Source organism: Podarcis bocagei (genome assembly GCF_964188305.1).
Source record: "Podarcis bocagei genome assembly, chromosome: 4".
Lineage (NCBI taxonomy): Eukaryota > Metazoa > Chordata > Lepidosauria > Squamata > Lacertidae > Podarcis > Podarcis bocagei.
This window is the reverse complement of record NC_138128.1, coordinates 93,728,357-93,872,535: the sequence shown is the minus strand read 5'-3', so window position 1 is coordinate 93,872,535 and position 144,179 is coordinate 93,728,357. Positions and strand designations below refer to the sequence as shown.

Below are 144,179 nucleotides of genomic sequence, written 5' to 3'. Positions count from 1 at the left end.
GGTGGCGCCCGCCCTGTGGAACGCACTCCCACCAGATGTCAAGGAAATAAACAACTATCTGACTTTTAGAAGACATCTGAAGGCAGCCCTGTCTAGGGAATTTTCTAATGTTTGATATTTTATCGTGTTTTTAATATTCTGTTGGGAGCCGCCGAGAGTGGCAAGGGAAACCCAGCCAGATGGGCAGGGTTTAATTAATCAATCAATTAATTAGTAGCAGTAGTAGTAAGAGCAGGCATGGCGTGGCTGGTGTGCGTGCCGGGGACGTGGTGCGCCACCTGTGGGGGTGTGGTGCCCAGCGCAGGGGGGGCAGCCATGATGCCTCCCCACCAGGATTGTGGTCCCAGGGACGGTGCGCTCACCCCGCCCCCCGCTTCCTCCGCCAGCAAGTACCGTATTTTTCACTCTATAAGATGCACCAGACCACAAGACGCACCTAGTTTTTGGAGGAGGAAAACAGGGGGGGGGGATTCTGAATCTCAGAAGCCAGAACAGCAAGAGGGATCGCTGCGCAGTGAAAGCAGCAATCCCTCTTGCTGTTCTGGCTTCTGGGATAGCTGCGCAGCCTGCATTCGCTCCATAAGACGTACACACATTTCCCCTTACTTTTTAGGAGGGAAAAAGTGAGTCTTATAGAGCAAAAAATACGGTATTGGGAGTGCTCCTTGCCCGCCTCTTACTAGTAAGATCTGACACCCACACTCTCCTCTTTCGCTGTGATGTACCTGCTGCCATCATGTTTATTTTGGCCCTTAGTTTTCCTATTGTCTAGGATTCTCTTCCCACTGGGGTTGCAGAAAACGAACGAATGTGCACTGTGGCAGAGAGGTGATGCACGATAGCTGCTGTTTTGATTCTGATGCATTGAGAAGACTCCTGCTGTCCCCCAAATCTGAAGGCCAAAGGCCAGTGTCACTCCACCCCCCCAACAGAAGATTTCAGAAGCATTTTTACTGGGCATTGTTGGGAGTGGTATAAATAGAAAGGAATATAAGCTCTTTTTATATGCAGCAACAGCAGCAAGAATATTACTGGCCCAGAAATGGAAGCAAGAAGAATTACCGACGATTGAAGAATGGAGAATGAAGTTAATGGACTATGCAGAACTAGATAAACTAACAGGAAGGATTCGGAACCGGCGGGACCAGGAATTCACGGAAGACTGGAGTAAATTTACAGACTATTTGAAAAGTATTTGCGAAGATCAGACGACTTTTGTAGGTTTGCAAGAAGTTTTGTGAGGAGTATTGTTGGAATTATTGGAAAAATGGATAAGGGGAAGGATGATTTGTTAAAAGATTTAAAGGCAGTACAAAGTTAAGAAATGCCTAAGAAATGGTTAAAACGGTGGATCATCAGAGGTGCTGACGGAAGTCTAAAAAGATTGTATGAGTGATGAGTTTTGTGGTACATTTTATAATTTATATGTTAAAATCAATAAAAAATTTTATATATATATATATATATATATATATATATATATATATATATATATATATATAAAGATTTCAGCTGCCAATGTTCTTGGGGCCAAGAGTAGGGCAAATGGCTTGAATGGCAGCCTTTTCCCTTCCAAATATATTTAAGAGTACAGTATTTTTTTAAAAAAAAATTTGTTCCTAAATAATGGCAAGTGAATCAAATGACTGTTTTAGGAAGAAGTATGTAGAACACCGCCACAAGGTACTGTTGAGGCTTGCAGCATTCAGAATACACAAGCCTTGTTTTGTGGAAAACAAGATATAAAAAATACAAGCCAAAACAAATCTGTCTGGGATGCCCACAGGTTATCTGCATTTTCCAGCAGGAATAAAACCTAATGAGTGCAGTTATTTATTTCTTCTACTAATGAAGAATAATTTTGATGGTAGAGATACTTGTGTGTTAATCAAATCAAGGCAGCGGGATTTGGGAAGAAAGCCCTCCATTCCACAAGTTTCAGAATAATAGCATGTGGTGCCAGTGCTGGAGCCATTCTTCTTCATTGTGGGCAAACTGAGCTGCAGGAAATCAAAACTGGCACATTTTGTTCTTATAAAGAGGCAGAAGTATAGCATGGATTTGAAAAATTTCCCTTCCAGGAACTGACTGTGTGTGTCAGTTTCTGAAGGCAGTTTCTGAAGAGCGAAGCTCTTTTCTTTCTCGACAATAAGCTACTTTCAATGCATGTTAAAAGGTTGTGAGACAAGCCAGGCCAAGTGATGGAATTCAAAGTAAGGACTGATGTTTAAGAGCCTTGTATTCACCCAGGCCTGCAAGGCCATTTTAAATAAGGCTTCTCCGACAAATACAGATCGAAAACCACATGTACGCACTGATACAGAAGTTGCTTCAGTCTCAAAAAGAGCACATTATTGGGAAATATCAGTAGAAGGAAGTACTATCAATGGGACATTCTGAAGAACTTGCGACAACTTTGTTTGGCTAGCTGAGGGGGTGCTACACAAAAAGAAATCGATATCTCAAACTGTTCTCTCTTGTTTGACCTTCTCCCAACAAGTTTCCTTTTCTGTTCTTTATTAGCCAAGATCAAAACTGTGGGTGCTGAACAGAATCTATGTAGTTAGGGTTATTTTTTGTTGTGGTATCATTCCAAACCTGGAAGAATCTTTGGAAATCTTATAATGTGCTTGTCTGCCTGTCCATTTTGTGTAAGCCGGTTACTTCTCTGCTGTAATTTACTCTTTAATGCAGCGCTTCCCTATTCTCTGAGACAACAGTCCTGGAGTATTTAAATTCCAATTGAGTAGTCCTATAGTAGAGGGAGGCTGCAGTTAGAGCAACAAGGACAATAGGAGCCTTGGCAAGAGCACACCAGTTCAAGGCCCCCCAGGAAGAGAAGCAGCAAGCTTTTTTTCCCTCTTTCTCATCTCCCTAGAAATGTAAATGAAGACGATGGAGGGAGGGAGCCAGGGAAAATGGATTGAGTTGTGCTAAACACCGAGACAAGGACTGGCTACACAAAAGAACTCTTGAATAGCTGTGAAATTTGGATTTGAACCATCAGAAAGCTATTGGAATTCACACGGACGGGGCTGATTTGTCTTTTTTCAGAGGCTGACTGCTTATATATAAAATGGAATGGTTTTCCAGATCTTTACTGAAAAAGAAGGGAGACCGTGAGAGAAAGGCCTCAAAAGTTACAGACCCACCCTTCTCAGACAAGTGTTAGTTTGAGCATGAGAGGTGGGTTTATGCAAAAAGAACTGAGTTTCACTGCTGTAATTGGCCTCGCCCGCATTCACCCACCAACGCTGAAATTATATTGTTTACAGGTAGATGTGAGGACACCTCTGTGTCCTTTCTTTGAATTAAAGGCAGTCAGCTGAAGGGTCTTTTGTCTTGTGGCTTTCTGCAATGGAATAGTCTGCTTGGGAAAACCATTAGTCACGAAAACTTCCCACCAGAGAATTATGACTTCTTATTTACAAGGACTTTCCACTTGTCTACTCTTACTGCTTTCGTAATGAATTTATTATTGTTCTGTTTTTGTTGTCGAACATCTTGAAATGTTGTTTTAATATCCCCTGCCAACTTACACGTCATAATTAATTTCAGTGGGTGTACGCTGCGTAATAGTTAGCTGAAAGCAACTCATATATTTGAAATAGATTTTCTTGTAGCAATAGACATGAGGCTTGTCAGTGTCTACTTCCAAATAGTATTTAGGTCACTGTAAAACGTTTGCTGAGCTGACATGTAACGGGCAGGATTAATCTGGCAGCTAGTGGGCATATCAACTGCTGCATCTCAACTGGAATGCTATTCTGGGGAGCCACACTGAAACCTTTGCTCCAAGTTTCTACAGAGAGGGCTTCTGCGATCTTTGCAGCTTGCAGGAGACGCTCTCCCACATACCACAGTGATTTACTGGAAATATAAGGGATAAGGCACAACCTGTGTCAGAAGGAAAATGAATTGATACTGGTTTATATTTATTAGTAACATTGTACGCATGTGACAATTTGGTTTGTATTTTTGTAATACTTGTCGTTTGAGTTGCCCGCAGTTGCATGTCGAGACCCCGCAGCCACCCCCTCATTGGAAATAACTCACACAAGAACCCAGATATTAGGTTTATGTTACTGGGCAAATTTTGGCCACAACTTTATTGAAATTACAGAATGTGAGCAGTATTGGCTTAGGCATTGATTGGACCTGACTATATCTGACTCCTGCCCATTGTGCAGGAAGTCCAGTAAGGATAAGCCACTGGTAGGGGGAGCCCTGTCGATGCGAACCAACTCAAGCTCCCCCTGGTGTTCCCATCGGGGTCGTGTCAAGGCCTTAGCCCCCCAGATGGGCTTCAGACTAGATCAACACCCCCGGATTCCTTTAACGGAATACCCTTAAGCAAGGAGGGGCAGTTGATGGCCACACCTCCCCTCCCCCACACAAGGTCAAACAATGCCTAACCGCAACACTAACAAAGTTGTGACAATTGCTACAAGGTAGGCGAAAACCAAGTGGCCAGTGCCAATTTGCCAAGTGGAAAAATTCCTACCAGGCCCCTCGGACAACCAAGGCAACCAACCAAAGTCCATAGCAAGGCCATTGCCTAACCTGCAAAATAGGGAGGGAGGGCAGTGATTGAAGAAGCGAGCCAAAGAGGAAGTCCTCCAGCTTGCTCCTCAGTTTAAACGGCCCCGGCCATGCCCCCCCCCCGGCCAGTGGGTTGGCTGGCCGGGCTCTGACGTAGCTGGGATCCCCCAGGCAACGGGGGACAGAGTCCCCCGCCCCTGGTGGGGAGTGGGTGACCACCACTGGGAAGTGGAGCGGATTTGCTTTAGTCTTCTGTATGCTGCTTGGAGATGCTTTTCTATTTTAAGTGGAGTAGAAGTGTAAAGAAAGAAAATGACATAGGTGATCCGCCAACTGCAACATTTTCACATTCAGCAATGCAAATTGCTTGGTCTCTGCTGGTCTTTTTCTGCGTTTTCTTTTTGGTAGTACTAAAGCTTCACCCTCTCTTGGCTGCATCATGTGTCTGGTAGTTTGTTTTCAATTTCCAGAAAAAGATCTGCGGGGTGCCTGGTTTTCTCTTGCTTTTACATCATCCCTGTTTGTTTGAACTACATGAGCAAATAGTCTCATCAGAGTCTTACACTTCTGTTGATCTTAGTCTGGCTGATGACAAGGAGGTTAAAGACCCAGGTATATGTACTCTCTGCAGAGGAGGAGGAGGAGGAAGAGGAAGAGGAGGAGGGATGTTGGCAGGAGTGCTCTCTGAAGCAAGCAAGAAAGTTCAAACAGAAAGGCGCCTCAAAACGTTTGACGATGGCAAGCCTTACTTTTGCAAACATTCGTGCTTGCCTGAATTTTGCAGAAATGTCCTTCAAGATCCAACTCGTGCTTTCTAGTATCGCCACCAAGGAGACAGAGGATCTCGGAAAATTATTGAACAACTTTTGTATTTTTCTCTCCCCCTCCCAATAATATTTATTAATTTTTCCTACATAAACATAACAAAAAAAAAGAATTAACAACAGTGAAAGAAAAAGAATAAAACGAAAAGAAAAAAAGAAAAAGAAAAAAGAGTATAAAACATCAAATACATCAAATCACCACATAAACTGAAACTTAATTAATTAATTAAAATCCATCTTCATAAACATATTACTTGATTTCCTCTAGTCTCTTCCATCTGAATTTCTTAGTAATTATGTATAGCAGTTTCCAATATCATTATTTCATAAAACCATATCACAGTCATAATCATATTTCCTAACTTTTCTTATCGTGCATTTTCTTATTTATTTATTTAATCCCAATTTAATCCTAGGCCTAATTGATTCTTTCAAGTGATTACATATCTTTAATATTACAATATTTATTCAAATAGTCTTTCAATTTCTTCCAGTCTTCTTGGTGTTCCTCTTCTTTCTGGTCGCAGATTCTCCCGGTGAGATCAGCCAGCTCCATAAAGTCCATCATCTTCATCTGCCATTCTTCTACCGTTGGTAGTTCTTGTGTTTTCCATAACTTTTGTATTTTTCTTAATACAATTTATTAAAAAGAAGAAAGAAAAAGTGAGGCAAAAGGCGAGTGTGAATTATCCCTGGGGACAGGTGGGATGAATCATGTGGACCTGCTTTGGGCTGCGGTGAATCGCCTCTAATAATTTAGCCAGGGGAGCACCAATACTGTCATCAAGAAGACTGTGTGTTGGGTAGAGTGCAAAAACTGAGCCGCCTTCAAAACACTAAATATAGCTCCTTCCATAGGGTTTCCATAAATTGCATCTGTGGTCACGCAAGCAAAGCTTGACACAGTCTTCTGCTGACCACTGTGTTTACGGGGTGGGTTTTAGGTCATGGCTTTTGTACAGAATCCGAAGTCAAATCTTACCAACCACAGCTAAAATGCTGTAATTTGTGTAGAGACATAATGTGTTTCAGTCTCCTTAGCTGAACTAGAATCACAGATCCTTCTTTGTACTGGCAGGATTTGAAAATACACTGGAAAGTTCCTCAAACCCTGCCCTCCCCCTCTGTTCCTCCTTAATTTAAAAGTGCTATTCTGCTACCTATTCTATGCTGCATTACTTTCTTTTCTGGGGGTGGGGATTTACAGAGTCCACCAATAACTCATTAATCATAATAAACCTAAGATTATGTTTCTTGACTATTCGCCATTTTCTGCAGTCATTCCTCTAGGCCATGTATGACTCCCATTCCTAACGGTTCCCTGTCATCCTGGAAAAAAGTGACAAGTGAGGTTCTGTCCTAGACCTGTTGCGTGTCGAGGTCCCCAAGACACCCCCAATAAAACACAGTTGACACAAGATTTTAGCTTTAAGGTTTTGGGCATAATTTTGGCCACAACTTTATTGAAATTACAAGTGATGTGAGTGGTTGCTTAGGCATTGGTTGCGACTATCTGACCCCGCATGGGGACAGACTGACATTCGCCTGGACAGGACTGGGAACCATGCCTCACCTCTCCCCAAATGCTCCCAGGGGCTCTTGTGTGGCCCTAGCCCCTTGACAGGGGTTCGGACAAAAGCATGGCGAGCCCCTGGGTTCCTTTAACGGAAAACCCTTGCAGCAGCAGCACTTTTGGAGGGGCAGGCACAGCCAAATCCATACCCCTCCACCAACCAATTCCCAAACCAGTGCCTAACCGCAACCTTACAAGTTGTGACGATTTGCTACGCAGTAGGCAAAAACCAAATGGCACCAGGCAATCAGCCAAATGGACAAAATTCCTACCAGGCCCCTGCCCCAAAGCAGACGACCCCATGACAGGCATAGCAAGGTCAAGCGAGCAACCAGAAAATAGGGAGGGAGGGTGATCCGATGCGCAGAGCAAAAAGAGGAAGCTCAACGCTGCGTGCAGGGTATTTAAAGGCTATGGCTGTCAATCACGAAATGGCAACATTTAAATCTCCCCAGCAACAGCAAATTCAATGAAATGGTGGCCAATTCTTTACCTGCCCAGCAACAGTGAGTGTCTTGCTAGCCCCCACCGCAACACATGCTCTCCATGAAGGAGAACACGCTTTGTTGTTCAACGTCTTTATAAACGAAATGGATGAAGGAATTGAGGGGATCCAACTGGCAGGTGACACCAAACTGGGAATGTTAGCAAATGCCGCAGAAGACAGAATTCAAGATGATCTTAGCAAATAGGAGAACTGGGCCCAAACTAGCAAAAATTCAATAGGGACAAATGTAAAGTTCTGCACTTAGGCAGGAAGAACCAGCGGCAGAAATATCAGATGGGGGAACACCTAGCTTACCAGTAGTACATGTGAAAAAGACCTAGGGATCTTAGTAGACCACAAGCTATTCTAGGCTGCATCAACAGAAGTCTAGTGTCCCGATCAAGAGAAGTCATAAAGGTAAAGGTAAAGGGACCCCTGACCATTAGGTCCAGTTGCAGACGACTCTGGGGTTGCGGCGCTCATCTCACTTTACTGGCCGAGGGAGCCGGCGTACAGCTTCCGGGTCATGTGGCCAGCAAGACTAAGCCCCTTCTGGCAAACCAGAGCAGCACACAGAAATGCCGTTTACCTTCCCACTGGAGCGGTACCTATTTATCTACTTGCACTTTGAGCGTGATTTTGAACTGCTAGGTTGGCAGGAGCAGGGACCGAGCAACGGGAGCTCACCCCATCGCGGGGATTCGAACCACCAACCTTCCGATCAGCAAGCCCTAGGCTCTGTGGTTTAGACCACAGCGCCACCAGTGTCCCTTAAGGGAAGTCATAGTACTGCTCTATTCTGCCTTGGTCTGACCATGCCTGGAATACTGTGTTCCATTCTGGGCACCCCAACAGATTTCAGCCAACAATCCTGAAAAGCCATTGTATCCAAACATCCCAATGACACCTGTCTCTTGCAGAGGAGAGCAACCAAGATGATCAAGGGTCTGGAAAGCAAGCCGTATGAGGAATGGTTGAAGGAGCTGGATAGGTTTAGCCTGGAAAAGAGGAGATATGATAGGCATCTCCAGCTCCATCCGTGGTTCAACGAACGGAGAGAGTGACTGCAAAGATATAAGCCAAGGTCAGCACGCTGCTTTTCTGCTCTCTGTTGTTTTATTTGTTTGCTTAATGGCTTCAGGTTATCCCCCTGCGATGGAATGCTGACTTGCTCATTCCTCACTGTTTGCTTATGTAGCAGTTTCGCGGCTTCTGTTTTTGTTTCAAGGTTCAGTCTTTGCTCTACCAAGAAAACCGACTGACCTCACAGCTATGAAATGCAACTCTGGAATACTCCCTCTTTGCAGCCAGTAACTGCACTCCTGGGCGGGGAGCAGTCAACAGCAGAGCTTCGTTTGCTGGCTACTCCCCACAAACTCACCTCTTCTAATCTCAACAGAACAAGAGCAGGCAGGCAAGGTGGAGACATTGACCAGAGAGGCGCAGCCAAACTGGTTTATCAAACAGCCGTCTACCTTTTGACATTGCTTCATTCTGTTTAGCTCCTGTCGAGGTGCAGCAATTCTGCCATGGGACTGAAAAATCTCCAGGAGTGGAAATGGAATATTCTAGCTAACCGTTTTGTTCCCTGAACCATTTGTCTTTTATTTGCGTTGGCTTTGATGCAAAGGAGACGGTGGTGAACAGACTAGGCAGCTTCAAAATACAAGCTGATCGTTCGTGCAAAAGAAGCTTCTGCCAGAAAAAAACAAATCAAAACATTAAACACACACAATTAATATATATATAATAGTGAGAGGGTAAGGCAAGGTTGCCCACACTTTGAAAGATAATGCTTAGGAAATAATGTACAGTGGTACCTTGGGTTAAGTACTTACCGTATTTTTCGCCCTATAGGACGCACCGCCCCATAAGGCGCACCTAGTTTTTTGGGGGGGAAATAAAGGGGGGGAATTTATCCCCCCCCCCAGGCACGGGGCTGGGGCGGGGGAAGCCTGAGCTTCCCCCGACCCCAGCCCCCAGAACAGGCAACTCTCCGCAAGCCGTGGGAATCCAGCGCCGGGCTCCCACGCCTTGTGGAGAGCTGCGCGAAGTCTGGGCGCACTGAGCTCAGCGCGCCCAGGCTTCAGCATGCAAGCAACTCTCCGCAAGCCGTGGGAGCCCGCACGAAGCCTGGAGAGCGAGAGGGGTCGGTGCACACCGACCCCTCTCACTCTCCAGGCTTCAGCGAAAGCCTGCATCCGCCCCATAGGACGCACACACATTTCCCCTTCATTTTTGGAGGGGGGAAAGTGCGTCCTATAGGGCGAAAAATACGGTAATTCGTTCTGGAGGTCTGTTCTTAACCTGAAACTGTTCTTAACCTGAAGCACCACTTTAGCTAATGGGGCCTCCTGCTGCCGCCGCACCGCCAGAGCACGATTTCTGTTCTCATCCTGAAACAAAGTTCTTAACCCAAGGTCCTATTTCTGGGTTAGCAGAGGCTGTAACTTGAAGCGTATGTAACCTGAGGTACCACTGTATTTTAAAAACATGAGCATCCAGAGCTGGAGCATGAGACTCTTAATTTCAGGGTGGTGGGTTTGAGTCCTACATCGGACAAAAAGAGGTTGTGGTAGATTATCCTTGTGGTCCCTTCCAACTCTACAATTCTATGATTCTATGGAAAGCTACTGAATTCTTTTTATCTTAAAGTACTGGGTAAATATTGTGCCCTTTTATGGTATCCCCCCTTTCTGTTGGCAAAATTATGCCCCAGGTTTGGGGTAGAGCAGCATAAATTCAAAGGGGACCTCCAGGTAGTAGTAATCTTGGAGGCCCCGGGCAACACAAAGAGGTACAGTGGTACCTCAGGTTAAGAACTTAATTCGTTCCGGAGGTCCGTTCTTAAGCTGAAGCACCACTTTAGCTAATAGGGCCTCCCACTGCTGCCACGTCGCTGCTGCACGATTTCTGTTCTCATACTGAAGCAAAGTTATTAACCTGAGGTACTATTTCTGGGTCAGCGGAGTCTGTAACCTGAAGCGTCTGTAACCCGAGGTACCACTGTATATAAATTCTGCTGTCTCTTCTTCTACATTATGTTGCTCAGTGCTGTAGCCTCCTTCATGCAAAATAGACTTGTTTAGATCCAGTCAGCCATCTTGAATACTTCAGGAAACCATATTTATGCCGCATGTCGAGGCAATGCAAACTGAACTGGTGGTGACTGACCAGCAGTGAGACCTTGGGATTGTGTTGGAAAACTTGCTGAAGATGTTGGCCCAGTGTGCAGGAGCTGTGAAAACGGCAAATTCCATACTGGGGATTATTAGTAAAGGAATTGAAGACAGAGCTGCCAATATGCCAATGAGGTTATTCAATTCCATGGTGCAACAAAATAATAATAATAATTTGTTATTTATACCCCGCCCATCTGACTGGGTTTCCCCAGCCACTCTGGGCGGCTTCCAACAAAGATTTAAAATACATTAAAACATCAGTCATTAAAAACTTCCCTAAACAAGGCTGCCTTCAGATGTTTTCTAAACGTCAGATAGTTGTTTATCTCTTTGACTTCTGATGGGAGGGTGTTCCACAGGGCGGGCGCCACTACCAAGAAGGCCCTCTGCTTGGTTCCCTGTTAACTTCACTTCTCGCAGTGAGGGAACCGCCAGAAGGCCCTCGGTGCTGGACTTCAGTGTCCGGGCTGAACGATGGGGTATACTGGGCCGAGGCCGTTTAGGGCTTTAAAGGTCAGCACCAACACTTTGAACTGTGCTCGGAAATGTACTGAAATACTGCCTACAGTTATGGCCACCCCACCTTAAAAATGATATTGTAGAGCCGGGAAAAGTTAAGGAAACAGCCATCAGAATAATCACCCCTATAAGGAAAGGGACTTTTTTGTTTCAAGTAACATGTGACATGATAGGAATAGCCTGGATAGCTCAGTTGGTTATGATTCTATGATACCCTCCAACATTTCTCTGATGAAAATAGGGACGTCCTAGTCAACAACAATAAGGGACGCGGATGGCGCTGTGGGTTAAACCACAGAGCCTAGGACTTGCCGATCAGAAGGTCGGTGGTTCGATTCCCCACGACGGAGTGAACTCCTGTTGCTCGGTCCCTGCTCCTGCCAACCTAGCAGTTCAAAAGCACGTCAAAGTGCAAGTAGATAAATAGGTACCGCTCCAGCGGGAAGGTAAACAGCGTTTCCGTGCGCTGCTCTGGTTCGCCAGAAGCGGCTTAGTCATGCTGACCACATGACCTGGAAGCTGTACGCCGGCTCCCTCGGCCAATAAAACGAGATGAGCGCAGCAACCCCAGAGTCGGCCATGACTGGACCTAATGGTCAGGGGTCCCTTTACCTTTACCTTTATTCAACAACAACAACAACCCATCTGACTGGGTTGCTCCAGCCATTCTGGGTGGCTTCTAAAACATATAAAAACATAATTAAAACATTAGAAAACTTCCCTAGGCAGGGCTGCCTTCAGATGTCTTCTAAACGTTATAAAGTTACTTATCACCTTGGCTCAGGACGGGGAGGGTCGCATAACTCCATACCCTCCAACATTTCTCCAGTGAAAATAGGGACGTCCTAAGGAAAAGCGGGACATTCCGGGATCAAATCAGAAACTGGGACGGCTTCTGTAAATTCAGGACTGTCCCTGGAAAATAGGGAGACTTGGAGGGCCTGTTCCTAACACTTGAGGGCATCCAGTGAAGCTGAATTTTTGAAGATTCGGGACAGATAAAAGAGTGCACTTCTTCACAAAGCACATAGTCCCTGAAGGACCAGGTGCGCAGCCTGGGAGTCATTTTAGACTCACAGCTGTCCATGGAGGCGCAGGTTAATTCTGTGTCCAGGGCAGCTGTCTACCAGCTCCATCTGGTCCGCAGGCTGAGACCCTACCTGCCCACAGACTGCTCGCCAGAGTGGTGCATGCTCTAGTTATCTCCGGCTTGGTTTACTGCAACGCGCTCTACGTGGAGCTACCTTTGAAGGTGACCCAGAAACTGCAATTAATCCAGAATGCAGCAGCTAGACTGGTGACTGGGAGTGGCCACCGGGACCACATAACACCGGTCTTGAAAGACCTACATTGGCTCCCAGGACGTTTCCGAGCACAATTCAAAGTGTTGGTGCTGACCTTGAAAGCCCTAAACGGCCTTGGTCCTGTATACCTGAAGGAGCATCTCCACCCCCATCGTTCAGCCCGGACACTGAGATCCAGCACCAAGGGCCTTCTGGCGGTTCCCTCATTGCAAGAAGTGAGGTTACAGGGAACCAGACAGAGGGCCTTCTCGGTAGTGGCGCCCGCCCTGTGGAACACCCTCCCTTCAGATGTGAAGGAAATAAGCAGCTATCTTCTCTTTAAAAGACATCTGAAGGCAGCCCTGTTTAGGGAAGTTTTTAATATTTAATGCTGTACTGTTTTTAACACTTGATTGGAAACCGCCCAGAGTGGCTGGGGAGACTCAGCCAGATGGGTGGGGTATAAATAAATGATGATGATGATGAAACCCCGGTGTTTGTTCCCGCAGGGAGCAAGGATCACCACTAACTTTGGATAAATTCACTGAGGATAAGGCTTTCAGTGATTACAAGCTATGATCACTTTCCTCTGCCACTACTGTTGGGGGCAGTATGTTTCTGACTACCAGTTGCTAGAAACCCCACGAAGGGAGAGTGTTATTGCACTGATATAGGAGTGGAAATACATGCTTGGTAGACCTTGAAAGCTCATGCTGTAAAAAAAAAAAAAAAAACACGTTTCAACCCTTTCTCTGCCCATGTGCTTCACCCTTCCCCTTCTTTGCAGCATTCATTATTTCATTATGGTTTTGGGTTGTTGTTTTTGCAACTTTTCGTTAATGCTCGTTGTTCTGCACATGACAGATTTGTTCTACAAAGGCCAGCCATTCAATCTGCAAAATAAATTGGAGCAAAATTGACACCTGACACACACAGAAAAGGTAGTTATGCATACATGCGTATACGCTGAATTTATTGTACAAAGTGTAATGCACTTATTTATATGAGGGGCATGTCTATCCAGCAACAGGATAATAATCAGATTTTATCTCAGTCTGTACACAAACATATCTATCTGCCAACCTTTTAAACGTGTTAAAAACCATCATAAGTCTTTCATTTAGAAGAAACACCATTACAAGTCGTCCCCCCCCCCCAGTTTCCTGGTTCTTCTGTGATCCAAATCTTGCACCCATTTTCTCATATATGTATCCTTGATTCTGACCCAAATTTAACCAAAGGTCATGGAATCTTACTATTGCAGTTATGTCTTTATCTGTTCTGTTTCCTGACTTCTCCAGATTTTCATACCAGAGAGGAGGTCACAAAGGTAAAAGGTAAAGGACCTCTAGACGGTTAAGTCCGGTCAAAGGCGACTATGAGGTTGCACGCTCATCTCGCTTTCAGGCCAAAGGAGCCGGCGTTTGTCCATAGACAGTTTCCCGGGTCATGTGGCCAGCAGAACTAAACCGCTTCTGGCAGAACGGAACACCAGCAGGAGCTGGGACAGAGCAACGGGAGCTCACTCCATCGCAGGAATCTGAAGCACCGACCTTCCAATCGGCAAGCAGAGGCTCAGTGATTTAGACCACAGCACCACCTGCATCTCTGTGGCGTTTGCCTCCTAGGTGGGTCATAAGGAAAGTGTTAAATGTGTGTGAAGATGATTGGCCAGTGGGAACTCAAGGGGAGGAGTTAGAATTAGAGTTGGAGTGTGTGGAAGTCAGTTGAGAGTTGGGAGTTGGAGAAGGAAGAGGAAGGATAGGTCTGTGGGTTGGTCGAGTTGTGTTGTGAGAGAGTGAGAGGAACTGTTAGGTGGAGTCAGATAGATAGTTGGGATAATCAGTTTGAAGTTGTTAGGAATGTTGGGTCAGTAAAGAAACTAAGATGAAGAAACCGCCAAGAAAAATTAACTGAAACCATAAGCTTGTTCATGCCTATAAAATAAACTTGATTATTTGTTTATGTTAACAACTGTCTGGACTCTGTGTGTACCCGAGAGAAACGGGTTGGTGGCAGCGGGAAAGCAATCACAGTGGTGGCACAGGTATCAATAGATCGTCAAACGTCCGGGGACCCTGTGTGATCGCCACAGTCCCCAACTCTAATTTGAAAATATTGGAAGAAAGGAGTAGATATTCTCCCATTCCATGTTAGATAAGGAATTCGAAAGAGGGTGTTTTTTGGGTGTGGCATTGGCAGAACAAGACCAGGCTTAGGCAGAGCAGTAACCCGGCTGTTGAAGAGAGTTTGGATTTGGTGTGCTCTTACACCAGCTTGCTTTAAGCCAGTTTCTTGTGCATGGGACTGATCCTGTAATAATTATTAAATTCTCAAGAAGAAAATATGGCGGTCTTAAAAAGAGGTTTAAATAGCACACATGCTAACACATTGACATTACTTAAGTTACACCAACATGGTGTTACGCAGTGAGAAATTTTGCATGTAAAATACATTTTGATTAGTATCTCACCCCATTTCTTACTGCTAAGAACCTCAAAAGAAATGAATGGAGGTAAAAGAGCCCAAGTTTATGCGATTGGAGCAGCTTGGCAATTGCTTCTCCAAAATAGAATAAGGACAATTCTGTTTGAGATCCAGACCCTCCTCTGCAGCTGAGGAAGTCTGCACAGAGACAAATACACCTACTCCTGAATTCTCTGAATGCCCTCGTTTGCCTGAGCTCACATTTGTCAAAGATGAGGTACCGTATTTTTCGCTCTATAAGACGCACCAGACCACAAGATGCACCTAGTTTTTGGAGGAGGAAAACAAGAAAAAAAATATTCTGAATCTCAGAAGCCAGAACAGCAAGAGGGATCGCTGCGCAGTGAAAGCAGCAATCCCTCTTGCTGCTCTGGCTTCTGGGATAGCTGCGCAGCCTGCATTCGCTCCATAAGATGCAGACACATTTCCCCTTACTTTTTAGGAGGGAAAAAGTGAGTCTTACAGAGCAAAAAATACGGTATCTCATCCCAAAATTAAAACAAGCACACCATTTCAGTTCCTAGAAGAAACACTACCTGCAACACTATGCCCAGTGTGTTTAGGTGGGCACAATATGCTGGCACTATTTTTGTTACTGTTAATTTATACCCTGCCTTTCCCCCTGGCAGATACTCAAAGGAGGGAACTAGTTTAAATTCTCCAGGGAGGGAGTTCTGAAGTTGTCTGGAAGCAGACACCACCGAGAAAGCCCTCTCTAACGTCCTCACCAAGGTGGTATGACCAAGAGAAGTGCCTCACCCAGAGATCTCACCACCCAGGAAGGTTCATATGAAAGAAGGTGGCCTTTCAGATAGCTTGGACTTTAGCTGCATGGGGCTTTATCAGTCATAACCAGCACTTTGAATTGCACCTGGAAACAAACCGGTAGTGAATGACAATAATTTTGCTCTGAGACAGTGAGGTTTTAGAGCATGGGTAGGCAAACTAAGGTTGGGGGGCCAGCTCCGGCCCAGTCGCCTTCTCAATCCAGCCCACGGACGGTCCGGGAATCAGCATGTTTTTACATGAGTAGTATGTGTCCTTTTAAAGGACGTGGGTGGCACTGTGGGTTAAACCACAGAGCCTCGGACTTGTCGATCAGAAGGTCGGCGGTTTCGAATCCCCGTGACGGGGTGAGCTCCAGTTGCTCGGTCCCTGCTCCTGCCAACCTAGCAGTTCGAAAGCACGTCAAAGTGCAAGTAGATAAATAGGGATCGCTCCGGCGGGAAGGTAAACGGCGTTTCCGTGCGCTGCTCTGGTTTGCCAGAAGCGACTTAGTCATGCTGGCCACATGACCCGGAAGCTGAACGCTGGCTCCCTCAGCCAATAAAGCAAGATGAGCGCCGCAACCCCAGAGTTGGTCACTATTGGACCTAATGGTCAGGGGTCCCTTTCCCTTTCCCTTATGTGTCCTTTTATTTAAAATGCATCTCTGGGTTATTTGTGGGGCCTGCCTGGTGTTTTTACATGAGTAGAATGTGTGCTTTTATTTAAAATGCATCTCTGGGTTATTTGTGGGGCATAGGAATTCGTTCTTTTCTTTTTCCCCAAAATATAGTCCGGGCCCCCACAAGGTCTGAAGGACAGTGGACCGGCCCCCTGCTGAAAAAGTGTGCTGACCCCTGTTTTAGAATCTGGGAGACTTCTTCCATTGCAGTGCTGGCAAGATTGTAGAGACGAGAGTTCCCTACTTTTTCCAAACCGTTAAAACCATCGCTCTTTAGCTCCTGTTGAACATTGTCGACTATTGTGGCTATTGCACAACCCCTGAAACACACGTGTGAGGATCTGTGCCTGCCTTTCCCTCTTCTGTTTATGAAACCTCGGGAGTAATACTGGCCACGGGCCATTTGGGAAGAAAAGAGCAGCCTGGCAAATCTATAGCTTCTTTAGGGAGCGCCAAGCAAATTTGGTGCAAACAATGTACCAATGACTGCATCCCGTTTGAAAAGTATAAGCAAGGAGACAAACTCTGTGTCTGAGGGCAGATTTTCAAACAAACCTAGTTTTGTCCGAGAGGAACATAACGTCAGTCTTCTGAATGGTCCTTCATCTGGGCAGGGCTGCCAGTTTCGCCTGCAGGTGCTAAGAGCCCACCCATACCGACAATGGGCCTGGCTGTCCTAACCAGAAAATGATTTGATTTCCAGTGTTCCATATTTTGTTCCGTGGGGTTTTTTTCCTCTCTCCGAAGCGTCCAGCTCTTGCAGATGTCAAAGCCTCCCTAAAAGGCTGAGTGTTTTTTCGTTTGTTTTTAATTTTTTTTAAAAAAAAAAAACCCCTGAGAAAATCCACAGGGGAGCCCAGCTAATTGATCGTGTTTTTGTAAAGCACCTAAGAGAATAATGACCGTGCTATTTGAAGAAGCTGCTTAAAAGCAAATTAAGACAGACAGAGCATCCCCTGTAAATGAACATTCAACTGTTTGCGGCATGGAGTGCCGGGGGGGGGGCGACGGCAGCGACAGGGGGAGTCCAACTTGTTCATCCATGCTTTCAGCCCAGTTCAATCCAAAGAACTGAATGGGGAAAGTAAGCCTTGTTGAGTTTGTCCCAACATGTTGTTGTTTAGTCGTTTAGTCGTGTCCGACTCTTCGTGACCCCCTGGACCAGAGCATGCCAGGCACTCCTGTCTTCCACTGCCTCCTGCAGTTTGGTCAAACTCATGCTGGTAGCTTCGAGAACACTGTCCAACCATCTTGTCCTCTGTCGTCCCCTTCTCCTTGTGCCCTCCATCTTTCCCAACATCAGGGTCTTTTCCAGGGAATTTTCCAGGGAGTTTTCCAGGGAGTCTTCTCTTCTCATGAGGTGGCCAAAGTATTGGAGCTTCACGATCTGTCCTTCCAGTGAGCACTCAGGGCTGATTTCCTTCAGAATGGATAGGTTATCTTCTTGCAGTCCATGGGACTCTCAATTGTCTCCTCCAGCACCATAATTCAAAAGCGTCAATTCTTCGGCGATCAGCCTTCTTTATGGTCCAGCTCTCACTTCCATACATCGCTACTGGGAAAACCATAGCTTTAACTGTACGGACCTTTTTTGGCAAGGTGATGTCTCTGCTTTTTAAGCTGCTCTCTAGGTTTGTCATTGCTTTTCTCCCAAGAAGCAGGCGTCTTTTAATTTCATGGCTGCTGTCACCATCTGCAGTGATCATATGAAGCTCAAAATTAGCCAAAGAAAAAGGAAAAGAAAATTGCAGGCAGAGAAGAGAAGCCCCAAGGTTTTCCCAATCCCAACTGACCATTGTCGCCTTCCCTAAGGTTACAAAAACTGTTTTAACAAGCTTCAGAGGAGTAGCTATCCCCCTCACCTCACCCCCCAAAACCCCGAAAGAGTCTTGTTGCACCTTAAGAACTAACACATTTTTTGGGTGGTAAAATCTCTAACAGGGTAATCCAGATGCTGGAATAATAATAATAATAATAATAATAATAATAATAATAATAATAATAATAATAATAATAATAATAATAATTTAAAAAAAATTATTTATACCCCACCCTTCCAGGTTCAGAAAACCGGGGTCAGGGCAGTTTTAAAATTTTAAATTTAAAACACTTAATTGATGCAACAAAAACAGCATGAAAGACAGTATAAAATGTGAATAACAATAAATTGAAAAATCAAAATTCAATTTAGGGGGGGAATCCATCCAATAAACATTAGATGATCACCAGGGCTAGTTGGCTAAATTAGTCCTATTTGGGCCAGCGAGGAGATCAGGGGAGAATTAGCTGTGGGATCCCAGGGCGGGTAATCTTCATAAAAAGGGGAGGGGGAGGGAAGGAAGGGGAATAAAAGATCAGGCTAAGTTCCAATTGAAAGCCAGGCGGAATAGCTCTGTCTTTCAGGCCCTGCGGAAGGAAGTTAAATCCTGCAGGGCCTGGTCTCAAGAGACAGAGCGTTCCACCAGGTCGGAGCCACCACTGAGAAGGCCCTGGCTCTGGTGGAGGATAATCTGACTTCCTTAGGGCCCGACACTCTAAACTATGATTATTTATGGACCTTAAGGTCCTCTGTGGGGCAGACCAGGAGAGGCAGTAATATTGTATATTAAAAAATACAATTGGTTGCATCAATGCTGCAGATTCAGGGTACAGGCTCACGACACAAATTTGCATAAAATGTGCACATACTAATTTATATGGCAAATTAAGATGGTGGGTGGTTGGAGTCTCACCAGAACTCATACCCTCCAACATTTCTCTAATGAAAATTGGGATGTTTTGTTCCATAATAGTAGTAGTAGTAACAATAACAATAATAACAATAATTTTATTATTTGAACCCTGCCCATCTGACTGGGATGCCCCAGACACTCTGGGTGGCTTCCAACATATACAAAAACATAATAAAATATGAAGCATAAAAAGCCTTCCCTATACAGGGCTGCCTTCAGATGTCTTCTGAAAGTTGAATAGTTACTTATCTCCTTGACTTAGGGGTTGCATAACTCTATATTACTTTTTAAAATATATATATATATTGGTTTTCACAGTATTATAAACAAACAAGCACATAAGACAAACATAAATCATAGCCTTGTTGAAAATTACACTTATTAACTTTGTTAAGTGACATCCTCGCTTCCCTTTGGTTGAATTTCATTGCATGTCCTTTTAACGGCTTTCCAAATCACATTTCTTAAAAAATTTAACTTAGACATTAACATGCTTAAATCTTCACATTATGAAATTAAACATATTAATTCATCACTTAACATAAATAAAATCCTAAGCCAATTAAGTATCTGCAAGCTGTTTTGAGTTAATTTAACTTAACAAATTTAACTAGATAATCATTAAATTTAATCCGCTCTTCCTGATACTCCTCCTCCTTCTGGTCACGGACTTTTCCGGTCAGGTCGGCTAGCTCCGAAAAACCCATCATCTTCATCTTCCATTCTTCTATCGTTGGTAATTCTTGGGTTTTCCACTTTTTAGCTAACAAAATACGAGCAGCAGTTGTGGCATACAAAAATAATTTAACATCTTTCTTGGGCAATTCCAAACCTGTTATTCCAAGAAGAAAGGCCTCTGGTTTCTTTATAAATGTATATTTCAACATTTTTTTCAATTCATTATAAATCTTTTCCCAGAAGTCTTTCACCTTGGGACAGGTCCACCACATATGCATAACTCTATATTACAGGGCCTGTAAGACAGAGTTGTTCCGCCTGGCCTTTGGCTTGGAATCAACTTGATCCCCTCCCTCTCTTTCCTTTTTCCTTTCTCCTTCTGTGATGGAACTCCTATTTGGGGACTTCCCTGGCTTTTTTCTGGCCCACGTAGGACCAGTCTGGATAGTTGGCCTTGGTGAAGATTTGACGTTTTCGTTCCCAAAAAGTTTTTGATTTGAGTTTCTACTGAAATGAGGCTGCTTTTAAGTTGTATTCTTGCTTTTGTAAGTTGTAATCTTGCTTTTAAGTTGTATTTTAATCAATTGTTTTTATACCTGGTGTTAGCCGCCCTGAGCCTGGTCTTGGCTGGGGAGGGCGGGGTATAAATAAGTTGTTGTTGTTGTTGTTGTTGTTGTTGTTGTTGTTGTTGTTGTTATACCTGCCAACATTTCTCCAATGAAAATAGGGACTTCTTAAGGGAAAGTGAGACCTTCCAGGATCAAATCAGAAACTGGAATGGCTTCTGTAAATCTGGACCTGTTCCTGGAAAATAAGGACACTTACAGGGTCTCCAGAACCTCACTTTGCAGTGCATCCAGCCGACCCGTAAATAAAGAAGAAAAAATAAGTTTTTAAAGGGGAAAGGAAGGGTAAGAAGGAACTAGGACTTGAACCTCCTGTTCCCCACGCCCCCCGGTATTTGTCATTGAGAATGATGCTTGAACTATGAAACTGCTCTTGTTGAAGCTCTTGACTAGAGTATTTTCTGGGGCACTAGGCGTTCTTCAAGTGGGTGAGTAGGTCCTCTTGTTTGGAAAAGCATGCAGGAAGAGAGGCATGTCATGCAAAAGGATTCGCCCCTCACTTATTTATCATGCCGGTTTGGGAGGGTGCCTAGTCAGGCCCTCTCAGGGTTTAAGGAGATTTCACAACATCTGAAACTAAAATACAAGCCCAAGCAGGTACACAGAGCAACTGTTCCACTCTGAAAAGAAGCTACATGCAACTAATCTGTTTGCCAAGGCCATGGATTAGGGTGATTCACTTTACCAGCAGGATTCAGGGAGGGAGATATCCACCTCCACTAATAAAAGAAAAACCATATTTGCAATTCCAGAGATAATAAAAGCCGTGGGGTGAAGGCATTAGTCTAGTCCTCAGTTTTAAAACGAAGACTAGGACCCCTCACTGGTCCATACCTGACTTGCATGGTTTAGACTGCCTGAAATCATAGAATTGTGAAGTTGGAAAGGTCTCATGGAGTCGTCCAAGCCAACCTCCTGCAATGAAGGAATCACAGCTAAAGAATCCCTGACAAGGTCCGCCATCTTCTGAAAGAGTCCATTCCACCGTTGAACTGTTTCTGTCAGAAAGTTTGTGATGGCCTGGGAATGCGATTCAGAGGCTGAACCGGAGGAATCCCAGCCTGCACAGGAGTCCCCGCCTCCAGGGACGGGTGAGCCGGGGCTGGGCCTTGAACCTGAAGGGCCTGCACCTGTGCTGGATACTTAGGAGCAGACACCAGATGTATCCACTCTGGCTCCGGAAGTGATTGAGGACCCATTGCCTGCAGGTGTGCCTCTCCCAGCCCTGTCAGGGGAAGGTGAGCCTCCCCCTGGGTCCAGTAACCCTCCAGCCTCTCCTGAGCTGCAGAGGCTCAGGGCAGAGAGGCGGAGGGAACTGGGTTCTCTAAGGAGGAGTGCTTGCCTTAAGGCCAGGAGAGGCGGGTCACCTGTGGGCCGGGACCGCACCTGGCCTCAAAGAAGATAAAGGTCAGTCAGCCCAGTCCCAGGTTGCGGGAGCAACGTCGTTGGAAACCTGTTTCTGCCAGCACCCAGACCTGTTCTTCCGGAGTTCCTGACCATGCCCGGCTTCTTCCTTTGGACCCCGCTTCACCCTTGGTGGACAGTCTCCAGACCCTCGACCCAGGACCGGACTCTGACCATGCCTCTCGGTAACCCCCCCCCCCCGGGTCCAGCACAAAGTTCTTCCTAAGGTTTAATAGGAATCTCCTTGCTTATAATTTGAACCCATGGATTCAGGTCCATCCCTTTGGAGCAGCAGAAGCGAGCTTGCCACATCTTCCATTTGACAGCCTTCAGATATTTGGAGATGGCTATCATATCCCATGGACTGCAAGAAGATCAAACCTCTCCATTCTGAAGAAAATCAGCCCTGAGTGCTCACTGGAAGGACAGATCCTGAAGCTGAGGCTCCAATACTTTGGCCACCTCATGAGAAGAGAAGACTCCCTGGAAAAGACCCTGATGTTGGGAAAGATGGAGGGCACAAGGAGAAGGGGACGACAGAGGATGAGATGGTTGGATAATGTTCTCGAAGCTACCAGCATGAGTTTGACCAAACTGCAGGAGGCAGTGGAAGACAGGAGTGCCTGGCGTGCTCTGGTCCAGGGGGTCACGAAGAGTCAGACACAACTGAACGACTAAACAACAACAACAATCATATCACCTCTCAGTTTCCTCCTCTCCAGGCAGAACATACTCAGCTCCCTCGACTTCATAAGGTGGATTCAAGACCTGTTTATCATCTTGGTTGCCCTCCTCTGCACATGTTCCAACTTGTCAATCTGCTTCCTAAACCTTGGTGTCCAGAACTGGACACAGGATTTCAAGTGTGGTCTGACCAAAACAGAACAGAGAGGGACTATTACTTCCCTTGATCTGTACATCTGGACACTATACTAAAATCAAGCATTAAGAACTGAAATATGCATAACTACGGAGGATAGTATTTCTGTCTTACCAGACAAAACTCACTCTACGTGGGGCTGCCCTTGAGACTGACCCAGATACTCCAGCGGGTGCAGAATGCCGTGGCAAGACTCCTTACGGGGTCTCTGCCGCGGGATCACATTCACCCAGTGCTATACCAGCCTCACTGGCTCCCGGTGGAGTACAGCATCAGGTTTAAGGGGCTGGTTTTAACCTTTGAAGCCCTATACGGCCTAGGACACTCGTACCTACGGGACCGCCTCTCCTGGTATGTCCCACGGAGGACCTTACAGTCTTCAAATAAAAACATCTTGGAGATCCCGGGCCATAGGGAGGTTAGGCTGGCCTCAACCAGAGCCAGGGCTTTGTCGGCTGTGGCCCCGATCTGGTGGAATGTTCTGTCACAAGAGACTAGGGCCCTGTGGGACCTGACAACTTTCTGCAGGGCCTGCAAGACAGAGCTGTTCCACCAGGCCTTGGGCACAGTCTGACCCCCTCCTTCGGTAATCCTCACAGAACTCTAGCCCAAAGGTTGCGATTAATTTGATTTTGAATTGATTTTAGAATGCATTTCAATTAATTGATTGTGATTTTATGTAAACTGTGTTACTTTTATTGTTAGCCACTCTGAGCCCGGCTTCGGCTGGGGAGGGCGGGATATAATTAAAAAATTATTATTATTATTATTATTATTATTATTATTATTATTATTATTATTATTATTTACAGTTGTACCTTGGGTTAAGTACTTAATTCGTTCCGGAGGTCCGTTCTTAACCTGAAACTGTTCTTAACCTGAAGCTCCACTTTAGCTAATGGGGCCTCCTGCTGCTGCCGTGCCACCAGAGCACGATTTCTGTTCTCATCCTGAAGCAAAGTTCTTAACCTGAAGCACTATTTCTGGGTTAGCGGAGTCTGTAACCTGAAGCGTATGTAACCTGTGCAACAACAGCAGCAAGAATACTTATTGCAAAGTATTGGAAGACACAAGATCCACCCACTCTGGAAGAATGGCAGATGAAGGTGATTGACTACATGGAATTGGCAGAAATGACTGGCAGAATCTGAGACCAGGGAGAAGAGTCGGTGAAAGAAGACTGGAAGAAATTCAAAAACTACTTACAGAAACATTGTAAAATTAATGAATGTTAGAAGGATGTTGGATAGAAACTAAGCGGTTTCCAGCTGTAATGCTTTAAGAGATATGAAAAAAAAAGAGGTTTCACAAATGGGTAAAAGTTTAATGGTAAGGATTTGCTGAACTAACAAATCAAACTGGAATACAAAGAAGGGAGGTATGAGGAGGTCCGAGGAAATAAGTGTATGGAAGTTATGTTATTGAAAATTAATGTGTGTTTTTAACTGTTTTTTATTTTGTATGTTTATTTTTCTTTTTTCTTGTTATATCTTAAAAACTTTTAATAAATATCTTAAAAAAAAAGAAGCATATGTAACCTGAAGCGTATGTAACTTGAAGTGTATGTAACCCGAGGTACCACTGTATTTGATTGTAAGAAATGGCTTAGGACAGTGGTTTTCAACCTGGGGTGCCTTGAATTATGGTCAGGGGTGTTGCAGACAACACTGGCCTCTGTTCCCCTTCCTTCCTTCCTTCCTTCCTTCCTTCCTTCCTTCCTTCCTTCCTTCCTTCCTTCCTTCCTTTCTTTCTTTCTTTCTTTCCCTCCCTCCTCTGATGCCCTTTTGTGTCTCCGCCTCCCAAAGGCTTGCACAGCTGTTGGTTGCAGCAGCCCTGACCACAAGCTCCCCAGGCGAATGGTGCCTCTGGGGCTGGACAGGGGGTGTTTCCCAGGCCCCTAGGGAGCAATGTAAGGAGACACCTCTCTTTGGGGCAGAGAGAGACAGCTCAGAGACCAGGAGCAGCAGCAGCAACTGCCCAGAGGACTCCCAAGGAGAGGGAAGAGGAGAAGAGGCTGAGAGAACACTCCCCAAGGGAGGGTGTTTGAACAGGGGTGAGGGGCTGCCAGCTCTGCAGGCAAGGGGGGACATGATTGGGCTCCTGAGTCCCACAAGGCTGCCACAGAAAGAAGGGAGTTGATCAAGGGAGCTGTGGACTCAAAATCCTCTGGCTTAGGATGTCATCTCTTACAAGGAGGAGACCAGCAAGAAGAGCGCACTGCCCGTTTTTTCTGCACATGAAATAGGGAGATGTGCACATCAAAAAACCAAAGGTCATGGCCACTGGTCCCATCATCTCCTGGCAAATAGAAGGGGAAGAAATGGAGGCAGTAAGAGATTTTACTTTCTTGGGCTCCATGATCACTGCAGATGGTGACAGCAGCCACGAAATTAAAAGACGCCTGCTTCTTTGGAGAAAAGCAATGACAAACCTAGACAGCATCTTAAAAAGTAGAGACATCACCTTGCCAGCAAAGGTCCGTATAGTTAAAGCTATGGTTTTCCCAGTAGTGGTGTATGGAAGTGAGAGCTGGACCATAAAGAAAGCTGATCGCCGAAGAATTGATGCTTTTGAATTATGGTGCTGGAGGAGACTCTTGAGAGTCCCATGGACTGCAAGAAGATCAAACCTATCCATTCTGAAGGAAATCAGCCCTGATTGCTCACTGGAAGGACAGATCCTGAAGCTGAGGCTCCAATACTTTGGCCACCTCATGAGAAGAGAAGACTCCCTGGAAAAGACCCTGATGTTGGGAAAGATGGAGGGCACAAGGAGAAGGGGACGACAGAGGACGAGATGGTTGGACAGTGTTCTTGAAGCTACTAGCATGAGTTTGACCAAACTGCGGGAGGCAGTGGAAGACAGGAGTGCCTGGCGTGCTCTGGTCCGTGGGGTCACAAAGAGTTGGACACGACTAAATGACTAAACAACAACAAGCACATTCAGTTTAATAAAAGGGGAACTTTGTTCTGCTGCCACTGACATCGTGGATGATACTGACCAAAATCCAGGCATTTTACACATGTAGTTCTTTTGCCTGCCTATGAAGCACATGTCTACATGCTTCTCAGTTTTTGAAAAAGCCATTTGTCTAATTCCACTTCATTCACACTTGAAGAGGTGTGCATGACGTGTCTTTCTGCATTCTCAAGAACAGTGGTTGGCAAGGTTTACCTCACCTGGGCCAGTTCACTCCAGCAGAGATCCCTCTGTAGCATAGCTGTCAACTTACAGATTTGAAAATAAGGGGCCAGCAGCCTCGAAAATAAGGGATCAGCAGCCAAAATAAGGGATTTTCCAAGCACAGGTAGGTTCAACTTCTGAGCCCCTCTGAGCCAAAGGCAGAAAGCCCAGCCAGCAGCCAAACGAAGCCTCAAGCGGTGGTTCCCACAGCGCAGCAACCCGGCAAAGGGGATGCAGCAAGGAAAACCACCGTCACCTCTCCGCTGGGAAGCGCTGAGCAAAGGCGAGTCCCCAGGCAATGCGGCAGATCTGAACGGCACAAGGCATGCAAGCTCCACCCCCCAGTCGTTCTTAGACTCCTTATTGGGAGAGCAACACAGCCAAGCAACACAATTGGAGCCTCCCTCCTCCTTGGCCGGCAGGGAGGGAGGGAGAGGAGCTGCTTCCTTTGAAACCCGGGAAATTTAAGGGACATCATCAATAAGGGACAGCAGTGAGACACGGCGCTGGGATAAGGGACTTTCCCGCCAAATAAGGGACGGTTGACAGCTATGCTCTGTGGGCTGGATTGCGCGCACAAGCACCCGCGATTTCCAGCATCTGCGCAGACACGATTTCCGCCATCTGTGTCTGTGCAGGCACAATTTCCAGCACCGTGGAAGCGAGTCCCCGCGCTGTGCTGTGCTGATTTAGCGCAGCGCGAGAGTGGGCGACTCAGTTCGGGAGCGACTCATGGGCCAATTAAATGCCCCCCGTGGGCTGCTTGTGGCCCATGGGCCTTAGGTTGCTGACCCCTGCTTAAGAATGACGAGTGAAGTGAGCACGGGTCCTCTCAGGCCTGGGTGCAAATGTGAAAAGGAAGTCTCAAATAATGCTCCAAATTGTTCATAAGTAGCTGTTTATGACTGTTATTACTTGTGAAGAGCATACTTGCGCTCAGTGCAGTCATTTGGAGCTACAGCTCCTTGAGCCTCCATGTTTCTGGCCTTAAGACAAGGTCAGCAATGGACTCTTTGTCTCCCAACTAATTACTGACTTGGCTTCCTTGTTGTTGACTAGGTGAGCCAGAGAAAGTGATGGAGGAGATGTATGTTTGTCTTTATGCTGAAGCAACTAATTGATGTACTTACTCTGTTACTTAAGAAAGCTCTGCTTTAAGTGAGTTTATTAAGTGGAGTCAGTGTGTCTGACAGCAAACAGCCTCAGCAAAGAGGGTAAGGCAAGCCTCCAGTAAGGTAGGAAGGTAAAATCTCTGCTCAAACAAGGCTTCTCCAGTTAACAGCATGCTGCTTGAAATATTAGATTCTGGAAACATTTGTGTCAAAGGCTGTGTATACATGACCAGCTTAAAACGCAGTTAGGTCATTCCTTTTCTGACTTCATATTGAAGCTGGTTCTGGGGGAAGCACATCAAAACACAGTCTTTCCTAAGAAATGACAGAATTGATACTGGATAAATATGGATTGCGGATTGTATTGTGTAGACAGCTTTGCAAACCAGCGCTGGGAGCACACTAGGTGCAGAGTAACTGGTAAAGGTAAAGGGACCCCTAACCGTTAAGTCCAGTCACGGGCGACTCTGGGGTTGTGGCGCTGTATACGGTCTCAAACACATTTCAGAAAGGTTTGCCGAGAGAATTGCGTTCTTCTTTTGCTCCTTTGGCTGAGCTGTTATAATAATAATAATAATTTTTTATTTATACCCTGCCCATCTGGCTGGGCTTCCCCAGTCACTCTGGGCGGCTTCCAACAAAATATTAAAATACTGTGATACATCAAACATTAAAAGCTTCCCTAAACAGGGCTGCCTTCAAATGTTTTCTAAAAGTCTGGCAGTTGTTGTTCTCTTTGACATCTGGTGGGAGGGCGTTCCACAGGGAGGGCGCCACTACCGAAAAGGTCCTCTGCCTGGTTCCACATATTAGCTTGGCTAATAATAATAATAGTTTGTTGTACTAAATGTGTGCCTTTACACTTCAAATACCATCTAAGTCACCCTTCGTTGTACTTTCTAAACTAAATATAGATTTTATAAGTTGGTGTTACCTCTCTGATGCTGTTCCAGAGTGGTTGTATGATGACAGACTGAGAACTGTTTAAAAATAAACCAAGAAATCAAAATACCAGGAGAGGCGGTCCCGTAGGTACGAGGGTCCTAGGCCGTGAAGGCACCTTAAATCTGACCCTGTACTTCACCGGGAGCCAGTGCAGCTGGAAAAGCACTGGGTGAATATGCTGCCATGGCAGAGACCCTGTGAGGAGCCTCGCTGCAGCATTCTGCATCCGTTGGAGTTTCTTCTTCTTTGCCGCCCCATAGAATTTGGCGCCTGCAGGCTAAAAGGGAAAAAACCAAGCCGACGCTCAGCGGGAGTGGCGCACGCACCCTCGCTCACTCAGTGCACTCGTTCAGTGTTCCCGGACTCCCGCCTGGCGCCCTCCAGAACATGACACCCTGGTGCCCCGCGTCACTAGCATCTATGGTTAAGACGGGCCTGTACAGTGGTACCTCGGGTTACATACGCTTCAGGTTACATACGCTTCAGGTTACAGACTCCGCTAACCCAGAAATAGTGCTTCAGGTTAAGAACTTTGCTTCAGGATGAGAACAGAAATCGTGCTCCGGCGGCGCAGCAGCAGTAGGAGGCCCCATTAGCTAAAGTGGTGCTTCAGGTTAAGAACAGTTTCAGGTTAAGTACAGACCTCCGGAACGAATTAAGTACTTAACCTGAGGTACCACTGTATAGGAATATAAGTAGAAGAGTAGAAATGCAAAGTTACTGCTACTGATCCATCCAGCCCAGTCCTCCCAAGTCTCGGAGGGAGGTCTTCCTCCATCACTTGCTATCATAGATCCTTCAATGAAGATGCCAGGATCTCATCAAGCAAAGCACCAGCTCCATTACTGAGCCACAGTCCCCTCCCACTGTCATGATCGGCATCTTGTTCCCTAGTAGAACCCTTGTTATACCTGCCATTTAATACTTAAAGCTACAGTTACAGATAGGGACGTGGGTGGTCTAAACCACAGAGCCTAGGGCTTGCCGAATCAGACGGGGTGAGCTCCCGTTGCTCGGTCCCTGCTCCTGCCAACCTAGCAGTTCGAAAGCACGTCAAAGTGCAAGTAGATAAATAGGTACCGCTCCGGCGGGAAGGTAAACGGCGTTTCTGTGCGCTGCTCTGGCTCGCCAGAAGCGGCTTAGTCATGCTGGCCACATGACCCGGAAGCTGTACGCCGGCTCCCTTGGCCAATAAAGCGAGATGAGCGCACAACCCCAGAGTCGGCCACGACTGGACCTAATGGTTAGGGGTCCCTTTACCTTTACCTTAGTGCTTGTTGCATTGTTGCTGTTAGAGAGTTCTACACGCCTGTGTGTTTGGTACCACTCCTACACATGGAAGCCTCGCCGTACCGTTATCAAGCAAAGTGTATTCATTAAATGTCTCTCGCTGCTATCATGTCAGAGGCTGAGAAACCCTCAGAGACTGAGAACTCCAACAAGAAAGAGTTGTCATTGTGTTCTTTGGGTGGGGGGGGGGGTTAGAGAGTCCTGAACAAGACAACAAGTCATTCACATTTTCCTCTATCATAATAGCATCCTACAAATGTTTAGGTGGTGGCTGGAGCCATATAAGTTTTAATAAATGGCGGAATTGTACGCTCGCTTCTGCCGGTGCCAGAAAACTGCCTTCTGAGCATTAGGTGTGGTAAGTGAAATAAAAGGGTCTGTTGAAGGTGTGTTGAAGGGCATGTAAGAAGCAGTGGCAAGGAACTCAAAAGAAGCTTTGTGCATTTCTCGGCTGTGTCTCAGAACACTCTGAGTGCATGATTAGGAACACCATTTCCAACGCAAGAGGCATTTTGGCTCACCCTTAATATAGGCATACTTCTCCAAAGCTCACGATTCAGATTATTTCCAGAAAATGGCATGCTGCCTCCATAACAATGAGGGGAACATGTTTGAAACATGCATTTGTGGTTGGGAGCACCATGCGTACAACAAAGCCCCACGGCCTGCAAATAAATATGCACGTGAAAATGCCTTTGCCATTAATGTTGTTGTTGTTGTTTAATCGTTTAGTCGTGTCCGACTCTTCGTGACCGCATGGACCAGAGCATGCCAGGCACTTCTGTCTTCCACTGCCTCCCACAGTTGGGTCAAACTCATGCTGGTAGCTTCGAGAACACTATCCAACCATCTCGTCCTCTGTCGTCCCCTTCTCCTTGTGCCCTCCATCTTTCCCAACATCAGGGTCTTTTCCAGGGAGTCTTCTCTTCTCATGAGGTGGCCAAAGTATTGGAGCCTCAGCTTCAGGATCTGTCCTTCCAGTGAGCACTCAGGGCTGATTTCCTTCAGAATGGATAGTGTAGTGGTTGGGAGTTACTCGTGCGTAATCCTGCCCCGTTTGAGCATTGGATTGCCTGGTTAAACCCTCCGGACTGCACAGCCCATCTCAGCGTGGCTACCCTTAGTCACTCGTAGAATCTGTCTGTGGGCGTTTCTTAAAGCGCTGCCAACATAAGAGCTGTTTGACGCCCAATCGTCTCCGCCTCTCACTGCGCGGGAGTCTCCTGCGCAGGGTGGGCATGGGCAGCGGGGTGCTTGGGCTCTCCTCGCTAACTTCCAATGAAGAGTCCTGGAGCCCCTGCATCTCCCTGTCCCGTTGCTCTCCTGGATCCCTGGTGTTACACTCATTCTCTTCCCCATCTTCCCAGCTGAGTCTCCCCCTAGCGCTGGGACCTTCTCCTGCAGAATCAGAGACCCTCTCCTTCTCCCGTGCCTCTGATGTCAGTTCCCTGACAGATAGGTTTGATCTTCTTGCAGTCCATGGGACTCTCAAGAGTCTCCTCCAGCACCATAATTCAGCCTTCTTTATAGTCCAGCTTTCACTTCCATACATCACTACTGGGAAAACCATAGCTTTTACTATACGGACCTTTGTTGCCATTAATAACTACGAGTAATGCACTTTTATGCCCACAGTGCTTTAATTCTTATTTTCTGCTGCTTACTATTGAGCCACATAACATAGCTCAGTTTTTAGATGGGAGTCTTTATGAAAGAAGATATGCAGAGGTGGTTAGGTGAATGAAATTAAAATGGTGATTGTGACACACGCATTTTCCACTAGCATTGAAAGGATTAATTGAAAGCTGGAAAGGGGGTATTAATCACTTTCCTCAACAGGGAGAGGTTGTTCAGCTCTCCTGGTGACACAACAAAGGTTCATGGAACCCAGGTATAAAGGTGCTGCTGTAGTTGGCTCCTCAATTACAGAACCAATGCTCTGCATTTTGGAAGCAATTACATATGAAAGATGCTAGTCATTGCTTCTAGAGGAGATGGCGTTTCAATGAGAAAACAGGCGGAAGGCATTTTCTGTCCACACTCCTTTGCAAATGTCAAAAATGTTTTCTTCTATAGCACCGAATTGTAGGAGGGGTTGCAACAAGCTAGGTGCATATTCTCATTTTATAGTGCAAAAGTCAGTTGGTGAAAGATTTTTGGGATTTAATTTCGACAGAAGTGATAAATATTACTAAAGAAAATATGGTTTGGTGTCCCAAATTAATGTTACTGATTTTTTTTTAATGATACCAATGTAAAAGAATTGGTCTTATATATAATACTGGCAGCAGGAATAGCAATTGCAACTCAATGGAAAACAGCCCAAAATTTTACACTCAGTGCTAGCTACCGCTTACTCTGGAATATAGCTATCATCAGGGCTTTTTTCAGCTGGAACCTGCCGGAACTCAGTTCCAGCACCTCTCAGGTGGGCACCATTGCTAGGAGAGGAAGGGAAATGACATCACACAGAGCCCTCTCTACCAATTGTATTTCTATGGTCTACGAATCTGCCTTTCAGTCACACAGCTCTGTGGACTTAACCCCTTGTCATGCTATCTAGCAAGACTATGCAACTGTTGGGTTTGGCTACTAGTCTCCCACAGGAACAAGCCAAACTGGTAGTAATACAAAAACAAATTATAAAGACTGCACTAAGGAAAAATCTTACAGCCAATTGCTTTATTAAACCAGGATCTCAAGATCTGGATGTCTGTATTGGCAATAAAGGTGATATTGGTAAATAGATTAACGATGGCCAGACAGGAATTATGAAAAAAGAAACACCTGTAAACACACATCAATTATATGGAAGTAATCAACACAATTCATTTAATTTACAGTTCAAAACAGGCATATGCTATCATGTTTATTGATGCTCAGAAAGCATTTGATAATTTCAAATAATAATAATAATAATAATAATAATAATAATAATAATAATAATAATAATAATAATTTTATTTTTACCCCACCCACCCCAGCCAAGATCGGGCTCAGGGCGGGTAACACCAAATATAAAAACAATTGATTGAAATGCAGCTTAAAAAACAAGATTAAAATACAACAATCAAAAACTTTGTTGGGGATGAAAATGTCAAGAAAATGGGATTTCTCTCCCTCCCCTCCCCCCAATTATTGGCAGCCAATCTTGCTTGCCTCCTATCCACCATCCACTTCTCCGTGGCCCCTGGGGCTTCCTTTTTTATTCAGATTCGCAGAAGGAGCACCAGGGCAGAGATTGGGAGTGGTTGCGAGAGAAGCCTCTGAGAAAGGGCAGTGGGCAGAGTGCAGCCACAGATGAGAAAAGGGAAGGAGGCAGACAGGTGGATGGGTACACCTATCACTGCTGCTCACCTGACAGAAGAAGAGACCCCTTGGGAAGGGGGAGGAGGGAGTCCAGCGTGCACTGGAGAAACAAACCTGTGATACCACCCGCTTGGAGTTCTTGGCCAATGAGCGGGGGGGGGGGGGGACAGGATTGGCAAATGCATACCCTGCAAATAATAAACAAAGAGGAACATGCACATTGCCTGAAGAAGGGACGTCCTGGTTCATTTCTCTGTTAACAGAGAGAGGGGGGTGAGCTAGGATCCTATGTGGGAATGTTCAGGGAGGCAGGAGAAGATATATTGTTTATCAATATCATTCCTAACGTGTGCTAGTACCGTATTTTTCGCTCTATAGGACACACTTTTTCCCCTCCAAAAATTAAGGGGAAATGTGTGTGCGTCCTATAGAACGAATGCAGGCTGCGCGGCTAAGCCCAAAGGCAGAACAGGGAGACGGAGCACTGCGCAGTGCTCCATCTCACTGTTCTAGCTTTGGGATGACTGCGTAAAGCCTCCACAGGGCAGCGGGGTGCCTTCCCCCCCCCTTGCTCTGTGGAGGCTTCAGAGGCCGTGCTCCAGGGGCTTCAGGCAGCTATCTGCAAGCCTTCCGAGCGCAGCAGGAGTTCCCACTGCACTCCAAAGGCTTGCAGATAGCCGCCTGAAGCCTGGAGAGCAAGAGGGGTCAGTGCACACCGATCCCTCTTGCTCTCCGGGCTTTGCTTCGCTGGAGAGGCGCTGCACAGTTTTCCCTCTCTGCGCAGCGCCCCTTCAGTGAAGCGGGAGGAGAAATGGAAGGGGCTCCGTTTCTGCTGCCACTTCGCTGAAGGGGCGCTGAGCAGAGAGGGGGAGAATTTTTTTTTTCTTGTTCTCCCCCTCCTATGGTCCGAGCGTCCTATAGTCCAGTGCGTTCTATGGTCCGGTGCGTCCTATAGAGCGAAAAATACGGTGCGTTCCTTTATTTAGCAGAGTTTTACATTCCCCTTTTCAACACACAGCAGATAGCTGGTTGCAGGCTTATAGAAGCCTCTCACTATTAGGTTCCTGGTAAGTTCCCTTAGATCCCTCTTAAAAGAATAAACATGCCACAATCTTCTTCAAAGTCAATAAAAGAAGTTTACTCACATCATCAGTTCACAGTTGGATCCCTGAAGGCAGACTTAGTTACAAAGTATATACAGGGTGAGTCTTTTAAAAGAGGCCCCGTGGAACATGTGTGCTCTGTATCCACAGGGCCTCTTTTAAAGGACTCACCCTGTACGTGTGGAGCTATCCCATATGGAGATAATCCCAGTGTCCTCTGTTGGCTGAAAGTATTTCTAGCTAAAAGCTGCTCCAACGACGGTGGAAGTCAAAAAGAAAGAGTGTGGCAGCATGCCTTGTCCTTTTGTTACCTGGATAGGTAAGGTCACGCCCACCTCTAGTCCAGGCCTCAGTCCAGTATATCTGAAGGAGCGTCTCCATCCCCATCACCCAGCTCCATCCCCATCACTGAGGTCCAGCACCGAGGGCCTTCTGGTGATTCCCTCACTGCGAGAAGCCAAGTTACAGGGAACCAGGCAGAGGCCTTCTCGGTTGTGGCGCCCTCCCTGTGGAATGCCCTCCCATCAGATGTCAAAGAGAACAACTACCAGACTTTTAGAAGACATCTGAAGGCAGCCATGTTTAGGAAAGCTTTTAATTTTTGATGTATTACAGTATTTTAATATTTTTCTGGAAGACGCCCAGAGTGGCTGGGGAAGCCCAGCCAGATGGGCGGGGTATTAATAAATTATTACTATTATTATTATTATTATTATTATTATTATTATTATTATTATTATTATTATTATTACTATTATTATTATTATTATTGTTGTCACATGCAAAGGAAGTATGCCCCAGCCCAGGAGGAACAAGAAAGTTTCGACTGGCTGGACCAAACATCTCCTTGCATGTCCACTCTAGGAAAATGAGGAATGCTGTACTTGACTGCTACTTATGTATCCCATTCCACATTCTACCTGCCCTATCTACTGAACCCCCTCCTACCCAACCCCAAGAACTGGCAGGAATGCGGACACTGGGAGCAAAGGCAGTGGGACTGCAAGCAGCTGCTACTGGCTGCTAGACAATTTTCGGGGTTACATGTATGGAGAAGTTATGTAATTCGACAAAGGCGCCTTTGCTCTCTTTGATCACAAAATTCCAAATTAGGATATTTATACTCACTATGCTGGAGGTTACAAACTATGCTAGAGATTACGGCAATTATACACATTTGTATTTAAGCACTTCAGGCTAGAATACAAGTTTGGCTATTAAATTTCCACAACAGAAAGTTGACTCTGCCATCGGCACATTTACAGTTTTTACAGTTTATGGCTCTCCCATAAAATTCCAAAAGTGAATAGCCACTCCATAGACACTTTCCAGAGATCTTGATAGCAAATGGACCGAGATCCAGTCTGTGTTGAAACCATGGTTGGCTTTTCTTGCATATGGGAATAATAATAATAATAATAATAATAATAATAATAATAATAATAATAATTATTATTATTATTATTATTATTATTATTATTATTATTATTATTGTTATTGTTATTGTTATTGTTATTGTTATTGTTATTGTTATTGTTATTGTTATTGTTATTAATACCCCACCCATCTGTCTGGGCTTCCTCCAGATTCTGTCTAGACTGTGTCTTTATATTAAGTTCCATTGCGTGGTGAGGCCCCAGGCCCCACGGTTCCCTTAGATAATAAACACACTGACACAAATGTTTAGGTTAATGGGATGAAATAGGTCACAACTTTATTGGTTACAAATGTGAGCGGTTTGGCTTAGGCATTGGGTGAAACCGAACTATATCCTGACTCCTGCCCGTCTGAGGGAGTCTCATAAGGGTAAACCACGGATAGGGGGTGTTGTGTATTGAGTCAAAGGATTTTATATCTGTATTATTATTGTCGGTATTTGCATTAGGGTAAAGTAACTGCCTTTTGGTTTCAAAGGGTACAGCTACTATTGGTTCATTTAAGCTGCTGTATTTGGATCCTCTGTCTTATTGGTTTCCTCCAAAAGGCAGGACTGTGATTGCCTGATATTGTTCCCTCCAAAATGTATCCTTTCTAGCTAGTTCCCTGTCCCTATAAATGTAGCTTTTCCCTCCTCACTCTTCAGTCTTGTTTGCTTTAATAAAGAAGTGTTACTAGAGAACTGTCTCCAGCATATTATGTCAAGAGAGCTGAAATCACAAACCCCACGTCACAACAATGGGACAAAGGTGGGATCCGGAATGCTGAGGAGCGGTTAACCGCAGCCCTGCCTCAGAGTCCGGATTGCAGCTAAGAACAAGACTCACTGGCCAGCTGAGAAGTCGACCCTGCCACAGGACAATGGAGAGTCCAAGGGTATTGGAGCCCTTCCAGCCATCAGAGTCCCACACGTGGGAAGACTACGTCGAACGCTTCGAGTTCTTCGCAGTGGCTCTAGGGATCACCAATGCCAGGAGAAGAAGGGCAACATTCCTGAGCTACTGTGGGCCTGAGACCTTCAAGCTGGCCAAGGCATTACTTGCTCCAGCGAAGCTAAGTCAGACATCTCTCAAAGATATTCTCGCCTGCCTAACAAGCCACTTGGCGCCTACTGAGACCAAGATGGCCCGGCAGATGGAGTTTCATTAGAGGCAGCAGCTACTGGGGAGTCTGTATCTGCATTTCTAGCTGAACTGCGGAAGCTCGCTCAGCACTGCGACTTCCAAAATCTGGAAGAGACTCTCCTGGATCGGTTTATCGGTGGTCTGAGCAGCAAGAAAGCCAGAAGATGCATCGTGGCTAAAGAAGAGGTTACCCTTGCTTCAGCCTTGAAGGAGGCCACCGCCACGGAGAATTATGAAAGAGAGGAGCTTGATGCCAGTCGCAAGGCCTCTAAGCCACAGATAGAAGTTGCGCATGCCATGGACGAGCTAGAGGCTACTCCGAGCCAGAGCCCAGTCCGTGGGGTCGAGTCAGTGCATCAGGCCTGCACAGTGCACAAAGATCACCGAGGCAGGTGTCCAGGTTGTGGCGGAAACCATGAGCGGAAGAGTTGTCGTTTCCGGGATGCTGTGTGCCGGATGTGCGGGAAGACAGGTCACATCGCCAGGGTCTGTAGATCGGTGGCGTTGGGAGTGACAGGAGCACCTAGACTGGAGCATCGCAGACCGCCCACAGCAACCCATTTTCTAAAGGACTGCCACTACGTAACAGAGATCAACGTGCAGTTCCCAGCGCAAGGCAAGGCACACGTCAAGGTGAAGATTGAGGGTCAGCAGTGCGACATGGAGGTGGACTCCGGATCTGGATTCACTATCGTGTCGGACCAGACCGCGAAGACATTCTTCCCCAGGGGTAAGTTGCCCCTTCTGGAGCCCTTCCCGGTAACCTTGCAGTCATACTCAGCGGGCCGCATCCATGTTATGGGAATGTGTGCCGTGAGCGTTCAGTTCCGGGACAAACAGGCTGTACTCAAACTGGTGATTGCGAAGGGCAGTCGCCCCAGTCTCCTGGGCACTGACTGGTTCCCCGCCCTGGGACTGAGTATATCAGGGCTTAATTCAATCCAAACCTGCCCTGAAATGTGTGAGGCATTATGCAAAGAATTTGCTGGTCTCTTTAATGGAAAACTGGGTTGTTATAAAGGGCCCCCTGTTGACTTCGAGTTGGACCCTGGGGTGGCCCCAATCCGACTCAAACCAAGGCGAGTGCCATTTGCACTGCAACCCAAGATCGAAGCAGAGCTGGATAAATTGGTCAAGCAGGGAGTTCTCTCACCCGTGGACTCTGCTAAGTGGGAGACTCCAATCGTCACGCCCCTTAAAGCAAATGGGGAAGTCAGGATCTGTGCAGATTACAAATGTACTATCAATAAGGCACTCAGGGGAAACTCATACCCCATTCCAGTCGTATCACATCTGTTGGCTAAACTGGCTGGGGGCAAGGTGTTCGCCAAAATTGACCTGGCACAAGCTTACCAACAGCTGCCAGTAACCCCACAATCAGCGGAAGCACAAACTATTGTCACACATAAAGGGGCGTTCAGAGTTAACAGATTACAATTTGGAGTTTGTGTGGCCCCAGGGATTTTTCAAGGGCTCATGGAACGCCTGTTAAAAGGTCTGCCGGGGGTCTTGCCATTTTTTGATGACGTTTTTATTGCTGGAAAAGACCCACAGGAACTGGTTGTGCGCATCCGTGCAGTGTTGCTCAAGTTCAAGGAGGTGGGGTTGCAACTGAAAAAGGGAAAATGCAGTTTTGGGGTGCCAGCTGTGGATTTCTTGGGGTTTAAAATTGATGCATCAGGCATCCACCCCACAGATGCTAAGATTAAGGCCATCATCGAGGCACCACGACCACAGAACAAGACGGAGTTGCAGTCATTCCTGGGACTTATTAACTTTTATCATTCGTTCTTACCCCAGAAAGCTTCGGTAGCTGAACCATTACATAGACTGTTGCAGAAAAAGAATGTGTGGCGATGGGGGCAGGGGCAGCAGAAGGCTTTTGACTCCTTGCGAGGAATGCTGAGTAGCAGGAGCGTCCTTGCTCATTATGATGAGTCAAAGCCGCTGGTCCTGGCATGTGATGCCTCTCAATACGGCCTGGGGCGGTGCTGAGTCATAGGGAACCGGATGGGTCGGAAAAGCCCATCTCTTTCTATTCCCGTACGTTGTCGCCCACAGAGCGCAACTATGCTCAAATTGACAAAGAGGCGCTTGCAATTGTGGCAGGAATCAAAAAGTTCCATGATTATGTGTACGGTTGCCATTTCTCCATTGAAACGGACCACAAACCACTGTTAGGGTTGTTCAACCCGAACAAACAAACGCCACAAATTCTCTCCCCCAGAATGTTGCGTTGGTCTATATTCCTGAACGGGTTCCAGTACACCTTGACCCATGTGCCGGGGAAACGGTTGTGCCACGCTGATGCGCTAAGTTGATTGCCCCTCCCTGGCGGGAGCAATGAGGATCCTGCTGCAGCGGAGCACATAATGATGCTGGAAACACTTCCGGGGGCTCCTGTAACGGCTACTGATATAGCTGAGAAAACGAGGAAAGATGCTGTTGTCTCCGGTGTGCTCACTTGGGTGGGGAGGGGGTGGCCAGGTAGTCCGCATGAAGACAAATTCAGGCCTTATGCGACAAGGCAGCACGAGTTGTCCATGCATAAGGGGTGTCTCCTGTGGGGAGATAGGGTGATCATCCCAGCACCACTGAGAAACAGGGTTCTTGAGACGCTTCACATGGGACACCCGGGAATGGTCAGGATGAAGTCGCTAGCCCGATGTTATGTGTGGTGGCCTGGAATGGACCAGAACATAGAACAATGGGTACGAACATGCAAGGCATGCCAAGAGGTGCGGCCAGAAGTGGCCAGAGCACCAGTCCACTGGTGGGAGCAGTCCAGATCTCCCTGGAGCCGGCTGCACTTAGATTTTGCTGGGCCATTCCAGGGGAAGGTCTTTTTGGTTATCGTCGATGCATATTCCAAATGGTTAGAAGTGGCGATGGTCCCTAGCATGGCATCAGCTGCCGTAATCAAGGTGTTGAGGCAGCTGTTTGCAACCCACGGGTTACCTGAGACCATTGTATCAGATAATGGGGCAGCTTTTGTATCCCAAGAATTCAGGGCATTCTTGGCTGATAACTTCATAAGAGGGGTCACATCCGCGCCCTTTCACCCATCCTCCAATGGGCAGGCTGAGCGCATGGTAAGAACAGCCAAAGAATCCATTGCGCGCTTAATGGAGGGTAACTGGTCAGCTTGCATCGCGCGAATGTTATTTTTGCAGCATGCGACGCTGTGTACTGCGACGGGCAAGTCGCCAGCTGATCTGCTCTTGGGTAGAAGACTGGTAACGGTGCTGGATTATGTCCACCCAGATAAAATGCCAAACCGTAATTCAAGAGCAACCCCCCAGGCTGAGACTGACACAACAAGGTATCTCGGCCCTGAAGATTTGGTCTGGGTGAGGAACTATTCACGAGGTTCGCGGTGGGTGGGTGGTGTGGTCACCCGGGCTAGTGGACCTGTGTCCTATTATGTGACCTTGGAAAATGGGCAAGTTTGGAAGAGACATATAGATCAGCTGAGGCGCCGGGCACTCAGCAGGGAGGAATCAGATAATTCATCCCTGGCTAACGACACAGAGCTGCAAGACCAGAGTGAAAATGGCCCAGAGGTGCAGTCACCAGGGGCTTCGGCAAATGAACCAGGGTCTGCTAGTCCTCATGGTGACGAGGTACAGGTAGGGGACCCTGAGATGTCTGGGACTCCATCTGTTCCTGACGAAACCCCTATAGCAGCCCCTCTACCACAGGTAACACCCAACCCAGAACCGGCAACACCTGTTGTCAGTAGAAGTTGTAGGACCCCACAGTACCTGAGAGATTACGTCTGCTGTGCTCACTAGGGGGGGAGGGGTGTTGTGTATTGAGTCAAAGGATTTTATATCTGTATTATTATTGTCGGTATTTGCATTAGGGTAAAGTAACTGCCTTTTGGTATCGAAGGGTACAGCTACTATTGGTTCATTTAAGCTGCTGTATTTGGATCCTCTGTCTTATTGGTTTCCTCCAAAAGGCAGGACTGTGATTGCCTGATATTGTTTCCTCCAAAATGTATCCTTTCTAGCTAGTTCCCTGTCCCTATAAATGTAGCTTTTCCCTCCTCAGTCTTCAGTCTTGTTTGCTTTAATAAAGAAGTGTTACTAGAGAACTGTCTCCAGCATATTATGTCAAGAGAGCTGAAATCACAAACCCCACGTCACAACAGGGGGAGTCCTGTGATATACTTCAAATCGGGGCACTCCCAGAGTCCCTGATGGGGTCGTGCCATGGCCCTTGCCCACGCTAGGCTTATACCCTTAATGAGGAGCGGCAGATGGAGGAAACCATTTCCCTTCCCATAAACAAGGCTTAAAGGTAAAGGACCCCTGACAGTTAAGTCCAGTCGCGAACGACTCTGGGGTTGCGGCGCTCATCTCGCTTTACTGGCCGAGGGAGCCGGCGATTATCTGCAGACAGTTTTTCCAGGTAATGTGGCCAGCATGACTAAGCCGCTTCTGGCAAAACCAGAGCAGCGTACGGAAACGCCGTTTACCTTCCCGCCAGAGCGGTACCTATTTATCTACTTGCACTTTGACGTTCTTTCGAACTGCTAGGTTGGCTTACCCAATGCCTAACCTTACAAAGTTGTGACGATTGCTACAAGGTAGGCGCAAACCAAATGGCTGCTGCCTGCGAGGAGGTGAAAGGAGGTCGCCCTCCCCTTTCCCCCATGCCACCATTTAAACCAGGGGTCAGTAACCTTTTTCAGCCATGGGCCGGTCCACTGTCCCTCAGACCTTGTGGGTGGCCAGACTATATTTTGAAAAAGAATCTGAACGAATTCCTATGCCCCACAAATAACCCAGAGATGCATTTTAAATAAAAGGACACATTCTACTCATGTAAAAACATGCTGATTCCTGGACCGTCCGTGGGCCGGATTGAGAAGGCAATTGGGCCGCATCCGACCCCCGGGCCTTAGGTTGCCTACCCCTGGTTTAAACGGCAGGTGGTCACGCCCCCCAGCCATCCTGATTGGTCAGCCGGGGTATGTGACGCAGCGGGGAGTCCCAATGATGCAAGCGACAACCCTCTGCCCAGATGCCCTCCCGCAATGCCACCCCCAGGGAAAGGGAGCGGACTTATCAGAATGCTTTTACAGAACTAAGATTTAATGTCATGCCCTCTGCTTTTCTGGGTGGACATTATAAGAAATTACCCTTAGAACAGCACCTTTGTGTTCTTTGCGAAACTCTTACGGAGAACATTGTCTGCTGTATTGCTCAGTATCCACTTTATATAAAGATCCCCATGGAAAATATTTGTTGCCATTTAGCTGCAGGAAGAAATTTGTCACACCTAATGGAGTTGCATGCTTTTTGCTGTCTGATAATAAAAACCGTTTTGTGCGAATGTGTTTATTTGCGCCGGCAGCCAGGAAATGAAGAACGAAATGTGTGTGGGTCAACTCTGAATGTTGTTTTGCTTTTTGCTTCTTTTGCTTCCTGTTTTGTTTTTGCTTATAGCTAAACAAATAAAATGATTGCCGGCCTACTCAGTTTCTCAAATCAACATTGGCTCCAAAGTGACTTTTAATTAAAATGCACACAAAGCACAATTCTGGAGCAGGTCTACTGGGGGAAATGTGTGGCGGAGTCTTCTGGTAACTGGCGATGGATGGGCAAGCTACTTATTTTGCATAGTTAATGCCCATGAGAGACTCTGTTGATCTGATAAGATATAGATTGTCTGTTGAACCTTAGATCAGCTGCCTAAGATTATTCCATGATTCAAGCATTCTTCCTTCTGTGGGGAAAGGATTGCTAGTTTTATAGCAAGTAAGGCTTGGGGGGGGGGCAAGGGGAAGGAATGAATAAAAGAGAGCACTTAGAATGGAGATGTTGAGAGCCACTTACATGTACCACAAGAGGAGCTTTCTCCTCCCCAGCTCTTTTGGCAAATTAAAAACACACACATTTTCTAGCAGTTGCTTGGATATATTTTGTTCTAAGTATAGTTAAAGCATTAAGAATGTGAGATACAATGGTACCTCAGGTTAAGAACTTAATTCGTTCTGGAGGTCCGTTCCTAACCTGAAACTGTTCTTAACCTGAGGTACCACTTTAGCTAATGGGGCCTCCTGTTGCCGCCACACGATTTCTGTTCTCTTCCTGAAGCAAAGTTCTTAACCCGAGGTAATATTTCTGGGTTAGGGGAGTCTGTAACCTGAAGCATATGTAACCTGAAGTGTATGTAACCCGAGGTACCACTGTAATGGCATTCTGGCTTCAGGATTTTTTCCCCCAGTGATCGAAGACTGCGCATTACTTTTTCTCCTGAACTAAAACAAACATTTGTTTATTTGAAATAGTTATGAGAATCTGTGAATAATCTATAATCACACAGATCACAGCGTACAACAAAGAGCAGCCAGGTCAAAATTATCATTCTTAAAATATTGCTAAAATAATGTCTTCATTAAACCCCAAAATCTATACAGTTTAAGTGTCTGCTTCATCTCCACTAGGAAGCATGTTCCAGGATGCAGGAGCTACAGCACTGAATTCTCTCTCCTGAGGATGGAGATTTTATTTCTGTGGCAAGAGGCACTTCCGGGGGGTCCAGGGGTGTACATGTGCCAGGCACCAAGCCAGCAGGGGCCAAAGATCCTTAAGTTTCATTTAAAAAAAATTAAGTCAACATCTTAGTTATACACTAAGCAAAACATGCAGGCAAGGCTTAATGTTTTAAGAGATTTCGTGGGATAAACCAGATTGACTGCTCCTGTCTTTCAGTGCTTTTAGCCAATGAGGAAAGTCAGATTGGCAAGCGAGAATTAGGACACCAGGAATGCCTGGGGTCCTAAAAACCTTCTCTCTCTCTCTCTCTCTCTCTCTCTCTCTCTCTCTCACACACACACACACACACACACACACACACACACACACACACACCACTTAACCTTCTGGCTTCTGTTTCCTTGCAATCTCTGTATGAGATCAGGTATACCTTATAAATTATTTCCTGCAGATTCTACTATGCAGTGTTTCCTGAGTGGGTGTTAAATAATCCTCCCCCAACCAGTTAAAAGGAAAAAGGGAAATGCAAATGGTATACATGTCTAGTAAGAAGTCTCTTTGCGTTTAATGGGAAGGGTTCATGGGGCGAAGTCCCTTGTGTTTACCAATCTGCTCAGCATATTAAGATTGGTTGAAGCCTCGGACGTCTACGTTGCTGGTAGGGCAGACAGAAAGCAAGCAAGCGTGTCCCTTTATAGAGCAGTTGCACTCCTTTGGTTAGACACAAAATTAGATCTACCCCTGCCCCCCGCCCAAGCATTTTATACCTCCTATATGCAAAGTGAAATTAAAATATGCCTGCTTCTTGGGAGGAAAGCAATGACAAACCTAGACAGCATCTTAAAAAGCAGAGACATCACCTTGCCAACAAAGTTCTGTATAGTTAAAGCTATGGCTTTCCCAATAGTGATATATAGAAATGAGAGCTGGACCATCAAGAAGGCTGATCGCTGAAGAATTGATGCTTTTGAATTATGGTGCTGGAGGAGACTCTTGAGAGTCCCATGGACTGCAAGAAGATCAAACCTCTCCATTCTTAAAGAAATCAGCCCTGAGTGCTCACTGGAAGGACAAATCCTGAAGCTGAGGCTCCAATACTTTGGCCACCTCATGAGAAGAGAAGACTCCCTGGAAAAGACCCTGATGTTGGGAAAGATGGAGGGCACAAGGAGAAGGGGACAACAGAGGATGAGATGGTTGGACAGTGCTCTCAAAGCTACCAGCATGAGTTTGACCAAACTGCGGGAGGCAGTGGAAGACAGGAGGGCCTGGCGTGCTCTGGTCCAGGGGGTCCCAAAGAGTCGGACACGACTAATCGACTAAACAACAACAAATATGCGAAGTGAGACTGAGAGTGGGTGGCTGGCCAAGGCAGGAAGTGAGCAAAAGGAATTGTAAGTTCATGTGCTCAGAATATTTCCCCTTTTTAAAATAAAGATTAGCCAAAAAAAAGGGGGGGGGATTTGCAGCTTGCCAAGAGTTTTGAAGCTTTGTGTTCAGGGGTAGAGTGCGGTTCTGGTCCACAAAACTTTTTGCCACTATAAATGTGTTGGTCCTTTTTTTTTGTGGCATCTAATTTCATGCCTTCCTTTTGAGCAGGAGGGCAACCCTAATTGGGGAATTGCCCCAAGGCCCCCGACCACCTTAATCTGTTTTTTGCATCTGATCTTCTCCCTTATCGCTGTGCTCTCTTTGTGTATTTGAAAATCGACCAGACATTTCAGAGGCACTGTGAGTGTCCAGTATGCTGTGAGCTGTTACAGGAACCCCCCCCCCATCATTGAGTTTGTACAAACACCACACACACACACACACACACACACACACACACACTTACACACACACGACATACGTGACGTTTCTGTTATAAATTCATAGTAAATCAAAAGTACATCAGATTTACACCGGTCCACTTTTATTTTGCTCCATGAAGGAAGGACTATCAAAGGGGGACATTTTGATACAGGACGGCCATAATCCCTTAACAGTACCAACACGTACTCAGGAGCCCTGCCCAGCAGTGGCGTAGCGTGGGTTGTCAGCACCCGGGGCAAGGCAAGTAATTTGCGCCCCCTAACCCATGGATTTGCGCTCCCTAACCCGTGGATTTGCGCCCCCTAACCCTAACCCCCAGATGTTGCGCCCGGTGCGGCCGGCCCCCCCTGCACCCCCCACGCTACGCCACTGCTGCCCAGTTGGCATGGCAACCTTGATGGTCCCAGACAGAAGACCATCAAGGACACAATGGACTTGCATATGGGAGTGGATTCAACATGGACTGGAACAAAGGACAATGATCAGATCTTCCTTCTGGGGGCAGGAAACTGCCAACTCCCCTTTGTCCTCTGGAAATGACTCATGGGGAAGGGGAAAGGAGGAACCAGCCAGGTGACAAGATACTCAGGTTACTTCCACAACCCCTCCCTTTTGTGATGTGTCAATGATGTAGTCACGATGTAGTTGTGATGTAGTTCTAGGGGTGTAGCTTGGGGGATTAGTAGCTAATAAAAGTTGGGGTCTTCTTTTGTTCAGGGCTTCCATTTTGCTTCTTGTGGGTGGGAGTCCTGTCACGACAGTTTCCAATAAAGGCCAAGCCTACAGGCTGCTGTTTAGATCCAAATTGTCCTGGTTGGTGTCTTTGTTTTTTGCCCAAGGGAGCCCTCGAATTCCTCCGTTAACAGTGCCAACTATTATACATTTCTGTTTGGGTTTTTTAAACCTGAATGAGAGGTATTCAGTTATGCCTCTGAGCATATTGGGCCAGAGAGTTATCACCTGGCAAAATGTGCGCCCTGTTCTGCTTGAAGATCTCTAGCTGTGCTTTCCAATGCTAAGAGACTGCCATTCAGCATTCTTCATGGGCAAAACTGCCTTGGGAGCTGTCCCTCCTACTGTTGACAGACGTTGGGCATTTCACCTCTGCAATCCAAAGAGCGCACATTCCTTTAATAAGAAAAGGGCCGTCCCCACCCACTCCCCACCCCCAAGTGATGTTTCAATTTGCAGTCAAGTTGGGAGATTAAATGGACTTTCGAGACAGGCAGCCACGTACAGCTTGTGCGGAGAGCCACTGTCAAGACATGCTCTTTCTTAAATCAATTTGTCATCGCTTGGAATGTTCAAAAATAATTTTTTTAATTCTTCTGACCTTAACTCTTGGAGGCACCAATCTTTGAGCTGTTACACCGAGCCTAGGAGGCAAAAGAAGGGGGGGACTTTATGAGCTGGGTTTCACGCACTCTTCTGAACTGAACCTTGCCCCACATTGAACTACAGTTTACAAAGGAACATTTTCTGGTTAGGTTGTGTGAAACTCAGTACCCTGTTTATGAAATCTTAATCTTGCTTTCATAGTTGGCCTTTCTGCTGTTTTTGCAAATATCCACGATATACACTTTATGCGTCTTCTGTGTGCTTTTGTTTTGTTTTGAAGAAAAGGCACGGGGTTTTTTTGAGCAGGAACTCAGGGGAACTGAGTTTCCTTCCTTTTGAAAATTTAATAATTTTGTTGCTGTTGGAAAAAATATACAAACAATGCCTGAGCCAAAAACCCACCTGTATCTGTAATCAATAAAGTTGTGGTCATTTCTTTTTTGAATTTTTTTAAAATTCAAAATTATAACAAGACATATTATCCAAAAGCATATCATCCTTGTCCCCCCCCCAATTTTTCCTCCCTCCCCCCACAGAAACCAACCACCCACCCCGGCTTCCCTCAGTTCCAATCTTTGATTTTTCTAAGAATGCTGTTTTCTGCATGTTACAAAGTTGTATAGATCCTCAAACTATTTAGCTGATTGTCATCAATAGAAAAGTTTGTGAATGTTTATTCAAAGCCAGCCAAGGAGTCCAGTTCGCTTTGTTGCGTCTTCAAATACTTTGTAAAGGGTTCCCATTCATCCTTAAAGTCACAGTTATCCTTGTCCCGTAGCTTGTATGTCAGTTTTGCCAGTTCTGCATAGTCCGTCAATTTTTCTTGCCATGATTCTTTAGTTGGGGTTTCTTCAGTCTTCCATCCTTGTGCTACCAGAACTCTCGCAGCTGTTGTCGCATACATGAAGATGTTTTTCAACTTTTTTTCGTGGGTCTTTCCCTACAATCCCCAACAAAAATGCCTCGGGTTTTTAAACAAATGTTAAATGGAACATTTTCTTCAATTCGTTGTATATCATTTCCCAAAAAATTTTAATTACCTTACAATCCCACCACATATGATAAAATGTCCCCTCCTTTTCCTTACACTTCCAACATATATTTGAACTAGTTTTGTACATTTTCCCTAACTGCACTGGTGTTGTGTACCATCTGCACATCATCTTCATGTAATTCTCCTTCAATAGGGAACAATCTGTAAATTTTAAGTCAGTTTTCCATAATTTAACCCAATCTTCCATCATAATGTTGTGACCTACAAGTTGTGGTCATTTCTAATCCAGATCATTGTCTGCTTGAGTTTATTAATCACATCTTACATTTAGCCACTGCCTGGGGGCAGGTTGTGGCACTATGACTGGGCCTGCAACAAACAAACTTCGTGGTGAGTTCCCCACCATTTTTCCCCCTGAAAAAAAAGCCCTGAGAAGAGGTTTAGAGTGCTGAATTTAGACGAGAGAAGCCCAAATTCAGATTGAGAGTCAGCCATGAAACACACTAGATTGCCTTGGGCCAATCACAGAGTTTAACCCCCCACCCCTGTGTAGAGCTGTTTCGAAGATAAAACGAGCTAGTCCCACATGGACCAGTCTGAGCTCTTTGAAGGATGGGGCAAATGTGATGAATAAATAGCATTATTTATGAACATGCCAATCCTGGCTCCCTTGTAATTCAGCAGTGATATCTCAAAGTTTTAACTATTCTTTGCACACTAGTTTAAAGTTGTGATCTAGCCACCCCTGCCTGGGTCATGCAATTGGATCCCACTAGCAGCACATTCATGTATGACATGAGAGACAGGGTTGGCTTAAGAGGTATGATCATGTCAAAGACATGGGACTCAAGTATATTAGTCCAAAAAAACCAGTGTTTTAAATGTATTATAAGCTTGCAACACCAGATGGCGCTGTAGAGCACAACATTTTCTATGCAGTTTTACATACAGTTTTTCCCCCCTTTTGTTATAACGATTTAATTTATGACTTATTTATAGTGGGGGTTTTCCTGTGTGTAGATTCACCCATGGATGACAGAAGCGAGGCTAGTACTCTGGCTCAGTTCATACAACCAAATTGTCCAAACCAGTCTGAAGAAAGTGCAGTGGCAGAGCAGTCTTTGATAATAATAATAATAATAATAATAATAATAATAATAATAATAATAATAATAATAATAATAATAATTTATTTCTACCCCGCCCATCTGGCTGGGCTTCCCCAGCCACTCTGGGTGGCTTCCAAAAAAAATTTAAAATACTCTAATACATCAAACATTAAAAGCTTCCCTAAACAGGGCTGCTTTCAGATGTCTTAAAAGTCTGGTAGTTGTTGTTCTCTTTGACATCTGGTGGGAGGGAGTTCCACAGGGAGGGCGCCACTACCAAGAAGGCCCTCTGCCTGGTTCCCTGTAACTTGGCTTCTCGCAGTGAGGGAACCGCCAGAAGGCTCTCGGTGCTGGACCTCAGTGTCCGGGTAGAACGATGGGGGTGGAGATAGCCACTGTTTCATGATAACAGCCGTCCAGTGCAATTTGCACATCCCTAATTATATCAGAAAAATAAGCAGCCTATATAGGAAAAGGTTATCTATGTGAAGTTTGTGTCTGCCGCTGATTTCAACATGGAAGTAGTATGCAAATATTGTAGCTCATTGTTCAGACAGTTCTGTAACACAGGCCTCTCATGTTTAGAGTGTTATTCTTCCTGCCACAGAATTCCGGTTGGTTTGTTGAAATAAGAACTAAACACAATGACAGAAAGAGGTTTCTGTGACATTGCCTTACTTTGGCCACCCAGCAAGCAGCTCTGTGCTAAATAGTGATGAGACTGAGACACAACAACACATGACGTCAGGGCCGTGGTCTGAAATATTATGTAAATGCTCTGAGCACACATCAGAAATGAAAGTCTGCAACAATGTTCAACCTGTGCGTAGCCCGACTGGGCAACCCTGAACATACGAATATTTTAGTCAGAATAAAATATGAAATGATAACATCAGGAGGACATACCACAAGAAAAAAAAAACATTGTTTAAAGTTTAACTAGTGTATGTCATAACGGGTTATTCAAGTCAAACAAGAACACTTTGAATCTTTCACGCTGGCTGAATTTTAAAGGGACAGGAGTCACAAGAAGAAGGCAACGAGAGAACAAATTGCAAGGAAAAGGAAATGGTCAAGTTTTAACTCTTCCCTTCATTACATCTCAGAAAGCCAGGATTGAGTTAAGGTAAAGGTAGAGGGACCCCTGACCATTAGGTCCAGTCGTGGCTGACTCTGGGGTTGCGGCGCTCATCTCGCTTTATTGGCCGAGGAAGCCAGCTTACAGCTTCTGGGTCATGTGGCCAGCATGACTAAGCTGCTTCTGGCGAACCAGAGCAGTGCACGGAAACGCCGTTTACCTTCCCGCCAGAGAAGGTACCTATTTATCTACTTGCACTTTGACATGCTTTCAAACTGCTAGGTTGGCAGGAGCAGGGACTGAGCAGCGGGAGCTCACCCCATCACGGGGATTCGAACCGCCGACCTTCTGATCGGCAAGTCCTAGGCTCTGTGGTTTAACCGACAGCGCCACCCACGTCCCTTCCAGGATTGAGTTAGGAGCAGAATAAAAGGGCATGCTATCACTGCTGTTTCTCTGCTCCTCCACAACCACTGCTGAAAATCAAGGGGTGTTTCCACACTAGGTGTTGACTCTGGAATTGCCTGTCTGTCTGTCTGTCTGTCTGTTTTTCAATGAGACATCAGCATGTTAGGGTCCTCCCCTACTTAATTTTAAATTGTTGGGTTTTGATTGATTTATTTGGAATAGCTCATTTGGTAAGAGCGTGAGTCTCTCAATTTCAGGGTTGTGAGCCCCAGTTTGGATGAAAGATTCTTACCTTGAAGGCGGTTGGAGTAGATTATCCTCATGGTCCCTTCCTAGGGGACATGGCTGGCTCAGGGGTTTTGACCACAGACCTCTTGGGCTTGCCGATCGGAAGGTCGGCAGTTCGAATCCCCGTGATGGGGTGAGCTCCCGTTGCTCTGTCCCAGCTCCTGCCAACCTAGCAGTTCGAAAGCATGTCAAAGGGCAAGTAGATAAATAGGTACCACTCCGGCGGGAAGGCAAACGGCGTTTCCGTGCACTGCTCTGGTTCGCCAGAAGCGGCTTAGTTGTGCTGGCCACATGACCCGGAAGCTGTACGCCGGCTCCCTCGGCCAATAAAGCGAGATTAGCACAACCCCAGAGTCGGCCACGACTGGACCTAATGGTCAGGGGTTCCTTTACCTTTTTACGTGATCTGTCGGGAACCACTTTGGGCCAAATCTTGTGAGGAAGAAGGGTCCTAAGGAACTTACAGTGGCTGTTCCTAAGGGGAAATGTGCCTGGTTTGCTCTGCCACTGACTGTAAAAAATGCTTCAAGCAGCCCGTGTGGCTCCAGTCCAGCCCAGGCCCACAATCTCACAGCACTATTTTATTGCTTGCATCGCACCATCCATGACTGGACTATGTCCTTGAGCTATGATATGCCTTTTGCCTGCCTAGATGGAGAGACGTGCATAGAAGCCTCTGACTTCTATATGACTGGCTTGTAGCCGACGTTGAGTCAAATCCATTATGAAAGGTTCCCCAATCCTACAACGAGGAAAAACTTCTTTGATCGCTGGCCGGTTCCTAGGAACGGGCCTGCCATGTCCCCTGTCCTTCAAATAAAAAGTGCATTGTCAAAGATTAAATGGCATCAGGAGGAAGCACTTAGCGCAAAGAAAATAGTGAGGTGCTTAATTGATAGCTCAGAAGGATATCCCCACCCCCCATGGAATGGTTTTAATAATTACATCTGCCCATCCTGGACTCTTCACCCAGCCAGAGATAATAGCACTTGTCCCTGAGAGGCCAGGCCCCAGCTGAGAAGGCGGGACACCCAGTAAAGGAGTTGTAATTTGTATTTTGTCAACAAAAGCTGTTTAATCCCCCAGAAAGGCATCCTTCACGGAGCAATCCTTTGTCCTCAAGCTAGCAGTGGGGGAAAGAGAAATTGGGGGGGGGGATTACTCACACAAAATTTATGGTTGAAAGAAAGGGTCATTTATAGCAAACACAAGATGCCTTTCGCATCTCATTTTCTCATCAGGTTTGCCTTTTGTAGTTAAATGAATGGTAACGATCTGAGGAGAGGTTGGCCGTGGCTGTTAAATCATCTGATGCCATCGGACTCTGGCCCCAAACTGATATTCACGTCTGAATAATATTTCGCTGCCATAAAATTTAGAGGCACAGGGATACTGAATACATCATTGGGATGTTCTGGGAGTACTTTCATTCTGCCCCTATAATCCTTGGCAGAATGCAGAAGAAATAATGCAGAGGAAAAAAATATTGTTGGAACAATTCTACTTTCTGTTTATTTGGAATATAAAAAGATGATTAGGCATCTTGGAAGTATTTGAACCGCACTTTCACAGTTGAAGCAAACTGCTCTAGAAGTCAGATAAAACTGGATAAAATTCAAAGACTTAAGCTTTGATTTTAAAACAGCAAATTATGTGTGAATACACACACACACACACAGAGAGAGAGAGAGAGAGAGAGAGAGAGAGAGAGAGAGAGAGAGAGAGAGAGGTACCTTGGATTACAGACGCTTCAGGTTACAGACTCCGCTAACTCAGAAATAGTACCTCGGGGTAAGAACTTTGCTTCAGGATGAGAACAGAAATCGCATGGTGGTGGTGCGGCGGCAGCAAGAGGCCCCATTACCTAAAGTGGTACCTCAGGTTAAGAACAGTTTCAGGTTAAGAACAGACCTCCAGAACGAATTAAGTTCTTAATCCAAGGTACCACTATATTACATATTTTGAAACCAGCTAAATTCATTTTTTTAATCGTAGGGTTTGCCAACAGAGCCTAGCTAAATTCATGTTTATAACTGGACACACACACACACACCCCTCAGCTGGTAATATTAACTGTTTCATTTTTATGCAAAGGGGGGGGGGGAGAAGAGAGACCTGGAGAGCCAAACATGTACCAAGTTATAATCCATTATTTAAATACATACAGTACTTTTTAAATTAGGTTGCATCCAAACCATCTTTTGGCCAATATGCTCATGGGTCTTTTGACCTTTTTTATATCATGTATATAAACCATGTGTCCATGTGGATTAAACTCTTGAGTACAGAAAGTCAGATTATCTGGCTACAGATATATAGGTAAAGGTAAAAGGTAAAAGACCAGTAAAGTCCAGTCAAAGGTGACTATGGGGTTATGGTGCACATCTCACTTTCAAGCCAAGGGAGCCGGCGTTTGTACACAGACAGCTTTCCAGGTCATGTGGCCAGCGTGACTAAATCGCTTCTGGCACAACCATGACAGAAACCAGAGCACACGGAAACGCCATTTACCTTCCCGCCACAATGGTACCTATCTATCTACTTGCACTAGTGTGCTTTCGAACTGCTAGGTTGGCAGGAGCTGGGACAGAGCAATGGGAGATCACCTCATCGTGAGGATTCGAACCGCCGACCTCCCGATCAGCAAGCCCAAGAAGCTCAGTGGTTCAGACCACAAATATATAGCAAGGATGTTCTAGAAGGCATTCTAAGTGAAAATTTACAGCTTTGTGCAACCAGTCTAGGCGCTTCCTGCAAGCCAACTCTGTTCTCCTACAACTGTGTATATCTAGGTCCACGGCCACAGGGAGCAAGAACTCATGCTAAGCTTTTCGTATATGATCATCTTTCCACACCACAACTGTTTGGAAGAATTTAGTGATGTGAATTAGAGGCACAGGGCTTGCAATATTTGACAGGGGGTGGCACTTAAAGGCTCCTCCATTGTTTAACTAGTAGCTGTTCTGTTCCTCAGTATTAAACATACAGAGCAACTGCAATGTTCTTGACTATAAACATAGTTGGAGGTATACCTGAAAAACCAGAATACCAAGATAAAAACATTATCTCGAGGGAAGTGCTGTAACATAACACCGCCTATGATGACTCAGTAAAAATGGCGCTGAACGTGTATAATTTGAATCTCCTTTCACTTTCATCAGCTTTACTCCACACATTTCCTGTTGTGGGATTAAAGTTCTAAACACATGCAGGATTGGTGCAGCTGTGAGATTAAGTTAAATCAGCATCAGATTCTTCAGTACATATAACCATTTTAATTTAAAAGAGAGACAGAACACCCATTTCCCCCCGCTTAATTCTTCAACACGCCAGAGGGTTTAATAGACTCATGAAAAGTTTCACTGGACTAAAATTAATACTCCAAGATCAAATAAAGGTTGACCATATAACATCACAGAAATGTTTCGCTTTTACCACAACACGCCTATTCTAGAATCCCTGTCAAAGACCTATTTTTCATCTGTGTTGCATCACTGAAGTGACATCCAGGATTGCATGAGAATATCTCCTAATCAACCAATACAAGATAAACGAAGTTGTTTGTTATATTTACATCCTGACCTATTATATGGACTCCGGGTGGCAAATTCAAATTCATTTTGAGACCTTAACTTTGGCTAACATCATGCTTGGTACAGCTGTAAGTCACCATTCCCCAGTGCAGGCCCATGTTGTGACGCTTGCAGGACTCTCCCTGCTGTCTCTGTCTGTTGTTGTTGTTTAGTCGCTTAGTCGTGTCTCTTCGTGACCCCATGGACCAGAGCATGCCATGCACTCCTGTCTTCCACTGCCTCCCGCAGTTTGGTCAAACTCATGCTGGTAGATTTGAGAACACTGTCCAACCATCTTGTCCTCTGTCGTCCCCTTCTCCTTGCGCCCTCCATCTTTCCCAACACCAGGGTCTTTTCCAGGGAGTCTTCTCTTCTCAGGAGGTGGCCAAAGTATTGGAGCCTCAGCTTCAGGATCTGTCCTTCCAGTGAGCACTCAGGGCTGATTTCCTTCAGAATGGAGAGGTTTGATCTTCTTGAAGTCCATGGGACTCTCAAGAGTCTCCTCCAGCAGTGGCGTAGCGTGGGGGGTGCAGGGGGGGCCGGCCACACCAGGCGCAACATCTGGGGGTTAGGGTTAGCGGGCGCAAATCCACGGGTTAGGGGGCGCAAATTACTTGCCTTGCCCCGGGTGCTGACAACCCACGCTACACCACTGTCCTCCAGCACCACAATTCAAAAGCATCCATTCTTTGGCGATCAGCCTTCTTTATGGTCCAGCTCTCACTTCCATACATCACTACTGGGAAAACCATAGCTTTAACTGTACGGACCTTTGTTGGCAAGGTGATGTCTCTGCTTTCTATCCTCACCCAAGTAAAGGATTTTGGAGACAGAGGGAGGAGGAGAGTGAGACTGAGAGGAGGAAGGAAGATGGAGCCAGGGAGCCTATTGACACAGGAATGGAGCAAAGGAAATGAAGAGAAAGGGGTCAAGACACAAGGCGGTGGAGAATCAGAGTAGAAGAGCTCAAGAGGGAGAGGCTGGGAGGAATAGCAGGAGAGGACCTGCTAAGGTGGAAGAGAAGAGGCAGAGAAACTCTCTTGCTAGCTTGCTCTGGTTGTTTTCTCTCTTGGGAAACTTGAGTCTTTCTACAGAGCTGACCTGCTCTGTCTACTCAGATTCTCCCCACAAAGCTCAGGTGGTTAAACCTCAGGCAAGAGCAGAAGAAAGAAAGAAAAAGCAGTAAAAAGGCGGGGATCCCCAAATGTAATAGCAGGCCGAGACACAATTAATTTTGTTAACTCAGAGGTTTTCAACATTTTTGAGTCCACGGCTCCCTTGACCAACTACCTTCTTTCTGTGGCACCCCTGTGGGGCTCAGGAGCCCAGTTATGTCACCCCTTGCCTGCAGAGCTGGCAGTCTCTCACCCCTTTTCAAATACCCTCCCTTGGGGAGTGTTTCCTCAGCCTCCTCTCCTCTCCCTTCCTCTCTCCTTGGGGGTCCTCTGGGCAGCTGCTGCCACCATCCCTGGTCTCTCACACTGCCCCACAGGGGACGGGGAAGAGGGTGCCCCCAGCCTTAGTGGCCCAACAGAGACCGGCCCAAATGTGAGGCCAGCATCTTACTCTCCTTGGGAGGCAGCAGCGGGCACCACCGGGCCTGCATGGCAGCGCCGGGCACTCAGCTCCCACACAAGGAAGGCCAGCATGGTGCCCACCTGCCTGGTCTCCCATCTGTCTGTCCATTCCCAACAGCAAGGGCTGGCGGACCGGCTGGCTGGGCTCCCTCGCCCGCTTGCTTGCTCCAAGGCCGCCTCAGCTCCTGGCAACCAGCACCCCTGGCCAGCCCCAGAGGCACCATTAGCCTGCGGAGCTTGTAGCCAGGGCTGCTGCAACAAACAGTCGTGCAAGCCTTTGGGAGGCAGAGACGCAAGATAGCATCAGATGAGGGAGAGAAGGAAAGAGGGACAGAGGCCTGTGTTGCCCGTGGCACCCCTGACCTCCATTCATGTCACCCCTGTGTACCATTGCACACTGGTCGAAAACCACTGAGTTAGCTAACAAGGGGTGAGTTGATGACATGGTTTTTCCATTCCACCCATCTGACTCCAAAGGATATAATGCTGGGTGTTTTTAACACTTGGTTAAGGTGAACTTATATTTCTGAATTTCAGTCTGGCATCTCTTTTTCTTTTGATGTTTGTTGTTGTTGTTTAGTCGTTTAGTCGTGTCCAACTCTTCCTGACCCCATGGACCAGAGCATGCCAGGCACTCCTGTCTTCCACTGCCTCCCGCAGTTTGGTCAAACTCATGTTGGTAGCTTTGAGAACACTGTCCAACCATCTCATCCTCTGTCGTCCCCTTCTCCTTGTGCCTTCAATCTTTCCCAACATCAGGGTCTTTTCCAGGGAGTCTTCTCTTCTCATGAGGTGGCCAAAGTACTGGAGCCTCAGCTTCAGGATCTGTCCTTCCAGTGAGCACTCAGGGCTGATTTCCTTCAGAATGGAGAGGTTTGATCTTCTTGCAGTCCATGGGACTCTCCAGAGTCTCCTCCAGCACCAGAATTCAAAAGCATCAGTTCTTCGGCGATCTGCCTTCTTTATGGTCCAGCTCTCACTTCCATACATCACTACTGGGAAAACCATAGCTTTAACTATACGGACCTTTGTTGGCAAGGTGATGTCTTTTCTTTTGATATGCTATCATAAATAGAAAGTATAATATCGTTTCCTACAGCTGACTTGGGATACGGTGTGTATGATATATTTCAAGAGCAGGATGTTCTGGATCCTAAGTTGGGGAAATGTCTTCTTCTTCTTCTTCTTCTTCTTCTTCTTCGGCAATCACTCTTAGCCAAGTAAGATTGTCTTCCAGTGACTCTGGAAGCCAATTCTGGATCCACACATCCTTCCACAGTGGGGACATTGGTTTCCGGGTGGGAGTTGATCACGGTGTGGATTTGCAAGTGTGCCTTCCTCTTACCACGTTTCTCCCTTGCGTCCTGAGTTTGAGCGTCTTCAAAGCCCATGACACCTTTGGTAAAGGCTGTTCTCCAATTGGAGCTCTCACAGGCCAGTGTTTCCCAATTGTTGCTGTTTATACTACGTTTCTGGGATGCAGCAGATAATCCACTGCTTTGCTTCACCCCATTGCTCCCTGGCTGGGCTAAGGATTACTCTGCCCAACTGGATCCAACCCAATATCAATAACTTTAAAGGGTCATTTTGATAATTATTTTGTTTTTCATCAAAAAGATTTTTTTTCCCCACCCACTCGCTCTTTACAAGGCAGAAGGAGCAGACACACTGTCTTAAAAACACAACAAAAGGAAAAACCCTCTTTCTATAGACTGTGGTGCAGAAATAGTTAACAAGGAATGTTCAAATGGATTCTGGCATCAAAGGCTGGGTTTGGTTTATCAGCTGAAGTCTACCGTAGGATCTAAAGTCTGTGATATATCAATGCTATGCAAACACTGAGCACTTTAGAGCTAGGGTAGAGAGGCACGTTTTCTAAAACAACTTAAAGTTCTTTTGTACAAATCCCCTTTGATGACATCTATGCATTTTGAAAATGCACCAAGACCACTTAAATAGACAACCATGTGAATTTCTTTTCTCCAACTTTCACTCTTTCAAAACAGACCTGTGTTTGTTCATAGTAAAATGGGCATTTGGAAGGTTTCGTTTCGTTTTTAATCCTAGAAGAAATAATTTGCTTTCGGGAGTGCATCAACCTCCAGTGAAGACAATGAAGATGTCAGGCTGCCCTTGAGAAAAGGCTTGGTGCGTCTTGTCATGCTAGGACATGAAGCGCAAAATATCTCTATTACACCCAATAAAAACCCCAGAGGACACAGGGGTCGCCTTCCCATTAGGCAACAGAACCCGCCTTCGGTCCCTGGTGAGGTACAATAAGTTGATTATAAAATGCTTTTTTGTTTTGCTAAGTAGCGCACAGCACAATGGCGCATGTCCATCTGGGCCTCTCGGCTAGGACCTTTGTGACAGATCTGCCGGCTCATTCTGCAAATCTGCTGCGCTGGAGGGACGGGCGAGGGCAGGCGGGTGTTGGAGCTGCCTACGATAGGATCGTCTCCCTCCAGCCATTGTACTGTGGGTTATAAAGCTGTCACTGACTGCTGCCATGTTCCCCATCTTTCCTAATTTATTTTATTTATTTATTTATTTTTATTTATTTATTTATTTATTTATTTATTTATTTATTTATTTATTTATTATTTATACCCTGCTCATCTGGCTGAGTTTCCCCAGCCACTCTGGGTGGCTCCCAATCGAGTGTTAAAAACAATACAGCATTAAATATCAAAAACTTTCCTAAACAGGGCTGCCTTCAGATGTCTTTTAAAGATAAGATAGCTGCTTATTTCCTTCACATCTGATGAGAGGGCGTTCTACAGGGCGGGCACCACTACCAAAAAGGCCCTCTGTCTGGTTCCCTGTAACCTCACTTCTGGCCCCCTCTGCTGAGGAACAGCTGGTACCTAGTGCTCATGATGACACAAAACATTCCTGAGATGGGGCGGAATACTGATTCACAGGTGCCAGGGCTATTAAACAGGCCATCACGGGTATGAACACAAGATTATATTTCTAAGGGCTTGCCCACACTTGTCCCATGCCTAGAAAGCACAGATCTGAGAGGTTTCCCACCTGAATCAGAACAAGCATCTATCAATCCACAGAAAAACCCATTGGCATTTGTTCTGATTCAGTGGTAAACAATGGGTTTTCTTGGCGGGTCAAGCAGTAGACTGGACAAGCCCTAAGCTGATGCCTTTTTCCCTACACAAGATGGGCTCCCAGTGCTAATATATCCAGCCTGATGGAACATGCCTCATATACAAACCTCTGGGATGAGTGGTCTTTATGAAGTGCCCACCCAACCCCATTTTCAAACTTTTGATTATTTGTAATTATTATTATTATTATTATTATTATTATTATTATTATTATTATTATTATTATTTATACCCCGCCCTTCCCGGTTTAAAAACCGGGCTCAGGGCGGCTAACAGCAAATATAAAACATTGATTAAAATGCAACTTAAAAACAGCATAAAACAGCATAGAATACAACATAAAATGCAGCATCAATATCAATAAAATTCAAAAATTCAGGGGTCATTTTTTTTGGGGGGGGGACTCAGTCAGTAGACATCGAATGATCACCAGGGCTAACTGGCCAAGTTGGTCTCATTAGGGCCAGCAAGGAGACCAGGGAAGAATTTAAATGTGGGATCCCAGAAAGGGTTACTTCATAGACGAGGAAAGGGGGAAAGGGACTAGAGGATCAGGCTAATTCAAATTGAAGGCCAGGCGGAATAGCTCTGGGTATGAACACACTTTCATTGTACACACTTTCCAGTTGTTTGGAATGGAGCATACAATATTCTGGCTCTCAAAATCAAATTGCAATTTTTTTCTGGTACGAAAGCCTGTTTAAAAGAAAGGTAGATCTCCCATCTTTTTAGCCGCTGGCGCTAATAAGAAGATAATACTTTCAGCGCTTTGTAAGCCAGCATACGCAATTAATTACCCACTTACTTAAAAATATTGGGGCACCTGTGTGTGTGTTTAGTTATTTTCCTATGAATAAGTGCTAGCTCCTTCATGCTGAGATTCACACTGGGCAGCAGCCGGCCGCCTTTCCTGGGATGGAAACAAACTGGTTGGCTTCAATAGGTTATTGTTGAGTAAATGCAAATATCTGCACTCACTGGAGCAAACAGGAGGCGGGGGATTAGGAGTGAGGAGTTGCTGGAGTGGTTGAGACCATCTGTTGCAATCCTGAGAAAAGAGAACTCCCATTTGCCGCGCATGCTAATGAGGACCGTGATTGGCTCTGCTGTCACCTCTGTAAAGTGGGATCACCCCAGCACAATTGAATTCAGGCCCCTGGATGCTCATCAAAGCACATGTTGTAGCCTCTGCTGTTTGAGTTGTAATTTCAGATGCTCCAAAATGAGTCTTGACCATGCCTTCCCACCCACCCCCAACCCCCAGCCTTAATTAAGATGTGATTTGAGCTGTTTGCCGAAGCGCCTTGCTCTTTAATACACTCGAAATTACTCATTTGCAATCGAGGAGCTGTATTTATTTCTGTTCCCTCGGTGTTTATGCAGGAGGTGCCGGGTTTGAAAATATCCTTTTGGTCTGTTTTGGCTCTCACAATGTCTTCATTCAGAGAGAATTCTCGCCCTTAGAAGAACACGTTTTGTTAAAATAAAATTATCTCATGGAAAGCTTGTTTCTTCTTCTGTTGTTACAGCTATGTTCTTGAAGGCTGCAATCTTCCCTCCCCAGTTTAAGCTGTGGATTATACAGAGGGTCCCTGCCTTAAGGTACCACTTGTTTTGTTATGTATTTGCTGGCTAGAACTGCAGGCTGAAACATCTCCATACCTCTCTGTACCAAATGATGAAACAGAGGGGTGCTATCCTCCTGTTAGGCTCCGGGAGAAATTTGGCTGGTCATTATTGAAAGCAGAGTGCTGGACCACATGCAAAGAAAGAGATCTATCCCAACCCACAAACTGAGTGCAGGGCAAAGGAACAAGTGTGCATCTGAGCTCAAAAAATGAAACCACTCCCTTTTTCATACACGTGTTTATTTTAAATTTTGTTCCATAAGAAAACATGGAATAACAACAAGGAGCTGCGATGTACAGATGTTTTGCTTATCTGTGACACCAGATGGCGCTGTGGAGGTCTGCCTTTTGCCAACATGATTTCCCACTTTGAGGTTTACAATGCGTTTTCCTGAAACACTTTTTTGATGCTTTTGAATTATGGTGCTGGAGGAGAGTCTTGAGAGTCCCATGGGCTGCAAGAAGATCAAACCTCTCCATTCTGAAGGAAATCAGCCCTGAGTGCTCACTGGAAGGACAGATCCTGAAGCTGAGGCTCCATTACTTTGACCACCTCATGAGAAGAGAAGACTCCCTGGAAAAGACCCTGATGTTGGGAAAGATGGAGGGCACAAGGAGAAGGGGACAACAGAGGACGAGATGGTTGGACAGTGTTCTCGAAGCTACAAACATGAGTCTGACCAATCTGCGGGAGGCAGTGGAAGACAGGAGTGCCTGGCGTGCTCTGGTCCATGGGGTCACGAAGAGTCGGACACGACTAAATGACTAAACAACAACAAGATCCAGTCCAAGTCTTCCCAGTTTGCTACGGTTATCTTTTGTCCATTGAGCGAATCCATACCAATGACCATATAAGTCACCTGTAGTGTTTTCTTGTCTTATGGCTTCAATTTGCATCGTCAGTTTTTCTAATAAGGCAACATGCCCAACTGTAAATGCCCATTCTTGTATTGATCCTGCCTCATTTGATTTCCAGTTATGTCCTATCGTTTGCTTGGTCGCCGCCAAGAGAAGTGGCAGAATGCCTTAGGAAGTGAGATCTGTGTTTTGCCCATAGCTAAAAGTGCCAGCAAGGGTTTTATCTAAATATGGTGACCTGTCATTTTGCTACATACAGTGGAACCTCTGGTTAAGGACTTAATTTGTTCCAGAGGTCCGTTCTTAACCTGAAACCGTTCTTAACCTGAGGTACCACCTTAGCTAATTGGGCCTCCTGCTGCCGCCACACAATTTCTGTTCTCATCCTGAGGTAAAGTTCTTAACCTGAGGTACTACTTCCGGATTAGTGGAGTCTGTAACTTGAAGCGTTTGTAACCCGAAGCGTTTGTAACCCGGGGTACCACTGTACTAGAAACAATACTAAATACACAAAAGCAGCTGCCAGTAAAAACTGTGGTGGCAGCTCTAGAGGGTCACTTAACTCCAGTTGTACTCTGAGTTGTGGGTCTCCTGCAGGCAAATGAGCCAATAAACTCACAACGGCATGGCTTGTATGCCAAAGGAAAACTTGTTTACTGGCTTCGATGGAAGTAATGCTGGGGCGAGTTGTTTACAACTTTACTCTTCCCTAATAGCCTCATAATGCAACTCACTGTTGAAAGTTTGCTTGAAAGCTTGCTTGCTTGCATAAACTCGCTCCAGTGAGTTATTATTTGCTTTTTCAACTTTTGTTCCCAATATAACATATTATTAAATGCCCCCTTTCATTCGAAAATGTTGTCTGGAACACATGCATGTCTCCAAAAGGATAAGTACGATTCCCCACCACCCTCCTTCATTTGTTCAAGCCTTCAACTTTCGACCTGTGCTTTGAAAGAGTAGTTACGACTGGGTGAATTGTTCCCACTGAAGAAGAAAAGAGATCACCTGTTAATAGATCTACTCTCTGTACGTGAAAGGTTTGTTGCATTTAATACCATCACCCAATTCTACACCAGCTGACGGCAGATTCAGGTAGGTAGCCGTGTTGGTCTGATGCAGTCGAAATAATTTTTTTTAAATTAATTGTGCAACAGCACTCCCGTTGCTCGGTCCCAGCTCCTGCCAACCTAGCAGTTCGAAAGCACGTCAAACTGCATGTAGATCAATAGGTACCGCTCCGGCGGGAAGGTAAACGGCGTTTCCATGCACTGCTCTGGTTCGCCAGAAGCGGCTTAGTCATGCTGGCCACATGACCCGGAAGCTGTACGCCGGCTCCCTCGGCCAATAAAGCAGATGAGCGCCGCAACCCCAGAGTCGGTCACGACTGGACCTAATGGTCAGGGCTCCCTTTACCTTTTAAGAAACAAGGTGCAGAGGTAGGAACAAAGGGGGGATGCTACGACTGCATGAAAAGCAATATAGTCATGTGTCCCCAAATGGAACCCTGAAGCTTTTGGCCGCTAATCTCCTCCATGCAATGTGATTTTGTAGGGTTTCATCCAGCTCCCGCAACTAGTGAGGTTCCCATCATGTTACATCTGAGGTGAGGAGGGAAACGGCAAGGTTTCTGCTGATGAAACTCGCAAGGCAACTCCAGAGCCTCTAGCAGGAAGCAGCACAGTGCTCAAATTATGGGGAAAATGTAGGAGAGACCTTAATGAAATCTACAAGTCCCCTTCCATCTCCTTGTGGTGTCTGGTGTCACTGAGGCCATGTTGGTTTCTTACATGCTACAGTTTCAAGTGACAGCCTAACTGGGAAACTATGGATTAAGGTTTCCCTCCAATCCGGGATTGGAGCTAAAGGAGAGAGGCCATAAACTATGTTTTATAGGACTGAGATAATAACATCTGAACCAGACCAAATGTTTAAAGTACAGTTGACTCCTTGCCTCTTTCTCTTCCACGCCCGCACACACACTGCAAAGTTGTTAAAAGATAAGGGAAGGAGATGACTTCCGGTTCCGGCCGCGGACGGAGAGGGAGCGCGGAGAGCTACGCTAAAGCTCGCCGAGTATTACGGAGACTTGGGGGAGCTGCAAAGGCACTGCACCCCTCAAAAAGGTAAAGCCCAGGGGGGGCACCCCTGGGGGAAGGTTTCCCGGCAGCGCGGGAGCGACGTTCTGCATCTGCAGCTTCTCCTCCCACGGCGGAGTGTGAGACGCAGAGCAGGGTCGTATGCGCACCAAGGGAGAGTCCCGTCTCCGAAATACGATGCCTCAAGCTCCCACCGAGAAAAGCGACGAACCTCCACGGATTTAAAATGGACTCCCCATCGTGAGTAGAATTGAGACAACGTTAAAGATCAATGCAATAGATGGGTGAGTCCGGGCTGAAATAGATTTTATGTATGGACCCCACCCGCCGTAGGGCGAAAATGGCGCAGGACGCGGAATCGCGGACAGCTAAGAAAGAGAGTAACGCATAATGGCCGAGCTGTGTGTACGCTAAACGAGGAGGGATATTTCTGACCAAACCAAGTAAATTTATACACGCAAACTAACTCAAGACCTAAGAATGTTTGCCTGAGCTTGTTGCTTAGTGACTGGGAACTTTACAGGGGCCTACGTTTGCATTTAGATTTGGTCTACCAGCAGGGATTTTTCCTTGCTCCTTTTTCGTTGTTTCTTTTTACTTAAGTGTCCCAAAGCTCTCAATCGCAACTGGTTAAGATCGCACAGCAGCATACGCTGGGAAAGACTCTAAGAGGACTGGAGGAACATAAAAGGGATTGAGAGAAGACTTTATTACGTTTACGTTTAATGGACCCCTAGAGAGTGCCTATAAGAACTTTTGTTTAAAGACTTACAGGACCCACCGTTAAAGTGGAGCGTTGAATGAAGGACATTAAGATAGACAATTATTGACAGTAATTCAGCTTAATTGTCCTATCTCTTTTTTAGTGGTTTAATTTCACGTACTGTTTATTGTTTACTAACCAATCTTATTTACTGTCTAGTGTTTATTGTTTATTGTTATTGCTTACCATTTACTTCCTACCCTGCACCCTGCTTTCTTCCTGCCCAAACCCACCCAACCCATTCTCACCCAGCCCATCCAACCTACCCAACCTACTCATTACCTGATTATTTTTCTATACAGACACAGCCAAGACCTCTCTCTTGCCTCCCCCATCTACCCGGCAAACCCCATACAGTTTCCCCGTTTTGCCTCCCCCTCCCACCTTCTCTCTCCCTTTTCTCTCACCACCAATAATCAAGAATCTACCCTCCGATTATCTTGATAAGTGGACTGAAATTTAATATGACCTTTTAGACACTATGCTAAATGGTTCTCTACTAACTCCCTAATTGTGGAGAAAGAACAGAAACTGGATTGATAAATAAGGCAGGGTTTTCCCTGCTGGATGGAAGAGACTGGAAAGAACTCTCAATATAAACGGAAATATCACTCAGGACAGCTAAACTAAACTGTAGACCAGAACTGTTCCTCGTACCTGTGAAATTTCGGAACCTCACCCGTGTACCATTCTACCCATAGCAGTACTTAACTTAAGATTGATCGTAACCTGATTGTAAGAGGTGATCCCTCCAACATCCCGGGCAGTGAAGAAAGGAAGTGAACTCTTGTAGAGTGATAACTTTGGACTACACATTAGAAATAACTATGTGTAAAGTATTAACGGAACAGTAACAAAGAGATTGTGAGCCCACAAAGGGAGAGAATTAGTTACAAAAAACGCAACGGGTAATTAGCAACAAAATGCAGGGGAGGAATGGGAAAAGGGGAGGGGGGACCCCAGGTGAAAGGAAAATATCAAGACAGGAAGAAATTAAGGACTTAGATTTCCTGTGGTTAAAAATTAAGGAGGAACTTAAACAGAATGAAAATAATATAGAAAACAAATTAGAAGAAATGCAGGAGAGAATAGATAGGAGAATAGAGGGAGCAATAGGGGAGCTCTCGAACAAAGTCCAAGAATTAACAGTTAAAGCAAAGACTTTTGAGGAGTCCAACAAAAAGATACAGAAAGACATGAGGGAACAGAAAAGAGAGACAGAAAAAGTGAAAGAGGAGATACGAGGACTAAACAAAACACAAGAGCAGATCTGGGACAATATTGCGATGACGGAAATGCGACAAAGACAAATGCATTTAAAATTCAGAGGGATAGAAGAAGAGATGAAAGAGAACATTAAGGAGAAAATAACTAAGGAATTAGCAAATTGGCTAGAGGTGAAAGAGGAGGAGGTCGCATACACGATTGAAAACGCCTTTAGGATTAAAACGAGAACATACCAAAACAAGACTAAGAGGCCTCTTGGAGACTGCTTAGTAGTGTTTAATTCAATAGGAATGAGGAATCTGATACTCAAAACGAGCTATCATAAAAAACTAATAATAGGCAGTAGACCAATAATTGTCCTTAAAGAAATACCGGTTAGATTGTTACGAAAGAGAGAGGGATATAAAAACATAACAGGAATCCTGAGAAGGAATAACATTCAATATAGATGGGAATTCCCCGAAGGAATAGCGTTCTTCTTCAAAGACAAGAGATTTAAGTTGACCAATCCACTAGAGGTGGAAAAGTTCCTGAGGAGATATGAGAGGGAGCTTGGTAAAAGGGAGGACAGAGTGACAGACAGACAGGAAGTTGGAGGGGGGAGGGGGAGGGGGGACGAGGCTGCGAAGGGGGGAGGGAGGGGGGATGAAGGGGAAGAGGTGGAGGGGGAGGAGGGTGTGGTAGAGGAGGAGGAAACAGAGGAGGAGGAAGAAGTAAGGAACTGAAGGCTAGACACAAAGCGGTTCGCTAATTTTTAATAATGTCTTTAACTTTTTTGACCTGGAATGTTAATGGTCTAAATGAGAAACTAAAAAGGAATAAAATAGAGAAAGTTCTGAGAAATAAAAAATGTGATGTGGTTTGCTGTCAAGAGACCCATGTAGCTAAAAAACACAAACATATATTGGTTAATAAAAAGTTGGGAATGGAGTTTATCAACTCAGACGTGAATAAAAAGAGAGGGCTGGTAACCTATGTTAAAGAAAAACTAGAACCCAAAATAATTTGTAAGGATGAGGAGGGGAGGATCCTGGGGATCCAAATTACTTATCAAGGGGAAAGATTTAATGTAGTATCAGTTTATGCCCCTAATATAAACAAAACGGAGTTCTTTAAAAAACTGGAACAAATGATACTAGAATTAGAAAATTATAAACTAATCCTATTAGGAGACTTGAATGGAGTCCCCGAACCCGGGATAGATAGAAGTGAAAAAAGAAGGAAAGGGAAACAGGGGAAGCTCCCAAAAACTTTTTATGATCTCCAAGAAAACTTAGACTTGATTGACATCTGGAGATTCAAAAACCCAACAGGAAAACAATTCACGCACCTTTCAGGGGTACACCAGAGCTGGGGCAGAATAGACCAGATTTGGGTCTCTAGAGAGCTCTCGATAAGATCGGTGAAATGTGAAATAGAGCCCAGAACTCTCTCAGATCACAACCCAATATTTCTGGAATTAAAGTGTAAACCATCAGGACCATACAGATGGAGAATGAACGATTACCTATTGGAACAGGAAGAGATTACCAGTAAGGCAAAGAACATCTTGAAAGAATATTTTGAGCTGAACCTGAATAAGGGAACTAAAATCAATGTGGTCTGGGATGCAAGTAAGGCTCTTCTCAGAGGCTTCTTGATTCAACAGAATAAATATAGAAAAAACTTAAGAGAAGCAAAGAAGGAGGAAATACTTAAACAACTAAAAGAAGTAGAGGGGAAATTAATAATAAATCCTGAGGATGAGAAGAGTAAACAGGTTTGCAAATTATTACAGACCCAATACACAACACTCCTAAATCAAGAGATAGAATGGGGAATAAAAACGATGAAACAAAGGTATTTTGAGTCGGCAAATAAAACGGGTAAGTTGCTCGCATGGCAACTGAGAAAAAGGAAAAAACAAAATGTAATCAACAAAATTAAGTGGGAAGATCAAATAATAGAAGATCCCAATGAGATAAAGGGAAAGTTCCTCCAATACTATGAAACCTTGTACAAAAAGAAGGAGGACGAAGACATAGATGAGATAAGCAGGTACTTGGAAAGGAATGGAGGGGAACAGCTATTAGAGGAAGAAAAGACACTATTAAATGAACCAATAACAGTGGAGGAGGTCAGACAGGTTATCAAAAAAATGAAACCTGGGAAGGCCCCAGGCCCAGACGGCCTCTCCCAAAAATATTATAAAACTTTAGATGAACATCTGGCCCCTATACTTAGTGAAGTAATTAATAACATCCTACAAGGAGGGGAAATGCCGGATTCGTGGAGAGAGGCATATATTACAGTAATACCTAAAGCAGAGTCAGGTATACTTGACGTTAAAAATTACAGACCAATTTCATTACTTAACAATGATTACAAGATCTTCGCAGGAATAATGGCAAATAGACTAAAGAAATATTTGAATAGAGCGATACACAAAGATCAAGCCGGATTCCTGCCCGGCAGGCAGATAAAGGATAATGTAAGACATGTAGTTAACATAATTGAATATCTGGACCTCAGGGTTGATATCCCTGCCGCTTTAATCTTTATAGACGCCGAAAAGGCTTTTGATAATGTGTCTTGGCACTTCCTTATAAAATGCATGGAGAAGGTAGGAATAAGAGGACCATTCCTAGAAGGTATAAGGGCAATTTATTCAGCCCAAAGAGCAAGACTAATTATTAACAGTAACCTGACGAACTCATTTACGATCACAAAAGGCACTAGGCAAGGGTGCCCTTTATCACCCTTACTATTTGTTATGGCCCTGGAAGTTATATTGAATAAAATAAGAGAAACACAGGAAATAAGAGGGATTAAAATCGGCATAAAGGAATATAAAGTAAAGGCCTATGCCGACGACCTAGTAATTACAATTGAAGACCCCATAAATGGGACAAATAAAGCTATTGAATTACTGGAGGAATTTGGAAGGTTATCTGGGTTCAGACTAAACAAAGTTAAAACAAAAATGCTGATAAAAAATATAGATGAACAATCTAAAAACAAAATCGAGCTTGAATCCGGGATAAAGACATCGAATAAGGTTAAATATCTGGGTATTTGGGTCTCCCCAAAAAATATAAACCTGGTGGAAGACAACTATAACAGAACTTGGAGAGAGTGTAAAAAAGACCTAGATAGCTGGAGTAGACTACAACTTTCCTGGGAGGGGAGAATGGCTGTCATCAAAATGAATATTCTCCCAAAAATGACATTCCTATTCCAGAATATCCCAGTAATCAGGGGCACAACAATGTTTAAAGACTGGCAGAGAACCCTGTCTAGATTCATCTGGCAGGGTAAAAGGGCTAGGATTAAATATAAGTTGCTCACTGACAGAAGAGACAGAGGAGGGTTCGCGGTCCCGAACATGCAATTGTATTATGAGGCCTCCTGTCTCTGCTGGACTAAAGAATGGATAACTTTAGATAACACGGACCTACTGGACTTGGAGGGCTTCGATGCTAGGTTTGGGTGGCATGCATATTTATGGCAGGATAAGGGGAGAGTACACAAAGGATTCTCCAATCATATTATAAGAGGGGCGTTATTGGAAGTATGGAATAGATGTAAGAACTTGATAGAGAAAGACACCCCATGGTGGCTGTCACCCATTGATATCCTAGCAATTAAGAGACTAAACATGGAAGGTAAAAGGTGGACATATACTGATCTTCTGAGAAGGTCCGATAAAGGATGGGAAATTAGGCCCTATGAGGAGTTAAAAGATAAATTAAATGGATGGTTTCAATTCCACCAAATCAATGCCCTCTGGAACGAGCATAAAAAAGTTGGAATGAGTAAGAACAAATCCAAGTTCCAGTCAGAAATAATAGAGGGGAAATCTAAACTCTTATCCAAAATGTACAACCAATTATTAGACTGGGATACTATGGACGAGGAGGTCAAAGAGGTTATGATCAAATGGGCCATAGATGTAGGACACCCCCTAGAATACGAAAGATGGACAAAACTTTGGAACAAAGATATGAAGTTTTCAGCTTGTGTTGGACTCCGAGAAAATATGGAAAAGATGATGTACCGTTGGTACATCACACCAACAAAATTAGCTAAAATGTATAAAACCGGAGACAAGACCTGTTGGAAATGTAAGAAAAAAGAGGGAGACTTCCACCATATGTGGTGGACCTGCGAGGAGGTAAAGAGGTTCTGGAGCTCAATTTATGAGGAATTAAAAAAGATTCTAAAGTACACCTTTCCTAAAAAACCTGAGGCATTCCTTTTAGGAATGGTGGGGGATGAAATCAAGAAAGAGGACCAAACCCTATTCCAGTATGCTACAGTATCTGCTAGGATACTGTTGGCACAGAGTTGGAAAACACCCACTGTCCCAACAATCAGAGATTGGCAAACCAAGCTAATTGAGTATATCGACTTAGCAATAATGACACAGAAGATCAGGCAACAGAAAAACACCAAATTTATTAACGACTGGAATAAATTCCTCTCATACATGGAGACGAACTTAGGTAATATTAAAATTACAGTAGGTATAATATAAAAACCGCGAGGTAGAAATAATGGTCAACAAAAAACACTGCTGATTATATATCATTGAACTACAGCTCACGTCGAGGTGTTGGGAAGTCGAACAATGTAACAGATTTATATATTGAAATTGGATTTTGGTTATTCGTAATTTTTCTTTTTTCTTTATTTGTTGATTTCGTTTTATTGAATGATGTATATGTGTTTTTAAGCTGTTGTTATAAAATAAAGGATTTATTTAAAAAAAAAAAAAAAAGATAAGGGAAGGATGATGCAGTAAAATGTATTCTTAATACTGTGTACATTTCACTCTGGCACACTGTAAGAATAATTAGGACGTAAGTTAACCCCTTGGATACTCAGTAAGCACCAAAAATACTTTGAAGAATCAATGGAATGTTGGCTGGCATGGCACAGAAACATTCAGTCACAGTCAAACAGTTTGCAATTACCTCAGGGAAACTTCAGAGTTGCACCTTTGAAAACTTCTGCAGAGACTGTTTTAATCCACAATCACTTTGGACCGGCATGCTTTATCTTCTGAAAACACCTACAAGGCCCAATTCACTACTGCCTAGCACTTTAAAAAAAATATTTGTCTTGCATCAGTGTAGGATGTTACCTCTGTAAATAAAGAATTCAGACTCGGTTTGTATTTAACATTCCCCCCCCCCAATATCCTATAAATAATTAGAGAATGTCTCAAAGCATTTATTACTAAAATGCTTCTTTCATTTGACAAAGGAACCTTTGAGTTTCCATGCTCCTATTCAGAGGCACTATTTAGATTTCCTTAACTGAGACCTATTCACCCACCCACCCCACTTCCAACCTAGAACTTGTTATTTCTGGATTCATTAAAGATAGCTATCATCAGATAATTTGAGAACAAAGAGTTTTTTGTGGTTATGGAGCTAGGTAGGAATTTAAGTGAGTCACGCAGTTTTACAGCATGTGCCAATTAACTTTATATTATCTCTCTTTAGATAATGATTTATCCTCTTGAGATGTACTTTTTAACCCACAAATGGCTTTGAGAACAACATCTATACATGGCAGGCATAATCTGCACACAAGCTTAAGTAGGTTTCAGACAGGATGAACTACCAGAATGTTCCCTGAAGAAACCTGGGGGGGGATAGTAAATTTGTGAGGGGAGTAAAAATAGAAATTGATTAATAAACTTGCAAAAAGCTCACATATTTTTAAGAGTTGAGCAGTGTATGCTGAATGGACGCTGGCAAAACACAAGCCTTTGCAATCAGCTACCTCCTGGCTGCACACTAGTTCCTGCACAGAAGGTTGTTTTTATTATTGTTATTGTTGTTGTTGTTGTTACATTTTGTATTTATTTAATATTTTTAATACTATTTTATAATTTTTTACAATAACAAAATAAATAAATAAATCACATAACAGCTCCCACACATGGCATTTCCAAAAATCCCTTAACTTCCCTCCACTCCCCTTCTTGGTTCTTTTGTTTTACATTTGTTCATTCATGTCCATAATAACTTCAATTCACAATAATTTCCAATTTTGTACATTATTCATCGTATTGCAAGCGTCTTCCTATTTTTATTCAATATTTTCTTGTGTAACAAGCAAGCAAGCAAACAAAGGAAAGTACATATAGCGTCTCCACTTTCCGCTCATAGTCTTTTCCACAATTTGTTTTCAGTGTTTATGAGTCCCTGTTGCCATTTGCATTATGAGGTTGGGGGGGGGAGGAAAGATCTTTCTACTGCATAGTGTTTGTGCAGGGTTTTTGTCTCAGCATCACATGTGGGGAGGTAATTAATTCATTTTTGTTGGCATTGCAAGAGCTTGGAGGGTCTAGAGCTTGCTTGGTTGTAGTGTGGTTTGTTTGTTTGTTTGTTTGTTTGTACGTGTGTGTGTGTGTGTGTGTGTGTGTGTGTGTGTGTGGAGCGGAGCTTGCTGAGTCAGATTAGTCATATTAATTTGTATGCTGTGTGTTGATGGAGTGATACGTCATTTTCTTCTTGTGCTGTGTATGTGATAAAGGAGAACCACACCTGGGTAAAGGCGTCCTCCTTTGCTAGTTTAAGTTGTTGGTTAACTTTTCTAATGGGGCTGTTTCCCATACAGTCCGGTACCAAGTGCTCTATATTCACTCCTGACCAGTCTTCCCAAAGTCTCCTTTGAAAGGAGAATGTTAGCCACTTTGAGACTCCTTCGGGTAGTGATAAAGCGGGATAAGAGCCAGTGTGGTGTAGTGGTTAAGAGCGGTGAACTCGTAATCTGGTGAACCGGGTTCGATTCCCCGCTCCTCCACATGCAGCTGCTGGGTGACCTTGGGCCAGTCACACTTCTTGAAGTCTCTCAGGCCCACTCACCTCACAGAGGGTTTGTTGTGGGGGAGGAAGGGAAAGGAGAATGTTAGCCGCTTTGAGACTCCTTAAAGGGAGTGAAAGGCGGGATATCAAATCCAAATCGAAACTCTTCTTCTTCTTCCTTACGATGTTTCTGGCTGCTGAGAGCAGGGGCGAAGGAACACATCGTAACCCCCGGGGCGGGCGTCGCTGTGTAGGGCGCATGTGCAGCATCGCTACGTACAACGCATGACCCGGAAAAACTGTCTGCGCCAGCTCCCTCAGCCAGTAAAGCGAGATGAGCGCCACAACCCCAGAGTCATTCACAACTGGACTTAACTGTCAGGGGTCCTTTACCTTTTTTAAAAGAAATCCTGATCTTACCTAGTGATTTTTGCTTGCTTGGTTCTGGGAAACCAAGCAGAAAGTATTTTTCTGATGCTCCAAATTTTTCTAAATCTGGGGAAGGGGGAGAGACAACTTGCACACTTGCCACAAGGAAGTTGACAGTGATGATTTGGGGAAAGAATTGAGTACAGGTAACACCATCAGAGAAGGGACAAGGGTGGCGCTGTGGGTTATACCACAGAGCCTAGGACTTGCCGATCAGAAGGTCAGTGGTTCGAATTCCCGCGACGGGGTGAGCTCCCGTTGCTCAGTCTCTGCTCCTGCCAACCTAGCAGTTCGAAAGCACGTCAAAGTGCAAGTAGATAAATAGGTACCACCCTGGCAGGAAGGTAAACGGCGTTTCCGTGCGCTGCTCTGCTTCGCCAGAAGCGGCTTAGTCATGCTGGCCACATGACCTGGAAGCTGTACGCCGGCTCCCTCGGCCAATAAAGCGAGATGAGCGCCACAACCCCAGAGTCGGCCACGACTGGACATAATGGTCAGGGGTCCCTTTACCTTTACCTTTAACACCATCAGAAAGGTGTGAGGTAGCAGCTGGGCTGCAGTGGGGCTGTGCTGCCGAAAGGAATGCATTGCCCATGATGTGTTGACACTGTAACCTAGGAATTTGGAACTATTTCCCAATCTCGGTGAGGCTCATTCTTCTACTTGTCATCCTTCATTGATTTAGTCTGGACAATGGAACCTTAAATAATGGGATTTACTTTTGAGGGAAGACGCACAGGATTACACTGTCCTTGAATTGTGAGTCACTCATCATTGGGGCAGAATCAGTGCCAGATTTACGTATAAGCTAAAGAATCTATAGCTTAGGGCCCCACTCTCTTGGGGCCCCCCCAAAAAAAATTAAAGAAAAAAACTGGATGTACATTTCCAAAATATAAGATAAAAAACAAATCAAATAAAACCTACATACAGCAACAGTGTGTTGTGTTGTGTTGTGTTGTGTTGTGTTGTGTTGTGTTGTGTTGTGTTGTGTTGTGTTGTGTTGTGTTGTGTTGTGTAGGCTCCTATGGTGTAACTAATGGGCCCTGCCTGCTAGCCTGCTCCCTAAAATATCACTGGTTTGCTCATTTCTATATATAGGGTAGCATATAGCATATATTAAACACAAAAAACAGCAACAATTTTTTGTTGACAATGGACAGCTGGACATATAAAGGGCCACATCACCTTCAGTAGCTTAGGGCTTCATCAAACCTAAATCCAGCCCTGGGCAGAATATAATTTTGTTGTGAATAATAATTGTATTTGCTTTTTAAATGATGCGTAAGTCTAATATAGCATAAAGGTAAGCATGCCACAATGACAGCTTCTCCATCTCAGCTTCTTTGTAACATTTCAGATCACATACAGTGGTACCTCAGGTTAAGTACTTAATTCGTTCCGGAGGTCCGTTCTTCACCTGAAACTGTTCTTAACCTGAAGCACCACTTTAGCTAATGGGGCCTCCCGCTGCTGCCGCGCCGCCAGAGCCTGATTTCTGTTCCTATCCTGAAGCAAAGTTCTTAACCTGAAGCACTATTTCTGAGTTAGCGGAGTGTGTAACCTGAAGCTTATGTAACCTGAAGCGTATGTAACCCAAGGTACCACTGTATAATGAAGCTGAAAGAAAGCATTTGCTGAAAAAGTTATCATCATTCAGTAGCAAAGTTTCTACAAAGAGGTAGAGTATAACCCACTGATTTCATGCAGCAAATTCAGCAATTCACAGCATTACAGACAGACTCGAGTCTCTGCACAAAAACACTGTTAACTTGTCCAATTCTGCATTCAAGGTGCCGTTCTGAATCATTCACTTTTTGAGGCTTTTTGCCCCTGTGGGATAATCTGAGTCATCTACGACTCATTTTTTTTCCTAATTAATTTCATTCCCAAATAAAATAAAGGTTGCCCCAGTTATATAATCATTCCTGAGAGAAATTGGCTTTTGCATAGCTAGCTTGTCACTGAAGTGGGATTCTCTGACAACACACCCCTGTTTCCAAAGAGCAGACATTTATTTTTAGCAGACCTCCTGCTGAAGCCTGAAAAGTGTGGTTCTGATGTTTTCCTTATTCTAAATTTAAAAAGTGTTGTGAGTTGTGGTGCGTGTGTCAGTCTGTATCATGCCCGAATCCATTCTAATTCTGGGGGTCCAGCAAGGGTTAAAAATCGAACGGCGGATTCCATTGCTGAATTAGCCAGGCAAGGTCCTAGTCAGGCCCGTCTTACCCATAGAGGCTAGTGGCGCAGGGTGCCAGGGCGCCAAGTTCTGGAGGGCGCCAGGCAAGAGTCCGGGGAACACCGAACGAGTGCGCTGAGTGAGCAAAGGTGCGTGAGCCGCTCCTGCCGAATTCCCCCCTTTTAGTCTGCAGGCGCCGAATTCTGCTCTCTCGGCGCATGCCCTCTCGCTGCCTGCCGTGGCCACCGTGGCACGAACCGCCCAGCTGAGCAGGGAGGCGCCACATCCAGCCTCCGCTTCTTTCCCAACCGCTGCCCACCTCCTCCAGCCCTAAAAAAAGGCCAACAACTCTGGGAGGGGGGGCGCCGGAGGGATCTTTGCACCACAGCGCCAGATATGCTTACAACCTGGCCACAGTGATCCATGCGACGGTCACCTCCAGGCTTGACTACAGAGTTTGGGTGTAATCTTCGACACCTCCCTTTCCATGGAGGCGCAGATTGCAGCTATAACAAAGGCGGTATTTTTTTCATCTCCGCCAAGCTAAGCAGTTGGCTCCTTATCTCTCTCACCCTGACCCAGCCACTGTGATCCACGCGACGGTCACCTCCAGACTGGATTATTGTAACTCGCTCTACGTGGGGCTGCCCTTGAGACTGACCCAGAAACTCCAGCGGGTGCAGAATGCCGCGGTGAGACTCCTTATGGGGTCTTCACTGCGAGATCACATTCATCCGGTACTATAACAGCTGCACTGGCTCCCGGTGGAGTACAGGATCAGGTTTAAGGTGCTGGTTTTAACCTTTAAATCCCTATACGGCCTAGGACCCTCGCACCTACGGGACCACCTCTCCTGGTATGTCCCACAGAAGAACTTACGGTCTGCAAATAAAAACATCCTGAAGATCCCAGGCCACAGAGAGGTTAGGCTGGCCTCAACCAGAGCCAGGGCTTTCTCGGCCGCGGCTCCAATCTGGTGGAACGTTCTGTCACAAGAGACTAGGGCCCTGCGGGACTTGACATCTTTCCGCAGAGCCTGTAAGACAGAGCTGTTCCACCAGGCCTTTGGTCAGGGTGCAGCCTGACCCCCTCCTCTGGCAATATGCACAAAATTTTGCTTAATGGTTGCCATTAATTTGATTTTAATTAATTTTTATAATGAAAGGTTTTTAGAATGTTGGATTATTTTGATTGTTGTTAGCCGCCCTGAGCCCAGCTTCGGCTAGGGAGGGAAGGGTATAAATAAAATTTATTATTATTATTATTATTATTATTATTATTATTATTATTATTATTATTATTATTTCGCTCTACGCGGGGCTGCCCTTGAAGCTGTCCCAGAAACTCCAGCGGGTGCAGAATGCTGCAGCGAGGCTCCTCACGGGGTCTCTGCCATGGGAGCATATTCACCCAGTGCTTTTCCAGCTGCACTGGTTCCCGGTGGAGTACAGGGTCAGATTTAAGGTGCTGCTTTTGACCTTTAAAGCCCTTCACGGCCTAGGACCCTCGTACCTACGGGACCGCCTCTCCTGGTATGCCCCACGGAGAGCCTCAAGGTCCATAAATAGCAACACCTTAGTGGTCCCAGGCCCTAAGGAAGTTAGATTGGCTTCAACCAGAACCAGGGCCTTTTCAACTCTGGCTCCGGCTTGGTGGAACACTCTGCCTCATGAGACCAGGGCCCTGCGGGATCTGATTTCTTTCCGCAGGGCCTGTAAGACAGAGTTGTTCCGCCTGGCCTTTGGCTTGGAGCCAATTTGATTCCCTCCCTCCCTCTCTTTCTTTTTTCTTTTACTTTCTCCTCCTGCGATGAGGCTACATTTTAATATTTCAATATTTTAATGTTGTATTTTAATTTTCTTTTTAAGTTGTATTCATTCAACTTGTTTTTATTATTGCTTGTTAGCTGCCCTGAGCCCGGCCTTGGCTAGGGAGGGTGGGGTATAAATAAAAATTATTATTATTATTATTATTATTATTATTATTATTATTATTATTATTAGACAGCCCTGGTTCTAGTTACCACATAAGTCTGACAAAGGAAGTGGCTCTGTGCAAGCGGGCGAATGGGTGGGTTCCCTCCCTCTCCTGGCTGGTAGCAAGAAGCGCAATAGCCAGGGCTGTGAGAGAGAGAGCTGGGCTGGAAGCAGGCTGCAGGCAGACAGGGAGAGCCACGCTGGGTTTCTGCTGGGATCCAAGGCCATGACTATGGGAGAAGCAAGACCCTCTTGGGGTATGAATGCTGCGAGCCCCTCCATCGTAGACTCAGGCTATATATATATGTGTAAATAACCCATATATCTTAAAGATACAGTGGTACCTCGGGTTACATACGCTTCAGGTTATAGACTCCACTAACCCAGAAATAGTACCTCAGGTTAAGAATACCGGTACCTCAGGTTCAGGATAAGAACAGAAATCGTGCTCCGGTGGTGCGGTGGCAGCAGAAGGCCCCATTAGCTAAAGTGGTGCTTCAGGTTAAGAACAGTTTCAGGTTAAGAACGGACCTTTGGAACGAATTAAGTACTTAACCTGAGGTACCACTGTACTGCAGTCTCTGTTGTCCCCAGGAAACCACACCCGGAACCCCTGGAATCTCACCCACTTGGGAGGGCACACAACAATATCAGTCATGTAGACATTTGGGCATGTTGCCCATTGACAGCTAGTTTAGAATCCGGAACATCAAAAATCCGTTTGGAGAAGTCTTTGATGGGGAGAGAGGAAGACAGGGCTGGCCCGAGAAATTTTGGAACCTGAGGCGAACCCATTCAAACCAACTCCTAGGGGCTGACGTCCCTTTGCTCCCCCTCCCTAAAATATTTTAGGGGGTCAAAAAATTTGGTGGGCATTGCCATGGTGCGTCATGTGACTGATGGTGCAGGGTGGGGCTTACCAGCGCAATATTTTGTTCACGTTGGCACCCCTGGGTCATCCACAACATGGTTCCCTGCCAGGGAAGAAGGTGTGAGGGAAGATCTACATCAGGAACAAGCTGAGGGGCATGAAGATCGACTTCGGGATCCACTGCCCTTGCAGTTCCAGCCGCCAGAGGCAGTTGCCTCACCTTGCTTCATGGTTGGGCTGGCTCTGAGGGAGACAAAGTTCTTTGAGACCAGCCGCACTGCACCAGCCAGCTCAGTGGGTGGCCCTGACGGGTGCAGCCCGTGTGGGGCAAAGACCAGGCAGGGAGTTGGGGAGCAGCCACAGAGCAGGAGGACCCACCGCTCAACTGGTGCCCCGGAGAGAAAACGGTCTCGGTGGGAACAAATACAAATACCTTTATTGGCATGTCGAGCTAAAACATTTCAAAACACTAGGACAAATTTAAAAGGGACAGGAGTGAGGCTGTCACAAGGTACTCTTTTGTTCTGCTTCACCTTATCTATTCCCTATATGTCAAACAGATTGATCATGAACTAAAAAATAACCTCCCTAAAAAAAACTCAACAACCTTGGTCAATGGGTAGATCACTGCCTGTTTTAATAGTGCAAGTAGATCACAGTCTCTTGGAAGTTGGACAGCTCTGCCCTAGAGGGATGATTCATTAAGAATCCTTTCGGGTAAGATGGAGGTTAAAAAAGAAGCCACTGGGCAGGGTTGTCTTAAGCATATGCGGCGCCAGAGTGCAAAGATCTGCCCGGCGCCCCCCCCCCCCCAGGTTGTCCAGTCCCAGGTGTGCTGGCTGGCCACTTCAGCATCTCACTGGCTCAGTCGCCCCCGAACTTGCGGCCAGAGCCGTCCGCAGCAGAAGAGCCCGCCGCGGCGCTCTGACCGATGGACGGGCTCTTCCCCGGACTCTCGGCCTGGTGCCCCCTCGGCCTATGGGTAAGACTGCCCTGCCACTGGGGCAGTAAAGTCCTTGTCCCTATCTGCTAGGAGGAACCTCATTTGGCTTTCTCTCAGAGCCATGGGTCGCAGGTCCAATATCTTGCTCAACATCGGTTTGCGGAGTTTGCTGTGCAAATGGCAGTCCAAAAGAATCTGGTACGCCCTGATTGCAGGCACACAGGCGGACTTGATAAGGAATTTGCTAATATCTACCTGTGGTCACAGACGCGGGTGGCGCTATGGGTTAAACCACAGAGCCTAGGACTTGCTGATCAGAAGGTTGGCGGTTCGAATCCCCGTGACGGGGTGAGCTCCCATTGCTCTGTCCCTGCTCCTGCCAACCTAATAATAATAATAATATTTTTTTATTTATACCCCGCCCTCCCCAGCCAAGGCCGGGCTCAGAGCGGCTTACAAGCAATAATAAAAACAAGATGAATGATTACAACTTAAAAACAAAAATAAAATACAACATTAAAATAATGGAACATTAAAATATTAAAATGTAACCTCATCGCAGGAGGAGAAGGAAAAGAAAAAAGAAAGAGAGGGAGGGAGAGAATCAAATTGGCTCCAAGCCAAAAGCCAGGCGGAACAACTCTGTCTTACAGGCCCTGCGGAAAGAAATCAGATCCTGCAGGGCCCTGGTCTCATGAGGCAGAGTGTTCCACCAAGCCGGAGCCAGAGTTGAAAAGGCCCTGGCTCTGGTTGAAGCCAATCTAACTTCCTTAGGGCCTGGGACTACTAGGGTGTTGTTATTTATGGACCTTGAAGCTCTCTGTGGGGCATACCAGGAGAGGCGGTCCCGTAGGTACGAGGATCCTAGGCCGTGAAGGGCTTTAAAGGTCAAAAGCAGCACCTTAAATCTGACCCTGTACTCCACCAGGAACCAGTGCAGCTTGAAAAGCACTGGGTGAATATGCTCCCATGGCAGAGACCCCGTGAGAAGCCTCGCTGCAGCATTTTGTACCTGCTGGAGTTTCTGGGACAGCTTCAAGGGCAGCCCCGCGTAGAGCGAATTACAGTAATCAAGCCTGGAGATGACCGTCGCATGGATCACTGTGGCCAGGTCGGGGCAGGAAAGGTAAGGGACCAACTGCTTGATGCGGCGAAGGTGGAAAAATGTCGCCTTGGCTGTTGCTGTAACTTGCGCCTCCATGGAAAGGAGGCATCAAGGATTACACCCAAACTCTTAACGGAAGGCAATGGCACTAATTGGGCCCCCACAAGAGAAGGGAGTTGGTCCCTCATCCCCATGCCATCCCGACCTAGCCATAGGACCTCTGTCTTCGAAGGATTTAGTTTCAATCGGCTCCCACGAAACCATCCAGCCACAGCTTCCAAGCATCTGGTCAGTGTGTAAGGGGCTGAGTTGGTGTGGCCATCCATCAGCAGATAGAGCTGAGTGTCATCAGCATATTGGTGACAGCCCAGCCCAAAGCTCCGGATAATCTGGGCAAGGGGGTGCATAAAGATGTTAAAAAGCATCAGGGAGAGAATTGCGCCCTGCGGCACTCCACACACCAAGGAGTAGCGCGACGACATTTCCCTCCCTAGTGCCACCCTCTGTACCTGACCAGAGATAAAAGAGCACAACCAGTTACGGGCTATGCCCTGTATCCCCACGTCTGCGAGGCGGTGGTCCAGAAGATCATGATTGACCATGTCAAAGGCTGCTGACAAATCTAAAAGGATCAGCAGTCCTGACCCGCCTCGATCCAGTTGTCTACGGAGATCATCTGTTAGGGCAACCAGAGCCGTCTCCGTCCCAAAAGCAGTTTGAAAGCATGTCAAAGTCCAAGAAGATAAATAGGTACCGATCCAGCGGGAAGGTAAACGGTGTATCCATGCGCTGCTCTGGTTCGCCAGAAGCGGCTTAGTCATGCTAGCCACATGACCCGGAAGATGTACGCCGGCTCCCTCGGCCAGTAAAGCGAAATGAGCACCGCAACCCCAGAGTCGGCCACGACTGGACCTAATAGTCAGAGGTCCCTTTACCTTCACTGTGGCCACTACGGAAGGGAAAGCGTTTAGTCTCAGTGGGAAAGCTCAGGGGGCAGCTGCCCTGGTTCGTCGCCCAGCAGCGCCAAAAACCCGCACACGCCGTCTCTTGAGGCAGACGGGCGCCCACACCCACGGCCACCAAAGAGGGGAAAGCCCGAGGGGGGGGCGGCTTCCCGCTGGCTGCCTTTCCCGCCCTGTTCTTCAGGTAAGCTGCCGGGCGCTCCTCCTCGCCGTCCCACCGAAGGGCCGCCCCTCGAGGGCTTCGTGCGCCCTGGGCGCAAAGACGCGCCGCCCCCTCTCTGCCGCTGGGGGCCGCCGGCCAGCCCAGCCCAGCCGCCCAGCCCAGCCCTCTCAGTGAGGCGGGGCAGGCAGGCAGGCGGACTGGCTGTCTGGCAAGGCTGGCGAGCGAGCGAGGGAGCGAGCGGAGCGGAGCAGAGCCGCCCGCGCCTCTGCCCAGAAGCGCTCCAGCGGCGCCAAGGAGCAGGTAAGCGCAGCGGGCAGGGCAGCCGGCTGCTCCGCGCCATCCCCGGCGGGTACCGCCAGCTTAACCGGAGGGCGGCGCCCCTCGCGGGACCCTAGAAGCGGCGTCGGGTTGCGGGAAGGGAAGCCCCAGGGGAGGCGGAGCGGCTGCTCCGGGCTGCTGTCGGGGCAAACCCGGCCGGGAAGGGGGAAATGGTGCGCAAAAATGGTTCTTCCGAGGCGCGCTCGACGCGCCTTTCGAGGTGGCGGGCGGTGCTGGGGCAGGGCTGGCTTTCCCGAGGGGGAGAGGAGCTGCCCTCTCCGCTGAGGAGCCTCCGCGAGCGTCCCTCTCCTCCCGACTCCTTGCAGGGCACGGGGCCGCCACTTCGGGGACCCAGAACAGGAGACCCCCGCCCAGCCCACGGAGCAGCATGCATCTGGAGGATGGCTGAGGCGGGCCGAGGAAGCGCTGCCACCACTACCCACGGCGGGCTGCCCCGAAGCGAGAGGAGAGGAATGATTGCTGCGTGGGGAGCTTGGTCTTGCTTTTTCCTGGTCGCCACTGTGCACAGCCTCCCTGCAGCCAGGATTCCTATTCCAGACCCCGAAGAAACGCCGACAAGAGCACCATTAGGTAAGGAAGCAGGAGGGCTTCTTTTCCCAGTTATGCTGCATTGCATTTTTAAGCATTTCACGGAGGCATTCCAAAACGAAAGAATTTTTTTCTTTTCTTTCATCCACTTCCCATCCCGTTTTCTGTAGTTTCTTATTTCTGCACCCCTATCTCCTCTCTCTTATAACATAACCCTAATTACAATGATCTCTGATTCCCTCTGTTGCTCATAGTTCAAATCCTGATCACGAATCCATCATGCTATAGTCCCGAAAAAGGCTTCCATTCTTCAACAAAACAATAATCATTAGGTTCTCTCGTTTTAGCTGTTAGCTTTGCTGGTTCCTCAGAGTCCATCATTTTACTTATCCATTCCTCTTCGGTGGGAATTCCTCCTTCCTCTCCTTTTTGCGCATAAGGAATCCTAGCTGCTGTCATTACATACATAAACAGCTTAATCGTTTTTTTGGGAAGCACAGGACGGCATGAATATAGTTGACAAGTTTGGGGTTTTTTTATTGGTTGTTTTTTTGTATTCCATGGTATATAGACTAAAAAGGTTATAAGCCTTTTTAAAATGGGAACACGCTTTGGATGTCTACCTGCCTGAAAGGGTCCCAGTGTCTGATCCCAGAAGACTTGGCTTCAGTTTGGCAACTTTTCCTTTCCAATGCCATCCCCCTGTGCGCAGTTTTACAGTGCCATAGGACTTTGTAGTTTTTGTTGCAAAAGAGAAACACAGCTAGCTATGCCTCTTAAGTTTGCTCTCTTGAGAAGTACGCAAGGATAGAATTGCTTCTGTTGCCTCCAGAACGGTCTGCTCTGCACGTTTGCGATACTTTCCCTGCATACTTGCAAACTGCTGCTGGATCCACCAGAAGTATTCCAACACCAAACTGTTACAGGTCAAGGGCAAAGTCTCCAATAATAAACAGATGCACCTCAAATGGTTATTGTAGCATTAACCAAATGACAAATGCTAGGGTGTATGCACTTAGATGCCTGTGGCTTCACAGAAAAGCGTAACTTGATTTCCATGCTGGAAATAGTGGGTGTTCGGCCCACACAAAATATCTTTGTACTTTTGAAATTTGAAAATCTGGACTGGAAAGAAACAAGTCCTTCTTTCAAATCCTTTTTCCCAGTCTCACGTGCAATGAAATGTTCTGTGCCTTGTGGTGTTATATCTCCCAGCCAAATTCTGCGTTTAAGGGAATGGAGAAACAGGGTTGTTTGGGGGTCTTTGGGAAACTAGAAATTGAAACAAGAGAGACATGAACATTTGTGCTGAACATTTTAAATATCCAAATGACTCAATTTTAAATATCTAACTGACTCAGTTTATTTTAAGCGGGAAACTCCTTGTACAATATCGCTTAAACTAAACATTTGGAGAGAGAGTTAATCGTTTCCCCCTTTGTTGGCAGGCAGTAAAAGTCAGGGTATACATCTGTATACACCATGCGCAAAAAGTTCTATCTGTGTCAGGTTTCCATTGTTTGGGAAAGAGATGAAACATGCTTAGCAAACAAATGAGGGTGGAATAAATGTGCTTCATGGCAGCTATTCACACCGGGACATTATTTCCCTTCTGTTTTCCTGGTACAGCTATAGATCACCCAGGGCAGTGCTATTTTTCAAAGAAGAGAGGTGCCGGAACTCACCATGAACACCTCCCTCTTTCTCTTAGAATGCCAATGGTGCCCACCTGAGAGGTGCCGAAATTGAGTTCCGTCTAGGGTGAGGGGGGGGGGAGAGACCTGAACCAGGGTCATTGTTTTATTTTCAAAAAAGTTTGACTAAAATGCTGGGTTCTCCATGAAGATTGCCTGGCTCATTTCCCCACAACTAAATTGGTTGAGTAATGGAGCAGCCAATTCGATCCAGGTGGAGAAGTTTTGTACTGTATATGAAACAAGCTGCATGCCTTGTAGAACAGTCCAGAAACTCACTAGGTATACAGTCAGTTTGTTGATCCAGTGTTTGCTCCTTTCCTAGTAGACTGCCCTTGTTCTGAGCTTTTAAACCAATTCCTTTGGAGTATGTAACCACGTTTTGTAAGGTTCAGAATGGGATCTCTGAACAAGCAAATTTAGGACCGAGTTCCTTCACTGTACAGTATTGTGCTGTACTGCTATTATGACTGCTGATAATGTAGCTACACTACCATTCTGAAGGAATAAGTACTTGAATGGTGTACATATTTTTAGAATGTTAAGATGGAAGGGCCCGGCAGAGATGTCTTAGAATGATGAAATCCCTAGATTGGGTCTACAAAATTGCTTTCTGGCAATAGTATTTTCACTCCTTTCCGTTTTCAAAGAGGTAGAACTGTCCAGCTGTATAGACTCCGATGGGCAGTCTTAGTCTTTAGGCAGTCTTAAGGGCCTTTTCATACATTACGTTGTATGTGTGTGTGTGTGATTTTCATTCTAAAAGCATGCACTTAAAAATATAAATGCAACGAACATGTTATTGTACAAAAATAGCAGGATCGGCTTGGACTTGTTGTCAGATATACGCTACCAAGAATGGCCCTACCAGAGTGCGACTATCTTTTATTTCCAAGAACTGTATCTCGGACTAGGGATCTAAGAGTGCAGTTTGCTGAGCGCAGAAGTTGGTATAATCCCAGTGGAATAAACGGCAACAAGTGGTTTCAGATTGTTAAGTAAAATGCACGTTGGTCCCAATGGTTCCCAATGCTTAGCAGCACGAGCAAAGTTGCACTAAGCTTTGTAGTGTGTCTGTTTGGGCAAGAAGGATGGTTAGCTTACATAGATAGATAGATAGATGATAGATAGATAGATAGATGATAGATATAGATAGATAGATAGATAGATAGATAGATAGATAGATGATAGATAGATAATAGAAAGAGATAGATAGATGATAGATAGATAGATAGATAGATAGATAGATAGATAGATGATAGATAGATAGATAGATAGATGATAGATAGATAGATAGATAGATAGATAGATAGATAGATAGATAGATATAGTGATGTTTGATTGATCATGCCCTGTTTTTGAACAAACTATCAATATAAAATGGTCCATAAGAAAAGGTTCTGTTGAATCACTTGTATATAGAAGACAGAAATTCAGAGCCAAGCAAAACACAGGTGTTTACTTTTGAATCTGTAAATTGCACAGTCACAAGCAAACACTTTCTCCTGGTCAAATGGGCCGTGGGGGTACTGATTCATTACTGAGGCTTGTTGTTCAGCCGCTTTTTGCCTTTAACACAGCTCAAGACCTTATTTTCCATAAAGGGGCTTGGAAGCATTTTTCCCCAGTGATCTAATTCTCCACACGGGGCTGTGAAAGTTGTAACAGCTACTGCCTTGTGCTTCTGCTCAGCTACATAAAACACACATTGAAAGGAGGCATTCTGGAGGTATGTGTATGTTTGCTAATATGAATACTAGCTATTAGTGGAGGTGGTGCAAATTCTGACATCTCTACAGGGAGGTGTTCTGCTGTTAGCAGGAAGAAGGCAGATGGTGGGGTTGCTGCTGAATAGAAAAATACTGGGGGCCTCATTTGGGCTGCATTTCTCTCGTCTCCCTTTTCTCAGGACTGCTGCAAGAACAATGTCATTTTATTTTTTATGAATGAAAGTGGAGAGGCAAGGCAGAACTGACCGTGTATGTCATTCACTCGCAATGGCAGAGATGATTAGGGAGGTCAGTGAACTTGTTTGCAGCCTTAACATGTGGTCACTCTATTCAGCCACCACAGAATAGGCGTTGGAATAGTAAAAAAAAAAAAGCTCCTGCAATTTGCATTCTTATTCAGATAAAGATATTACTTGGTACGATCAGTGAATGTCAAGTAGTGCTTACTGTGTTGTTAGACAGCAGACAGATAAAAATAGCAGCGGCATATTTTAAGGAGTTTGTGAGGTGATCTTTCCCAATTGTACTGTGGTTTCCACAACACCCATTTTAATTCTTTTCCACTGAAAAAAAATCCCATTGCCCCATTACGAACGAAACTCGCCCTCCCCTTATCTTACCCATTAAGTGTTCTGGATCTAATGATATTCTTGAGACAGAATGTTTATTAGCTGGCAGATAAAAGTATATGTAATATTCAAAGAGCAACATATACGTTTTATTTTATTGTTATTAAACATTTATACCACCCTTCATCTGAGAATCAGAGGGTGGTTTACAGTATAGAATACATAACAAAGTAACAAACAGAACAACAATCCCATACTTTTGGGGAGAAAACTATTTGAACCATACAGTTATTTTATTGAAATAGCTATATGCTGGTTTTCAGCCCAGGGGTTCTCTGAGCAGCTTACAGTAGTTTGAAAAAGCAACCCATTGACAATTACAACTTCTTTATTTAAAAAACCAGAAGAGCACCCCAGAAAAGCTTCTTTTGAAAACAAAACAAAACACCAGGGTCATACCAGCATTAAAAGTGCAAACGTAAAAGCAAAATAACCCCTCTGTTAGGAGTAAACTGGAGCAGATTTTGACATTAAAACAAGTGGGGGAGATTATTTATTTATTTATTTATTTATTTATTTATTTATTCCCCGCCCATCTGGCTGGGTTTCCCCAGCCACTCTGGGCGGCTTCCAACAAAACACTAAAATACAATAACCTATTAAACATTAAAAGCTTCCCTAAACAGGGCTGCCTTTAGATGTCTTCTAAAAGTTTGGTAGTTATTTTTCTCTTTGACATCTGGTGGGAGGGCGTTCCACAGGGCGGGTGCCACTACCGAGAAGGCCCTCTGCCTGGTTCCCTGTAGCTTTGCTTCTCTTAGTGAGGGAACCGCCAGAAGGCCCTCGGCGCTGGACCTCAGTGTCCGGGCAGAACGATGGAGGTGGAGACGCTCCTTCAGGTATACTGGACCGAGGCCATTTAGTAGAGTGCAGGTATCTTGTGTTTGGTCTTGATACATGCAAAGTGAAGAAGCGTAATTTGTGGGTAGGAAGACCTAGGAACCCCTTGTGTCACCTTTGAGCACATTAGAATTCCTGCTCAGTGCAGAGAGATTGCTCATTTTCCTTATAGAAATGGCTGAATTGGTCAAGGAGAAATTGATGCCTCTTCGTCAACAAGTTGGGACGGAACAGTATTCCCAACATAGTCACTGAGCTAGTTTGGACAATAAGCCAGGAGAAGCATTCATTTTCAATTTAGATTCAACACAGCTCGCTGTTTTGTCTGAACCCAACACAGCGTGGTTATTATGAGCAGTAGCTTGCTTAATTAAAACAAGCCGGTGTGAAACCATGGATTGTGAAATTGTCCTGTTTCAACAAACCGCAGTTACAATGAACCACAGTTATGGGTTCAGACAGAACGCTAATGGAAACTAAAACTTGTGGCTACAACAGGAGGGAGAGGCTCCAAAGCCCGAGGTTAGCTGAAGCTTGTTCCCATTGTGGTAAACCATGGTTTATTGTGATGCCTGAACTCGCCCACTGATTCTTCCCAGAAAGAAAGACTCCTATACCTTTTCTGCTGGGAAAGAAAAGTGCACCAGCTAAAGCAACTAAGATGTTTCTTTCTTGGGAGAATTGCCTTTTTTCTTTCGCTCTGTTCCTGTAGGAAATATACTTTGATTAAGTTGTACAGCTGGAAACAGAAGCATAACAGGCTGCCAAGTGCAGATGCAGTCATCCAAAAAGGGCTGCTGGGTATCTTTTATTCCTTTCAAATGGATATTGTGCAAGTGGGATGGGCCGGCCAACCTGTGATGCGTGGCCATCATGCAGCAAAGCTTGAGCAGGGGCTGAATCCTGAGCTCCTGTTTGGTCTTACTGTGTTTCGTGGCCAAGTTTACATTATCTGTTGCTGTTTTGATGTGGATTTTCTGTAAAGAAAGGGGTTGAAACATGGATTTCTGTAGCGGAGTTGGGCTTTCGCAAGTGCTCGTACGAAGGGCTTGCTTTAAGTTGATATAAATCACTTTCTTCTTCCAAGCAAAATCACGTCGTTGACATCGTAATTGGAACCTGACACTTTCGTAACAAGCTGCTGTATGGCGTGAACAAGATTTGTAATCTTGCCGCGTTTAATTATTATTATTATTTTTGGAGCAGTTTTTGTTTTCTTAAAAAAACAACAACAATCATATCTAATTATATTTTTATCTGCTGACAGTCTATATCAGGCTTCCTCAAACTTAGCCCTCCAGATGTTTTTGGCCTACAACTCCCATGATCCCTAGCTAGCAGCACCCGTGGTCAGGGATGATGGGAATTGTAGTCCCAAAACATCTGCAGGGCCGAGTTTGAGGAAGACTGGTCTATATTGTATTCTGCTTGTAGCAGCGTAGTTTCTTGACACTGATTGGCTGAGCTGCTGTGATGGCATGGAACATTCCTGCTTGAGGAACAAGGTTTTAGCAACAAAGGTTTCACAGCCTGGCTTCTGTTAGAAAGGATAGGCCTCAGCCTTTGGGGGATTGGCATCCCTTATATGGTGTGGTGTAAAGGCATATAGGGGATGCAGGTGGCGCTGTAGTCTAAACCACTGAGCCTAGGGCTTGCCGATCAGAAGGTTGGCAGTTCGAATCCCTTCGATGGGGTGAGCTTCCGTTGCTCGGTCCCTGCTCCTGCCAACCTAGCAGTTCGAAAGCACATCAAAGTGCAAGTAGATAAATAGGTACCACTCTGGTGGGAAGGTAAACGGCGTTTCCATATGCTGCTCTGGTTTGCCAGAAGCGACTTAGTCATGCTGGCCACATGACCTGGAAGCTGTACGCCGGCTCCCTTGGCCAATAAAGCGAGATGAGCGCCGCAACCCCAGAGTTGTTTGCGACTGGACTTAACTGTCAAAGGCATACAAGGCAACAGCCTTGCTGAACCTAAGCAGGTCTTCGCCTGGATGGGTGCCCACCTGGGAAGCACATGCCTTGGGAAATGTAGCTTAATGAAATAGGTCCCTTCCAACGCTACAATTCTATGATTCTATGGTTCTATTAAATGATACAGGCCTGTAGACAGAAGATCTGGCCAGGGCAGGTGAGGGACTGGAAAGGTGGGGAGAAAGAGAACGCAGCAGGTATCAGAAAGCCCAGAGGCTAGGTGGAAAGGGTCACAGCAAGTAGCAGAGTGAGATCAAGGTGTGTAACCCAAGTGCAGATGGAAGCATCAGGATCTTGAGACTGAGAAGACTTGGGGACTGAGGGCCAGGGCACCAGTGGCGTAGCATGGGGGGTGCCAGGGGTGCCGGCCGCACCGGGCGCAACATTTGGGGGGGCGCGTTTGGCCGGCCCTCCTCGAGGAAGCAGGAACCCCACTGTCCTCGGACCTCCTCCGAAGCCTGGCGGTGGGGCGGAGAGACCTTCTCCCCGCACCAGCCTTCGGATGGCTGTCCTGAAGACTTGTGATGGGAGCAGTGGCGTAGCGTGGGGGGTGCAGGGGGGCCTGCCGCACTTGGCGCAACATCTGGGGGGGGGCGCGGAAGAGACTCAAGTGCTAAAATCCACGGGTTAGGGGGCGCAAATTACTTGCCTTGCCCCGGGTGCTGAGAACCCACGCTACGCCACTGCAGGGAACATAAAGGCTGTGCAGAGTTGTCAAGTCTAGACCCTGAGAGGGTTGCACAGAAGGCTGACTCTGGCATTATTATTTCATCAGCACATCTGTGGTTAAGATTATGCTAGGCATTGGATTTCACATGCACATTTGAACAAACCAGCTCTTTGATGGTAAGCTTCCTGTATTATCGGATTGAAACTTAACTCGGTGTTGATAAAATTGTGTTATTTTCTTAAGATAGGGGATGGGCAGAGCCTTAATTATTACTTTAATTTTTAGCTTCTTCTGTGTGAATGCATTGGCCTCATCCTTATTTTGGTGGACTCCCCCACCCCCCGGTTGCCTCCGCCATCAAAACAAGGGGAAACTTGTAAGATACATTACACTGAAGGCATTATGACTACAAGTGATTCTAACTTTTAGAATTGGTGCCCGAGTTTGCTTATTTTCCTCTTTTTTTCCTCATCCCCTTTTTTCTTTTCTGTGTTGTGTCTTTTAAGATTCTAACCCACCCACAGGCAGATACCACCTTGTATTTATTGATCTGGGGAAAACTGCTCTTGGAACCTTTTGTGTGTTCAGACCCAGAGACCTCCCCCCTAAATAAATCAAATTTTAGTTTTGGTTTTTGGCAGAATTTAGGCCACAACTTTATTGATTACAGAAAAAGTGAGTGTTTGCTTTGGTTCGACTAGCTCCCTACACCGTTGCAGGTAGCGCCGACCCAGAGCTCTATCATAGGTCAGACAAGGGTGAACACCTGAGGTAGGTGAAAAGCCCGGGAACAGACTCTGTTCATTCCCCCAGATGCTCCCCTGGACTCAGGCACGGGCACAATCCCTTCTCTGGGGTCGACCAAACCATCAAGTCCCTGGATTCCTTTAACGGAATACCCTTCACATAGGGATGGCGAGAGCGTTCTCCCATCCCTGTCACCTGAACCAGAGCCCATCTGCAACCTTACAAGTTGTGACGATTTGCTACGTGGCAGGCGAAACCCAAATGGCAACAGCCAATCAGCCAAGTGGGAGAAATTCCTTCCATGCCCCTGTCCCAACGACAGACGACGGCATAGCAAGGTCAGTCACAAAATACCCTAAATATAGGGAGAGGTGGGCGGGTGTTCCATTTGCACGAGCCGAAAGAGAATCTCTGGGTCACATGCAAGGGGTTAAATAGGTCCCTCGAATTGTATAGACTGCACCCCAGATTACACCCAGCAGCGAGGGACCTACCAATCGGGCGTTGTGGCTATCCAATAGACCCAATCCACAACCAGGAGGTCAGTCTCCAGGTCTCACCACAACAGTGTCCTCTTTTAAGGAGGACACAATTTCCGTGAAAAACAACAACAACCATGCCTTAAATAAATATAAATAAATAAATTTAGTCTTGCAGCGGTGAAGGTGCTACATTTTTCAGCCTGCCTGTGTTGGCAAAGCCATCCGAAACAAGAGGTGTTTTCTGAATGTTATGAACAAGGCAGGAGGTTGTTGGTTGCTATTGTAAGCTACCGAAGGTGACTCTCGTTTTAGATGATATTCCAGAGATCTGCTTCCTTCTTCCCTTTGCCACATGCAAAGCGGGGAGCAGGATTGCAAATGCTTCCATGTTCGGCAAAGGTGATCAGGAGAATTCCTGCGTGGCTAGGATTCCTGATTGTTTGGAGGAATCCTAAGTGCATTTCTGGTTGAATGCATGGCTGCCGCCTGCCCTCTGCACATTCAGTCTCTGTGTGGTAAGAATGAATAAAAAAAGGGCCCATCTCCTTTTACTTCTCCTCTCTTGCCTTCAGTTCACAGAAGACAGGCCTATGGAAAGGAATTAGACACAATAATTAAATGGACCCTCTGTGTGTCAATTCATAGCTGTCAACTTACAGATTTGAAAACAAGGGACCAGCAGCCTCGAAAATAAGGAATCAGCAGCCAAAATAAGGGATTTTTCTTTTTCTTTTTTTTAAAAGATATTTATTGAAATTTTACAGAGAATAAAAAGTTACAAGATTAAAAATAAAAAAGAATAACAATAATAAAAGAAAAAGAGATACAAAAATAGAAAGACAAAACACATAAAAAGTAAGAAAAAATTTAAAAAATCAATATTTTCATCTTATATTTCATTTACTTGTTTCCTGACCTCCTCACACACCCCTTTTTTGTATTCCAGTTCACATAGTTAATTCAGCAAATCCTTACCCTCTATCGTTTATCTTTACTCAATATCTTAACCTATTATAACTATATATTTTAAACCATTATCAATCTGTATTCACATATTCTTGTTAATCTTTTTACCAATACCGCTTATTTTCAATCCAACATCCCTTTAACATTCATCAAAATAAGGGATTTTTCCGGGCACAGGTAGGTTCAACTTCTGAGCCAAAGGCAGAAAGCCCAGCCAGCAGCCAAACGAAGCCTCAAGCGGTGGTTCCCACAGTGCAGCAACCCAGCAAAGGGGATGCAGCAAGGAAAACTACCGTCACCTCTCCACTGGGAAGCGCTGAGCAAAGGCAAGTCCCCAGGCAACGCGGCCGATTTGATCGGCACAAGGCATGCAAGCTCCACCCCCCAGTCGTTCTTAGACTCCTTATTGGGTGAGCAAAGCAGCCAAGCAACACAGTTGGAGCCTCCCTCCTCCCTGGCTGGCAGGGAGGGAGGGAGAGGAGCTGCTTCCTTTGAAACCTGGGAAATTTAAGGGACATCATCAATAAGGGACAGCAGCGGGACACGGCGCTGGGATAAGGGAGTTTCCCGCCAAATAAGGGACGGTTGACAGCTATGTGTCAATTGTGTAGGGTGGGGCTGGGGGCAACCAAGAAAGGGGAGGGTTGCTTTCCTCATGTTCTCCCAGGAGATTTCCTGGGTGGCCATGGCTGGAAAGGGGATGCTCAATGGGTATATTCAGCCAGGCTGCTCTTATTTTATTTGCTTCCTTTAAAACATTTATATTATTGTAAGCCGCCTAGAGATCTCTCTTATTTGGTGCCATATAAATATTGCTAACAAATACATGTCGGATCCCTTTCCGTAGTTCACAGTGGGTTACAGTGAGATAATATATACCGTATTTTTCCGCCTATAAGACGCCCCCATGTATAAGACGGCCCCTATTTTGGGGGACTCCAAATTAAGAAAATACTCCTTAGCACTACCCGTGTATAAGACGAGCCCCAATTTTAAACCTAATTTTTTGGTTAAAAAAACTAGTCCTATACATGGAAAAATACGGTGTGGGTGTGTGTGTTATTTATTGCAGATTTTGTTAAGCTACCTGTTCTCATAAGTTTTATCTGATTTACAAGATAGAAATTCCTTAATAACAAATAAAATACTGGTTGTATTCAATAATTATAATAATAATCAAAAACGAGGTAGCCAACCAAACTAAAAACAGGATGAAAGCTCTTCTGAAATCTACTGACAACAATTAAAAAGAGAGGGAGAGAGAAAGAGAAAGAGCGAAACTGGTCTCACCCCCCAAAACTGGACTATGGCTTTTGACTCTCTTTTTTCCTGCCCACCATGGCGTTAGAGAAAATATGTCCACCACCACCCCCCATCACCCTTCAGAAAAAAGTTCAGATCACAGCTAGAAATGTCTACCGCACTGACCACAGGCAAACCTGCCTCCTCAGAGATATGAGCTTTGATTTGTCTGGGAAGTACAAATGTTCAAACAGAAAAGAACGAGTTTTATTCTATGGAAAAACTAACCATATTTGTTATAGACAAGGCTAGTTAGTGTTTGCTATTATTACATTTTTGCTATTTTCAAGTCTAAATGCAGCGGGTGGAAATATGTGGAATAGGCACGCATAGTTAAATTTCCTGACTTTCATTTTTAAAAACAACTAAGGATCTAGTCCTCATGACTGAGAGGCTATATCTGAAACAATGTGGCAATAGTATCTGAGGAACCAGAGGGGTACTTGGAAAAGTTTTCCTGTGGGTGGGCTGGGTGATGTTTCCTTTCCTGCAAAGTCTTTGCCCCCTTCCCATGAGTAACGACAGCAGCATAAATTATGCAAATCAAGAGGAATGTGCAATTTTTGGGCAAAGAGTTTTGCGTGGTCACGTAACTGTTATCAGTATAAACGTGGACCTCGTTGTGGCCTAACCTTGAATACAGCATTAAAAACTCTGCCGTTCCAATATAGCTAGAGGCTAAAGAACGCGGGTGGCGCTGTGGGCTAAACCACAGAGCCTAAGACTTGCCGATCAGAAGGTCGGTGGTTCGAATCCCTGTGACAGGGTGAGCTCCCGTTGCTCAGTCCCAGCTCCTGCCAATCTAGCAGTTTGAAAGCACGTCAAAGTGCAAGTAGATAAATAGGTACCACTCCGGCGGGAAGGTAAACGGCGTTTCTGTGCGCTGCTCTGGTTCGCCAGAAGCGGCTTAGTCATGCTGGCCACATGACCCGGAAGCTGTACGCCGGCTCCCTCGGCCAATAAAGCGAGATGAGCACCGCAACCCCAGAGTCGGCCACGACTGGACCTAATAGTCAGGGGTCCCTTTACCTTTACCTTTACCTTTAAAGAATACCAGCGTCATCTGCTTGTGAGATTTCTCCTTGAGGAAGAGTAGTAGGCCAAGACCTTTGACATGTTGCGTCACTTTTAACAGCCGTACCGCTATTGTACCCATCTGTGAATGTATACACCTAGCGCTTTTAAAAATATAATGTTGTTTGAGCTGTGCTTTATTTCCCCGCTTTGTGTATGACACACCCTCCTGTTTGTGATGCTATGGAGACTGTCGGGTGGGTGAGACAAGGGAACCTTTATACAGCGAATTTGATATTCATTACCCTCATAACCTTTGTCTTTAGTTAGCAGGAAGGCTTTGCGATATCAAAAGCAAACAAGGAGCCTGAGATACGAGAAGAGCAAAGCCTTAGGTAAACTTGGTAGTTAAATGTGAAAAGTAATCCGATTAAACTTACCCTGTCGTTCTTCTTTGGGGGCGTGTAGTTAACACACCACGTCTTACTGTGTTGTGTAAAAGCCTGTTTCGTTCTGCCTTCTCGTCTTGAAACTGTGCTGGTGCTTGGAAGAACATCATTTGCATCGATATGAAAAATGAGGGCGTGCATATTTTACTGGTGCCATTAGGAAGTCTGGTGCCATTCTCATCCAATTCCAAATGAAGCTGCTAGTGGTCCACTTCTGGGTTTGGGGTGGGGAAGGGAGGAATGTTTCCACACTGTTTGAGCTGGCATCTCAGGAACAGTCCATCTGCTGGGTCAGCGCTCAGGAGCCGGCTGACCTGGAGCTGCAGATTGGCTAGCTGAGGAGGGCTCTCATATTAAGACTGCTCATGAGTAGGTCCACAGGTAGGAATATCTCCATTCCATCTCTGTGATGCCGTTTGGTGGCCTGCAAAAAAGTGGGTGCTGGAGAACTCTACCCCTGTTCTTCTCGTCACACTTCTGGCTTCCTCTGCAAAGTTCTTCTCAGTTTCTCTAGTCTTTCGCTCCCCGCCCCTTCAGTTCCACCAGTTTTACGTTCACAGTACAGTGGTACCTCAGGTTACATACGCTTCAGGTTACATGCGCTTCAGATTACAGACTCCGCTAACCCAGAAATAGTGCTTCAGGTTAAGAACTTCGCTTCAGGATGAGAACTGAAATCGTGTTCCGGCGGTGGCGCGGCAGCAGCGGGAGGCCCCATTAGCTAAAGTGGTGCTTCAGGTTAAGAACAGTTTCAGGTTAAGTACGGACCTCCGGAACGAATTAAGTACTTAACCCGAGGTACCACTGTACAGTCATACCTTGGAAGTTGAACAGAATCCGTTCTGGAAGTCCGTTCAGCTTCCAAAACATTCGGAAACCAAAGCGTGGTCTCTGTTGGCTGCAGGAAGCTCCTGAAGCCATGGAAGCCCCCGAAAATAGTTCACAAACCAGAACGGTCACTTCCGGGTTTGCGGCGTTTGGGAGCCAAAACGTTCGAGAACTAAGAAAACCAAGGTACGACTGTAATTTAGAAATCTTTCTTAAAAATCACCAATGCCTTGCTGAGGTATATAAACTACTTGGGAAAGGTTCTAGCCCAACAGTGGGCAGCCTCTGGCCAGCAGGTCCCATTAGGCCTGGCAGGATTCAGGATTTGACCCGCAAGGCTTTCTCCCCCAAACTCCACCCTGTTACCTTTTCACTTCCTACATTACAAGTATGGGGCGGGTGAAGACTCGGCTACAGAACAATGATCAGGAACTAGGTCGCTGTCACTCAACCTCCTTACATAGATCTTATACATAAGTACAGTGGTGCCTCGCAAGACGAAAAGAATCCTTTCTGTGATTCTCTTCGTCTAGCGGTTTTTTCGTCTTGCGAAGCAAGCCCATTGACGGATTAGCGGGTTAGCGCTATTAGCAGCTTTTAGCGGCTTATCTGCTGATCAGATAAGCGGCTTAGCGGCTTAGAAAAAGGGGGGGGAGGGGAAAAAACCAGCAGGAACTCGCAAGACATTGTCGTCTTGCGAAGCAAGCCCATAGGAAATTCGTTTTGCGAAGCACCTCCAAAACGGAAAACTCTTTCGTCTAGCGAGTTTTCCGTCTTGCGAGGCATTCGTCTTGCGGGGCACCACTGTACTCAGAACCAGGTCTCACGAGTAGATCTGAAAACCAGTAGCTCAAACTTGTGATTTGAAACTGAGCCCTTCCGAGTCAGCCAGTCTGCAACCAACTGAAGGTTTGTAATACAGTGGTACCTCGGGTTACATACACTTCAGGTTACATACGCTTCAGGTTACACACTCTGCTAACCCAGAAATAGTGCTTCAGGTTAAGAACTTTGCTTCAGGATAAGAACAGAAATCGGGCTCCCATTAGCTAAAGTGGTGCTTCAGGTTAAGAACAGTTTCAGGTTAAGAACAGACCTCCGGAACAAATTAAGTACTTAACCCGAGGTACCACTGTGCAGTACATGAGTGGGAGCAGTGAATAGTCTCCTCTTTGCGAACATATCTCTGGAGAGCAGAAGCAGCAGAACATTCCAGGAGGATATTTGATAATCTTCTAAGTAAAGAAAGATCCCCATTGCATGAACTCCCACATTATTGGATCTTCAATAAGATGCTGAGAGAGAGAGAGAGAGAGAGAGGACTGGCTTCCCCCCTGCCTTTAAAAGATGAACTGGTGGTTGTTTCCAGTGGGTGACAAGGTTGGGCATTTAGCTGGACCCCAAGGTCTTCATGAAGAACACCACCAGATTTGCTCCACACAGCACCTGAGAACATCAGAGGCAGTGCGTGATAAGGGTTTAATTTCCATTCCCCATCCCCTCTGGGTGAAGGGAGACCAGAGAACTCACAGAATTTGGATACTGGATTAAGTTGGGACTGGGGCTGATGGGAGTTGTGGTCTGAAACATCTGGACAGCATCTGGTTGGAGATGTTTGCTGGCTGGAGAGGACTGTTATTATTATGATTATTTTACTATCAGGCTGCCTGTCTCTATGCTTTTTACTATGTTTTTATCATTGATGTTTTGGAATGTGTTTCTAATGTACATCGCCCTGATTTCTTTTGATAAAGGGCAGTATATTAATTGAAACAACAACAACAACAACATGACTTTAGGGCTTTTTACTAGAAATGGGCAACTGTATAAATGATGCACACCGGCACACTTCCTTAGCCATATCACTGCACAGCTAAACCTTCTGCAAAACAGGGGAACAAAACTAGAAAAAAGATAGCCAATTAAAAATAATAATCCCATTTTGACACTGATGAAAAGCTTCCAGTCTTGTTATATTGAAAGCAATTGTATTCTGCCCCCAGCTTCAGTGAATGCCTGAAATAAATGTTCTAAAAAGTTGGGGGGCGGGGGCTGTTGCAGCACAAGATCAGCAAATTTATAGAAAGCACAAATAGTGATCTGAGCTTATACTTCTTTCCTGGAGATTCAGGTAGTGGGTGGTAGTGTGGGACTGTTTTAGCTTGCAGAAAGCGCTGGGGGAGAGAATTACAAAGCAGAGAAAACAGGGTTGTTTTTTTCCATAGAAGGAGAGGTCTACCCCCTCCCCCTCATCCAGATATTTGGGCTTATATTCATGCAATCCAGGTGGTCTCGGTTTAACTTCCAGGGCAAGACATTCTAAGCTTGGTGGTTAGTTATTTTCTGAAGTAAGGAAGGGGGCAACAGGGGGCAACTGACAAATGTTAGTATAAGTCCCCGACAGAGTGCCTGGAGTTCCGCTTTGAGCCATGTTCTCTGAACCGTTTAGACCACTGGAGGAAACCTGGAGAAATGAGTACAATGCCCCTGGGTACCCTTCCTAAGATCAACAAGTTCCTAGGAAGCGTGCCACGGGCTGGCTCTCCATAAACAGATTTCTGTTCGATCTCCTTTTGAATACCAAGTAGTGTTGAAAATGTGAAACGTCTCAAACATACCATTTGCCTCCTTTTCAAAGCTAGCTAGCTCCTAGTCCTGCTGCGTTCAGAACGCAGTTTCCAGTTGGCATCAGAAAGCATGGGTTTCATTTGAGGCAGCAACAGCTGGCAGTAGCAAGTACTGTAACTGGTTACCCTTTGGAAAAATCCACAACCCCAAGTGTGTTAAACAACTAAGACAAACTTTGTCCTTGCATTTTAAATTTTCATAGTATATTTCCTCACAAAATATTTGGGGGGGGGGAGAGAGAAGTTTGGTCGTTTGCTCTTATCACACTCTTAACTTAAATGTAGATGACACATGATAGAGTTGCCGTACGTCTGGAATTTCCCGGATATATCCAGAATACTGCCGCCGCAAGCAGTGTCCGGGTGGAGACTGGCAAAATGTCTGGGGAAATCGCCGGCAGTGTTGTTTTTGCCGATTTCCCTCAGAAATAGCTTTAAAATGTCAAATTTCTTTACAATTTTGTACCAAAAAAAAAGCTCAAAAACTTTGGGCCAAAATAAAAAAAGCTCAACAGCTTTGCCCCCCTAAAAAACAAAAAACCAACTCCACAAATTTTCTGTCCGCATTATCACCTTTTTGAAATATGACAGCGCTACACCAACCATCTATTTTTCTGCTTTTGGACAACTAGAGCAAAGGTGATGGGAAATTGTTGTGATTTACATGGTTTATTGAGCCTCATTTTTCTTCTGGGGAGAAAGGGATTCTACAGTGTGTTGTCCACTGTCTTATTAGCCATTCCTTCACGTTAGGCATTTTGTTCTGCCAGTGTTACACAGGATTAGTATTTAGTACTGCAGCTTGCAGACGGAACAATACAATGGTGATAGTGTTGCCATTCCCCTTCAGGAGGTCTAGGCTGAGTCTCTTCATTGGCAATCTCCATTCTTGAAGGAAATAAGACAGTACTGCCATAACTTGGAGTTTGAAAATACTGTCTCAATTTGCATAGTAATAAAAGGTTGTGACAATCTGATGAATGTAGTTAGCACTCTGTGCCTCAGCTAACATACAAAGCAGAAGTCTTGGTACACGCTGTACTTTCAGACAAGAAAACTTCTGCGGGAAACAAGCAAAGCTATTAGGATGGAGGTAAAAGTTGTTGTGAGTCCCCTCCCCCCGCCTTTCGTCTTTGCCTCAAGCAAAGTTTGTTTTTAAGCAGACTGTCCAACTGTGCGTTTTTTTTCTGAGCCTCATATGTCTTGAAAAAACACTGATTTAAATGTTTTCAATATTTGTGGCAAATGATTACTAGCGTGGCATTGTTGCCGTTGGCAGATTTGCACTTTAATCTTGCAAAGTGCAAGGGAGTTGAGAGGGAAACAAAAAATTGGGAAGACCCTGTAGCTAGTTTGTGTACTTGAATCTCAAGAGAATTAGAATGGAGCTTTGCTGTTCTCCCACAGACCCTGTAATAGTTAGTGCGCTCCTAGATCACAGCCTCGTACATCTTGGTGTGCCGGGTGGATGGGGTTTGTTGTTGTTGTTTAGTCGTTTAGTCGTGTCTGACTCTTGTTGACCCCCTGGACCAGAGCACGCCAGGCACTCCTGTCTTCCACTGCCTCCCGCAGTTTGGTCAAACTCATGCTGGTAGCTTCGAGAACACTGTCCAGCCATCTCGTCCTCTGTCGTCCCCTTCTCCTTGTGCCCTCCATCTTTCCCAACATCTTTTCCAGGGAGTCTTCTCTTCTCATGAGGTGGCCAAAGTAATGGAGCCTCAGCTTCAGGATCTGTCCTTCCAGTGAGCACTCAGGGCTGATTTCCTGATGGGGTTTAGTTGCACTGAAAGGGAAAGCAGTGAGGAAAAGGGAAAGGAGGACTGGAGAATTGTGTCCCTTCCAGTACACTGAACAGATAGCACAATTAAAATGAAGCGTTTGAATGGTGGGGAGGAGGCTGTAGAGTTGTCTTTGCTAAATTGTCCTGAGCCAGCCCGGTAGAAATAGTCATTTTGCACAGAGATGCCCTACGAATGCCCAAGTGGGAAAATCTCAATAAAAAGGCTTTTGATATTAGTCCCTTTCTAGTGATACAGCAGAGTGTGGGTTGAGATAAAGGTGGGTCGGCATATGGTGGCTAAAGCCACCATATTGGTTGCATTTGCGGAGGGAGCAGCCAAGGCAGTATTTTAGCATTGTTAGAAAAAGCAATGTTGCTAAAGTTAAATATGTACCTGTCTTTATGGAGAGCATTGGCAGAAATAGGACCATAGTGTTGGACACTTCCATTAAACAATATATTTTTTTAGGTTTTAGCTTGTTTTGCTGTTAAACCTTACATCTTGTTACAGAGATGTTATTTCACAAGTGAACTATATTTCAATGGCATGGGAAATGGTCAAACTTTATTGAATAATACGATTTGTGAAGTATTGTCTGCCAATCCAAAAGGACATGGTTTTTGAGGATGAGAGGAAGTGATGTGTGAAAAAAGTCGTGATTAAAGGTGTGTTGGATTAGGGGTAGCAGGCTATTACCCTGAATTAGTAATGATTGGTAGTTAACAAGAGTTGGATTCTGCCGTCTCTTGGCTATGAGGCCTGCCCACCCATGGGGCGATGGGAGGTGACTGCCTCAGGTGGCAGAATCCACGGAATCAGCAGATACCGATGGAGATCTTCATTCAGGGCCGGCCCACCCAAGAGGCAAGATGAGGCAAGCGATGAGGATCCACAGAAGGAGCAAATCCTGATTCGGATCTTTGTTTCCTACTTCTTCCTGATGTAGATCTTCACTCACCCTTCCTTCCCTGGCAGAGAAGGTGGCACCATTTTGTGGTTTGCCTCAGGGGCCAAGATGTTTTGAGCCAGCCCTGCTCGGCCACACACATTTGCTCAGTTCGGTTATTCTGGTTTCACAGTGAATTCAGTGAGGAAGGCACTCAGTAACCGAACAGGGTTAAAAACAGACAAGAAAGGTGAACATTATATTAACATATTATAATATTTGCTGATGAATTTCAGCCATCATGGGAAACTGCTCAGTATTGAACAGTAATAAATCGGTTGAAAACAGAATTGTATTATTATTATTATATTTTTAAAAATCCCAACGTAGTAAACCATGAATAGCTACAGCATTTCCCAGTCCTAAAATCTACCACATTGCAAGTTTTTCTGAGATTAGGCAGCAGAAAGGCAACTGTGATCCAGACATGAACTGAAGTCAACTTGATGGAAATAGTACCAGGAAGTCTAAAGGAAGAAGAAAAGACATTATATTTATACGCAACAGTAGCCGCAAGGCTATTGATTGCGAAAAATTGGAAAAGTGGTATTATACCGACAAAAACAGAGTGGCTTGCCAAATTATTAGAGTACTACAATATATCCAAAACAATGGGAGAAATTGGAAGGATCTCAAAAGAGAATATAGACAGGGACTGGAAGGTGTTTAAAGGATACTTTCAAAACCATATCGAAAAATCAGAACTCCTATTAGAATAAACAAGTTCTGTTTTAAATACTGAAATACTAAATAAGATGGATAACAATGTGTAATAGAAAAAGAAGCATGAAATTAGGTTAAAGGTGTGTGAAAGAAAGTAATAGAAGTGGAAAGAAATTGCAATTGAGTAGATTGGAAGTCTAACACAAAGGTGGGGTGAGGGGTGGTGGATGGTGATGGGAAAAGGAATTATCTGTGAGATTGAGTGTAGGTATTTTTAAGGATTGTATGAAATGTATGTTTGTATGCTTGTATATTCGCAATATGTGTGTATTAATGCTGAACTATTTTAACAATAAAAACTTTTAAAAAAAGAAGTCAACTTGATGCTATCTGTTTACAAAACAAAAATTGTCATATTCAGATGGATTTCTTCTGCACCACTCTCTCTTTTAGCATGTGAATAGACTTTACGTTGATAATTCAAGGGTTATGTTCTGGGTCTTTGTGTTCCAATAACTTCCAGCACACTCTTATAACGCATGCTCGTCTTCACCAAAAGATTAGAACGTGGAACTCTGATTGCTCTGTTAAGAATAAAGTTTTCTCTCTTTGTTTATACAAAAATAACCAGTGCCTCGCTTGACATTGGAAAGCAAATGTCTTCACTCAGTATTACAAATGTTGGCCAACAGCACAACTATCCTCTAGATCAGGCATCCCCAAACTCGGCCCTCCAGATGTTTTGGGACTGCAACTCCCATCACCCCTGACCACTGGTCCTGTTAGCTAGGAATGGTGGGAGTTGTAGTCCCAAAACATCTGGAGGGCCGAGGTTGGTGCATGCTCTAGATGTACTAAGTCCTTTTGTGATGATACAGTGATGTACGGCAACTGCGCAGCTAACCAAATTGTTGGCACTGAGGCTGCATATGAACTCTTGCAGGGCATTTGTCGTATGGGCATCTCACTGTGCAGTTTCTCGGGTGAAAAGCCAGTGGTTGGGTAGAAAAGAGAGATGTGGTGGTGGGGAGATGGGTATACTACAACAAATCCAGAATGCGGCAGCTAGACTAGTGACTGGGAGCGGGCGCTGAGACCACATAACACCACTCTTCAAAGACCTACATTGGTTCCCAGTACGTTTCCGAGCACAATTCAAACTGTTGGTGCTGACCTTTAAAGTCCTGAACTTCAGACCAAGTATACCTGTAGGAGTATCTCCACTCCCATCGTTCAGCTCGGATGCTGAGGTCCAGCTCCGAGGTCCTTCCGGCAGTTCCCTCGCTGCAAGAAGTGAGGTTACAGGGAACCAGTCAGAGGGCCACGGTAGTGGCGCCTGCCCTGTGGAACGCCCTCCCATCAGATGTCAAAGAAATAAACAATTATCTGACGTGCAGAAGACATCTGAAGGCAGCCCTGTTTAGAGAAGTTTTGAATGACTGATGTTTTAATGTATTTTTAATCTTTTGTTGGAAGCCGCCCAGAGTGGCTGGGGAAACCCAGCCAGATGGGCAGGGTATAAATAATAAATTATTATTATTATTATTATTATTATTATTATTATTATTATTATAACTTGGTTTAAGAACAGTCTGCTTTAAGAATGATTTGGTTTACAAACACCGCAAAACCAGAAATATTGTCTCGGTTTGAGAACTTTACCTTGGTATAAGAACGGAATCTGAACAGTGGAAGGGCACCAATGGCGGGAGGCCTCATTAGGGAAAGCGCACCTCGGTTTAAGAACGGTTTCGGTTTAAGAACGGACTTCTGGAATGGATTAAGTTCATAAACCAAGGTACCACTGTATACTAATCCACATCCTAGCCACTGTTCCAGGTTTGGAAAAGGTTGGCTTCAGCAAAGGAATAGAGGGACATGGGTGGCGCTGTGGGTTAAACCACAGAGCCTAGGATTTGCTGATCAGAAGGTCGGCGGTTCGAATCCCCACGACGGGGTGAGCTCCTGTTGCTTGGTCCCAGCTCCTGCCAACCTAGCAGTTTGAAAGCACGTCAAAGTGCAAGTAGATAAATAGGTGCCGCTCCGGCGGGAAGGTAAACGGCGTTTCTGTGCCCTGCTCTGGTTCGCCAGAAGCGGCTTAGTCATGCTGGCCACATGACCCGGAAGCTGTATGCCAGCTCCCTCGGCCAATAAAGCAAGATGAGCGCCGCAACCCCAGAGTCAGCCACGACTGGACCTAATGGTCAGGGGTCCCTTTACCTTTACTAAAGGAATACGCATCAGTTAGTCCTCTAACAAGTGCGGAGCGAAGCATGCAAACAGAGCATCTCAGGTTCTTCACTCCAGATAACTCACACAACCAAGCCAAGCCTTATATCGAATTCTAAATATTTACTTTTCAAATAAGGGCCAGGGTTGCCATTCTCTGCACAAGGTTGCACCACCTGTTGCTCTCCATTAGTTAAGAACTCCCTGGGCCTAGTATTGTTTGAATGGTTTTGGGAAAATAGTGGTGGCTTTACAAGGCATTGTGAGCCTTCAGCCTTCATCTTATTAGGAGGTGTCGCATTTTTGCTGTTCTTAAAGCACCAGAGAAACGTGCGAAATGTTTTCCTTTTAGTTTGTTTGAAGGAATACCCAAAAAATTGCATTGTTTACCACATTGAAAGCTATTTGGGAGTGATTGTGGTAAGCCCCGAAAGTTGTAAGTGGGAAGCTGCTGCAGAAGTATAAATACATTATAACCAATCTCTGTAATTAAATCAATAAAATCAGTTCTGTTGCATGGTTAGCTGAATAGAACCTCTATGTTCAACATACGTCTGAATAACGAATTCTGAAGATATAACGCTTACCTGCATTTTGAGTTTCCAAGCTGATGACCGTTATTACTCTGATTCATTGAGGAAATTGTTTGTGCTATAATTTCTGTTTGTGCTATATTTTCCATGAAACATTTTTATAATTTGCTAATGTGGTCTGCCATGTTCTGAAGTACAGTGGTACCTCGGGTTAAGTACTTAATTCGTTCCGGAGGTCCGTTCTTAACCTGAAACTGTTCTTAACCTGAAGCACCACTTTAGCTAATGGGGCCTCCTGCTGCCGCTGCACCGCCGGAGCACGATTTCTGTTCTCATCCTGAAGCAAAGTTCTTAACCCAAGGTACTATTTCTGGGTTAGCGGAGTCTGTAACCTGAAGCATATGTAACCCGAGGTACCACTGTACAAATTTTGACATTCCAAATATATCCAAGAAACCTTTTTTCCTTCATACATAAATTCCTCCTTTTATCCACCACTTTGCATATAATTGTGTTTGCACATCACTTTAAATCATGGGTAGGCAAACTAAGGCCCGGGGGCTGGATCTGGCCCAGTCACCTTCTAAATCTGGCCCATGGACGGTCCGGGAATCAGCATGTTTTTACATGAGTAGAATGTGTCCTTTTATTTAAAATGCATCTCTGGGGTTATTTGTGGGGCATAGGAATTCGTTCATTATTTTACTTTTTTTCAAAATATAGTCCGGCTTCCCACAAGGTCTGAGGGACAGTGAACTTGCCCCCTGCTGAAAAAGTTTGCTGACCCCTGCCCTAAATTATGGCTTAGTTAATGTTATGCACAATAGCAGCTGGCGCAGAGGCGGCGGTGGTTATCTGACCTCCCGCCACTGGTGTTTCTGCAACTTACTGGGTGATGTGACTGGGATTTTGGTACAGTGCAAACACACCAGCAGGGTGAGCTGGATTTGTGCCGCTGGTATATTTGCACTACACTGACTTCCCCATCACATTCCCCCTCCCCACCTCTGTAAGGTGTAAGGTGCAGCAGTTACCTGTGAGCCAGTGTGGTGTAGTGGTTAAGAGCGGTGAACTCGTAATCTGGTGAACCGGGTTCGCTTCCCCGCTCCTCCACATGCAGCTGCTGGGTGACCTTGGGCTAGTCACACTTCTTTGAAGTCTCTCAGCCCCACTCACCTCACAGAGTGTTTGTTGTGGGGGAAGAAGGGAAAGGAGAATGCTAGCCGCTTTGAGACTCCTTCAGGTAGTGATAAAGCGGGATATCAAAATCCAAACTCTTCTCTCTTCTTCTTCCAATGAGAGAGGGTCAGGTAAGAGCCTCTACCTCTCCATGCTGCAAGGATGAATCACAGAAAGCTTTGGGCTCATATATTGCCCTTTCCTCATTTGGCATGGCTGCAGGGAGGAGTTCAGAAACATTCTCGTCCATATTTAGACCGGCTGCAGCTTGTCATGTCATCTAGACCTGATTAGTCTTAACTATGGTTTGGGGAAACCAGCCAACCTCAAACCATAATGTATGGAATTGGGTCGCTTTCACTAACCATAGTTAAAATTAGCCACAGTTTAGGGTTCAGATGTCATACTAATCTCTAGTTAATTTAAAACAGGTGGAGCTTCTGATCTCCGCCTTGCAACTATGCCAGCGATGGAAAGGGAGAAAGTGCACTCTCCCTTGGAACGAAATGACTGCATGCAAAACAGGCCTGTAATTCTCTTTAGCAGAATGCGCCCTTTGATAATCTCATGGACACAAGTTAGCATGAAGTTCTGCACCTTTCTAAGGCAGGAAGGAATTGGTCCTGGATTTCAATATTTTTGACATTAAAAAAGAAGTTTTAGTGGTTGGGGGAAATCAGCCAATACATACATTGGAACTGATGGTTTTACCTAGCTGTGTTGGAAAGCGAATTTCACTCTGAAAGTAGGACGGTTGTAGCTGGAATGACAATTAATGCCGTGTGGGCAGAATCCCTGCTGGAAGCCGGTATCTGAATAGAACAAGAACTCTGGCTCTTTCTGCCGGTCCTTCCCTCCTCTTTCGTGATTTGGCCCTATATTGGCTGTTGAGTGTGGTGGCTTCCATTTTTAATTAGCCAGCTGGGCAAAATTTAGTTCATTGTGTCCCTTCAGTTAATTATCATGAAGCTGTTCTCTCTCTCCCCGCCCACACACTCCCGTTATAGAGCAGCCTGGGATTTGGCAATCCAGGGTCCAGCATTTTGCTTTTGAGGTATTATTGGGTGCCAGCTGTCTGCCTTAACTGAAGATTTGATCTAAGAGAAATTTAATCTAAAAAGGGGCAGGGAAGTCCGGAGGAAGAGAGAACGTAGACCTGCAGAATCTGCAAAACTTCATTCTTGAAAAACTAGGTGGGCAAACCGCCCCAGAAGGAGCACAAAGTTTCCCCCCACAAAGGCACTAGGGAAGTCTTAAGTGTCTTAATCAGACTAATTTAGAATTGTGCCCTTGCTAAGGGCTTTAAAGGCAGGACATTAAAGGCTGTAGACAACAAATGTAAGAATTAGGAACAAGGTAGACATCGTGCTTTTCAAGAACCTGTCACACAGAAGCAGGCAAAGAGTACTGTATTTTTTGCTCTATAAGACTCACTTTTTGCCTCCTAAAAAGTAAGGGGAAATGTGTGTGCGTCTTATGGAGCGAATGCAGGCTGCGGAGCTATCCCTTTCACTGCGCAGCGATCCCTCTTGGTGTTCTGGCTTCTGGGATTCAGAATATTTTTTTTCTTGTTTTCCTTCTCCAAAAACTAGGTGCGTCTTATGGTCTGGTGTGTCTTATAGAGCGAAAAATACAGTAATTCTCTGCCGCCCCAGAAGGTAGGACCAGCTAGAGATTCTTAAGACTTAAAGTAACATTTAAGTAAATTTTCAGAAGAATTTATAGCTGCCAGAGGCAGCACAAGCATTCTCCCAGGCCACCTCCCTCAGATTGCCTTGCTCTGAGGAAGGGAGTCGTCCCACCGAAGGAAGCAGAGAGGAAAGATGGAGGTGGGTTGACTCCTAGCACTGCCACTGCATCAGCAGAGCAAAACTTGTGAAAAGTAAGCAGGGAGGAGAGGAAGAAGAGTTTGGATTGATATCCTGCTTTATCACTACCCAAAGGAGTCTCAAAGCTAACAGTTATAATTTACACAATTGTTGTGTGTGTGTTGAGTGGGAGTTGAACTTTCCAGGAAACTTTCTTTTCTCTAGCTGCTTCCTTCCCTAAATTCCCAACAGGAGGGAGTTGGAGCAGGTCTCATCAGAAGCAAGTTTTGAAGAAAGTTGTTGTTGTTGTTGTTGTTTGTTGTTGTTTAGTCGTGTCCGACTCTTCGTGACCCCCTGGACCAGAGCACGCCAGGCACTCCTGTATTCCATTGCCTCCTGCAGCTTGGTCAATCTTATGTTTGTAGCTTTGAGAACACTGTCCCACCATCTCGTCCTCTGTCGTCCCCTTCTCCTTGTGTCCTCCATCTTTCCCAACATCAGGGTCTTTTCCAGGGAGTCTTCTCTTCTCATGAGGCGGCCAAAGTATTGGAGCCTCAGCTTCAGGATCTGTCCTTCCAGTGAGCACTCAGGGCTGATTACCTTCAGAATGGATAGGTTTGATCTTCTTGCAGTCCATGGGACTCTCAAGAGTCTCCTCCAGCACCATAATTCAAAAGCATCAATTCTTCGGCGATCAGCCTTCTTTATGGTCCAGCTCTCACTGCCATACATCACTACTGGGGAAACCATAGCTTTGACTATACGGACCTTTGTCGGCAAAGTGATGTCTCTGCTTTTTAAGATGCTGTCTAGGTTTGTCATTGCTTTTCTCCCAAGAAGCAGGCGTCTTTTAATTTCGTGACTGCTGTCACCATCTGCAGTGATCATGGAACCAATGAAAGTAAAATCTCTCACTGCCTCCATTTCTTCCCCTTCTATTTGCCAGGAGGTGGTGGGACCAGTGGCCATGATCTTCGTTTTTTTTTTTTATGTTGAGCTTCAGACCATATTTTGCGCTCTCCTCTTTCACTCTCATTAACAGTTTCTTTAATTCCTTAAGAGGTTCTTTAATTCCATACAGTGTAGCATCTTCCCATGAAGAAAGTAGAGTTGCCATATTCCCAAAGGTGAAAATCTGGACAAAGTTGTTGAGCATTTCTTTCTTTCTTTCTTTCTTTCTTTCTTTCTTTCTTTCTTTCTTTCTTGTCAAAGTTATTGAGCTACAACAATTGTAAAAGAATTTTTAAATTAAAAAAAATACCTCACTTGCCATACAACCGGTTTTCACCGATTCAGAGAAAATCTGTCCAGATGCCATTTGAAAGCATGTTTTCCAGCTCTGTCCTGGATAATCCGGACGTATGGCAGCCCAGAAGAAAGCTCATTTCACAGCCACGCAGCAAGGGAACAGTCTTTCATTGCCTTTGGTTCAGCGACTGTTGTGTGTATAAACAGAGTGGTACTGGGTCTCAAGCTTGCTTGGGAGCTAGGCAACCTATCACAAAGTGCTCTTCAGTTCTACAGTTTCCTAAAAATGAGAGGAAAAGCAGTCTCTGCGTTCCTAAAGGCATCAACATTTTTAATTGATGTATTCCACAAATCAGCTCCGGAATGGAAAAGATTCTTGGCAGAGAAGGCAAGAAATGTATGCAGGAAAACGAGAGGGTGCGAGATGCAGATGAAATAGGAAATCTTCTTGGCGGAAGGAAGCACAAGGAAGAAACACTGGTGCCTGTGAAAGGGTGGAGAAGCAGGAGATAAAGGGGAAGTGGCTGGTGGTGGCAGCAGGAGCCAGAGGGCAGATGAGTTAGTAGATGAAGGCATGGGAAGGAGAGGAGAGATGGGTGACCCAGGACCAGGGGAGAGAAAGCTTGTGACTCGTGAAAAGCAAGGGCAAATAAACGAGAGAGAGACTCTCCTACAGGTCTAAACCACTGAACCTCTTGGGCTTGCTGATCAGAAGGTCGGTGGTTTGAATCCCCACGACTGGGTGAGCTCCTGTTGCTCTGTCCCAGCTCCTGCCAACCTAGCAGTTCGAAAGCACGCCAGTGCAAGTAGATAAATAGGTACCACTGCAGCGGGAAGGTAAATGGCATTTCCATGCTCTCTGGTTTCCATCACGGTGTTCCGTTGCGCCAGAAGCGATTTAAACCTGCTGGCCACATAACCCAGAAAGTGGTCTGTGGCCTGAAAGCAAGATGAGCGCCACAAACCCATAGTTGCCTTTGACTGAACTTAACCGTCCAGGTGTCCTTTACCTTTACCTTTTTACTTAGAATATGGTTATGATCATGTTTAGATATTCTGAGTAAACTAGAATTGTATGGCATCTTTTCCATTTTCTTTCCTTGCAGATTATTTAAGGACCGATACAACATTCCTTGAGGAACTGGTGGTTGGCAGCGGCGAGAACATCGAACTCCTGTGTAACTCTCCGGTCTCTTCTATGTCTGTCTTCTGGTATAAAGATGGCATTGGGATTTCACCTACTAACCGAACTCATCTTGTCCAGAAGTTGTTAAGGATTATCAATGTATCATACGATGACTCTGGCCTGTACAGCTGTAAGCCAAGGCACTCCACTGAAATGCTCAGGAACTTCACAGTACGAGTAACAGGTGAGTTCAGTGAAGTCCCCACCCCGTTTTCTCCCTGCTTTTCTGCAGATCACCTGGATCCATGCTTACATCCCCAAATCAAAAGTGCATTTTAAAGAGTTTTGCATCTGGTTCTAATTTGATCTGAAAATTAAATTGCTTTGACCAATGTTGTTTGACCAACGTTGTTTCCTTCGCATTATCCAATGAAGTTTGTGATATTGTTCAGTCTGCCTAGGTTGCAGCTTCCTGACTTGAAAAGTGTTAGGTTAACAAAGAAGCTAAAGACTAACTCAGGTTCTGGAATGCTCTCTGTGGAATAATAGGACCCCAGGTGCTTGGACATGGATGCGAATGAATTTTCCACTCTTGTAGTTTGTCTACCTTTGGTCTCACCTGTGGCCCCTAGAAGCTGTGCATGCAACAGCAGCTGCTTCTTGGGAACGGCTTTGAATGGCCAGCTAAACTGGGCGAGGGTAGCCGTGGGTCTCAAACCCCAGAGACTTCCACTGCATGTGAAGACAGGTTCTGGCGGATTGAGCAGACGAGGCCAGTTTCTACACCTGCTGTAGCGGGGCAGACGGGGCTTGTCAACCAGAGAAGGTAGCCCATCTAGGAGAAGGAAAGCTCTGGTCCAAACTTCCACTGCCTTGTGGGATATCTTTGGGAGAAGAAGAAGGCTAAGGAGTGAACCCTACACCAGTAAGGAGTGGGGTCCCTAAGACTGTTGGATGGTGCCTTGTAAGCCTCCTTCCGGCAACAGCAAGGCCAAGAGGGGTGTCTTGTTGTCGGGGCAGCCCAGGACCTCCATAAAAATTTGAGCTCCCAGGAGGTCCCTTGGGTGCTCCAAACACAGCAGCTTGACTTCATCCCTGGAGACGCACTCCATTGTCTCTTGACTGTCTCTCTCTTGGTTGTGGGCAAACTGGGGAGAGGGGAGAGAAATGATGGGGTGGAACCCATGGCACTTGCTCAAGAATCCAGAGGTTTTCACGGTGGTGGGCCACCCCCAGAGGAGATGTGAGAAGGGAACGTCGCTGCTGAGTATTCTTGCATTATGGAGGGTGCATCTCTTTACCAACTTCCGTTTTCGTTTTGATCTTTTCGTGATACGCATTCAAGTTCACAGGCCCAATGTATAACGACCGGGAATGGGAAGAAATTTGATTCGGTTTGCATTTAAAGCTATCAAATCTATACTTTCTGAAGAGAACACTGCCCAACCATCAGTGTCAGTCTTCAAGGGGGCGAATGGAAAGGCCGTTCAGTTGACACGACTTGCAACATCGCCAGTTAAATTGGGATGTTGCCCTGTGCAATCACCTCTGCTTCTGAGTGGCTGAGTTTCCCCAGCCACTCTGGGCGTCTCCCAATCAAGTGTTAAAAACAATACAGCATTAAATATTAAAAACTTCCCTGAACAGTGCTGCCTTCAGATGTCTTTTAAAGATAGGATAGCTGCTTATTTCCTTCACATCTGAAGGGAGGGTGTTCCACAGGGTGGGCACCACTACTGAGAAGGCCCTCTGTCTCCTTACTTCACGCAATGAGGGAACCACCAGAAAGCCCTCAGCGCTGGATCTCAGTGCTAAACGATGGGGGTGGAGATGCTCCTTCAGGTATACAGGACCGAGGCCGTTTAGGGCTTTAAAGGTCAGCACCAACACTTTGAATTGTGCTCGGAAACGTACTGGGAGCCAATGCAGATCTCTCAGGACCGGTGTTTTGTGGTCCCGGCGGCCACTCCCAGTCACCAGTCTAGCTGCCGCATTCTGGATTAATTGCAGTTTCCAGGTCACCTTCAAAGGTAGCCCCACATAGAGCGCATTGCAGTAGTCCAAGCAGGAGATAACTAGAGCATGCACCACTCTGGCGAGATAGCCCGCAGGCAGGTAGGGTCTCAGCCCTCCGCATCAGATGTGGTGTTGTATTCTTGTGCGAAAGTGCCTAGGCAGGGCCAGCCAAAGGGTGGGAGTCAACATGCCATCCGAGAGGTCTTGTGGCTTCTCGTGGCAGCACATCCCCATCACCCTAAAACATGATCGCAGCAGAGTGAGTGCTTCTCAGATAATGAATGACCCAAGGATGAAAGTGAAAAATACAGCATGAAACTGGTCCATCCGAAAAAATGATAGTTGCCTTTGATAAACAGCAGCAAAGGATGGGCATGCCATGCATGGCTCGAATGTAGGGTGTTGCTTTAGTTGCACCAGTGCAAAAACTGGGGGCTTCGACTGTGACTCGGTAAGCACAGTTTCTGAAAGGGAAGTTCCTTTGACTTCCAAATGGGTATGTTTCAGATTGAAATGGTAAGTAAGTAAGTAGGTAAATTTTTATTTATACCCCACCCTCCCTGGCCAAGACTGGCCTCAGGGCGGCTAACATCAAATATCAAATACACTAAAACACAATCAAACAATTGATTAAAATACAGCTTAAAAATTAGAATCAGGATAAAATTAAGTGATTGCCCACGAATTACAACCATAGGGGCCGGGAACCTCAAGTATTCATCCATGTTGGTCCCACATGAGCCGATAAAAAGGCCAAAGAGTTAACTTACAGGGTCCCATAGAGGGGGGGTCAAACTGGGCCCGGACTGAAGGCCAGGCGGAACAACTCCGTCTTGCACGCCCTGCAGAAGGATGTCAAGTCCCGCAGGACCCTGGTTTCCTGTGATAACCTGTTAACGCTTAATTAAAACCAGCTCAGTGGAAGCATATTCTCTTGGTACAGGGGCAGTTTTACACTCCTGGCAAATAGAAGGGGAAGAAATGGAGGCAGTGAGAGATTTTACTTTCTTGGGCTCCTTGATCACTGCAGATGGTGACAGCAGCCACGAAATTAAAAGACGCCTGCTTCTTGGGAGAAAAGTGATGACAAACCTAGACAGCATCTTAAAAAGCAGAGACATCACCTTGCCAACATAGGTCCGTATAGTTAAAGCTATGGTTTTCCCAGTAGTGATGTCTGGAAGTGAGAGCTGGACCATAAAGAAGGCTGATCACCAAAGAATTGATGTTTTTGAATTCTGGTGCTGGAGGAGACTCTTGAGAGTCCCATGGACTGCAAGAAGATCAAACCTATCCATTCTGAAGGAAATCAGCCCTGAGTGCTCACTGGAAGGACAGATCCTGAAGCTGAGACTCCAAGACTTTGGCCACCTCATGAGAAGAGAAGACTCCCTGGAAAAGACCCTGATGTTGGGAAAGATGGAGGGCACAAGGAGAAGGGGACGACAGAGGACGAGATGGTTGGACAGTGTTCTCGAAGCTACAAACATGAGTTTGACTAAACTGCAGGAGGCTGTGGAAGACTGAAGTGCCTGGCGTTCTCTGGTCCATGGGGTCATGAAGAGTCGGACAGGACTAAACGACTAAACAACAACAGTGGAAGCATATTCTCTTGGTACAGGGGCAGTTTTACATTATGCAGTGTAAATGAAAGAGTACTGGAAAAAAAATATATTGCTGCATGTTATATATCTTTATTGCCACACCCTCACCTGGAATGTTGCATTCAGGTTGTGGTTTCCAAAGAAATTTTGAGTTTCAAGAACTTCCAAAGAACAGAAGAGAACATTCACAGCAACGTGGAAGAGCAAAAAGGACCTAGAGATATTTTCATATTACGACAACAGACTGTAAATATAGAGTCCGCGTAGCTGCACAGGGGCAATAAACATGATCTTGCTTGGTTTTTTTTTCCCATTAGCAGTGCCTGGCTCTTGGCAGTGGGGAATTCTAATACGAACATGATTTTGCCAAGCTGATTTCCTCAGCAAAACCACTTTTATACTGGGCATCGATAAACCGCCGACTTAAAACGAGCTTGTGAGCCTTTCAAAACTGTGAAAACGGAAACGATTAGAATGTGCCAATTGGTTTACAAAACCTCAAATTGGTTTACAAAATATAGATGGTAAAATCAAGAAAAATTCACAACCCCACTTTAAGGCATACAAAAGTTAAAATACTAAAACAGATTAAAATTACCTCAACTTTCTAAGCAGCTGGGTAGGCTTGTCTATACAAGTATGTCTTAAACAGGTACTGAAAAGAGTACAGTGAAGGCACATGCTTGATCTCAATAGGCAGGCAGTTCCAAAGTTGTAGGTGCTGCCACACTAAACGAGAGAGTTCTTATGAAAGGGTACCTGTGCGTTGCCCCTGTTTATTTTGGATGAGAGTTGACGTGGAAGAGATTTTTTTATAAATATCAAAGATGATAAGTTTACATTCTTTTTATTTGAGTTTTTAAAAGCAGACTACAAAAACCTCAGTCAATAGGTTCCCTTGTAGTTATGTTATGTGTAGCAGCCGCCCAGGCGATCTGCGTAAAATGCCATCCTTTCAGTTGTTCCATTTTTCTCCTCATGTGGGAGCTTGTCATTTCACCAGATTTCTTCAGGGACAATTTCTTTGGGTACATCTTTGCTCAAACTGTTTATATATAAAGGTTTTCAGACCATCCTCATTTTGTAGAAAAGTGCAAACAAATGGGGACATTGTTTTTTTTATGGTGGAATTGAGATTTTGGTTGGTTTTCATTAGCGCCTTTTAACAGAAGTGGCTAAGTAGAGTGGAACAACCACCCCAACTTCCCAGCAATTGCGTCACTATTTCTTACTGGGGGGGGGGGTGAAGAGGCCTGTTTTAGCTGATCACAGACTAAATGTGAGCAACAGTTGATTTGACTCCTAAAAAAGCAATTGCAGTCTTAGGCTGCATAAACAGAAGGTGTGTCCAGATAGCAAGAAATAATAATTCCACTGTCCTTTACTGGTCTTGCTGTATTTTGAGTACAGTGGTACCTTGGTTTATTAACTTAATCCATTCTGGAAGTCCGTTCTTAAACCAAAGCTGTTCTTAAACCAAGGAGCGCTTTCCCTTATGAGGCCTCCCGCCACCAGTGCCCTTCCACCATTTGGATTCCGTTCTTAGACTGAGGTAAAGTTTGCAAACCAGGACACCTACTTCTGGTTTTGCGGAGTTCGTAAACTGAATAGTTTGTAAACAGGGCTGTTCTTAAACCGAGGTACCACTGTACTGCCTCTAGTTCAGAACGCCTTACTTTAAGAAGGACATTGATAGAACTGAACCACCTGTGGTTTTTAATCCCCTTTGTTCTGAAGATCATTATTGATATTCTGGGCTTAGCCGGGCTGTATCCCTGTGTTTGTGGATGAGTGGATTTTTGTGTTAGTAAGTTCAGAAGTAAAAGTTGAGTTCAGATGATCACAGCTTTATTGGGTTGACGTTGGGATGTGCCAATTAATACGTTTTGATAATGGACAACCATTGCAGGAATGAATTGAGAATTTTGCCTCCACAAAATGTAATTTCCACCCCCACCCCTTGCTTCTCTTTCAAGATTCTCCATCGTCAGGTGATGATGAAGAGGAAGATGAAGATGAAGATGACTCTGAAGACGGAGGTAAATATCTGGGGTTTGGGACACATGCAAAGTAATTCTCAAGAATGCTTATACTAGCTAAACTATTGGCATCAATGGGGCTTGGAACTGTTGGAATCATTTGTGCAGATGGCGGGGGGGGGGGGAGAGATTGGCACGTAGGCTCCAGTGATTTCAACCTTTGTTTTACAATATCTAGCACTGAGTCAAAACTTTTCAGTGTTTCAATGTTTTTACTGTTATCTTTTTGAGTGGTTATGCTACTGCACAAAGACCTCAATTTCTCAGTTGTTTTCTAAGGGCAGCAATCCATTCTTCACTAAAGAATTTTTTTTAAAAGAGTTTCAGAATTAATCAGGAAGCCCTTTCTTGAAAGAATGGGTGTGTAAACTCTTCTTCTGTTTCTGTGGCTCCCCCATTGCTGTCCTTAAATAGCAACTGAATTGCGGGGGGGGGGGGATTTCTATGCAACGTATTGTGTTCGCTTCTACCACTGCCTTAATTTGGAGTCAATATGCGATATTTGTAACAGTGCCAAGGAAGTGTGCTGCCTACTTAAAGAAAATCATGGGAAATACCTGGGAAGGACAGTGGTATTTCAAAACCACTGCCTTCAAAGGTAGCAGAACCCTTTAAAATTGAAATCCCTAATGATTTTTAAAAGTCTCTTTGTTTTTTCCTATGTATGGACTAGGGTTATTTGGGACAGTTGGATGAAGTGCTTTGCAAGTGTCACACATATCTATGCACTGAATTGGTGCACTGATTATTAACGTGACTTTGCTGACCTCTGTGCTGACTGCTAGGGATGCGGGTGGCGCTGTGGGTTAAACCACGGGGTGAGCTCCCGTTGCTCGGTCCCTGCTCCTGCCAACCTAGCAGTTCGAAAGCACGTCAAAGTGCAAGTAGATAAATAGGTACCACTCCAGCGGGAAGGTAAATGGTGCTCTGATTCGCCAGAAGTGGCTTAGTCATGCTGGCCACATGACCCGGAAGCTGTACGCCGGCTCCCTCGGCCAATAAAGCGAGATGAGCGCCGCAGCCCCAGAGTTGGTCACGACTGGACCTAATGGTCAGGGGCCCCTTTACCTTTACCTATGCTGACTGCTGCCAATCAGTCCATGTGCACTGCCCTCCCATACACCTTCTTGCAAACAGACAAGGCACTTCTTTTGAGGTGCTTCCTGTGATGGCATTCTGATCACTGGAGGTCCTCTTCTGAAGCACCTGGGGAAGAAATTTCTTTAGCGCTTATTGTTGCTTACTGTCTCTTTTTTCTGAGATCTTTCTGTTGCGTGTCGAGACCCCGAAGCCACCCCCTCGTTGATGAATAAGACACAAGGACACGGATATTAGGTTAATGGCTATTGGGCAAATTTAGGCCACAACTTTATTGGTTACAGAATGTGAGCGGTATTAGCTTAGGCATTGAAGTTGACCTGACCATAGCTGACTCCTGCCCGTCACGCAGGGAGTCCAGTAAGGGTCAACCACCGGTAGGGGGAGCCCTGTCGATGCAAACCAACTCAAACTCCCCCTGGGTTCCTGACGGGGTCGTGGCATGGCCCTAGCCCCACCCCAGGCTTCGGACAAGATCCACACCCCCGGATTCCTTTAATGGAATACCCTTAAGCTTGGAGGGGCAGGTGATGGCCACACCTTCCCTCCCCCATCATAAGGTCAACCAATGCCTAACCGCCAAACCTTACAAAGTTGTGGCGATTGTAGGCGAAAACCAAACGTGCCAGGTTGCCAAGTGGAAAAATTCCTACCAGGCCCCTCAACGGTGACCAACCGAGGTCCATAGCAAGGCCAATGTTGAAACCTGAAAATAGGGAGGTCAGGTGGGAGATCGAGGAGGCGAGCCAAGAGGAAGCTCTCCAGCTCACGCCTCCATTTAAATGGGGCCTGGCCACGCCCCCAGCCAGCGGATTGGCTGGCTAGAAATGACGTGGCCGGGAATGCCCCTGGAGGGGAGTGATTGGCCACGTGGTCCACCGCAACTCCTCCCCACTGGGAAGTGGAGTGGATTTGCCCACCTTTCTTGACTTGCTGAGCTCAGCATTTTACTGAGGAGAGAGCTTTCTCATTCATATAGCCTGAGGACCCTAATCCGATGCTAACTTGGCATTGCGTTTGTGTTTCATTTCACTAAGGTTATTTTGGAGCTGCTTCAGTTCTTTCAAGAATTGGGTCTCATCAGCAAGCTTCTCCAAGGCTCAAATGACAACTACCTTGCTCTTTCCAAACCTATGAAAACAACAATGATTTTAAATTTACGGATTATTTGAAAAGTATTTGCGATGACCAGACGACGTTTGTAGGTTTGCAAGAGGCTCTGTGAGGACTAATATTAGAAATATTGCAAAAATGAAGAAGGAGATGAGTTGTGTTAAAAATGTAAAGGCAATATTAAGTTAGGAAGTGCGTAAGAAGTGATTACCGTATTTTTCGCACCATAGGGCGCACCGGACTATAGGGCGCACCCAGTTTTTAGGGGGGGAAATCAAGAAAAAAATATTTTCCCCCCAGCCCCAAAGAGCAGCGTACAGGCTGCACACAACCTCTCCTTGCCGGAGGGGTTGCGCGCAGCTATGGAGCAAGCCAAGGCAGGGGGCGGGATGGATCCTGCTCGCTGTTTTGGCTTCCCTTTAGCCCCATGCAGCCTCTCCTTGCCGGAGGGGTTGCGCGCAGCTATGGAGCAAGCCAAGGCAGGGGGCGGGATGGATCCCGCTCGCTGTTTTGGCTTCCCCTTTAGCCCCGTGCAGCCTCTCCTTCCTAGGAGAGGCGTGGGGCTAAAGAATCCATAGCCCCGTGCAGCCTCTCCTTGCCGGGAGACGCTGCACAGGGCTTTCCTGGCTTTCCTGGGAGGTGGGGGGATTCCCTCACCTCTCGCAAAAGCCCGCAGAAGCCGTATAACCCCTTTAAAGAGATCGCGGCTTCTCCTTGCTTTTCTGGGAGGTGGGAGAAGCAACTGATGTGGCCAGTCAGTCCCTTCTCCCTCCTGGGGAAAAGCCCGCAAGAGCGCACGGAGCTTGTGTGCGGCTCTTGGGGGCTTTTCCCGACTGCTTCCCCCCTGCTTTCGCTCCATAGGACGCACACACATTTTCCCTTGCTTTTTAGGAGAGAAAAAGTGCGTCCTATGGTGCAAAAAATACGGTAAGACGGATGATTGTCAAAGGTGCTGATGGAAGTCTAATAAGAGGGTATTTGTGATGAATTGTGTGGTATGTTTTATAATTTTATATTTTAAAACACATATATATATATATATATATATATATATATATATATATATATATATGAAAACAACAATGATTTTGCTGAAACTAAATCTAGCTGTAGCCATTTGGCTGCTGTTCCACATAATAGATCGCATCACAGGCTCGCCAACGGACATGGTGGGTTTCTTCAGTTGCTCTGCTTTGTGTCTACAGTTGCTCCTTACTGGACCCGTCTCGAGATAATGGATCGGAAGCTTCTGGCTGTTCCTGCTGCAAACACTGTTCGCTTTCGCTGCCCGGCTGCTGGGAATCCCTCTCCTTCTATACACTGGCTGAAAAATGGCAAAGAATTCAAAGGAGAGCACCGTATTGGGGGCATCAAAGTAAGACGTCAGCAGTCTAAATATCAGTTTGGTCCATTCCTTAACCTCCAGCTTTGAAAACCTCTTGGAATTGTCGCACCTGAAGTTTTGCTCACTGAACAGTTTTGAAAGGGCAGTTGGATATGGGATCCACCACTTTCACATCATAGATAATTTCCTTTCCAGTCTGTACTTCTTTATAGCCAAACTGCTTTGCAGATTCTCTCCTTGGGTATAATCTTTAGAATGCAAAATGTGACGTGGATACTGTCATAAACTGAATATGTTGGTGAGACAATTGAAGCATATGAACAACATTGTAGGTATTCCACACACACACCCCAATGTATTTGGATGAATTATTAGATTCAGGTTGTTCTTGAATCATTCAGCCAGGACACTGAGGTCCAGCGCCAAGGGCCTTCTGGCGGTTCCCTCACTGCGAGAAGTGAGGTTACAGGGAACCAGACAGAGGGCCTTCTCGGTAGCGGCACCCACCCTGTGGAACGCCCTCCCATCAAACGTCAAGGAAATAAACAACTATCTGACTTTTAGAAGACATCTGAAGGCAGCCCTGTTTAGGGGAGTTTTTAATGTTTGATGCTTTATTGTGCTTTTAATATTCTGTTAGAGCTGCTCTAAGTGGCTGGAGAAACCCAGCAAGATGGGTGGGGTATAAATAAATAATAATAATAATAATAATAATAATTATTATTATTATTATTATTATTATTATTATTATTATTATTATTATTATTATTATTATTATTTTCCCCAACCCCTAGCTGCAGCCCGTTTACAAATTTCGTGAGAACTTTCCTATGTTGCTGAATCTAGTGTATGTACAAAAAATACCAGGAAGCATGTCTGCCCCTTCAATAAAACAAAGTAATACAAAGTAATACTGTTAGCTTTAAACTAGCACATTTGCCGTGATTAACATCCTGAGGAATTAAATGAATACTCATTCCTCAAAAGTTTTTTTGGTTCATGTGGTTCCCCAGTCTCATTTATCGGGCCCTATAAAAGGAGAGTGGGGTTTTTTTTGGGGGGGGGGTTTCAAGAGTTGTTTTGGCTATGATCAAATACTTCTTCCTGACCATTCTGATGTAGGAAATTGCTGAAGTTTTGTTTGAGATTAATTCTCACATTAACCGGCTGCAGACTACATATTTAACAACATAGGAATAGGTTTCCGTCGGGATATTAAACTTTTGATAGAAAGTCTTTAAAATGGGATCAGAGCTGAGATTGACTCGGCTTCCTTGTTGCTTTAGTACTTTTAACAACCAGGTTCTAAATCTGATTTCCTTTTGCCATATTTCACTTCACTCTCTTCTGAGATCCTGCAAAGGAGGCTGATATGTGGTTATTCTTCATTTCCCCCTCTGCAGTTGCGACATCAGCAGTGGAGCCTCGTCATGGAAAGTGTGGTTCCATCAGATCGAGGCAACTACACCTGTGTGGTGAGGAATAAATATGGCATCATTTGGCATACCTACCAGCTTGATGTTCTTGGTAAGTGTTCTTTCTGCCTGTTTGAACCAGGTGGACAGTGTTACTCCGGTGGCTTGGGGCTGGGGGTGGACGTTATTTAGTTCCTTCCTGCTGGGCTTTCCACTTACTGGCCTAGTAGTCACGAGTCTGCACAACTGCAGCCTCCAGAATTCAAGGGCAGCCTCACATACAGTGAATTGTTGTTGTTGTTGTTTAGTCATGTCCGACTCTTCTTGACCCCATGGACCAGAGCACGCCAGGCACTCCTGTCCTCCACTGCCTCCCACAGTTTGGTCAAACTCATGCTGGTAGCTTCGAGAACACTGTCCAACCATCTCGTCCTCTGTCGTCCCCTTCTCCTTGTGCCCTCCATCTTTCCCAACACCAGGGTCTTTTCCAATGAGTCTTCTCTTCTCATGAGGTGGCCAAAGTATTGGAGCTTCAGCTTCAGGATCTGTCCTTCCAGTGAGCACTCAGGGCTGATTTCCTTCAGAATGGAGAGGTTTGATCTTCTTGCAGTCCATGGGACTCTCAAGAGTCTCCTCCAGCACCATAATTCAAAAGCATCAATTCTTCAGCAATCAGCCTTCTTTATGGTCCAGCTCTCACTTCCATACATCACTGCTTGGAAAACCATAGCTTTGACTGTACGGACCTTTGTCAGCAAGGTGATGTCTCTGCTTTTTAAGATGCTGTCTAGGTTTGTCATTGCAGGCATCTTTTAATTTCGTGACTGCTGTCACCATCTGCAGTGATCGTGGAGCCCAAGAAAGTAAAATCTCTCACTGTCTCCATTTCTTCCCCTTCTATTTGCCAGGAGATGGTGGGCCCAGTGGCCATGATCTTCGTTTTTTTGATGTTGAGCTTCAGACCATATTTTGCGCTCTCCTCTTTCACCCTCATTAAGAGGTTCTTTAATTCCTTAAGAGGTTCTTTAATTCCGTACAGTGCATTACAGCCGTCCAAAGGGACTGGTGCTTGCATATGGCTTATGCAACGTACTCTGACTGCAAAATTTGGATTCCCTTGGGACTGACTTTGTTGATGCTGCTGTTAGGTTATAGCTATATGTGGCCAGGAGAACTGGGCCTGGAGTCAACATGCAGCAAATGTCAGGGCCCATGGTGCTCAGAGGAAGCATTGGGGGGTTACACTACCACCCCCTTCTTAACTTTTTTCTTTTAGCCCAGAATTCATCAGAGAAGTGTAAAACGAAGTGACTCCAGTCCCTTCTCTCAGTGCTTCTCTGCCAAATGTTGGGCTCAGTGCCATCACCTGTCTCTGGCTCCCAAGGATGCTGGCCCTGAAGATAATTATTTTGCCTTGAGAAAAGCCTCCAACTGCCCAGTATTATTTTAATTTACCTTCCTTGTGCAATTCCGCTGAGCATATACCTGTCTTTCTTATGGTCTGAGCTTAGACCGAGACTGTATTGCTGCCATGCTGATGTAAAAAGGTAAAGGTAAAGGACCCCTGACAGTTAAGTCCAGTCATGAATGACTCTGGGGTTGCGGCGTTCATCTCGCTTTACAGGATGAGTAAGCCGGCGTTTGTCCGCAGACAGTTTTTTCGGGTCATGTGGCCAGCATGACTAAGCCACTTCTGGCGAAACCAGAGCAGCGCACAGAAATGCCGTTTACCCTCCCACCGGAGCGGTATCTATTTATTTATTAATAAATATTTAGCTATTTATTTATTAATAAACAATAATATTCATTATTTATTTATTTATTTATTTTTATATTTATATTTATTAATAAATATTTAGCAATTTATGTAAAGGTAAAGGGACCCCTGACCATTAGGTCCAGTCATGACCGACTCTGGGGTTGTGGCGCTCATCTCGCTTTATTGGCCGAGGGAGCCGGCGTACAGCTTCAGGGTCATGTAGCCAGCATGACTAAGCCGCTTCTGGCGAACCAGAGCAGCGCACGGAAACGCCGTTTACCTTCCCGCCGGAGCGGTACCTATTTATCTACTTTCACTTTGACGTCCGTTTGAACTGCTAGGTTGGCAGGAGCAGGGACTGAGCAACGGGAGCTCACTCCATCGCGGGGATTCGAACCACCGAACTTCTGATCGGCAAGCCCTAGGCTCTGTGGTTTAACCCACAGCACCACCGCTGATGCTTAATCTGAGATTCTGCACTGTATAGAATAACAAGTCAAAGCACCAACATCATTTTGCCATAAATCGGTTGCCCTGCAGTTGTTTACAGCGAATCCTTCCTCTGACTGAATTCACACAGCAGCATTCAAAGGCTTTCCAAAAAAGAAACGTTTTCCAAAAGAGCGCTCTCTATATATCAGGTTCCCGATGAACGACTGGAAAAGAGCCAGCTCATTCCTCCTTTCTTTTCTTCTGCAGAAAGATCACCCCACCGTCCTATTCTCCAGGCAGGATTGCCTGCTAACCAGACTGTGGTGATTGGGAGTGATGTGAAATTCCTGTGCAAAGTGTACAGCGATGCCCAGCCTCACATCCAGTGGCTGAAACACGTGGAGGTCAATGGAAGCAAATATGGACCAGATGGGACTCCGTATGTCACTGTCCTAAAGGTTGGTACACAACTACACATCCCCTCTATGGCCATTGCATGCTAGTGTTTGACCTATACCCTTGAGGCACCACCTCACAGCAGTGAATACTTCTGGAACCCCTTAATTTGGGCATTATCGACGCTAAAGGCACATACCTTAAAAGCAGGCAGAAAGCCATGTATCACTCTCATTTCCACCCAAGTTTGCAGGTACATTCGGGGTGAAATCTTCTGCAAAATCCAAAATATGGTAGGGCTACTACCAGACTTGTGACAAACTGGTATAGCATAATGGTTAAGAGACTGCAGCTGCAATCCTAATCCCATTTACGTAGAAGTAGGCTGCAATGAATTTAATAGAACTTTCTGAGGAGATATGGTTAGGATTGCATCAGTCAGGAAATCTCTAGTTGAGTCTCGCTCCTGCCATGATCTCGTTAGGTGGTCTTTTAGGCAAGCCATTCCTTCTTAGCCTCAACTCCCAGCATTGACTGTCGTGCAACAGAGAAGTTTGTACTAACTTGCCTTACAGGGTCATTGTAAGTATTGCAGCTGGATAACACACGTTGAAAACTTGAATCATAGAACCATAGAATTGTATGTTTGGGAGGGACACCAGCAGTCATCTAGTCCAAACCCCTACAATGGTAGGAATCACTTGAAAACACCGTACAAATGAAAAAGAGTGATAAGTATTCTTACTTTAAAGGACCATTATTAGGTAACAGGATTTCAGATTTAGCATCTGATCCAGCAAACAAGATTCTCACCCTATTTCCTCTCCTACATGATTAACTCCTTTGCCAAATAATATACAGGAAAAGTGCATTACGGTGCTTGTCATATTAGGGACGTGGTATGTTTGTATGGAGAGTGATGGGATGTAAAAGCACCACTCTATTTCAACATAAAAGATAGGGAGAAATAACAGAATTCATAATCGGCTGTTAAAATTGTATATACTTTGGTCCAGTTGAAGTTTGCAAGCTGTTCTTCAGAAACAGCCCCTCACAGTGCACATCATGGTAATCCAATCTAGCTGTGACTAGGGCATGGATGATGGAAGCCAGGTCTGTAGGACAGAGTGCAGCTGTCGTACCAGCCAGAACAACCACCTGCCTTCTAATGTCAAGTGGAACCCCCCAAGTTGGGAATTTACTTTTTAAGGGGGAGTGCAAATCCATCCAAAACCTGGTTCCGGATTGGAATCCCCAGCTTTGATATCTATGGCAGATCCATTCCTTTATCGAGTCCAGGATTCCAGAATTATGAGGACTGAGCATAGACTTGTGGACCTACAGAGAGGAACCCCAGTCCCTATGTAACTGGGAGCTAGGAAAGTGCTCTAAACTAAACTTCTTCATCTAACAAGCATCACTGATGGGGCGCTTTTGGTGGCTCCCCACAACCGTTGGCCGTTACTAGCCTTCAGTGAGGCAGGGCCTGCCCTGCTAGCAGAGGCTCGGGAGGAATCATTACTGCCATCTTTCAAATAATCTTCTGAAAACTGTGCTGTTTACGCAGGCCTTTACAACACGATTCCCCCTCCTTCCTTAACCAACCAGTATTTGCTGATGTTTGTATTGAGGCAGACTTAACCATGATCTTATATATGGCCTTGATATAGTTCTGTGAAAGTGCAAACTATTACCGTATTTTTCGCTCTGTAAGACGCACTTTTTCCCTCCTAAAAAGTAAGGGGAAATGTGTGTGCGTCTTATGGAGCGAATGCAGGCTGCGCAGCTATCCCAGAAGCCAGAACAGCAAGAGGGATCGCTTTGCAGTGCTCCCTCTCGCTGTTCTAGCTTCTGGCTTAGCCACGCTCTGTCCCTTCCCCCGCCTCCCAGAAAAGCCCACATGAGGTGGACTCCCTTTAAAGAGCCGTGTGGAGCATGTGTGTGGCTCTTGGGGGCTTTTCCCCCGAGGAGGGAGAAAGGCAGCCCGTCAGTGACAGGCTGCCCTTCTCCCTCCTCATGGGAAAAGCCTGCAAGCGCCGCACACACGCTCCATGCGGCTCGTGAAAGGGAGCGCTGAGCACAGCCTGGGATGCATACATGCTCTGCTCAGCGCTCCCTTTAAAGAATATTTTTTCCTTGCATTCCCCCTCTAAAAACTAGGTGCGTCTTATGGTCGGGTGCGTCTTATGGAACAAAAAATACGGTAATACTTCGGCAGATAAATGATAAAAGGCGAGATAATATGGATCCTTAAAACATCCCATAGGGAAGGATCCACGGGGTGGGGCAGCAGTCTTCCAACTGATCCTGAGATCCCTCTTTAAAAATGATGGGGAAACTGTGCTCCCCAAACTATGCACGAGGACCGAATGCAGCTTTTATAGCTGGCCATAGCTCCATCTGCTTGTGTCTGTGAGCTCGCATTTGGCTTTCTCAGCTCTTCGTGTCCAGCTCCAGCAAAACTACATTTCTGACATACCTTTGAGGCATCCAAGCAAGTACTGTTCTCTTGGAAGATCATGAAGATCTCATGATCTTTACGCAAGCCGAACATCAGGACCTCGGCAGATCACTCAGCGGTCAGGGTGCAAGTGAAGCAGGCAAATCGAACTATTCCCCAGGCCCACAGTGAATCCCAGGCACTTGCTGAGTTTTCACCCCTGCCTAAACCACAATCATAGCCACGGTCTTCTAGCACAGCCTTAACCAACCTGACAACCTCTCTAAATATTTTGAACTACAACTCCCATAAGCCCCAGCCACCACAGAGCTGAATTAAGCCTGTTGGGAGTCCATCTTGAGGGCCTCCAGGTTCGTGAAGTCTGGCCAAAGATGATTCCTTTTCATTCTTCGCTTTAGTCTGTGTGACACAAACCGTGTCTTGGCTAGATTTGGCCAGCCAAGAATATTTGCAAATAATGAGCAAATCAGCATGAAGATGATCCTTCAGGGAGGGGTAGCCAACATTGCTCTTGCTGACATGCAGTAATGGGAGCTGGAGACTCATCAGTACAGTGGTACCTCAGGTTACATACGCTTCAGGTTACATACGCTTCAGGTTACAGACTCCGCTAACCCAGAAATAGTGCTTCAGGTTAAGAACTTTGCTTCAGAACAGAAATCGTGCTCCGGCGGTGCAGCGGCAGCAGGAGGCCCCATTAGCTAAAGTGGTGCTTCAGGTTAAGAACAGTTTCAGGTTAAGAACAGACCTCCGGAAGGAATTAAGTACTTAACCCGAGGTACCACTGTATTGGCTATCCCTGTTTTAACCACTATAACCCTGGTCCCCCAGGTGAACGTGAAAGGAAATCTCCGTTAGTAGCTGCAACACTTACTGGCTTGTCAGGTGCAAGTAAACTCTGAGAACTGCGGCAAATTGAAGGGAGCTCATTTTTAAAAACGAGAACCTTCAGCCAAAGAAAATTTTCAAATGAGCAGCTCCACAGGCTGCTTTAAAAATGAAAGAAAGGAACTCCGGTTTGGGGGGGTGGGGACAGGACGCGGAATTCGGCTCCCTAGCAAAATCAGAGAGTCCCTTTTGGTCAAGTAATGTGTACATTTTTAAGAAACAAGAAGCAGAAATTCAGTCCTGTCTGTCTAATGTGTGATGCAGAGATATTGTTTGGTTTACTGAAGTTGAGGTTTCTGTCTATTCTGCAGTCTCTGATCAGTGCAAACGCTGAAGCCGATGCTTACCTAAATTTGTCTAAAGTGACAGAACAAGATGAAGGCGAATATCTATGTAGAGCCAACAATTTCGTAGGCAGAGCCGAAAAATCATTTTGGCTCCACATTGACAAATCAAAACCAGGTAAACCCTCGACTCTGTCCCAAAGGCTTAGCAACTGCAAGAATGAGCTGTAACGCTTGAAGGTGCTAGTCGTTTTAAAAATTAATATTTTGTAGTCTTTCCTGTGTATGTCATGATGTCACTACTTATATATTAAGATAATAAAATGCTTTTTTTAAAAACAAATCAGTTGCAAAGGAAAAATTCCCACATTGATGACTGTCTGACTTTGCTCACTACATCCTTATCGCTTTGAGTTGCATGTTAACGACCTGAACTCTCATAACCTTATTATAATTTATAGATAGGCTTTACTGATTTCATTGAACTCTAAAAATCTCCTGCACATCAAATTCAGGTATTGGGGAGGAAGAGAAAACTTCCCTGCAGTTAAAACAATGTACAGGCCAGTCATTGAAAGATCTCTGACGGAAACTGAGAAAGAGACAGAGCGTTTCTTCTCCAGCTTGCATCAGGAATCTTTCAGTAATTTGGCATGTAAGTGTGATGAAAATCACCAGAAGTGGGGAACGAGTTAACAAGTCGCTGGTTTCAGATTTGATGTTTGGATGGGTTGGGGGGAAACCCTGATCAATTTTACATTTTTAAAAGTTAAGCTCTCTTTTCCCCATGTTTAACTCATTGCTCATATTAACTGCATTTTAATCCTTGCTCATTGCCCTTACTTACCATCTTACTCTCTTTTCTTTCTTCTCTCTCTTTCTCTTTCTCTCTCTCTCTTTCCCTGTCTTCCTGCCCAGCCGTACTAACCAAAAGACAGTCATATATATGTGGAGGAAATTTTTTCATTCTTACGCTTTTGCTTGCATGCATTATTAGTGGGACAGAGTAAGAGCCTGGTGAAGGGAACCCCTTGCTTTTTAAACAACTGGTTGTGGTTAGGGCATGAGGGCAAGCTACCGGCCTCTCAAATATTGTAAATCTGCTTTTCAAATTTGCCTGAGCATCCGTATTGCCTTCTCTGGGATTTGGCTTTGGAATCCTGTGGGTTTCCCCCTCCCCCCTTCCTTCTTTATCTTGTGTATTTTTTTTCTTCCTCCGTAGACAGCAGGTGTTAACAAAACAGATAAGGAGCTAGAAATTCTGTACTTACGCAATGTTACTTTTGAGGACGCTGGGGCATATACTTGTCTTGCTGGGAATTCTATTGGGTTTACACACCATACTGCTTGGCTGACGGTATTACCAGGTACTTCGCCTCTGTCACTTTTTTCCTTTCCTTCCCTAAGGGCCTCGGCGCCCACTTCCGAAATGCCAAATTCTTGAGCGGTAGATGAGTGTTACCCTTATAGCCAGCTTGCGTTGAAGCACACTTCACCTTTTCGGCGATATGTAACTTGTTAACCAAGTTGGCAGTAAATGCTTCAAATTCTCACTCCAGAATGAAGTTGCATCTCAGTGGGCAGGTGCAATGCTCATGGCTCCGTCTCAAAATGGCCGTCATCTGTTGAGATGTGATGCACAATTTTACCTCCATAGTACCACCAGTTTGTTTCAGACTATGTGCCGCTCAAGCATTTGACATTTCTGTATCTTGACTTTATGAATTGGGTGGCTTTTAATATCGTTGAATCTGATTAAAAGTGCTTCTTTGGCTAGATTGGGTCCGTATTTAGTTTTGGAGAACACCAAGGCCTTCTATGTCATAAATCCTACACAGTACGGCCTAGAGCATTGACAGCTAATTTCCCATAATGTTCTTGGTGGAGGCTAACTGTTGCTGAACAAAATCTCTCATGCTTCCACTCCACAATCACCAGTCTTTCTAATACCTGTAGGCTTCTGTTGGGTGGGAATGTTGAAGCTCTGTTATGAATGAATGCCACATCATGACAACAATCGAGAACATGTGCTCTGCAAATTCATTTTCATTAAATACCTTTATCTGTGCTAGCTCCATAGAGTTTATTGGGTACCATTTCACCCCAGGAGCTGTATATGATTTCTCCAGTAGAGATTCGGCAGGCACAAACAGATCTTTTGAAGACCTTTCTATATAGATAGGCCTGTGTAACTCTAAATTATTATTTTTAATCAACCAGTCATTTAAAAAAAAAAATTTTTTTTACTATTTTAATGGTGTTTTAAGTTATATTGCTGTACACCGCCGTATTGTATTGTATGAATTGGCATTGTATGAATACTTTTATTATTAAATAATGCTTCTTGTCTCTTACCTTGAAAAGCATTTTCTATAAAAACCTATCAGAAACTTTTTATAGACAATTTTATTAAATTCTGTAGATAGTGGTGATGATTACCTCAGAATCGGGCTCAGTATTCTACCCATTTTATTACTGAGTAATGAAACCGGATCCACGACAGCATTCCCCCAACCTGCTTTCCTCCAGGTGTTTGGGACTACAGTTCCCATCAGCCCCTGGCAGCGCAGCCACATATTAACTCAGTCCCACATGTGGCAGAGCAGTAGAGTGCTTTTCAATGTCCCACAATCCTTTATTTTTGCTTAAACAGACTTGGATAGTCCAATGATCCGGAGCATATGAGAGTTTTAAGTGTATCAGTAATAGAAGTTTTGTTTGTGTGTTAATAGAGTGGGAGTTGTGGAGAAGGTAGATGAATTTCAGTGTGCACTCTGCATATAACAGGCTGAGTTACATATCTTACGGGCCATGTACAAAAACCAGGTATTCCATGGGGTATACTTTCATTAACAAACGGTGTTAAACAAACAACAAGGCTAAATGAAAATTGTCTTACATGATCAGGCTATGCTTGGTGTTTAAGTCCTAGAAACTCTATAGATTTCCAAGCAAGACTGAAGAAACTGGAGTTTGTTTGAAAAAACAGCCAACCAGCCAACTTTAAGCCCTTCTGTTTTACTTATGTATCGTTGCAACTGAACCAAATACTAATGCACGACTTACAGTGCCTTTAGGAAACCCAAACTATCTATTCAAGATTCTTCAGGCATACAATATGGCTAACTAAAATTACATATTTTAGGGAAATAATGCATGTAAAACACATTTCCCCCCATGATTATTATTATTTTTAATCTATGGGGAGGGGACAGAACAAAGGGCTGCAAAACTGACACAGAAATTAAATTGGTTGATCTGTTCACCCCTGTTAACAAAATGACAAACCTTTGTGGCACTTAGATTCAGAACATTACTTTAAGCACAAAAACATATTTGATTTGGCCACACTTACCTAGTTCCGCTCAATTGTTTTGTGGCAACTGATTGGAATAATAATAATAATAATAATAATAATAATAATAATAATAATAATACAGTGGTGCCTCGCAAGACGAAAAGAATCCATTCTGAGAGTCTCTTCGTCTAGCGGTTTTTTTGTCTTGCGAAGCAAGCCCATTGAAGGATTAGCGGATTAGCGCTATTAGCGGCTTTTAGCGGCTTAGCGGATAAGCGTCTTAGCGGCTTAGAAAAAGGGGGGGAGGAAAAAAACCCCGCAGGAACTCGCAAGACATTTTCGTCTTGCGAAGCATGCCCATAGGAAATTCGTTTTGCGAAGCACCTCCAAAATGGAAAATTCTTTCGTCTAGCGAGTTTTCCGTCTTGCGAGGCATTCGTCTTGTGGGCACCACTGTAATAATAATAATAATAATAATAATAATAATAATAATAATAATAATAAATTTTATTTATATCCCGCCCTCCCCAGCCGAAGCCGGGCTCAGGGCGGCTAACAATAGTAAAATGATAAAACTTTCTAAAATCATTTCATTATAAAATTAATTCCAATCAAATTAATGGCAACCATTGGGCTAGAAGTTCTGTGGGGATTGCCAAAGGAGGGAGTCAGGCTGTGCCCTGGCCAAAGGCTTGGTGGAACAGCTCTGTCTTGCAGGCTCTGCGGAAAGATGTCAAGTCCCGCAGAGCCCTAGTCTCTTGTGACAGAGCGTTCCACCAGATTGGAGCCACAGCCGAAAAAGCCCTGGCTCTAGTTGAGGCCAGCCTAACCTCTCTGTAGCCTGGGACCTTCAGGATGTTTTTGTTTGAAGACTGTAAGTTCCTCTGTGGGACATACCAGGACAGGCGGTCCCGTAGGTACGAGGGTCCTAGGCCGTATAGGCTTTGAAGGACAACTCTTTATCTTTTGGGATGTCACAGGTATTCTGTAGAATATTAGGTGTTTGCAGGTGGCCTCTAAGATACCGACTGTACCACACAAGGCATTGTGCTGGAGAACATACACTTTGCTGGGTGTTTGGGGTGTGTAGTCTAGCTTTGCTAGGTATTGTCTGAATTGAATTACCTGTCTCCCATTCAGATTCCTAACATATCTCTATTACTCTGCAGCGGAAAAGCGAGTTGCCGTGGACGATTCCAGTTCCCTTTATGCGGGCATCCTCAGCTATGGGACTGGCTTTGTTCTTTTCATCTTGGTGGCCGTGGTGGTGGTTATCTATAGAATTAAAAGGCCCTCCAAAAAACCGATTAACACCACTACTGTTCAGAAAGTCTCCAAGTTCCCACTCAAGAGACAGGTAACAGAAAGTAGATACAAGGTTCCTATTCCTTCCTTATTATCTTTCCTTCCCCTTCACAATCTTCTGTCTAGATCAGAAACTTGCCCTGGTGATTTATGTCTCTGGAAGCTCTAAGTGAGATCTTTGAACGCTGTTAGCAGGAAATGGTTTCATCCACCTATTTTATCTTTGTTTTCATTATTTAAAAACAAAACAAATGTGTAAAATATGGCCTGAAAATCTGGTGGTGATTTAAAATGTTCTGGTTTATAGATCCTGGTTTTCTTTATCTGGTTCTGCTAAGGTCTGACATTTATATAGTGTGTTAAACAGACCTGCTGGCTGAGAAAAAGGCGTAGACCTTTCATGTTGGCATAGTTCTGTGCTAGCAAGAGAAGACACAGCTGAACATGATTCTGCCCCAATGATGTAATTTGAATACAGTATTAGGCCTCTTTCTGGTGGGTGCTGTTGTGCATATGAAGTCTTGACCTCCACATTGTGTAGTAGCAGAACTGGAGGCACAGGGAAGGTCAAGTACCAGTAGTGAAGGGCTCACCTGGTGTGGGAGATCTTGAAGGGGGCAATTTTCCATTTTCTAGACGTTTGTTTCTCCTTTGTTTGAGCTTCAATCATCGCTGCATTAGATGATTCAAAAGTGGTGACTTCTCTAACAATGAAGTCTTGGGAAAGCGGAAGTGTGGAGTCTCACTCTTGGGCTATGTGTTTTTCCTATACACTGGAAATGTTTTCTCAGGTGGGGAGATCTTTGATGGGAAGCATCTAGCAGAGGTAAATGGCTTGAGGAGCAGACCTAGGTTCTAGCAGGCTGATAATGTCCAAGAGTTAGCAGATTCACTCCAGTTAGATGAGACAGATTATATTGCGTGTCTGCATGTTGCAGCTATTTCCCCTGTCAGCTAAACACCGTTGCGGAATTTGGGAGCTGTGCTGATTTAAAACAAAGTATGAGGACGCGGGTGGCGCTGTGGGTTAAACCACAGAGCCTAGAACTTGCCGATCAGAAGGTCGGCGGTTCGAATCCCCGCGACGGAGTGAGCTCCCGTTGCTCGGTCCCTGCTCCTGCCCACCTAGCAGTTCGAAAGCACGTCAAAGTGCAAGTAGATAAATAGGTACCGTTCTGGCGGGAAGGTAAACGCCATTTCCGTGTGCTGCTCTGGTTCGCCAGAAGCGGCTTAGTCATGCTGGCCACATGACCCAGAAGCTGTACGCCGGCTCCCTCGGCCAGTAAAGCGAGATGAGTGCCGCAACCCCAGAATCGGTCACGACTGGACCTAATGGTCAGGGGTCCCTTTACCTTTACCTTTTTATGAGCTTGACATTTGCATATTAAGAAAGGAAGAACCGTGTGTCCATATTGCAGATTATTGAATGAAGCAAAGACTCTTCAGCTAATGCCCTTTTGCTATTCTCTTTCTATGACCTTATACGCTTGCTAATAGAATCTGTTGGCAATAACACCTCGTTTGCTGTATTCAAGCAGGTATCTTTGGAGTCCAACTCCTCCATGAATTCCAATACTCCTCTAGTCAGGATCACCCGCCTTTCCTCCAGTGATGGACCAATGCTGGCAAACGTCTCAGAGCTTGAGCTGCCTGCTGACCCAAAGTGGGAACTGGCAAGATCTCGGTGAGGAAAATGTAGTTTTGAGCTGGTTGACTCTTATTTAGGTCTTTAATATACCACCTTTCATATAGCATCCCGAGTTACATGCTGATGTCTTTGCTTGTGTGTTTTGCTTCAGCCTGACTCTAGGAAAGCCATTGGGCGAAGGCTGCTTTGGTCAAGTGGTAATGGCAGAAGCAATGGGGATCGATAAAGAGAAACCGAACAAGCCTATCACTGTCGCTGTCAAGATGCTGAAAGGTACTGAGAACAGAGAATGGCAAGAACTAGTCTCCCACGTGCCTCTGCTCTCCATATTTTTCCTGATTTTCAGCCCTCCCCTGGGTTCCTCTGCATTGGTTGCTCCCAGGTTTCCTGCCCATAGCTGTCAACCGTCCCTTATTTGGCGGGAAACTCCCTTATCCCAGCGCCGTGTCCCGCTGCTGTCCCTTATTGATGATGTCCCTTAAATTTCCCGGGTTTCAAAGGAAGCAGCTCTTCTCCCTCCCTCCTTGCCAGCCAGGGAGGAGGGAGGCTCCAACTGTGTTGCTTGGGTGCGTTGCTCACCCAATAAGGAGTCTAGGAACGACTGGGGGGGTGGAGCTTGCATGCCTTGTGCCTAGCGGCATTGCCTGGGGACTCGCCTTTGCTCAGCGCTTCCCAGCGGAGAGGTGACGGTGGTTTCCCTTGCTGCATCCCCTTTGCCAGGTTGCTGCGCTGTGGGAACCACCGCTTGAGGCTTCATTTGGCTGCTGGCTGGGCTTCCTGCCTTTGGCTTGGAGGGGCTCAGAAGTTGAACATACCTGTGCTGGGAAAATCAGCTATGTTTCCCGCCTTCTGTGCCACCTCTCAGACTTCCGGGGCCCTGCTTAGCTTGCCCACCCCCTCGCCAAGCTGTCCTAGCTCTTCATGACCTTATGTCAGGCTACACCCTCTAGTTCTCCGGCGACGCTTCCTCTAGTTTCACCTCACAAATGGTCTTAAAAGAAGAGAAGCCCCAATGGCTGCTTCTTGCCCCGTTTGTTTATGTCTGCATTTATTTTCAAGCTGCTGAAAGGGAGGAAATAAGATAGAGAGGAAATAGTAAGGGGTGTATGCGGTGCAGGAATAATTTAATTCAAATTGGTGGCTCTCCTCATCCTTCAACCAGAAGTCTTATATTATTTCTGTTGTGACAGTTTTGAATCATTGTCAGTGTTGAAGCAGAATAGCAGCTCTACTTGACTGTGTTCATCCAGCTCCTTCTCCTGCTTAAGCATGTCACTGAAAAGTCAGGTTAAATTTGGCATAATAATAATAATTTTATTTACCGTATTTTTCGCTCTATAAGACGCACCAGACCACAAGACGCACCTAGTTTTTGTAGGAGGAAAACAAGAAAAAAAATATTCTGAATCTCAGAAGCCAGAACAGCAAGAGGGATGGCTGTGCAGTGAAAGCGGCAATCCCTCTTGCTGTTCTGGCTTCTGGGATAGCTGCGCAGCCTGCATTCGCTCCATAAGACGCACACACATTTCCCCTTACTTTTTAGGAGGGGAAAAGTGAGTCTTATAGAGCAAAAAATGCGGTAATTATTGGAAGGCCTTACCGGGCACCTGAGCCCACTGTATGGTGTAATCCAGAGTTCCCCAAACTTGGGACTCCATCTGTTTTTGAACCACAATCCCCATCATCCCTAGCTGGCAGGACCACATCTGGAAGCATCCTTTATTGCACCAAGTTGGTGTACCTGGCTTGGATGAGAGGCACCTCATGGGGACAGAGGTTACTGGTCATATGTGCAGCCAGTTCCAGTGCAAAGCAGCAAACGAAGGACTTGGACTTTTCCTGACAGGGTGTTCTTGAAGTATATGCGCCAAAGTATGAGTAGACATGGGCTGTATGGCACTGAGTGAATTCCATCCATGGCACATAATAAAACTCTGCTTTTCCTGATTGCTTCTTTTCCCTTTCTTGTATAGATGACGCCACGGACAAAGATCTTTCTGACTTAGTCTCAGAAATGGAAATGATGAAGATGATTGGGAAGCACAAGAACATCATTAATCTCTTGGGGGCCTGCACACAGGACGGTATGTTCCAGAGCACTGTGGCGGTTGATGAAGGTGGTCATATAATTGAATATTATTGATACTACTGCCTGGTCTGTTTTCAGTGTTTACAATTTGCATGCATCTATAGCTCTCCCATGGGGCGCGGGTGGTGCTGTGGGTTAAACCACAGAGCCTAGGACTTGCCGATCAGAAGGTCGGCGGTTCGAATCCCCGCGACGGAGTGAGCTCCCGTTGCTCGGTCCCTGCTCCTGCCAACCTAGCAGTTCGAAAGCACGTCAAAGTGCAAGTAGATAAATAGGTACTGCTCCGGCGGGAAGGTAAACGGCATTTCCATGCACTGCTCTGATTCGCCAGAAGTGGCTTAGTCATGCTGGCCACATGACCCGGAAGCTGTATGCCGGCTCCCTCGGCCAATAAAGCGAGATGAGCGCCGCAACCCCAGAGTCAGCCACAACTGGACCTAATGGTCAGGGGTCCCTTTACCTTTACCTTATAGCTCTCCCTCATGCCTCTTTGCTGCAATCTCTGTGAGAAGCCAAAAGTCTTCCGTTCTGGAAGAGACGTGCCAAATTACCACAGTCTAAATGGGCTTCTGTTTAGTGGCTTAAATGAGTTTCATGGATGCTTTGAGTCCTCTGCTATAGACCAGGAGCAGGGGGCTTTTTCTGGCTGGCAGGCCAGATTGTTACCTCCCCATCCCTTGGTGGACTAAATTTGGTAGGTGGGCAGGACCTATCAAACTATACAGAGCTGCTGGTATATTTGAAAGGCCTCCAGAGTTTCCAACCACCTCGACACTGTCACCCTCTACTTTGGCACCGTTGTTGCTGGGTTTTGTGTGTGTTTGTTTCATCTGATGGTGGAGGAGCACTCTTCTTCTGAAGAAGTGCCTACCTTCTAGACTCAGAGGGGGAGGAACAAGCCAGGAGACATACAGAAATATCTTCTTGCCACTCATCAGAATGGTAGCTTGTCAGTAGGAAAGAGTTCATTTTGGACAAAAATATATTGTTTTTACTCCAGGTCCTCTCTATGTCCTGGTGGAATATGCATCAAAGGGGAACTTGCGAGAATACCTTAGAGCCCGCCGGCCACCTGGCATGGACTACTCTTTCGATACCTGCAAGCTGCCTGAGGAACAGTTAACATTTAAAGACTTAGTCTCCTGCGCCTACCAGGTGGCACGAGGGATGGAGTACCTGGCATCTCAGAAAGTAAGTAGCGTGCAGCTTTATAAGAAACTAGGGGTTGTCCCCGTTTGCCAACTCCACCCAGCCCTCCATCTCCCTAGACCTTGCGGGAGGAAAAACCCCCAACACAAATCCCTTAGACCAGGTGCAAGGAATAATAATAATAATAATAATAATAATAATAATAATAATAATAATTTATTTATTATTTATTCCCCAGCCACTCTGGGCGGCTTCCAACAAAATACTAAAATACAATAGCCCGTCAAACGTTAAAAGCTTCCCTAAACAGGGCTGCCTTCAGATATCTTCTAGAAGTCTGGTAGTTGTTTTTCTCTTTGACATCTGCTGGGAGGGTGTTCCACAGGGCAGGCGCCACTACCGAGAAGGCCCTCTGCCTGGTACCCTGTAACTTGGCTTCTCGCAGCGAGGGAACCACCAGAAGGCCCTCGGCACTGGACCTCAGTGTCCGGGCAGAACGATGGGGGTGGAGATCCTCCTTCAGGTATACTGGGCCAAGGCCGTTTAGAGCTTTAAAGGTCAGCACCAACACTTGTAATTGTGCTTGGAAACGTACTGGGAGCCAATGTAGGTCTTTCAAGACCGGTGTTGTGTGGTCTCTGCAGCCGCTCCCAGTCACCAGTCTAGCTGCCCCATTCTGGATTAGTTGTAGTTTCCGGGTCACCTTCAAAGGTAGCCCCACATAGAGCGCATTGCAGTAGTCCAATCAAGAGATAACTAGAGCATGCACCACGCTGGCAAGACAGTCCGCGGGCAGGTAGGGTCTCAGCCTGTGTACCAGATGGAGCTGGTAAACAGCCACCCTAGATACAAAATTGACCTGCGCCTCCATGGACAGCTGTGAGGGGTACAGTTATCCCATTCAGGACCACAGCGTCCTCTACACCTGCCCGCCTCCTGTCCCCCCAAAACAGTACTTCTGTCTTGTCGGGATTCAACCTTAATCTGTTAGCCTCCATCCATCCTCCAACCACCTCCAGACACTCACGCAGGACCTTCACCACCTTCACTGGTTCTGATTTGAAAGAGAGGTAGAGCTGGGTATCATGCGCATACCGATGGACACTCAGCCCAAACCCCCTGATGATCTCTCCCAGCATGTAGATGTTGAAAAGCATGGGGGAGAGGGCAGAACCCTGAGGCACCCCACAAGTGAGAGCCCAGGGGTCTGAACACTCATCCCCCAACACCACTTTCTGAACACGCCCCAGGAATCTTTTTGGCTCTCTCTTCATAGGTCAACATTAACAGATGGGTGGGGCAATCCACATGTCAATAATGTGGTGTTATTGTGACCTCACACGATTGGTAGGTTGCCCTGCCCACCTGTCAAAATCCCAGCATCAGAGGTTGAAAGGGGGAGGGCAGGAAGACTTTGCAAAGCCCACCCCTCGCTGATACTTGCAACCTTTTGCAATTCCCCTCAACGTCTCCTTCACACTCTCAAGGTTGAAGGTGCAAAAGAAAAGAGCAAGGGAGATCACCAACCTCAGCTACCAACCTTCCGTCAACAAATAGGTTGCTACAAAGCAGTTCATTCTGCACAAAGGATTAAATGGCACCCCGCTGCCTTGAACTTAGAAGTTAGATGATGCAGCGGCTCATAAACAATATATGCTCGTTATTTCATTTTGTAAACATCTTAATTAATGCACGTTTCTTGGGTCCCCCCCCCCATTCTTTTTCAGTGTATCCATAGGGACTTGGCAGCTAGAAATGTTTTGGTGACAGAAGACAATGTGATGAAGATAGCTGACTTTGGCCTTGCCAGAGATGTTCACAACATTGATTATTACAAGAAGACAACCAATGTGAGTGAAAAGCTCTCAAACATGAAGCTATTCTGGCTACTTAAAGAGCTGGACATCTTCTGGGCATTAAATAGCTTTGCCTTGCATTCTTTTTTAGCAATTCAAGTGAAAGTGAGGCCCTGGGTTTTACTTGAATGTTCACTGTTTTGTAAGTCAGTAACTCAGTTGGCTTCTGAGAGAGAGATTAATACAACTTGTTACACACATTCTGGACACCTTTCAATTTCAAGTCCACAAACAAAACCCAGTCTAATTTTGTTCAGTATTTTGAACAGGATAGGCTAGAAATAACACATTTATTCTTAAACTAACATTAAAAACTATCCCAACTTTCAGAAAAACATTTTTGACAAAAGCTGAGAATTAATATATATATGCTACAAGCAGAAAAGGGATCTAACAAAGGAATTATTCAAAAGTCAAACTTCTTCAGCCATGTGATTTATTCATTTTAACAGAGAAGTAGTCGCAGTCTCGGCTGCATCTGGCAATAGGTATAGCTGTACCCGGCAAATACTCAGTGCTTTTTTTTCTGGGCATACTCAAGGTTGCGCAGACTGGTACCTTTTTTTCAAATGTTAAAAGTGTGGCACAATTGGAATGAATTTCAGGAACCAAAATGCTTTTTTCAGTGAATGAGATTATAGTTAATTGTTGTAGCTTGTCTTCACTTACCCCACCCTGCTCACAGTTGTGAAGAATATTCCTACACTATGAATGGTCCGTGTCACCATTAAGAAAAAGAGGTGGGAACAGGCCAATATATATGTGGACTGTCCCTGGACCAAGTGACTTTTCTTCAAGTTCTCGAAGTTCTTAACCTAGCTCAAGGTAGTCATCTGAAATAGCCGGACGTTTAACTGAGAATTAATCACAGTCAGACCATCATTTGAAAAATAAGACTACCCCAAAATGGCAACTAGGCATTCTGTTCTGGAGACTGTAACCTTGGTCTAAGGACCCATTTAGCGTCTAGCTTATATATCTGCGTTCCTAACACTGCACTGTACTCAAATACAGTTGTATCTTAGAAGCCGAACGCCTTGGTTCCTGAACAAATCGGCTCCCGAACGATCGAAACCCGGAAGAGTGTTCCAGTTTTTGAATGATTTTCGGAAGCTGAATGTCCGGTGCAGCTTCCGATTGGCTGCAGGACGTTCCTGCAGCCAATCAGAAGCCGCGTTTTGGTTTTCAAAGGATTCTGGGAGTCAAACGGATTCCCAGAATGCATTCTGTTTGAAAACCAAGGTACCTCTGTACCATCTCATACTGTGTTGTGTTTGTGGCTGCGAAGCCTTTTCCTCTACACTGCCTGTGTCAGGGAGGAGGGAAAGAGTGTGGTCAGAGGGTTAGGAGAGAAGGACAGCAGAGACAGCATAGTGGACAAAGCCTTCTCCCATGACCCCTTGAGGTGAGGGATGTCGTATGACTTCAGAGCACTAAACACCTTGCACTGAAGGATGCAATTAGTATGAAGAGAAAGTAATTGTGGGCTGTGGCGGTCAAATAGCTTGATCAGTTCACCCATGTTCATTATTTGTTTGGCCTGGTCACTAAGGAAAATGTTTCAGGCTGGATTATAGTTGAATGTTCAGTTGGTGCCAGAATGGCTGGACAAAATTGCTGATGGGTCTTTCCTTTTCATCTCCCTAAATTACAGGGTCGACTGCCTGTGAAATGGATGGCTCCAGAAGCATTGTTTGACCGTGTGTATACGCACCAGAGTGATGTGTAAGCACTGCCCGCGGTTTTAAACAGCGAAAGCAAAAAAAGCGAAACACAAAAGTCATGGGAACAATTGTAACGCCAAGCTGAGACGGGATCTTGTCAATATGTGCATGAATAATTTTGAATTCCCCAATGTAGTGGAAAACTTAACAAAGAGTAATAGACAGGCTGTCAGCTACCTGATTAAATGCTCATCTTAATTTCAGACTAGGTGTCTGGGATTTCTATTGAGCTGCCTCAACAGAGATCTGCAAGTGCCTAGTAAAAAAATAAAATGGCTCAGGCAATTAGTCATTCTATTGATGACTTGTTAGCTGTGCATGGCTGCCCAGAAACAAAACAGAAGCCCCCACCTCCATCTCCTTTCCCAAAAGTCTCATTGAATTCTAAAACCTTTGGTTCCCAGATGGTCCTTCGGAGTGCTGCTATGGGAGATCTTCACTTTGGGAGGGTCCCCCTACCCAGGAATTCCAGTTGAGGAACTCTTCAAACTCCTAAAGGAAGGCCATCGCATGGATAAGCCAGCAAACTGCACCCATGATTTGTAAGTTGTCAGTCTGGAAGCAACTTCCATTTTTGTAAGACATGTTTCTGAGTCTGAGGAGAAGGGGGTGTCTTTCATTCAACTGCTTCAGTCCCACATTCTCTCTTTGTGTATTTCTTGGTGCCACCTCTACCAAACGCTGTTCATCAATCCCTGCTGTGAAGGGCCTTCCTCCTGCTTTCGTGTGCACACACACAGTAAAGGTTTCTTGATGTTTTGATAGCCACGTAAAGCTATTGCTATGCCATGATTGAGAGTTGGGCTAGACTCAAAAGTAGGGTGAAGTCAACCAACCAACCAACCATAGAAACTGCAGCTGATGCCTTCAATAAAATACTATAAGGCAGACTTACTCGCAACTGCCGTTTCTATAGTTGGCTGGTTGTCTTGACTCCACTTTGAGTCCAGCCCAACTCTCAGTCATGGCATAGTGAGCAACACAAACCTATTTTTCACCAGGCTTGGTTGGATTTTGAATGCTGCTTTGCACATGGAATGATTGCGAGCCGTGAGAACAAACCAAAGCACACAATAGAAATGAAAAAAGTGGGGAGGGAGGAGGAAAGAAAACATTGGTGCAGCTACTCCTTCTCCAATCAGTGGAAGGGACCAGGCTGGTCTCCTCCTTGACAGGACGATATTCCCGGGGGAAAGGCAGACAGCCTCTCAAGGGCTCTTGCACTCTGGCCACGGTGTGCCTCCCTTCAGCTTCACAGTGATGAGTAGCAATGAGTGATTGAAACTCTTTTATTTCCTTTCATTTTAAGCCAACCGCTCTTTGGTGAATCATTAGAAAGTCTGGCCGTGTGTGTGCACATGCATGCATAAAAACAAGGAACCGTTTCAGTCCTTTTGTCCATTTTATATCTCTTGCTGCTGTTTCATAGGATAGCGTTTGGCTCAAGCTTCGGTTTCACGGCCTTCCATTTCTTTTTGAGTGTAAGATTTTGGACTCCCATCTGCAGCAAGCGCAACCCCAGCCACTGGCGAATGCCCATGTCCTTCCTAAACATTTGCCCTATATTCTCCCTTTCCCCAGGTACATGATTATGAGGGAGTGCTGGCATGCTGTACCTTCCCAGCGGCCAACCTTTAAGCAACTAGTTGAAGACCTGGATAGAGTCCTGATAGTGACCTCAACTGATGTGAGTATTGCCTTACTTTCTGGCACGCTGGGGCTAATTTGCACCTGCCTCTCAAAGTTTAGATGCTTTATTCAAACATGCGTGAGTCTTGCAGTGCTCTAGACCGTGTGAAGGGAGTAAATATGTTAGCAGTTAGCCCCACGAGATAATACATTTTTCTTTCTTTCACTTTTAAGTTTCATTATATCTCGGAGAGGATATGTTTGCATTGCCATTACACAACATTGAAATGTCACAAATTAAATACAGTTGTGTGTGTTTTAATAATATTTATTAATTTTTCCATCTTAACATTCCAATCAAAACACATCATACATTCCGAATTACAGTGGTGCCCCGCAAGACGAATGCCCCGCAAGACGGAAAACCCGCTAGACGAAAGGGTTTTCCGTTTTTGAGCTGCTTCGCAAGACGATTTTCCCTATGGGCTTGCTTTGCAAGACAAAACGTCTTGCGAGTGTTCCGATTTTTTCCCGCTTCCCCCCCTTTTTCTAAGCCGCTAAGCCGCTAATAGCCTTTTAGCCGCTAATCCGCTAAGCCTTTAATAGCCGCTAAACCGCTAATAGCGCTAATCCGCTAATAGGGTTGCTTCGCAAGACAAAAAAAAACACTAGACGAAGAGACTCTCAGAACGGATTAATTTCGTCTTGCGAGGCACCACTGTATACAAATTATTCAGTAATTAAACAATCCAAATATTATGCCAAATTATAAATTTTTCAGGGAGACTTCACCATGCTCTGAGGTCGGAGGGGACCTGATCATCTCATACGTCTAATGCTTCTCATATTCATTTCCAATGGTTCCCATAAGTCAATACAAACATAGAAGGGACGCGAGTGGCGCCTAGGACTTGCTAATCAGAAGGTTGGCGGTTCGAATCCCCGTGACAGGGTGAGCTCCCCTTGCTCTGTCCCTGCTCCTGCCAGCCTAGCAGTTCGAAAGCACGTCAAAGTGCAAGTAGATAAACAGGTACCGCTCCGGCGGGAAGGTAAACAGCGTTTCCGTGCGCTGCTCTGGTTCGCCAGAAGTGGCTTAGTCTTGCTGGCGTGTGGCATTGTGGGAAATGAGGTCAGCAATGCAACCACTACCGGTGCTTGGAATCATAGCAGCCCTCACCACAGATCTTCATGGGCAGAGACCAGGGTATTTTGCAACCAAGACGTGGAACTCCCAGTTCTAACCTAAGGCATGAGGTATCGCTACGAAAGAGTCACCGATTTCTCCCTCTCTTATTATCCGTGCCATTGTTCTTCTTGCAGGAGTACATTGACCTGTCAGTGCCTTTTGAGCAATATTCGCCTGCGGAGCAGGATACCCAGAGTGCCTGCTCTTCAGGAGACGACTCTGTATTTGCACACGATCTTCTCTCCGATGAACCCTGTCTTCCCAAACAGCAAGGAAACGGCACCGTCAGGACATGATGGCAGACACCCGCAAGGAAGAGACTCGTGAATGTACGTCTTGGGGAAGTCCGGGAGAAAAACCTGAGGGAGGATTTCATTACTCTGCTCCGTGGCACAGAAGATTTGTCTTGCTGCGAAGCCGTACAAATCCCCCCCGTTTTGCTATTTGAAAAAAGGAACCAGCGCCAGCACTGTTTGGTCTGAAGGAACGAATTTTGTGCAGGTTAGCAGCATCCAGGTAGACAATGCCTTATCTAGAGGGTGCCAAACCCACAGCCTCCAATCAGATTTCCACTGTGATTTTTCTGTGCCTGCAGTACCAGGGTGGGAAGTGGGCTTTTTTTTCATCTTTTAAAGAGAAAAGCATGTAAAGAATGTAGGAATTCCTTTTCAGAATGCAATCATCACATTAATCTTTTGGGTGGAGCTCGAAAGCCCCATTGCCTGCAGGGATTCATACATTTATGTAAATATCTTTTGGAATATATAGATATATATTCACCATCCGCTTTGGAGGAATTTGAAAGCCATTCTGAAGAGTTTGTTACTCTTAAAAAGTATTAGTCCACTTAAAAAGTTGCCTTGGATTGGCCACAGTGAAGAATTAGCTGTCTCTTGCACTAGATTCAGGAACAGATTAAAATAATATATGGAGACAGGAAAGAACTTGACTGGAGGTGTTGCAAGGTGTAATTAAAAAAGGGGGGGGTGTCACTTTTTGTGTATGATTGCATTGTGGTGAACTTGTTCTATATTTTTCCAGCGGGTTGCTTATATATTGTAAGCAGCGTTGGACCCAAATCTTGCTACGTGCTCTATTTATTTTCCGACTTTCCAGTGTGTTTAGAAATTCTACAATGGGGCGTAAAATTTCTCGCAATGAATTCCCACAACCTTTTCCCCCAAAGGTTCTTTTCCTCTACCAGCAGATACTTGGAGAACGTAATTACGGGTACCTGTAAACAAAGCTCCTTTTAACGTATCACAAAAAGTTCCTATTTGCTCACGTTGTTTTTATGTTTGTGTGTGGAAACCATTAATGCAGCCGCTAGCCAGACGGAAAAAGAACTTCTCCAAGTCTCAAACCTTTCTATCTAGAACATACTGATTTAAGAGGGTGGTTGTTGTTTTTTTTATCTCGCCTGCTTTCTTGTGTTTAAAAAAAATAATATTTTAACATCATGTATATTTGTAAAATTATTTATAGATATTAACATATTCTGTTCCTCGGTTTAAATTGTTTAGTGTTAATGTATACATTAATTTTTTCACAAAATCTGAGGTTTTAACTTATTGAAAGTATGGGAAGATAAATTAATCAATATTTTTCTTCTGAGTTTGTGGGAAATATTAAAAGAATGTATAGTTGTACAGTCGTATAACAAATCACTGTTAATACTAGATTTTTCTTTTCAAATAAAACAAACAAGTTTTCCCTAGGTTGCAGTAAGTATATATGCATTCTGTAATACATTAGTGTTAAATCCAAACAGATGGCAGCAGAGATTTTTTTTTACTTCTGTGTAAGAACCAAGAAATCTTTCATCGCTTTTACCACTGTGCATTAAGGGAGGGAGTAGGAATGAGTGCATTTTTTATATTTTTTGAATGAAGGTGTTCTTTGTGGTGGACTTGATGACAGCGAAGCTGAAAGTTGACTGCAAATGATGTGTGTGTTTGAGGGTTCCCCCCCCCCTTACCAGCCAGTCCCATTTATATTTTCCTGCTGGAGAAATGGGGATAAAATAATATTTAAATTATAAGTAGGGAAAGTTTGATTGTAGTCTTTGAGCCTAACATTTCGTTTGGAAGGGGGGCGGGAATGGCAATAGTGCCCAGTTTTGTACGTTGAAAAACTGTGTGTGCTAGACAATTCTGTCAAAGCACTTTCGATAACCAGGAGACATACAAAATGGAATAAGACCAATAGAATTGTAAATGCTAGGACCTTTTAACTCTTCCCACCACAGAGAAAGATGTCTGTAGTGATCCTGAGATGTTTCTCTCTTCCATCTCCAGATCGTAAATTTCACTGAAGTAACAAGATAGTCCCCATTCCAGTTTGGTACTCATTCTATAATAAGGATTTTATCAAAATAGTTAATTTATAGTGAAGTTTCAAAGAGTTTTTAAATATATATATATATATAGATTTATATAGATAACTACTTTTTGCAATAAAGAATTATTGTATTTTCCTACAGTGTATGCTAGTTTTGTACATTCCAAGAATCTGAAAAGTTGCTGTTCAATCCAGAACAATGTACAAATGTGTGCCTGAGTTCATTTAGATATTATAAATATATAAGCGTTATATATAAATATATATAATTTATTGAGTTTTTACAAAGATGTATTGTTGTAAACTTGCCCAGTCTTTTAACATTCAGCTCTTATGCAATTTCATAGCCAGGATTTTAAAAGCTTAAACTTTTCTTTAAATCTTTTTTTATGATTGCTATTATTCCTGCTGATTTCACAAGCTATACGTTTACATGATTTGATATTTTTGAGGAAAAGCTTCTTTATCTCCTAGTTTCTGTATTATTATGCTTGCTTGGCAGCTGCGGCTGCTAAAAGATGTGAAACAAACCAACACCGCTTTGCCTTTGTTTGCCTGGCCTCAAAATAAAAAAGGAAAGTTGAATGTAATTTCGCCTCTCAATTCATTTCTCAGTCTCTAAAGAGTCTTTTCAAGAGCAAACCTTCACTTTCGCATAGTATTTCATGTATCCAGTGGCGTAGGAAGGTCAGGTGGTACCCGGTGCGGAAAATTTCTTGTCACCGCCCCAGTGGCGTAGCGTGGGTTGTCAGCACCCGGGGCAAGGCAAGTAATTTGCGCCCCCTAACCCG

General features: G+C 45.2%; 1 protein-coding gene and 1 long non-coding RNA gene across 4 annotated transcripts; both read left to right on the top strand.

Moving 5' to 3' along the window:
* Positions 1 to 80,168: 80,168 nt before the first annotated feature.
* LOC308585682 (fibroblast growth factor receptor 3) lies at positions 80,169 to 143,978 on the top strand. 3 transcript variants are annotated; one of them, XM_081191612.1, is made up of 18 exons: positions 80,169 to 80,283; positions 80,628 to 80,892; positions 108,295 to 108,558; positions 113,911 to 113,973; positions 117,390 to 117,559; positions 118,933 to 119,056; positions 121,403 to 121,593; positions 126,387 to 126,531; positions 129,632 to 129,819; positions 131,303 to 131,451; positions 131,567 to 131,688; positions 133,389 to 133,499; positions 134,505 to 134,695; positions 136,381 to 136,503; positions 138,164 to 138,234; positions 138,638 to 138,775; positions 139,815 to 139,920; positions 141,183 to 143,978. In XM_081191612.1, the coding sequence occupies exons 2-18, from the start codon at positions 80,703 to 80,705 to the stop codon at positions 141,342 to 141,344; spliced, it is 2,508 nt and encodes an 835-aa protein (XP_081047738.1). In that variant the 5' UTR covers positions 80,169 to 80,283; positions 80,628 to 80,702; the 3' UTR covers positions 141,345 to 143,978. The 3 variants fall into 3 exon arrangements, with proteins under 3 accessions (XP_081047738.1, XP_081047737.1, XP_081047736.1); XM_081191611.1 differs by lacking the exon at positions 126,387 to 126,531 and adding an exon at positions 125,192 to 125,342 and having other exon boundaries at positions 131,306 to 131,451; XM_081191610.1 differs by lacking the exon at positions 126,387 to 126,531 and adding an exon at positions 125,192 to 125,342.
* Positions 94,296 to 96,940, top strand: LOC308585861. The gene is made up of 2 exons (XR_014007643.1): positions 94,296 to 94,659; positions 94,989 to 96,940. It is a non-coding gene; the product is annotated as an uncharacterized lncRNA (long non-coding RNA).
* Positions 143,979 to 144,179: the final 201 nt, after the last annotated feature.

What these genes read in the sequence shown, in the direction of transcription:
- LOC308585682 (XM_081191610.1), top strand. Translation starts at nt 80,703, where the DNA reads ATGGCTGAGGCGGGCCGAGGAAGCGCTGCCACCACTACCCACGGCGGG. An exon ending in CTTCACAGTACGAGTAACAG is followed by an intron (nt 108,559 to 113,910) that starts GTGAGTTCAGTG and finishes TTCTCTTTCAAG; the next exon opens with ATTCTCCATCGTCAGGTGAT. An exon ending in ACCGTATTGGGGGCATCAAA is followed by an intron (nt 117,560 to 118,932) that starts GTAAGACGTCAG and finishes CCCCCTCTGCAG; the next exon opens with TTGCGACATCAGCAGTGGAG.